General features: G+C 38.3%; 1 protein-coding gene across 3 annotated transcripts; it reads right to left on the reverse strand.

Annotated features, from left to right (window-relative positions):
- Positions 1-6,410: 6,410 nt before the first annotated feature.
- On the reverse strand, positions 6,411-88,254 carry CWF19L2 (CWF19 like cell cycle control factor 2). Of its 3 annotated transcripts, XM_083361790.1 has the most exons (19): positions 88,122-88,233; positions 87,111-87,252; positions 74,480-74,590; positions 69,008-69,115; positions 67,364-67,483; positions 63,932-64,051; positions 59,970-60,054; positions 58,711-58,826; positions 56,399-57,069; positions 54,765-54,861; positions 54,017-54,106; positions 37,994-38,119; positions 36,604-36,741; positions 21,711-21,923; positions 20,673-20,789; positions 12,640-12,795; positions 11,007-11,087; positions 8,038-8,139; positions 6,411-7,462 (listed from the first exon to the last, which is right to left on the reverse strand). In XM_083361790.1, the coding sequence occupies exons 2-19, from the start codon at positions 87,129-87,131 to the stop codon at positions 7,322-7,324; spliced, it is 2,613 nt and encodes an 870-aa protein (XP_083217916.1). In that variant the 5' UTR covers positions 87,132-87,252; positions 88,122-88,233; the 3' UTR covers positions 6,411-7,321. The 3 variants fall into 3 exon arrangements, with proteins under 3 accessions (XP_083217916.1, XP_083217915.1, XP_083217917.1); XM_083361789.1 differs by lacking the exon at positions 87,111-87,252 and having other exon boundaries at positions 88,122-88,254; XM_083361791.1 differs by lacking the exons at positions 69,008-69,115; positions 74,480-74,590; positions 87,111-87,252; positions 88,122-88,233 and adding an exon at positions 64,881-64,936 and having other exon boundaries at positions 67,364-67,448.
- Positions 88,255-116,588: the final 28,334 nt, after the last annotated feature.

The raw sequence follows: 116,588 nt of genomic DNA on the forward strand, positions 1-116,588 counted from the left end.
GCTGCCTCACCTGACAATCGGGGAGGGGAGGGGAGGGGGGGAGGAAGGAGGAAGAAACCAGCGCACCCTTCGCCCTTTTATTGTCGCAATCGAAGAGGCAGGAGAATGCGGGGTGGGGAGGGGAGAGAGAGAGAGAGAGAGAGTAGAAATCCCTATTTTTGGAGCCGAGAAGAGAAGCGCGGCTACAGCAGTCGCTAGAGTTCCCCCCAAGGGGGCGGAGAAAGAAGAACTCTCGGAGCGTTTCTTTCGTAAATACGCGCGCAGGCACACACTCGCCCAGCCGCGCGCTTCGCCCAGCTTCTCGCGGGGAGTTTGCAAGCCCTTCGTTTCTCTTCAGGGCCGTCAGAAGGGCGAGCAAGTCTCTGCCCTGCCCTGCCCTGCCGTGGGGGTGGAGAGCCAAGCACGCTTGACGTTCCTGGAAACGAGAAGGGCCTGCGGAGACTGACAGCAACCCGAGTGCCCAAGCGGGTCTTCTCAGCATCAGGCAAAGTAGCTCACATGCAAAACAAGCCCGGCAGAGGAGCCGGAGCAGCTCCGCTGCTGGGGGCGTTTCTCGGCCGGGCCTTGCAGGATCTGGGCCGGGTGCCTCTGCTCGCCGCTCCGGCTCCTCTGCCGGGCTTGTTTCGCGTGCGAGCTACTTTGCCGGCCGCTGCTGAGGGAAGATCTCTGGAGAGGAGCATAAGGTGAGCTGCTGCATTTCCCAGCCTCGGTTTATACTCGAGTCACCAACTTTTTCCATTTTTTGGGGGTAAAATTAGGGGTCTCGGCTTATATTCGAGTCGGCTTATACTCAAGTATATACGGTACTTACTCACAACTATAATTCTCAGAGTGGCATTTGTAACTGAAAGAAGAGCAAGACGGAAAGAATACCTTTAAGCATCTGAGGTAAAAGAAATATAAGGTGAATTTAACTCCCACATCACTTTCAATGAATCTGTAGGAGACTGAATCCCTTCCTTTATCAAGGGCATCTGATGACATTTGCCTTGCACTCGCTATAAATATCTTTTGGGAAAGTAGGCTTCCTTTCCCACACATTCAAGCTTATCCTTGGACATTTATTTCAGTTAAGTTTTTCCCATAGCAATTGCACTCATGCAGCACAACATTGGTTTATGTTAATTTTGTGGTTTAAAGTGTTATGCAAACCCAGTACAGCGTGTTCTATAAACCCCAGAAAGCAATTAATTCAGTAATGAATTTAAGACATTTTCTGAACGTAGCCAATGCTTTTCCTCTCCGGAACTAATTGAAGTATTGGTTTTATTGTCACATCTGCTCATATGGGGTGGGTCCTGTCATGGGAGAGAAGGCAAAGCAGATTCAAATTCCTGAAGTCTGTCCAGTATCCTATTCCAAACTGGTCAATTACATGCATCTGGGACACCTTGTGATACCCCACTGCTTACTTCTGTCCATGTGGATGTAGTGGCATTGAGGACTACTCATTGAGTATGATCTGTCAGCCAGATCCAGATCCATCTGGTGGTGCTGTGTCTATTCCACCTTTTTCTAGCTTACCAAGGAGTAGGTTGTGGTCCACTTTGTCAAATGCCTTACTGAAGTCTCTGTATACTGTGTCCACTATGTTTCACTGGTCTACTAGTTTAGTCACTTTATCAAAGAATGAGATAAGATTGGTTTGGCATGATCTGTTTTTAACAAATCCGTGCTGCTGCTAGTTATGACTTTGTTTGCTTCTAAATTTTCTCAGATCTGCTTTTTTATTCTTTTCTACTTTTCATCCATCATATCAGACATCAATTGTGAATGCTTTCCAAGAGCATCTTGTAAATCCTTAAGCGTCAATACCGGAGGAGATGCAGGAGGAAGCAAAGCTTGCAATGAGGTCTGTTGCACCAGGGAAGACCCCGCATTCCGAAGAGCTTTATAAGTTTTAGCTGCCATCTTCCCCCACTTTCACTTATTGCGCACTTTCACTTTAAAGCTATAAAATCCATTGAGCTAGAGAGTAAAAATAAGAGTCCACATCACCTTGACCTCCTGTACCGCTCTGCCTGCATCTTGATAATCAAAAGTATTTCCTTTTGGCAGGGGTGGTTGCTAACGCCTGGCTCTGCTCCAAAAATCCCGGAGCAGAGGCGCTGCGCAGCTCGGAGCAACCCAGGCTTTGGGGGGGCTCATCCTTCAGCCGCCCAAACTCTCAGCTCAGGCGGCCCCGGAGAGCTCAACCCCTACCTGGGGCCTCACCCCCTCCTCTTCTCCCGAGGAGGGGGCTTCAAATCCATCTAAACAGCTGATCGGCGCTGTTTACGATGGAAATACACAGCAGCGGAGTGGGCAGCCCGAAAACGGCTGTCTTCGGCGTCGCGTCGCCACCGGAAGTCTTTTTTATTCTTTTCTAGACTCTTCCCAGGTATTGATGTTAAACTGATTGGTCTGTAGTTTCCTGGATCTTTTTTTTCCCCTTTCTTGAAGATGGGAACCACATCAGCCCTTTTCCAATCCTCAGGTACTTCCCCGGTGCTCCAGGATTTATGGAAAATGTGGTGCAATGGTTCTGAGATAACATCTACCAGCTCTTTCAGAACTCTGGGATGTAATCTGTTGGGTCCTGGTGATTTATATCCTCCAGGATTGCCCTGGAGGCAGGGCAATCCAAAAATTTCAAGATGAAGAAATGCTCTGTTTTTACAGTTTCCATGGATTACAGTCTTCAGAAATTATTGTAATAATTGAGAGTTAATTCCAAATAAGTATATGCAGAGGAATCCAAGTGCCTGTGTATGTAAGGATGAATTAGATATAAAGGTTTCCAGGAAGATCTAATGATTTTGTGATAAGCTGCCTTCAGAAGTTGAAACCCAAAATATTCAGTTTCTCACGAGCTTTCTATCTAATATTGAATTACATTTTTATTTTCTTTCCACACATCCCAAACAGGGCTGCTCTTATTTATAATTTCACCATTCTGACTATGCCACCAGCATTAGCCACAGAACAGTATTCCTGGTATTCACTCCATTACATTCCTTCAATCTTTTTATTCTTCTTCCTGGTCTCCATCAAGGCCATTCCATGGTCACAGAGCATTTTCAGTCTAAATTAAGTCTAATTAAATTTGCACCTCACTTGGTGCTTGTCAGGACTTTCTCTACAAATGAGGCAAAGTATCCACTCTACAGTGTAACCACGGGATCCCATGTCAAATTGTAGATCACATTGTGACAGCTGTAAGCTGAGAGCATTTACCGATCCAGTATCTGATATAAATGATGCTGTGTGCCATTGGATAGATGGCCTAGACATTGGTAATTGAATATAGATCTTTTTAACATTTATATTGTATTGTTTTTAATCTAGATAAAATGTTAATATATATTGCAAATCCAGGTCTAATAAGCCATATGCTAAATAAAATTAATTCTGTACAAGGAATTGGCCTGCTATTCTCTGAGTCCATCATCAGAAATGTTATCTTATACCACACATAATTAAGGCCAATTATCTCTGAAGCATCTAAAATCTTTCACGGCATGTAAAATCTTTTACACCATTTGCCTGAAATGGTATAGGGTTTCCAGCCTGAGCAGGGAGTTGGACTAGATGACCTCCAAGGTCCCTTCCAACTTATTATTATTATTATTATTATTATTATTATTATTATTATTATTATTATTATTATTATTAAATGTGATGGATAAATTTGTTTTTTGCACACTTTAGAACCCAAATATTAGAGCTCAATATTACACATTGAGATCAAATCAGATTATGGATCCCACTGAAAAGCTTTGCAGTATGTCTGGGTGCATATATATACAAAACAGTGAAATGTGGAAGCTTACCAATCAAAAACTGGATGGTATAACAGACACAATGCAGACTTTCTATGTAAAGGTCACTGGATCTCAAGCCCAAAGACTATTGATGATGATGATAATAATAATAATAGTTAATAATTAATAATAATATATTCAGGAGGAACCTAAGAAAGATCTACCTGTTATGTTCCTGGAGAAATGAAGTTGGTACATATTGAACGACTAATGTGACTCACTTTTGTGCAATGAAACTCAAAATGTAAATGTATCATCATTAAAGGCAACCAGGATGTAACTTTAAAGCCAAATAGGAATGAAAAGGAACTAAAGCTTTTGGAGCAGATCCTATTAATGTCTACTATAGTAACAATCTAGATCAGGGGTGTCAAACTCAATTTCATTGAGGGCCGCATCAGCATTGCGGTTGCCCTCAGGGGGCCGGGTGGGTATGGCCAGGATGGGCGTGGCCTACTGGGTGGGTGTGGCCAAAGTGCGTATGGCCTACTGGGTGGACGTGGCCAGCTCTACATCGTTCGCATCAAGGGTGCCTATGGGGGCCTGGGCAGGAGTGGGACAGATCTGAGGGTCTCTAGCAGAAGGAGGGTCTCTGGGCCAGGGCCAAGGCAGTGGGGGCCGTTCCCTCACTGTTTCCAGGATGGCTTCATGGGCCGCATGAAACCACTTCACGGGCCGGATCCGGCCCCCGGGCCTTGTGTTTGACATGTCTGATCTAGATTTTATGAACCAGTTGCGTGCAGGAGAAACAAGTATCTGTTAAAGTCAAATGGCCATTAAATCTGAATGTATGTAAAATTTACTAGCTTTATCCAGATTTATTAGTAAACAATGAGGATTATCCATTGTTTGGAGAAACATTCCACATTAAGATTTTATCTGTTTCATCCAAAGTCCACTGACTGTGTTTGCTTGGGCAAAATTGAAGTTCTAGTATATATTTCTTTAGAGTTAGGTTAACTGCTTATTCATCGGGTAGACTTTGATTAGTGACTGCCTAATTCCATTTTTCAATTGCAGTCCAGAATGTCCTAGTACCGACATGAATTTCATAAAAAAGGAGAAAACCTGCAAGTCATTAGACTGTAGCCAGTGTGTAGGCCAAATTTAATGTAAATGAAGACGCAATGTATTTTGAGCTCAGATGATCATTTAATGTAGACTGATTATACAAAAGAACAGGGGTGTTCAAACTTGGCAACTTTAAGACTTGTGGACTTCAACTCCCAGAATTCTGGGAGTTGAAGTCCACAAGTTTTAAAGTTGCCAAGTTTGAACATCCCTGCAATAGAACATAGAATCATAGGGCTGGAAGGGACGTTGGAAGTATTCTAGTCTAATCCCCTGCTCAAGGCAGGAGACTATACCATTCAGGTCAAATGGTTGTCTAATTGATTTTTGAAAACCTAGAGAGATCCACAAGGAGGCAAGCTACAGGTGGTCCTCAACTTACAAGTTCATTTAGTGACTGTTCAAAGTTAAAACAGCAATGAAAAAAGTGACGTATGACCATTTTCACATTTACGACCATTGCAACATCCCCATGGTCAATGCAATCAAAATTCAGACGTTTAGCAACTGCCTCTTGTTTATGACGCTTGCAGAGTCCTGGGATCATGTGATCACTTTCTGCGACCTTCTAAGAAGCAAAATCAATGAAGAACCCAGATTCAGTTAACAACTCCCAATGATTTCTTAATAATTGTGGCAAGAAAAGGCATAAAAAAATGGGGCAAAACTCACTTAACAAATGTTTCACCTAGCAACATAAATTTTGGGCTCAATTGTGATAGCAATTTGAGACTACTTGTATTCTATTGATTAGCTGTTCTCATTGTTAGAAAATTGCTTACTTCAAGGTTGTATCTCTCTTCAACAAGCTTTCTTGTCTTGTCCTCTGGTGCTTTGGAGAATGAGTCAACCCCCTCCTCTCTGTGACAGCCCCTCAAGTAGTGGAGGACAGTTATCATGTCCCCCCTAATCCTTTTCTTCAATAGAGTAGCCCAGGGCCAGGCAACCTCGGCTCTTTTATGACTCATGGACTTCAACTCCCAGAATTCTGGGAGTTGAAGTCCACGAATCATAAAAGAGCCGAGGTTGCCTAGCCCTGCTTTATACCAAAGAAAAAGCCAACTCTTTGGATTTATCATCTCCCTCTAAGCTGTTGTAAGGATTAAGAAGGCTTAATGGTTTTTACAGGGTTCAACATTTTTAACCTTTTTCAAGTATTGAGCTAAATGTAAAATTAATCCATTCCTAAATTGTAAAAAAAATGGACTAGTGGAAAAAATTACTTTTCAGACCACTCTCTTTCATAAAAATGAAATGGTACTTTTAAAGTCAGATAGTTGGCTCAGGAATTCTGGGAGTTGAAGTCCACGAGTCATAAAAGAGCCAAGGTTGCCTACCCCTGGGCTAGACATTGCCTAGCTCCCTCAACCATTCATTAAGCTTTTATAGTATCATACAATAATCCCAAAGAGTGGATACTCTGACCCAAAGCCACTTTCAAAAATACTCTCACCATTCACATTCAAAAGGGATCTCAATCTATTTTTCTTTATACTGTATCTTTAGTTCTCGGGGTAAAGCAAAGGTGAGCAGAAAAAATATACCAGCCTTTTATTATCAGTAAATACCACATAGTTCAAAAAGAATTCTGTATATGGAATTTTTTTGTGTCCTGTCTTACATTCCCTGCATTTTTCTTTGCAACATTTTGGAAATAGTCGCTGTTGAATTTAGAAGATATCCCTACCTGATTTACTATCTTTCTAAAAGTCTGTGATTATGGGTCCATTTTAGGAGGGAAAAGGCTACCTTTAACAATTACTCCCTTGTTTTTTTTTAAAAAAATAGGAAACAAGATTCCTTACAAATGTAAACACAAATCTTTGGTAATCCTAACATTTTAAAGAAACAATACTTTAGAAATATTTTCTTCCTTTGTGTTTAAGGGTTGGGACATATTTATTCAAAAGTTACAACATTATTTTCAAAAGAATTTACATTACATCAATTTTCTTTTAAACTGCAATTGTGTGCCTCAGACTAAACCTTCTCAAATGGTCAACACTTAAACAGAATATTGTTAAAACTATAAGCGTACTGTATTAAAAATGTCAACATTTTCAATATTTAAAAAACCTCTATCATTTATCATGGTATCATTTATCAAGACAAGTTAGGCTTATATATAATGTAAAACAGAGAAATATTAAAGAACACACGGCAGGAATATTGCTAAGAAGATACACTCCTTATCCATTAAAATAAGGGCTTCACATTTTCTTCAAGCACATATCTACATACTGTACATCGGACATCATTTATACATCTCAAATATCTTAGCTTCTATCCATTTTTTGTCTTCCTTAAGATATTATTATCTCCAGTATTCACTTTATAAAACATGTCTACTATTTTCAGCAGGAGTTTTTTTCATAAAAGGAATTTCGTAGATTGTGATGGTTCGTTAACTTTTCAGGATTGAATATATCAGCATCTGCAGTATATTTTCATTCTTTATTTTTAGTGAAGTCATACAATTTCCACTTCTGAGCAAAATGCAACACTTTCTTCCTCTGGTCGTCAAAATTTTCTCGTAGTCCTTTCCTCCAAAGCCGTGGTTCCAAATCTAGCATGCCACCAATTATTTCCTTTCAAAAAAAGGAAAGAATATTATTTTTCTTAAAATAACCAGAAAAACCCACACCTGTTCAAACAAAGGGTGCCAAGCAGAAGAAAATCATTCTAGCTTTGCATAATAAGAAGAGATGAGTCATCTAACTGGCTACCACATTAAAATGTTTTATGCATGCTAGATCTCCCAAAGGCCATGGGAAGCTGAGGGTGGAATACAGATTTGAACTAAAATAATTCCCTATTCGTCACCTGCAGAACTAGGTAACATACCTGGAGTTATTCTATGAATCTATTCCTGATGCTTGTAGCAATAGAATATATTAGCTTTTTTTTTTAAAAAAAAACCCATATTAAAAAAATTTCTTTAAGGAAATACTTATCAACAGTTTTCACTTTGCTCAATTGGTTTGCTCAATTGCTTTGACAACCAATTAAACCCCAGATATAGAAACAATGTTTATATCCTCAGGTAATTCTGAAGAATAAAACTGTGGGGTGTAATCCTCTTGGCTTGTATATACAACAAATATCTTAAGTAAATACATAGGAAACACTAATCTTATGAAACAGAAACTAAACATTTTAATACCTTTCCAAAGTAATGAGGGAACTTGTATTGATTTTCAATGACATGAGCGAAACCATCTTGGAGGCCAAAATCTACAGAGAAGTAAGGCAAACCTTTTGGCACCTAAATACAAAAAAACAAAAAAAATCAGACAGCGCATTAGTTATTTCATTCAAACATATTCAGTTCCAAATCCTTAAAATGTTTAAATTGGCTGGCTTATATAAACTACCTTCAGGTAGTTTCCAAAGTTCTAAAGTTTCCAAATTTACTCAAGCTAAATCCCAAATGGGCAGGGTTTTTTAAGGGTTTGCATGGGATGCCAGAGAAGCTTTGATTTTTGTCCATAAACACATAATTGGTCATATAAACATTTAAAATACTGTATGTTTTGGACTCTTTATTGCACATAGCTTTCGATACAGCTGAGTTTGGCCTGTATTCCAACTATTCTTTGATGGGAGTCAGGTAAGCAAAAATGTTTGACTCTCTGATAAACCTTGTGAGTGGAAGGAGGTCAGTGTAGGATAGAGATTCCAGCCTAGCTTGCTAAAGCTAAAATTTTGCACTGTGGGCTTGGTCTCCTTAACAATCCATGACAAATAGGAGACGTGGTGGAAGAAACCCCCAAAGGGCAAATTGCTCTCACACGGTCTCTCCTCAGAGTTTTCATCACACAAATTTAAAAAAAAAAAGCTGTCTAGAATTATAATACAAAAAAATTCCAGAATATTTCAGAAAATGATGGGATCCAACAGCAAATAAAGGTTGACTAATTCTTGACGAGTACTTCTAAACCTCTACCTATTTCAAAAATACAGGATGTCTTATCTATGGCCATCCTGAATTCTCAAGCAGTGCAAACATACAATATTTATTTTTAAAGCAGGCTTAATGATATCAGTAATCTGGGGAGGGTGTTCTAAGAATTCATCAACACTTTTAAGCACACACTCCCATTGATGTACAAATAAAAGACATGTGCTTCTATTTTAAAGCTATGTTAGCTAGACATGTTACCACGCCTTTATTTTTTTTCCCAAACCTTGAGATTAAATGTGCTTTGCAAAATTCACCTTCCCATAGTCAATTTAATGTTGAAGAATAACCAGAGAAAGTAAATGGGAATATCAAACAAAGAAAAAAAAGAAACAAATGATTTTATGGTAGAAGCATTAACCCCTGAAATTTAGTTCTGCAACTATAAAATGAAATGAAGGTTGATACTTTACTTTTTATTCTGAAAATAAATGATCCTACCATTACTACATGCTTTTATGATTTAAGAGAACAGTGTTAAATAACCCATTACATAGCTCACCCATTTTTTTCTATATAAAGTCAAATAACCCAGGAGAACATGCTAATAAAAATATTTTTAAAAATTGGCAGTAGATAGGACTCTGTATACTAAATTGGGAAAAAGTAACGTTTTTGCCTATCTTAATCTTGTATCTTTAATTTCTGTGATATTATTAATTGCTCCTTTCCCAGCCTAAGGTTGCTTAGTATGAAAGATAACAATAGAAATAAAGACACACTGCAAAGGAAAATATCTCCAGCATTATTTTTAATGATGTTTAATGATGTTTTTGTGACCAACATAAAGTATTACAAAAATAAAATCAGCACAGGAAAAAAAAGATAAAGGTATGCTGGAATGAGAGGAGAGCATTCTATGGCTTGTAACACAATGATGGGTGGCAACCTCATTAATTTGCCTGCTAATAAACAGGTGGCTTTTTGGCAGACCTGTCAGCTATGAGGGCTTGTTGTAAATAGGCAAGTTCTGCGCATGTAAAAGTATCCGTGAGGTGCTTTCAAAATTACAAAATGTGGTCTAATCCTGAACTAGAAAGTCTGCTCTTTGTATGATTTAGAATCTTCTTCTATTTTCTGAAAATCTCAAGGCCATTGTATAGGGAGGGAGGGAGGGGGGGGGAGAAAGAGGGAAGGAATATGACATTGATTTTGGAGACATCTGAATATTTAGTTGCCCTGAAGAAGAACTATGAATTAGGAGCTACAGAAAGATAAATAGCTGCTAGGTCTGTACAAACACTGGCTGAGACATTTCAATTGACAGATTGCCATGGATCTAGTTAATTAGATTTCCCTACATAGTGAACTCCCAACAATGAATTCCCAACATAGTGGTTTAGGTGTTTGGACTAGATTTATTTATCCAATTTCTACATTGCTCATCTCACCTAAGTGACTTTGGACAGTTTACAAATAAAAAACATATAGCAATGTAAAAAACAGAATTAAAAACAGAGTTAAAACTGAATTAAAACCAAGTTAAAGATTCAAGGCCAGCCTCCACCATGGAAGCTAAGTAGGTGACTTTGGGCTAATCATTATTTCTTGATCCCAAATACCTCACAGAGTAGCTATTTAGAAAATAAAAATGAAAGATGTTCTCTATATAAGCAGCACTGAACCCCCGGAAGAAAGGCAGGATAATAAAGCTAAATAAAATAGCCTCTCTTCCCAATTCTGCATCATAGCTCTTCTGAAGGAAACAAACCATATAGCTGGAAATTTCAGCTAGAAAATTTAAAATTATTTCAACTTATAGCATATAACCCAATTCAAGTTCCCATAAGGCACTGCATATAAATAAATGCAAGCCACACATCTTTCTCTAAACTCTTAGTGAACTTAATGGGACTCAATAGAGTAATTACATATGTAAGACACATGGAATTGAAACAGTGAAAATCTGCCAATAAAGCCGATACCTTCAAGAACTTACAAGATAATTAAAAAGTATTTCCACTGATATCTCTCAAGTTTCCTTGAAATACACAAGTTACTACGGTTAGATTTAGCCTTGGAATTCAGATATGTTTTTTTCATCAATTTAATTTAATGTATTTTTCTATGTAGTCTTTTTTATATATAAAAACACTGTCTTTTAAAGGATTGCTCACATTCACATGTAGAAATCAGCTTTGCATTACAAGAGATGAGCTTGGAATACATACCGATTTACGAACATCCTTTGAACCTAGATTAATTAGCTTTTTATTCATGGCCCACTCTTCATCTGATTCCATTATAGCTTTCTGGAGGAAAAAAATATATTGCAAGAAAGTATAAAACTTCCACAAAATGGCAAAGTAAAGTTCTCTTTTTTCCCCCTCCCCTTTTCAGTTGTATCAGATTCTCAGAAACTACAGGTTTTTTTAGCAAGGTTTTTCAGAAGTGGTTTGCCATTGCCTCCTCCATGGCAGTGCGAGAAAATAACTGGGCCAAGGTCACCCAGCTGGCTTTGTGCCTGACAGTGTCCTGATTTCTAGCTTGATACCTTAACCATTACACCAAACTGGCTCTCCAAAATTTCATTAGTACATATTAAATATATAATTCAATTTATGTATTAGATTAAAGCACAATGAAGACTGATGTAGTAATAACTTTATACCCGTGGTGGCGAACCTATGGCACGCATGCCACAGGTGGCACGCAGAGCCCTCTCTGTGGGCACGCACACTGTCGCCCCAGTCGTAGGCCTTCAGCTGGGTTTTATAAAACCTTTTCGTTTTAGGCTTCCGCCGCCATGTGCAAAAAAAAAAAGGTTCAATCAATCAATGTCAACTTCTCATGGGGAAAAAAAAAGATCTCGCAAAGTTGAAATTGATTGATTGATTAGTCCCACCCACTCTGCCGTTACCACTGCAGCCATGCCTACCCAGTGGGCCATGCCCACCCAATTGGCCACATACACCCAAAAGGCCACGCCCCCCCCCAACAATACATAAGTGGGGTGTGGCTTGCAGTTTGGGCACTCGGTCTCTAAAAGGTTTGCCATCACTGCTCTATACCTTTCTCTTTTTATTTTACAGTTTCAGAACTGCATTTTAACTTTAATCTGACATAAATTGTTTCAAAATAAGAATGTTCATTTTATAGAATTATAAATGCTATTGGTCCTTAATAATTGTGACAATTATGTGAAATGTGTATACACACTCACACTCAACACCACTACTATCATCTAAAAAAAAAGTAAATTCAGGCCAAAGAATCATAATGTCAGTAAAAGCTCTCATATTTACTAATATCTTTACATGAAATTTAAACTGATTCAAAATACACAGTATATAAAGGCATTGTGGGTTCAAAATGTCTGTTTGGACAAACATAACCAAAGCAACCAACCATCTTTAGAAAAATTTGGTTTCCTTTTTAAAACATCCTATATTCACTTCTGCTGGTGGGTCTCATTCATGGAAAAAAAAGTTTGCTTTTCATCTCTGCCCTGGGAAGTGGATCAAAGCAGATAATACCAACTCCACAGCTAGTTTAATATGACTATTTCCAGGTAGTGGCATACTTTAAAAAATACTATATTGCCAAAAAAAATGCTGATTATCATCAGCGAGACATAATCTTTTTGCTGGTGGAAGAGCTTGTAAAAAATAAATAGATATAGTTTCTGTAAAGTACAATAAAGGGAAGTATAATAAAATGAGATATGCCTTTACTAGTTTCTTATAACAACAAATCATTTAGGAACCTGAATACAATATTATCATGAGTAATTTCACACAACTCATTTTAGGGTTACTTTTGCTTTAGGGTTGAAAGAAAACCAGAGATGATAAAAAAGGTTACCTTAAAATAGATGGGAGCCATATCCCCCACTTCCTTTGGGAGAGGAATACATTCATATACCATGTGATATTGTTTGCTTCTACTTAAATTTGTCTCCAAAAAGACACAATCCAATTCTTCATCTTCAAACATCTTTACCAAGGTTTTTCTGAATACCTGGTACAAGAAAAGGTGGGATGGAGGGGAGGAAGCGTTGAGAGAGAAGAAAACAACAGTTTCCAACCTTAACAATTTTAGGCAATGTGACTCTGCAAATGTCTGCAGTGAACTGAGGAGTCTTACACTTTTCATAGGCTCATCTTGTTGCATGCAAAACAAGATACAATGAACTGATAATTGAACATACTGGATAATTTTAAATATTTATACAATACGCAAAATGTCAGAGGATCCTCTTGTGGATTCCCTTGATGCAGAGAGTCTTCTTATATGTCAAAGGAAAGCCATACTTCAGTTCATTTATTGGATAACATAAATGAAGGTAGAAACAACAGGGGGTCCTTAGGCACATTTATACAGAGGTTAATCTCTTGTCTTATACTGACTCCAAATGCCACCATTCTTCCACTCTGCCTTCCATTTACATAATTTGTCAAAATGTGACATTTTCAGCAGACTTTATTGACCTTTAAGTGCAATAATAATGTTCCCTTAAAGAAAAGCAATCATCTTTCATCTCTGTTCCGCAGAAGTTTATCCAACCTGTTAACTGTAACAGACTTGACCTCTGTTCACGTTCACTCATTCTCCTACATAGGATGGAATGTCACAAATAATTATGGAGAGAATCAGTTTGTATCTGCCCTGGTGTTTGGAAACTGGGACTTTTTAGAAATAAACGGAAAAGGCAGAAATCACAGCCCAGATTTCCAGTAAATGAAAGATGAGTCTATAACCCAAACTTGAAATGTTGTAATAATATTCAATAAAGAAGATGAAAGTACTAAGAACTTGAGGTCTTCAAAATAATAACCGTAAGTCTGTATCTGCTTGAATCACTGGCCGATTCTACAGCATCATATATTATAAAACTCACATTTCATAATATAAATAAACCAAATAAGATGAGGAAACATACTATACTAACTCATGAAATACAGTTTCAAACTTTATTATTTAATTATGAAAGCAACTATTTATTGTGTAATACCAGATATGCAATGAGAAGCAAATGAAACTTTTTGTATTTGCTGCTTAGGCCAAAACATCCATACAGAATAAAAGTAAAAATGAAAAGAAGTACATTCTTATATACAAAAATCAAATACTAATACATCTGGTAATGGCAGCCTAACCATTGTTGCATTGTTTATTTTCTTACTAACAATTATGTAAATGTCTGAACTGCCTTATAATAAATCAGACCACTTGTCCTTCCAGAAAAACATTACATAGTTTGAAGGGCAGAAACACTCCAGAGGCTTATGCAGAGTTCCCCCTGACATCCATTCTTTGTTACTTGAACTATTATTATCTAGAGATGCTAGTTTGAATCTAGGACTTGCATATGTTCTACCATATGTTATGGTCACAAGAATCCCAGGTTGAAAGGTGACAGATCTTTTGTTTTCATGAAGCACCAGAAACAATGTCAAACCAAATAATTTAATAGCCTGATGCTGGCTGCCAAGATGCTTGGTGCTCCAATAAAGTAATACAGAGTTAATGGCAGTATTGAAAGAAAACAAAATACGACAAAAACCTAAGTAAGGCATGCTTTAAAGAGGAGAGTGAGGCAAAGTTCAGACTATACGTCAAGGCTAATCTCTGCAAAAAAATTTGAAGAAAATCTGAAGACAGCCAACAAACTTCCATTTCAGATTTTCATTTCACTGTGCTTTGTCCTGAGAATTCAAATCAGCCTCAAGGTTGTTGCAGAGATGGGCAAAGGCTGTCAACCAAAAATCCTGGCTTCCGAACGTCTAACTTTCAATGATAATTAAGTGAAAAATAAAGAGAAACAATCCCCTAGCCAGCATCTTCAAGAACCATTTAAAATTCCACTTTGTCACAGCAGTTACTAGAATGAGGCTAAGTTATCATCCAGCACTATAGTAACAAGTACCAGGTTTAATTCTATAGAAGATTTAGGAGACAATTTTGATATTTATAAATATTGCTTGAAGTTAGCAAAACTGAAGTTGCCTAGATTCCCACAGACCATTAAAATTGTTACTTATGTATTTTGTTTACGTATTTTGTATGGCTGCCACCTCATCAAATGACTCTGAGCAACAAACAAAACTTAAAGAATAAAGACAATTAAAATAATACAAATATTAAAATACATAGCAGCCGAGAATAAAGCATCCATCATAATGACTATATTAATGGCCTAAAATTGCTTGAGAAAGGAATCAATGTTCACCTGAAAAGCCCAGTAATATTAGCCATAGGATAATATTTTAAATCAGATCGTCCTGTCAATATTTTTGAACTTAAGAACAAAACTGGAAACAAGAAATCCTTTATCCCAAAATGTCATTTCCAAAGAGAAGTACACTCAGTGCAGCTTAGACCAACCAGTGTAATTTTTAGTTTTTACCAATTTCCTTTCCCTGTAGCCTTATCTGCCATTACTCAGACCAACACGTCTGGGAACACAGAGACAGCAAGAGTAAGAACAACAAACATTACATCTCCCAATTTACCAACATCAATGTCACACAAGCCAAGTTTCTCGCTTGGGAAACTGACAAAATCCACACCATAACAACGTGACTGATGGAATGAGAGACTTAAGACTAAAATAGATAAAAGAGTAAAGCTTGACTTTCCAAAAGACATGGCTCGGCTCAGCTCTGAGGCAAAGGCCTTTGCTAGGAGTATTAGCTCTGAGCTTAAAAAAATCTGGATGACCTTTTGAAGGCGAGACAAAAAGCTATTTTATATTTCTTTCCTGCTACAGAGTGATCATCGGGATTTCTGCAACCTTCTCTGAGATTTTGTATTTCATACCTATGATCAGAGTGCAATTGTTTATGGCTCAACTGCAAACTTCATATATTTCAGACTGAAATCAATAATGGCGGCATTCCAAAGGATATGTCTGACACCCATTTTTAATATTGCTTTTCCTATTTGTTTGACTACAGCTAAAGAAAAAAACCCCCACTGTCTTCCTTATTGTCTGCAATGCATTAGAATCTGTTGGGCAAGCTGAGTACAAGAGGAGATTTGAAAAGATCTTTATTTTGTAAATAAGATGGTTCTTGAATATTGCAGCTGACAAAACCAGGCTTTATTAACAGCAAGCTAATAAAGATTAAATAGTTACGTGCCCAGTTTCTGTGCCAAGTAAATGTGTCTGTTTCAAGCAACAGAGGCAAAGGATGAACAGGGATTTGAGAGAAATGCTCAGAACTCCCAGTTTTATGAAATTATTCAGTGCTTCCTCTACACTGGGGATGGATAATTTAATATAGGATTGCATTTGGATTGATCTAGAAATTGAAATGTTATGTCATAAACCAGCCATGGCACTGCCAACAATCATTTTGTAAGTGCTGTCCAAGATATTTTGGCATGGCACCAGGAGCACCCCTGGTTATATTATTGGCACCCCTAGTGCCATACCAAAATATGTTGGATAACACTTACAAAAACTGTGCATTGACAAAATTTCCATCTGTCAATTAAAAAGGCCACGCTGCTTGGATCTGCACATATACTACGCGCCAATAAGTTAGAACATGCTAAGTTCTTCTACAGGAAGGCCAATATCAGCTAAAGAACTGGCAACTGTAATTTCATATTTTTGTGTATGTGTGTGTAAAGCCGAAGAAATAGTGGACCACTCATTTAGCTGCTGCAAGAAGATGAAACAGACTGATTAGAAACATGACAAAAAAGCAACAATTGTGCATTGGAATATCACCTGCCTAAAGGCAGGGACTGGTGGGACCACAAAACAGACAAAGTAATAGAAAATGAACACCCCAGAGTTAACAATTGTTGATAAGAAAGACAAAAAAAAAACGGTTGGATAGGAGACACTGCAATAGCTGGAAACAGCAGAAGAGGAGAGAAACAACTGGAGAAAATCACAAAATATAAAGACTTGAAAATAGAAGTAGAATGACTACGCCAAAATAAAGCAAAAATAGTACAATATAGGTGATCCTCTACTTACAACCATTCATTTAGCCACTATTCATAGTTACAATAGCACTGAAAAAAATGACTTACAACCATCCTCACAGTTACAACCATCGCAGCATACATACAGTCACATCATGCCGGCGGGTTATTCCCAGGGGAAGAGCGTTCTCTGTGGGCACGCCGGCCCTATGGAACCAGCTCCCCATGGAACTTAGGACTGCCCCCGACCTTCGCTCATTCCGCAGGGACCTGAAAACTTGGCTCTTTGAGCTGTCTGGCCCAGGCTGAGGGGTTTTAATTTTTATTGGGTTTTAGTTTTAAATTTCGGGGACTTTATTTAATTAATTGTTTTAATCTGATTTTAATTTTTGTATGTTTGTTTTAATTTTCCCTGTACACCGCCCTGATTACTCCGGGAATAGGGCGGTATATAAATTTAATAAAATAAATAAATAAATGTCATCAAAATTTGGGCTCTTAGCAACTGGCATGTGTTTACGATGGTTGCAGCATCCCAGGGTCATTTGCAACCTTCCTAGACAGCTTCCGACAAGCAAGCTCAATGGGGGAAGTCTGATTCAATTAACAACTGCATGATTCACTTAATAATTGCAGTGATTCACTTAACATCCATGGCCAAAAAGGTCGTAAAATCGGGTGCGACTCACTTCACAACTGCCTTGCTTAGCAACAAAAATTCTGGTCCCAATCATTGTCATAGGTCAAGGACCACCTATAGCAATAGGTGTTTTGACTATAATTCCAAAACATCTGGAGCATCACTTGAACATTTATTGGCGTTCACAAAATCACCATCAGTGAATAACAAAAACAGACTTACATCCTATGACGATATATCTTTAATATTATTAAACATCTACCTATCCACTTCCTTGGGATGGACTCAATAGGTGGACAAAATTGCTAAATCTAGTCTAAACATCTGGCTGACTGGGCAATCAACCATCATCATTATCATCATCCTCATAAGGAGGACGAGGAGTTTAACAGAGACATTGAAATGCAATTTAGCATTGACAAATGTGCAATAATTGCTGTTAAGACAGGAAAAATGGTTGAAGATGATGGATTCAAACTTGATAATGAAGAGTTGATAAAAGCAGTAACACCAGAAGAAGGGTCAAGTACTTAGGAGTTTTGGATGCCTCTGACCTGTTGCACAACCAAGTCAAGGAAGCTACTTCAACAAAATACATAAAGTGAGTCTGGAAAATCTTGAGATCAAATCTAGGTGGAGGTAATATCATAAAGGCAATTAAAGCTAGGCTGTGCCCGCAGTACAATACTCAGATGGAATAATTGATTGGATTCAACTAGGATTGAAAGATAACTTGATAACTTGGATCGAAAAGACTAGAAAACTATATGACAATGCACCATGCTCTGCACCCAAAATATGATACTGAACAATTGTACTTGCCTAGATCTCAGGGTGGCAGAGGACTGTAAACAGGTAAAACAAAGTGTAGAAGAAGAAAAACATGGCTTAAATGACTACATAAAAAAGCAAAAGAGCCTCTGCTGAATGAGGTGAACAAGGGAAATCTCTTGATAATAATAATAATGAGATTGAAAGCAGAATATCGAAAGGAAACAATTGAGCATTGAGTTTCTAGTTGGAAAAAGAAGCCTATGCACAGTCAATACCTGAAGGACACTGAAGAAAAGGTAGATACAAAACTAACATTTAAATAAATAAAATAAAATAACATGGAGATGGTCGAGATTGGGATACTGAAGAAAGAAACTGAAGACTTCATTTTGGCTGCCCAAGAAGAAGCTTTGCAGACCAATTCCATGAAAGCAAAAATTCAACATGTCAGTAACAAGAGCAACTGTCGCTTATACAACAAGAAAAATAAAGCAGGGGATCACCTTATCAGTGGCTGCAGCAAAATCTCACAAACTGATTATCTACAACAGGGGGTGTCAAAGTCACCATGTGACATGACGTGTCGTGACTTAGCACAACTTTTTCCCCATTACCGGAGCTGGGATGGGCGCGGTTTCAGCATGACGCATCCAGCCCGTGGGCTGGCAGTTTGACATCCCTGATCTACATCAAGATCAAGTTGCCAAAATCACATTGGAAAAATTACTGGGAACATCAAATTGACAAAGTTCTTGAAAATGAACAGGTCAAGATCTTGTGGAACTTTTGAATTCAAATAGAGACACATTTGGCCCACAACATGCATGACATGACTCTTGTGGAAAAGAAAAAAGTCTGCTTCACTGATGTAGCAATACCAGGTGATACACAAATTGAAGAGAAACAACTAGAAAAAAACAACGAAATACCGCAATCTGTAAATTGAAGTTGAGCAATTCTGAAGGAAGAAATAAATGGTTGTACCAATAGTAATAGGAGCCCTTGGAACAATACCCAAAGGGTTGCCTAGATATGTGTACATTTTTAACTTATTAGACCTGAGTATTCTGACTTTGTAAAACACTACCTTACTCAGAACTGCCTATATACTCAGACGTTACCTTAACAGCTCTTAGGTCATTGGTTAGGACTTTAACTATTAAGACTGTGAATTAAATTGAAGATCAAATCAAAGGGAGGGAGGGAGGGAAGGAGGGGGAGGGGAGGAGGAGGAGAAGGAGGAGGAAGAGGAGAAACCAATAATCACAGAATATTTTAATCAAAAGATACATTTTGGTCATCTAGTCCACCATCACACATGTGACAATCCAGCCCATTGGAACATCTCAGATAAAGGGAAGACATGATATATCACACACTATCAAATATTTCCCAAATTAATTTGAGATGACAATAGAATATTGCACTGCAAAATTTTTAGTGTGCAAGTTGGATAGCTTGTTTTTCACAGCTAAACACTTCTTTAGTCCAATAAAAACACTACAAAGTGACACTACTTTGATAAAATTTCCTTGGTGGAATGGATAGAACTTTGTATATATGTATATATTCAAGGGTTGCTACCATATTTGAGAATTTATATTTAACTTTTCACTGAATTTCAGTTTCCTCTATCTGAGGAATGTGAGGAATCTTTGAAGGCTCTTAAGGGCTTAAATGATCTCTAGTAAACACCATTAATCATCCCAAATAAATATTATCTCCAAAGATAAACTGTCTATTTTTAAGTTCAATAAAAATAAATATCTGACTTGGCAACTAGAACTATTACAAATCATTAGCAAGGTTATCATTGTGGCTTATTTTGCCAAGGCCTTAAACTGAAAGATTTAAGTTTTGAAACATTTTTATTTCAGTAACAGTGAGATTGTCAACAAATGCATTGTGATTTCTTTTGAGAAAACTGGTCTTCACAGAAGTCTGGAAAACTCCAATAAAATACTTTTTATCAAAAGCATTTGGGAAGAAAACAGACACACTACATATTTTACAGACCATATTCATGTTTTATTTACTATGTTTTCACTCTTCTTCTAGAAGAGATAAGGACACTTTATACACAGCTCTCAAGAAATGTCTAAACTTGCAGTCCTCATCTAGTGGACTACAAACTCTTAATCCTAAGAATATAAGATTATTTTTCTTGCCAAACTTTCATAATTCAAAGAACTAATTCCACAATTCAGCAGAATATGAACTACAATACTAGTCATCCATAGAAATTCAGAAGAAAGGGTACATCAGCTGTGTAAAGCAGCGGTCCCCAACCTTTCTGGCTTGGCGGACCAGCGGAGGTGGCAGGGCGGAGCAGACGGTTTAGCACTTGCATGCGCCGCTTTCACAAATGCAGTTTCTCACGTGTTTGCCTGCCACTTCTGCAACCCAGTTTCAAACAGCCTAGGGCCCAGGACTGGTGTAAAGACCCCTGGTGTAAAGTACATACCAAAACCAAGCTTGTTGCCATGATATACCTACAGCACATCATAAAAAGCTGGATCAAACTAGAAGCTGAGCTCACCTGAATTTCCTCCCAAATGTCTTCATCTAGAAGTGTGGCAGCAGTGTAATGCTGCATAGGAGTGATCAGGCAATGACCTTCGGTAAGGGACTGGTACCTTGGCAAGGATAAGTACACCTTGAAAAGAAAATGCAACGTTTGAGCATTGTTGCATATTGACCTTATGATTTCCATGAATCATTCTTGCCAAACTAGACATGATATAAGACTTGCTTAGAGGGACTCTCATTTTAAAGGAACTAAAAGTTCCAGCAGTGGGGAATCTGCTAAACAGTTTCCATACTCCACGTTTTTATATATCCATATAGGACAAGATCCATATGGGTCAGGTTCCTGATGAGAAAAAGTGGCAAAACAGGAAACATTATTATTTCTCAGCTGCAAGGTTGTTTTGCTTGTATACAGTCTGAAAAGATACGAAAGATTGCCATATCATCTAATTTGGACTGGAATCCCTTCACTGAATATATTCAAGCACAGGCTGAACGACATTCGTCAAGGATGCTGGATTTCTGCAAGGACCAGAAGATTGAATGTGATGGCTTAAAATGGTTTCTTTCAACTCTTTGAAATTAATTCCAAATACATTTTATAAGGAGGAGAGACTATAACCATTGTTTTTTTTAATATCCAAATGACTTTGTTTGTCTTTGTGCTTTTGTTTTTTTCTACCAATTATAATTTCACCTTTCCTCTATGACTCTTCTTCTCTTATAACTTAACTCTGCTGTGGCCTCCTAATTATTTACTCTCCTTGTGCAACCTAAATATTCAGATCTTGTGTATCATTGCAAGAAGGTCATCAACAAATCTGAAGTACTGAAGATTAACTATTATCATTCAAGACAGAGTCATATTCGTATTTGCTGCATCCTTAAAGAGTTTTTTCCTCTTAATGGAAGAGCAGGGTTATTCAAAAGCAATCAGTCATGTCATAAGGAGCGATGTTAATTTTAATTTCATAACATCATGCACAAAAAGCAGCCTCCTTTTGGTTCTTCCATTTATATGTCAAAATAACTGATGCTGCTCCCTTACCTTGTTACCAATTGCAATGATTAGGTGTTTAGGAAGTTCAGAGCTACCAAAACAATGAGGGCATTTTTCCATGCATGCAGCAAGACGTTGATGCTCACGGATCGCTTGGTTTCTCTCCCTTTCGTTCACTTTTCCACTTTCCTCTCTCTTCGCTGCTTTGGAAACAAACATGTCATCCAGGGTGTAATAATCTCTATCAGTTTTGTCTGAAAACTAAGCAAAAGATAGTTCAAGTGAGCTGGAAAACTAAACTTGGATTATAAAATTTATTTGCTGACTTCTAGACACTCAATACCGCTAAACATAACAACTAGCACTGTGGTGTTTTGCCAAGGGCAAAGGGACAAAGTGGAGTGGTGCTAGGTGCACAACCTCCAAGTGCTCAGACGATGCTGGGATTGCCATGAGGTGGCTGTATGTGCACTCACATACAAAGACAACATGTGAAAACTCCAAAAGCAGTCATACTGAATCTTCAGGAAGATGCAATTGCTTCCAAGCTCAAAGGAGTGTGTTTCAACCAGTGAACTCTGTGAAGCACCATTGGCTATATTTGCACAGCCCTAATAAAAACCGAATCTCATTTCATTTTTATTAAGGCACCCTGCTTTTCATCAGTGGGAGTTGCTGCCTCACATAAAGCCCATAGCTTGTCTTTATTCTTGTAATCTTCATTAGATAAAGGATCGGGGATAATGCAAACTTCAAGTAATGACAACAGCAGCAACTGGTTAAGAAACAGTCATGATAGGTAAATTTTGGCATTCAAAAGCTGCTCCAGGTATGGGAAAATGAGTTTTTAGATGAGTGGAATCTAGTGGCTCAGTGGGTTAGGACGCTGAGCTTGCCAATCAGAAGATCAGCAGTTTGGCGGGTCGAATCCCGAGTGCCGCGTAACAGTGAGCGCCTGTTACTCGTCCCAGCTTCTGCCAACCTAGCAGTTCGAAAGCACGTAAAAATGCAAGTAGGAAAATAGGGACCACTCCGGTGGGAAGGTAACAGCGTTCCGTGCGCCTTTGGCATCTAGTCATGCCGGCCACATGACCACGGAGATGTCCTCGGAGAAGCGCTGGCTCTTTGGCTTTGAAACGGAGCACCGGCCCCTAGAGTCGGAAACGACTAGCACGCATGTGCGGGGGAACCTTTACCTTTACCATACAAGGCCAAACCCATCCCATAGATTTGAAATAGGAAATCTTTTCCTTTTGGTGTCTGGCATTCACGACCCCCTCTCCTCTTGAGGAGGCCACCCAGCTGGCTTCATGCCCAAGATGGGACAAGAACTCACAATCTTCCAGTTTCTATCTTTATGCCTTAATCACTACAGTAAACTGGTCCTTTTATAAAACAAGAAATATTTTTGTTACTGTGTGGTAATCTGAAGTATTTATGAAGCTAAGCTTATAATTTCATGAACTGATTTTTTTAAGTAGCGCTTTTTTAAAAGTTTAATTCTGGCATCATTTAGAATTCCACAAGTCACTCTCTTTTAATATATACTGACAGCATAAGACTCAGTGACACTGAAAGTTAATGTAAAACAATTTTAAAGTCTTGACAATGTATCACACGCAGAAAGGTTTCTGTATTTTTGTTTCTTGTACTAATTAATCTGAACAACACACTGAATTTTAAATTAAGTCATCTTATAAATTATTTTAAAGGAACATACAAAGGAAGAGAGCAGTTTTTAAACCTGGGTTGTCTTGTATGTGCATTCTGTTTTCATTTTGTTTTCTGTTTATTTTTTGTGCCTTTCAGATGTCAGAAGTAGGTTTTTTGTTGTTGTTTTTGTTTGCCTGTTTGTTCTGTGGCTTTGAATCAGTACTGACTCCTAAGCAACAGCACAGACAATTCTTTGCAGTATTCTTGGCAAGATTCTGGAAATGGTTTGCCATTACCTCCTTCCTCGTAGTGCTGAGACATTGATTGGCCCAAAGTCACCCAATTGGCTTTGTGCCTAATGGGGGGGACTAGAATTCACGGTCTCCTGGTTTTGAATCCAGTGCCTTAACTGCTGCACTAAAGTAGCTCTCTTTGTATACTAAAGCAACTTAAGAAATCAGCATCATTACTATTCCAGCAATGAAATCACTAGGAATCAAGTATTCCTTGCACCCATCTGGTGAAAAAGCAATCACATGAAAGGTACTTTGCTTATTAATATACAAGACCCCTGCTGGATTAAAATATAGGCCTGGAGTAGCACCTTCTTTTCATGGTGACTAAACAGATACTTATAGAGGTCCAATGAGGATATGGAATAAATCAGTAATGTCACCATAATAGAAATGAAGAGGCATATAGCCATAACAGTTAATAGCCTCCAACTATTTTATCCCTCATGAATTTCTTTAATCCCCTTTAAAGTCTATCCAAATTACTATCATCATTTTAAAATCATTCAATTATGGAAGAAGAAAATGTCTCTCTTTTTTTAAATACTATGTATCATTCCCCCTCTCCAACCTATATTCTTTTCACCTATCTCTTTTTTTAAAATGTAAACTATCTTTATTAAAAGTTACTGTTTTATCTACCTGTGTTTCTATAGAAACCACACTCAACACTCCCAAAGTTACCGTACTGCAGTCTGGACAAGAACAGGACAAAGCTTCCACATTAATGGAGCCCAATTATAGGAAAAGTGCTGAATTCAAAGGCTCAGATCCAATTCTCAGAGACTCATTATCCACTAGGTAGGAGAATGTATCTTACATGTCTTGAGGAATATATATTCCGTGGAAAAATTCCCAATGAACACTCACTGAACATGTATACAGACTCCAGATGCCCCCTTTTTTCACAAGATCGCTTGATGTTTGTCATCAAATCAGTGTCAACTCTTAGCAACATACAGGTCCTTTCTAGGGTGAAATGTTGTATATAAATCCAACATTATTTTATAGGTGATGTCTTGCTGTGCCCAAATATGCTAATTATGACTGTATCATATAGTGTGCTTGGCTTCTTCTGCCTCATTGATCCAAACTTAGGGCAGTGTTTCTCTCTATGTTCAATACAACCGGAATAAATTATGCAAACTAAGCATAACCTATACCAGGGGTCGGCAACCTCGGCTCTTTTATGACTCGTGGACTTCAACTCCCAGAATTCCTGAGCCAGCTATGCTGGCTCAGGAATTCTGGGAGCTGAAGTCCACGAGTCATAAAAGAGCCGAGGTTGCCGACCCCTGACCTATACTATCTATTGGCTTGTAAGGCGATTTGGATATGAGTTACAGAATTCAAACTTTCTTAACATAGAATGTTAAGTCTTATATTTAAAGCACAAATTATGAGGAAACCATGTTGCAGGATAGGTCAATTAGACTCAACCCTTCATCTATCACTAACATTAGTTGTTGTTTTTTTTCCTTACCAATACCATCTGTAACTGGAAAAAGAACCCAAAAACATTTTAATAGGTCGGTAGTGATGTGTGAGTTTAAAGAATTATAATTTTTGAGACAAAATATATTATCAATTTATTGTTTATTTTTCACTAGTGCTTGCTTTTGATACTATTACTATTAATCGATAGCATTATTTTTCAGGTCTTTAAGATGATGTCACCCCTTAAAATTTTCCTTAAAGTATCCAGTATGCACTTACAGTGATTGATTTCTTTAAAAAAAATGTCTATGTTTTCAAACCATTCATTCACAGTCATTCATTTACAGGAAATACAAAAAGATGGCTAACATAAAGAATTGTGTCTTTCCTAGAAATTTACCAGCCCATTAACATTGCTGTGGTTCTTATCTCTGAGGAAGATTTCTGCAACTCAATGCTATGTTTATGTTTGAAAGAAGAAAAATCTCAACCAAGTCACCCATAAAATTATTTACACCAATATTGATAGGAAGCAGTCCTGGAGAAAGCTCAATAGAAGATTCCCAAAATACACCGTCTTTTCACCAGGTTTTAATATTGTGTGAGAGGGTGTTGCTTATCTTCCTTTATTCCATTTGTTTCCAGCATTTTACAGATTGCAGGATGGCTTTGGAAACACTATGTTAGAGAATGACATGAGTGTGGTCAGTGTCTACAAAATGAACATGAACCAGCACTAGTGAGATAGCTGCCAGAAGGACTAACGTGTTCTGGGATGCATTAGAACAGGGCTTTTCAACCTTTTCACCCATTGTACCACTTTTAGGATATGGCAACATCCGAGGACCACCAGTCGCCTAGCAAGGTGTCAAAAACTTCATGACCAAAAAAAAAAAAAGGAAAAAAGTCATGAAGTACAGGTAGTCCTCAACTTACAACAGTTCACTTAGTGACTGTTCGAAGTTACAATGGCACTGAAAAAAGTGCCCCCCAAGCCACAGCCGAACAAGACACCTGCCTGCCCGCCCAGCGGCGCTGTTCCTCCTGTCCGAGGTTTTCACTGCTGTGAGCATTCCTGTTGAGGATTGGCAGCAGGGGGGGGGCGGGTTGCAGCAGGTTTTGGTCACTTCACATGACCCTGGGACACTGTGACCGTCATAAACATGAATCATTTGCCAAGTATCTGAATGTAAATCACAAGATCCTGGAGATGCTGCAACGTTCCAGCTGATTGGCGCTTCTTCTGGGCTCAGCAGAAGCACTGGGATCAGCCCTGAGCTCCAGCTGGAGCCTGGCACTGATCCTGGTGCTTCTACTAAGTCCTGACAGCCCTGCAGCTCCAGCCATCTCTCGCTCAGGCTTGTGCGGTGCTGCCAGCGGTTCAGCTCATTCTCCTCCCCCACTACCACTTTTCTAGGATGGTTGTGTACCACCTTCCAGGTGCCAATGTACCACGGGTGGTACCCGTACCACTGGTTGAAAAGCCCTGCATTAGAAGAAGCATGGTAACAGACATGTGAAGTCTGCACTGCGCTGATAGGATCACACCTGGACTTTATACAATTCTATGTACTTCATTTCCAGAATATTGACAGGCTACAATCGTTTCAGAAGAGGATGATTAAGATGAAATAGACACTTTTAAAAATGCTCTGTGAAAGCTTAAAGAAAATACACACACATACAAACACAAATACTGTGTGTGTGTGTGTGTGAGTGTCTCTGTGTGTGTGCATGTACAAGATATAAATTGAATAAAAAACAGAATCAATAATACCATTTAGATTTCCCTTCAGTTGCAAATTTTATGTTTTTCCTCTCTGTGCAAAAATAAGATTCTAATTTATGTCATGCTGACATATTTTCTTCTACATTTGGGTTTTGAAAATAATTATGTAGGAAGAAGAGTTTTGAATTCCAGTGAGGAAATAGTTCAAAGTGGAGAGAATTGAAAATACATTTCATTTTCTTGATTTTTCAGTCATCCATTACAGTTTATTATTTTGAAGCATCAGATAACACCTTAAAGCAAATTCTAGACCTGTTGAGACCTGACTATAAGCAATGTCTGTTTTCAGAACAGACACAAGCAGCTCAAAAACCAAGTGAGGAGTTTCCATCAATCATAAACTATATGTGAATTTCCAAATGACACATGTGCACACCGAAAAACACACAGTCTCAGACTATGACTGATTTTCTACTGCAGCAATTACATCTGCCAGAAACAAAGCTTTGAAAATTCTGGATTACCTTTATGCAGCCAATAATGCAATTATACGTGGTATTCTTAAATACATCACAGTACACAATGCTGAAAAATATCTTCAAGAGATCCCCAAAACAAAACAAAAGAGATCACCCTAAAACTGAGAATAAATCTAATGGGAATGTGGAAGAACGTTGTTATTTCAAGAAATTTAGTGATGTATTTTGATTTCTCCTTTGTATAAAGAAAAGCCTAAAAGTTTAGAGCTTATTGTGAGGTAGTCTGATTGTGTTTCACTCTTGCTTGCTGAAGAAAGAAGCGGGTGGGAGGGAATCTTATGTACCTTCAAAGCTTTTCCCACTGTGAAAGTCTCAGACCTTTGATTCTCATCCCGGAGTCATGTGCCAGTCAGTCAAGGTCAGCATCTTGCAGCCTCATGACCCTAGAGGGGACCATGAAGTCAAGTTGCCACATTTTGATTTTAAAAAAAGTGTCATTGTTTGTGGGGAGCTTCTGCATAGAACCTACCACTAGGTATTGTGGAAACTGGCTGCCCTTGAGGTATCTCAGCTGTCATTATTAAGGAGCTCCCTGGCGGTCTGTAAGAGATTTGACTATTATCTTGCTTTGTATTTATGTTTTTTATGTTACACTTTTAATTTTTTTGCTTGAGCTAATAATGAAGCTTTGTTGTTGTTGTTAGCTGCGAAGTCGTGTCTGACCCATCGCGACCCCATGGACAACGTTCCTCCAGGCCTTCCTGTCCTCTACCATCTTCTGGAGTCCATTTAAGCGCACGCCTACTGCTTCAGTGACTCCATCCAGCCACCTCATTCTCTGTCGTCCCCTTCTTCTATTGCCCTCAATCTTTCCCAGCATTAGGCTCTTCTCCAGTGAGTCCTTCCTTCTCATTAGGTGGCCAAAGTATTTGAGTTTTAGCTTCAGAATCTGGCCTTCTAAAGAGCAGTCAGGGTTGATTTCCTCTAGGACTGACCGGTTTGATCACCTTGCAGTCCAAGGCTTTTGTAGGAGTCTTCTCCAACACCATAGTTCAAAGGCCTCAATTCTTTGGCGCTTATTAATGATGCTTAGAATCCTTTTATTTACTGGAGGGTTCATTGTCTCTGGATCCAAAAGAACCAATTGCTTGGGCACCTGAACACTGCCCTGGCACTTAGCAAAACAATAAGCTGATCAGTTTTAGTCTCCTCCTCCTTTCCCACTATAAAGACAATAAGCCTATCACAGAACTATCTCTGACACGTGTTATGTCAACTAGATGTTCTATTAAAAAAAAGGGCTGGACCCTTTTTCACGCTGGCTTCATGAAAAAGGAACAAGGAGAGGGTTTGGGTTTTTTAAAAAAATATATCAACCATTTAAAACTACATTGATGTATAATAGCATGAAGAAATGACTAGCAAAATGACAATCCTATTAGTTTATTGCAATGAGAAGGACAAACAGTTCTATATATTATGGAATAGGCCTAGGATGACAATGAGCTTGCCAAAAAGTACGTAGGTGTGTCTGCCCAACTCCCTACTCTATTTAATTATATTTGTTTAGATTCTTTTAATTAAAAATAAAAAATGAGAAGCTAACATGCTGAAAGAAAGAAATAACATCAAGCACATCATGCATTTCTATCACAGTCTTTGAGGCCTACTTCCGTACCTGAGGAAATTGTTAGAAAAAAAAAGGAAAGATGACTTTAGCTTAGTGCTTTTGTTAGGCTTCAAGGTCACACTCTCCAAGCATCCATTTCAAGACAATGCCCTCAACTCTCAAAATGTCAAAATGTGAGATCTGCTCACTGGTCCAAAAGTGTTGAGGACACCCGGCCTAAACTTTTATAAATCACTTTCCATTTTGTGAGAGTATCTGAAGCTGAAGATTTCCTCTCTGAATCTCTAGTAAATCATTATTTGAACTTTTGGTGAATTGTTTAAGGAACTGCTATCTTTAGGAGTTAATGGGGAAGAAAGCCTTGAGTGACAAGCAATTGCCTTGCAAAGGCCAGGTTCAATTATGTTAAGAGCAATCTGACCTGGTCTGATGGGTTAGGATGGGGTTTTAATATGTTTTTAATTATTGTTTTAAATTTTAAATTTGGGCATTATATTTAATCGTTTTTTAACTTTTGTATTCTGTTTTTTATATTTATTGCCCTGTACACCGCCCTGAGTCCTTCGGGAGAAGGGCGGTATAAAAATATAATTAATTAATTAATAAGAGGGTAGGAGAAAGAGAGAGAGCACTACTAAAATGTCTACTTTGGCAAAGTGTCTCAACATAGAAAAGGGAAGAGTCAACAGAATTGTACAATCAAAGTCTTGTCACAACGTAAACTTGAGTAGTTAGTCTTTGCTTAACAACCATACATTCAGCGACCATTGGAAGTTACGATGGTGCCGAACAAATGGTAATTATGCCCATCCCCTAAGGCAGGGCTTTTCAACCTTTTCACCCATTGTACCACTTTTAGGATATGGCAACATCCGAGTACCACCAATCGCCTAGCAAGGTGTCAAAAACTTGATAACCAAAAAAATAAAGGAAAAAAGTCATGAAGTACAGGTAGTCCTCGACTTACAACAGTTCACTTAGTGACTGTTCGAAGTTACAATGGCACTGAAAAAAGTGCCCCCAAGCCACAGCTGAGCAAGACACCTGCCTGCCTGCCAGGTGGCGGCGCTCTTCCTCCTGTCCGAGGTTTTCATTGTTGTGAGCATTTCTGTTGAAGATTGGCAGCGGGGGTGGGGTGGGGGGGTTGCAGCAGGTTTTGGTCACTTCACATGACCCTGGGACACTGTGACCGTCATAAACATGAATCAGTTGCCAAGCATCTGAATGTAAATCACAAGGTCCTGGAGATGCAGCAACATTCCAGCTGATCGGCGCTTCTTTTGGGCTCAGAAGTGCCAGGATCAGCACCGAACTCCAGCTGGAGCCTGGCACTGATCCTGCTGCTTCTGCTGAGCCCTGACAGCCCTGCAGCTCCAGCCATTTCTTGCTCAGGCTTGTGCGGTGCTGCCACCGGTTCAGCTCATTCTCCTCCCCCACTACTTTTGTAGGATGGTTGCGTACCACCTTCCAGGTGCCAATGTACCACAGGTGGTACCCGTACCACTGGTTGAAAAGCCCTGCAATGTAGACACTCCCAGTCACTTGGCAGCCTGTCTAAATGGGAGCCCTTTCAACTTTCCCCATTGGCCTATCTCCCCCCATCTCTGTCCTTTTGGACTCCTGCCCTCCATGCCTCCAACTGACATTGCTGTCTTTTGTCTCCTGTTGCTGATGAGGCATGCCCAGCTTGGCAGCTCCTGGTTATGCAGGGCTTTCTTCCCAAGTCATACTCAGCAGTTTTCTCATGAGACCTGAGGAAGAAGGCTTTGCGTGTCCAGTGGCAGAGCAGAAGGCAGCAAAAGACAGCAAAGGTCTTTTTGATGATGAGTCATGGAACGCAGGAGCGACTGTAGCTGTGTGCTGTTGGACAGGACTGGCATGAATGCAGTTTCAGATGGTGCTGCTGTGGCAGCTATGGTTTTTTGCTGCATGCAGCTCAAGGCCTTCTTGTAGCCCCAGAAGTGTGGGACACCAAGAAGCCCCTGAGCTACAATATGGCAAGCAGCCCAAAACCCACATGGTTCCGGGGCTGCTTGGTGTCCCACAAGACAGGGAGCAGGACAGTCAAAAGGCCAGCGATTGCAGGGACATTGAAAGGGTCAGGGCTGGGAGGGACCAAGCTGGGAATGGCTTGGATCAGGTGCTTAGCTAACATCCAATGGATTCTGTTAATGATGGTAACAGGGATTGCCATTGCTAAGCGATGAAGTTACGTGATGTCGATCTACATAACCACACAGTTTAGCAATGAATGTTCTCATCCGAATTGATGTCATAATTTGAGGACTATTTATATTTGACTCTAAATTTATTAGCAGTTTTTTTAACAAATTTTCTACTCATCATCTTCTGTGGGCTGTTTCCGTTCTTTCTTGTATTCATCTGGTGAACTAACATTTGTTCTGGTAATAACACTAATGCAATAGCCAATTCAAGATGCTCCTTCCACATGAATGCAAGAGTTGCAGCTGCCGTGAAAAACTGCCAGAACAAAAAAGGTGTACAGATTGTGTAAACTGTATCAATATGATTTTAAATTGCCATGGCAACACTGACATCATCCAATCTCAATGGTAGAATATGTATTCCAAGAATGTTAGATTCCAAATGTATTACAGAAAATAGGACATATGTGAAACAAAAGATTTTAGACAAATGGCCTGTAAAGCAAAAAAAAAGGAGTTTAAATGTACTTAATGTTATTTCATTCACATTAATAGAACAGAATATTTATCTTAATTAAATATTGCTTAGTTTCATTACTCAAATCTCTTTATTAGTTTAAATCCTATCATACCTGTATGCACCTGAATTTGAATGAATAATGTCCATGAACAATTTGAAACAAAGTCAGAGAATTAATTTAATTTAATTAGAGCTGTGGTGGCGCAGTGGTTAGAATGCAGTATTGCATGCTAGTTCTGCGGACTGCCAGCAGTTCAATTCTCACCAGCTCAAGGTTGACTCAGCCTTCCATCCCTCCAAGGTGGGTAAAATGAGGGCCCAGATTGTTGGGGGCATTAGGCTGATTCTGTAAACCGCTTAGAAAGGGCTGTAAAGCACTGTGAAATGGTATATAAGTCTAAGTGCAACTGCTATTTTTAGATTATTATTAGATTATTTTGCATGATAATCATCCATTAACTGCTGGATCCAAATTACCAACAATAGAAAGAAAACAGATATTCCCAAACTATTTATAAAGGGCTCAGTTGATACTACGTTGTATAGAATAAAATCTACAGTTCTTTTATACAAGAAAAACTATTTCAATTTAATTTCACTTCTCTCACACAATAGAAGCAGAATAAATTTTTCTGCATGGGACATCAGTATTTTAAAATGAACCTCAATATTATTAAATGAATTTATCACACAAATATAATAAAATCAGTATCTTTGCAGAACTGAAATGAAACCAATAATCAAAAAATTAGATTATGTGGTTAAAGTTTATTGATTTCTTTCAGAAGTCTTTGTTCCTGCATAGATGCTGGCATACTGCTAAGAAATTGATTGAAAAAAATCAATTATTTTGGAGGGTTTGCTATAGATGTCTTAGCAAAGAGTATTTTTAAAAGGCTAGTAGTTCAGTTGTCAGTATTGAAATATACCATTCCCATACAAAATATAGTTAAGAGTGCTACTGGAAAATATTCCCAAAAGAAAACCTATAGCCCAGGGATCTCCAACCCCTGGGCCGTGGCCCACTACCAGGCTGTGGCCCACTAGGAACCGGGCTGTGTGGTGGGCACAGGCACTCACAGTCCCACTCATGTGAGCAGCAAGCATGCGTGCCTACTGCTCACACAAATGAAACTGGTCGTATGTGCGTACCTTCCCCTCGAACAAAAACATTCCCACTGCACCCCCGCCAGGCCGCCACCCTGGAAACGTTGGGGAACACTTCTATAGCCAATGGTGATTTACTTTTTAAAAAGGAAGATTAACTGAAATCACATAATGTGCAATAGCCAGTATAAAGGTAAAGGTAAAGGTTCCCCTGCACATGTGTGCTAGTCGTTTCCAACTCTAGGGGCCGGTGCTCATCTCCGTTTCAAAGCCGAAGTGCCAGCGCTTGTCTGAGGACGTCTCCGTGGTCATGTGGCCGGCATGACTAGACGCCAAAGGCGTACGGAACGCTGTTACCTGCTTTCAAACTGCTAGGTTGGCAGAAGCTGGGAGGAGTAACAGGCGCTCACTCTGTTACGTGGCCAGTATGCACCTTCACAAAAAACTAAAAAAACAAGACATGGAACCCAGAAATGAATAAAAATCTCCCAGCAAACTGGATAAAGAAGCTGTTAAATAAATTACAGGTAAACCTTCCTGAAGGACAAGTTGTCCATCATTCCAATGTTCACATTCATTATGCAAAGAAAATCTATTCACTTGGACAGGCTAACAGTTCCTAATAAATATGGCCAGTGGCTCCTACAAACTAAGGTTTTCAATAGTTCTATGACAGAGTTTCTGGAAAGACAAGTAAAATTTCCTGAAGGCAGAAAAACTAAAATAATTAGCAACTGATAACTTTGGAAAGATTTGGCATTTTAAAGATTTGTCATGATTCCCAACACAAAAATGGCCTTGGCTAGTGACATAATCCTAGTAGGGGATGGCGAGGAGAAAAAAATTAAACAAACAAGCTTGCTTGCTATTCCCACTTCATTTTTTCATTTATCATTTAGAACCAATTATTTTAAGATTATTTTCCTTGTGTGCCTTTGCCATTTTTATTCTAACATCCTTTTCTGTGTTTGAAGAGTCACTTTTCTCAGTATCTAAGCAAAATATTATTTTCTGGCTTTTAACAATTTTAAGATATCTTTTTTATCAACAAATGTATTTTTTATTTCTCCCTCAAATGAAGATATCAAACAAGAAATCATCCCAATCTGTCAATTCTGTACACATCATTAATAAAAATGAGAAAAAAAGTTTTGAAGCAAAAATCCTTAAAATTAAAATCTGAATACAGATTTCATCTATTGTTATATATCATATAAATATAACTCTATATAACTATCTCTGTTTGTGTGTGTATACACAGGTACACACACATACATATGCTGAAAGTCAATCTATTATACAGCGTAGAATATTGGGGCTACTCTAAGAAATTCAATTCTTTATACCAAAGAAAAAGCCAACTCTTTGGATTAATCATCTTTCTCTAAGCTGTTGTTAGAATTAAGAAGGTTTAATGGTTTTTACAGGTGTTCAAAATTTTTAACCTTTTTCAAGCATTGAGCTAAATGTAAAATTAATCCATTCCTAAATTGTAAAAAAAAATGGACTAGTGGAAAAATTACTTTTCAAACCACTCTCTTTCATGAAAATGAAATGGTACTTTTAAAGTCAGATGGAAAACCATGGCCAAATTACCTTCAATGGTCCCCATCACCCTTGGAATTCAGACCACTGATTTACCACTGCAAACTTTGAAGAAAAAGGAATTCAATTTTCATTTGCTTTGCTTTTGGCAGAACTTCAAATGATACAGCACAAGACTCTAAGGCAGGGGTAGGCAACCTTGGCTCTTTTATGACTCGTGGACTTCAACTCCCAGAATTTCTAAGCCACACTGTGACAGGTAACAGGAGGCCATACCCCTGTGTGAATCTGTCAGCAACACAAAGGCAGCCCAGGTATCTAAACACACACTATATTCTAGCAAGTGGCTAACAGAATTAGTGAATAGCAGTTTGGTTTAGTTTCCCATAAGAAGATCGTCTTATGGGAAGGAGGAAGGTGTTAGAAAAGGATGGTGGAATCTTTAAAACTAGGAGGAATATTGGGAAGAGAAAGTATATCTTAGAGCAGGGGTGTCAAACTGCCAGCCCTAGGGCCGGTTTCATCATACTGAAGCTGCGCCCACCCTATTACCGGCAATGCAAAAAGAGTCATGATACGTCACGACACGTCATATGATGGGTTTGACACCCATGTCTTAGAGGGAAGAGATAGAATGGCTGTTCAACAGACAACATTGGCCATTGAAAAAATTGATACTTTATTAAAGAGTAAAATGGGCTCTGCAGTTCTGATCTACATTGTTGTTCTTAGTTGCAAAGTCGTGTCCGACCCATCGCGACCCCATGGACAACATTCCTCCAGGCATTCCTGTCCTCTACCATCTTCTGGAGTCCATTTAAGCTCACGCCTACTGCTTCACTGACTCCATCCAGCCACCTCATTCTCTGTCATCCCCTTCTTCTCTTGCCCTCAACCCTTCCCAGCATTAGGCTCTTCTCCAGTGAGTCCTTCCTTCTCATTAGGTGGCCAAAGTATTTGAGTTTCAACTTCAGGATCTGGCTTTCTAAAGAGCAGTCAGGGTTGATCTCCTCTAGGACTGACCGGTTTGATCCCCTTACAACCCAAGGGACTCGCAGGAGTCTTCTCCAGCACCATAGTTCAAAGGCCTCAATTCTTTACATTAGGTGTAATTCTTTACAATACATTAAGTATGCTAATTCAAGGGCAGCCAGAAGACTGCTGAAGTGGAGCGGTGAACAATTCAGACAGATGTGCTAAAGAAAGGTGCAGACTAGTGTGGGAGAACATTTACTCAGTGGATGGTGTCAAAGGAGGGAGAAACGTCATGTTCCACCAACCAAAATGTACTGCTGCTAGACCAAGAGAGACCAATGGTCAGTATCACAGTATCATTGTTCAGTATCTTTAATCTTTTCTGAAGTTTACTTTGAGTCTTTAGAAATAGAACAGTATACATATAAATTAAACCAACATTATAGTGCGCACACATAAGCTATTAGAGAACATTTGAGCTATGTATTTAACACACACAAAAGTTTCCCCTGTGGTGCTTTTCAAACCTTGAGACGTGGCTTCAATGCTTTCCTGTTGGTTATCATTATAAACAGGCAAGAGAAGCCATGACAGCCCCAGTTGACATATCTAGTTGTAAATTACACTTGAGAAACTAGGTTGGAATAACCAAAAAGAAACACTTAATTGGAACATTTATATTGATTTTTCATCAAATCATTAGAACTCATAAAAGAACCATTACAAGTGTTCCAACAATAACAAAGTTCAAAGCAGGAAATAAAAAAGAAGAAAGAAGAAAGTATAAGTCCACAAAGGCAAAGATAGATAAAGACAAAACAAATGCTGGGACACATCTCCTTTGTATTTATGTTGGGATGTTGCACACAAATACGTAAGAGATGGATCTTGTATTCTGACATCACAATGCATATTTCATCATTTCGACAAACCAAACACCAGATGAGATTTATGCATATAACTGTCATTTATCTGTCTGTAATCTGTAAATCAGTATTAACAATCCTAATTTTATAGCAACAGGGTTGTGATTTAAAAATGCTGTTGGGTCTGGCACCATAACAAACTGAAAACTTTTTTGTTTCTGCCTCAGCCTACCTTAGCACTGAAATTTTAGGATACTATTATAAATCTATTGAAAATTAAAATTATGGGCATAAGGAATATAAACACCACAGAAGAACAGAAGCAATTGATATGCTTGTTCTTAAAAATGAAATTTCTTTGCACAATCTATTAAATGAAAGCCCTGTATCTAAAATATCACACTACTAAGCTAATTTCCTCAAAATTAAATTCTAACATAAGTCTAAAGACATCTTAGAATATATGAAATAATACTTTAAGAAATAAAATATTGAAAATCTCCTTTTAATTTTTAGTAAGAATTCAGACTGTCAAGTCTTACCTTTGATGCCATTCTCATGAAAAGCTTATTTTGATCCTCTGATGTACTCATCTTTTCATTCCTGATCAAATCCTTCAGGTCCAAATTATCATCATCTTGAAAATATCGGACTCTTTCCTTATCCACATGAGTAGGGATCTAATAATCAGTACCAAAAAAATCAAGATTGTTGATATGATTTCCAACTTATTTTAAAACAAACCCATGAAAAATGTTATGAATCATGCTACCATAACCAACATCTGAAATTACAGGTAGTCTTTGAGTTATGATCATTCAGGTCAGAACTTTTGATGGTTAGAACTTTTGATGGTACTGAAAAAATTGACTTATAACCCATCCTCAAAGTTCTGTTCATTGCAACACCCTCACAATCACATGATCATGATTTATCCACTTGGTAACTGGACCGCTTTAACGACGGTTGCAGCATCCTGTGATAATACAATTGCAATTTGCAACCTTTCCAGCCATTTTCCAACAAGCAAAGTCAATGGGGAAGCCAGCAGGAAATGTCTCACTTAATAATTCACTTAACAACCATGGGGGAAAAGTCATAAAATTGGGTGTAGTTCCATGATGTCTCACTGTTTAATGATGAATTTTCTGGTCCCACCAAGATCATAAGTTAAGGACTTCCTGTATAGAAAATCAGTTTCAACAAAATGTAAATTGATAGAATGCATGGAATAATATAATTTTCTTTTTGGTATGTTCAACAACATAGGCATCTTGAAAAACTGTTTAAAATTATAGAAAAGCATCTTAAAGATGGCTTTTTTTCTTAGAACATTTTTACAAATCATCATTCCTTCAAAGGGAAAACGAAAACAGGGACATTTAAAGCATTCTATTCTGTTCAAAATGGACTATTCCAACCATTTCAAAAACCTTGTTCCTTCCCAAAACAGCTCAAGAAAATGTTTCAAGTTTGAAACAGGCATTTTCAAATTGGAATGTTTTGAAAATTACTAGAAAAAAGCAGATAAAATCTTAATTCCCCTTATTGATGAGCTGATGCGAACTCTACTATTCCACACAGGTCATAATAAAAGAGACGAATGAAATAGCTAAGAATTTGCTTTTTATGATACATGGACTTCAAGGTCACTATTGCTCTAATGCCACCTCACACAAGATAGGTTTAGGAAGTATGAACTAATAAGACGTAGTCTACATATTACATATTTTATTAATATATGTATGTACTAATAAGCAGTGCTTTTTTGTAAAAGAAAAAGGTGCCGGAACTCACACGTCATACAACCCACCTTGCCTACCCTACAAGGTTCCATCCAAAAAAGGTGCCGGAACTCCGTTCTGAGCGTTCTATGAGAAAAAAAGTCCTGCTAATAAGAAGTAATACACACACACATATAAAAACACCCACCATTTGATTCTTCCTCCTTCTGGCTACATGATCCAATGTTTCTTCTGGAATATTAACAGGCCACGCTCTACCAGATTTATCAGTTCTGACCAAGATTGCTTCATGGTCTTCTTGAAAACCAGTTGTCTATTAAGATAAAAAATAAATAAAACAGAGAGAGTTAACAAAATAGAAAACATTAAAGCAGGTGTTGCACCTTAATTTAAAAACCAAACAACTGTTATATACTAAATATGACATTTAAACAGAACTGACGAAATCCAGAAAATTCAAAACAATTTTTTCTACTAAAAATGCTGTTGGGTCTGGCACCATAACCAACTGAAAACTTTTTTGTTTCTGCCTCAGCCTACCTTAGCACTGAAATTTTAGGATGCTATTATAAATCTATTGAAAATTAAAATTATGGGCATAAGGAATATAAATACCACAGAAGAACAGAAGCAATTGATATGCTTGTTCTTAAAAATGAAATTTCTTTACACAATCTATTAAATGAAAGCCCTGTATCTAAAATATTCAAATATTCAAAACATTTTTTTCTACTAAAATAAACATAGAATTAAGATTCTTCCAAGAGCAAAATCTATACTCTACACATATAAATGACCTATTTCGTATAATTTCTCTCACTAAGTACTGATATTATAAGTAGGCTTGAAAATATTTTAACTTAATGGACATGCATACATTATTCCCCAAACCTTTAAAAGATCAAACAGAATTTCATCATACTTCAAAGTTACAGACCAGTTAATATAGGTCAGGTTTTTTTGTGACTGACATTAAATGTTACCTTGAACTGAGGGGAAAATGTCAGGGAAAACCAAAATTACACGCCCATCAGAGCCCATCCAATCTTGGTAATACATGCCAGATTTTGGTGTTCATCCACTACCATATGATCTTTACTGTGGAGGAAAAAACTGATTCACCACTCTCTACTCAGTGTGGGATTGAGATTAGGTTAAATGGACATAATTTGCATTAGGATTAATTTGGTCAAAAGCTTCTAAGAGAATCTGGAAATGGAACTGAGTCTCTTTTCTAAAGAAAGGATTTGTACTTTCCCAGCTAGCTAGTTTCTTTTCTAAAGCAAGAATTTGTACTTTCCCAACTAGCTAGTGTTCTTTTTATTTGTACAAATAACTAAACAGCCATATCCAATAATGTCTGGAGAGTTTTACCAACTGACAGCAGTGGCACAGTGGTTAGAATGCAGTATTGCATGCTAAATCTGCCCACAGCCTAAAGTTCAATCCTGACACGACTCAAGATCGACTCAGCCTTCTATCCTTCCAAGATCTGTAAAAGGAGGAGCCAGATTATTAGGGGCAGTATGTAAACTGCCTAGAGGGTAAACTGCCCGTAAAGCACTATGGGGTAATATATAAGTTAAAGTACTACTACTATTATTTTTTTCTCCTTACCACTAACTCTCAAATTTTATCTCTGTACCATCTATACTCCTACAATCAGTAATATATCAGGGTATATTAAGTACATGTTTAGTTTCTTTTCTTGACATAATGAATGGCAATAGTGGCTGTGTTTGTTTTGGCTCAACATGATAACTAAATTGTAACGATTAACTATGGGTTAACATAGTGTCTATGTGTTTGTGCCTTTGAGTCAGTGCTGATTCCTGGTGACTGTAGACGTCTTGGCAAGCTTTTGAAAGTGGTTTGCCCTTCCATTCTTCTTAGAACTAGGAAAGAGTCCAGGGACATCCAGCTGGCTTCACACTTAAGCTGAAATTCACACTGTCCAGGGGTCTCTAGCCCTGTACTTTAAATACCAAATTGGCTTTTAACTTAATCTGCAAGGCTAGTCAAAGAATAATGAGTGCTAAAAAGAAGAAAAGAAAATTAGCAGGAATCAGATTCTTTCCTTATTTTTCAACAACATTGCTGCAAGTATAGCAAAATGTTGTAACCTTCATCTCTTTTTCCACTGCATCTATTCTTTAGATATGTTTATCCCGGTCTTCCATGAAAGCTTCATAGGGAAGCCAATCGCCACATAAAACAGAGCCTGAAATAATATTTTCAACTTTCCTGCCGGCCTTTCTTGCCTCCATAAGATGCAAGTGTGTATTTCTATTTATAAGCTTTGGAAACAGAAATTAAGAGCAGAATATAAACTTCTCAGTCATTAGAGAAGCAGCGGCTCACTGTCTGTTAATTGATTAAATTAACTCTAATAAGGGGGATGTCATCAAAATTGGGCACATTAAAACTGACTTTGTCAACTTTGATGTAGGCTGAAATAAATCTCTATCCAAGTCATTTTCAGGCAAATAAACAATGTGTCGAACTCACATCTGTTCTACAAATAAATGACAGCTCACACCCTGAAAATTCTAAGACTCAAAAAAAAAAGTTCTGTAGTTATGGAACTATCAAAGCTCTAAGGGCTTAATTATATTCTTTAGAAAAACCAACACAGCAATAATAAAGGAGTGGGGGAGAAACCCTGCAGATCTGTATATTTTGCCCTTGCTATATTTTGATCTGCAAACAATCTCCCTCTTCCTGCACAAAAGATTCATCATACTTTTTGCATAAGCAAATCTTTTAGAAAAGTTAATAGTTCTTGTCAACTACTAAGTGATATTTTCTATTATTTCCAGATATGGGACATGCGTTAATTACTAAATATCGTACGTCAAATAAGAAGAGTCCTTGATGATGAATACAGTAGTTTATATCAATCAAACATAAAAAGAAGGAAAATTTGGATATTGCCATCAACAGTATTCACATATTTGTTTGTAAAATTATGAGAATTTCTCATTACCGTGCAACTGAATTCCATGGAGACTTTGAAAGATGTAATATTACACACCCCTCATGCCCTGTAGATGCTTCATAATACTTTTATTAAAGCATTTTACTGATTGTTCATTGCTATTGGACAATTTTTCATACATGGTCCAAAAGGACTGTGATGTTGTCTTTATATAACTACTGTACTTTATATAAGTACTATTTTAAAGGATTGCTTTATATAACTGTCCTATGAGAATTTCACACTAACAATACATAAAACTGAATTCCATGCAGCATCTAATGCCACAAACCCCTCATAACGTGCAGATGTTGCGAAGTATTGTTATTAGTTCCCTCCCCCCCAAAAAACAACCCTCTACGTTGCTATTGGACAACAATCTTCCATATAATGTTTAAGACACTGGTACTTTTAAATTGCCTATTTATTCTGAAATAAGTCAATGAAATATGCAGTAAGGTATACAAATAAAAGTTAAAAATACTTGTTAATAAAAAAGCCTCATTCAAATTTCATAGAAGCTCTTTCATGAACTACTTTCAGAAAAGCTTATCCGCATCAGGAGCTTATTTTATTATTTATTATTTGCTCAAGATTAATGGCAGATTACATAACCCACAGAAGAAGAAGAAGAAGAAGAAGAAGAAGAAGAAGAAGAAGAAGAAGAAGAAGAAGAAGAAGAAGAAGAAGAAGAAGAAGAAGTAGTCATGTGTACTTTAATGAAGTCACTGCCACAAAAAAATGGACTTAAAATTTTTCATGAAAATGTTGCCCTGCTAGGCTTGACTACCTACAAAACCTTCATTCACCAAAAGGTAGTTGGTGAGATTAACTCTGCCATCCCATTTAGCTGACTAGATAGCCAGAATTAGTTTTAAGAAGGCAGAACGGCATGTTGTTATTCTTTTAGAACCAGATTTCGAGTAGGATGTAGTGTAATTTCATTATAATTTTAAAAGTATTCAGCTTTTGTGAAGAAAGTCACTCATTAACTCATTTGGAAATACACAGAGCATCAATAATACAACTGAATTTCAGCCACAACAGAAATGTCATTTGAATCAAGAAAATCACAGGAATTATGCAAACATTATTTCCAATCTTTAAAAAGGGAGTGATTTCATGATTTGGGAGACTCCAATACTTACAGATAAATAAATGAACATATTAGAACAGAATGCTTCTTAACAGAGAGAACATGTTCACACTATGGGTTTGTGTAACGTGAAAAACTGTAAGCTATGATTTACTAAATGTAGTAAATTTTCAGATGAATGGGACCCATTAATAAAATAGATACCTAAGGAATGCAGCCTTGAAGCAGCTACCTTACAGCAAATCTTATCAGAATATTCCCATGGCAACCCCTTGACATGTTTCTTTTCATTAAGACAATTATTCTCTTTTTGAAGATATTAACTGTAGAAGGTGGGGAAGTAACCCAAGATCTATTACTAATGAACATGCATGCTGACATCATCTATTATTTATGCATATATCTGCCTGCATCATTTTCCCTTCCTTTTTGGAATGTGTGAATATCAACGCATCTCTTTGTTTGCAGGGGTGTCTCTCACTATCTGTTTGGTGGCTACCCTCCAACATGTGCTATCTGATAAAGTCTGTAGTCAGCCTTGTTTGTTTTGTGTCCTGTGTTTTGATTCCAAACATAAAAAAAACTGTTTTGATTCCAAACATAAATAACTGATTTACATAACACATTAAACAAAACCAAACACACATTATGGCTTCGTGCAATGCATCAGCATAGCCAGTTGCTCTAGATCAGATTTTAATTTTCTAATTTTGGACAGGAACTACATTTTGATGACATGTCCTACTAATTTCATTTGGGCTCTGATAATCAGGGACTCAATGCCGATATAGTTTACCGGTTTCTGGCAACCCCTGTGCTATGAAGCTGCCATTGGTTTTGGAGGCAAGAGCTGCCAAAGCCTGATATAAAACTGTGAACAGCATCGCAAAATAACACCCACAGTTACCACAACAATGGAGTTTCACTGCCTCCACTGTGTTAGACTCTTCCAGAGTGGGACTGCAGAGCCACCTCTGTGTCCACAGATGAACTGCACATCAGCATTTAAACCTTAAAGACTAACATACGTAAAAAGCCTTCTTTTGGCCATCAGAACAAGTACCTTAAAATTATAAAGCACAAGAATTTGCATGCTGCACATACTCTGTGACATATATCATATGTACTTGATTAATCAAGCATTATGTATAATTATATCAATTGTATATAGAGATTACATAGTAAAAACTTTGCCACCAATCCCTGCATTTTGATTCAACAAGCCTCCTAGCCCTAAAAGCCCCCTGGGTGGAAGGCATGCTAACTAAAATAATGCTCTTAGGTAGACTGTTCCATAATTTCACATCAAAAACTGAAAATGCTCCACGATGCAGCATAATTGGCACACAACGCACAGCTAAGCAAAGCAGACTGATTACATGAGGTCACTATCTATTAAAATGGCCCTGATTTTCAATGTTTATTGGGTAATTAATAAAATTTTAAGAATAGCTCTGTCACAGAGAGGGACAGAGAAAGGGAAAAATAATAATTGCTAAAGACAAACATAAAACAAGCTGGGCTAATGAAAAACATGTGCACAGGTCCAATAGGGTGCAAAATAAATGTAGTTCTGTACTAAAACTAAACAAAATCAATCCAGATAGAGTATCACAAAAGAACAGCAATATTTAGATAAAGATGTCATATAGCATTAAAAAGCAAAGTGGAATGGAAATATTTAGACCAGGGGTTCTCAACCCTGCTCCGTGGACCGGCACCAGTCTGCGGCATGCCAGCAATGGGGAAGCGCAAACAAGCAAAGCCCTATCTGCAGGATGCAGGCAGTAAACAAAACCACACCCCCTCCAGTCTGCGGGAAACCTCTCTCCACAGAACTGGTCCCTGGTGCCCAAAACATTGGCCGCTCCAAGTTTACACCAAGGTTTCTCAACCTGGCAATTATTAAGATATCTTACTGGCTAGCGAATTCTGGGAATTGAAGGCTACAGATCTTAAGGTTGCTAATACTGACAAATACTGGTTTAGTCACACTGGACAAACTGGATATTTCAGTGAATCCCCTAAGTTAGGGGTGTTAAACTGCCGGCCCGCAGGCCAGTTGCATCATAAGGAGACCATGCCCATCCCAGCTCTGGCAATGCAAAAATAGTCACAATACATCACGTGACGTGGCAAGTTTAACACCTGTGCCCTAATTGACCAAAAACTAACTTAATCTCTGAACTACTGCAAATCTGAATGCATACTTATTATTTATGCAACCAAGTAAGTAACTCCAATGCATAGGGGATAAAATGGGACAACCAAAACTAAGATTGGAGACTATAAGGAGAGGTTCTGAGTAAAGTTCATCAACTTGTGTATTAGAAGAAAATAAAAATAAATCAAGCCTGAAAAAAAGCCACACAAAATAATGTGTTCAACCAACTTCATGGACTCCTGAATTAATTATTGTGCTCTGTAAAAAGGTTGGAGAACTAAGAGCAATCCACAGTAGAAATGAAGACTCAAGAGTTTTCCCGGTGTGAAGGAAGTGAACGTCATTTAGAAATTCGAAAATCAAATGTTGATCAAGGCAAGCCATTCTTTGGTTATGTGGTTATAATTTGCAACTTTCCCAGCCAGCTTCTAACAAGCTACGTCAACAGGGAAGCCAACAGGGATAGTCACAAACTGCAATCTTATGATGTCTCACTTAATAACCATGGCATTTTTTTCTACTTTTCTTTTTTTCCTGTCAATCTTTCTCTTTTATTTCTTTCTTTTCTCCTGTGTCACTCTATTTTAGTCTGCATTAAATTTCTAGTCATTTTTAAAACTTTTCAACAAAATTATATTTTAAAAAAGATAACCCTAACCCCACCCCACCCCCTCTGCCAATCCTCAAGAGAAATGCTCACAACAATGAAAACCTCGGACAGGAGGAAGAGCGACAGTCACTAAGCAAACTGTTGTAAGTCAAGGACTATCTGTACTTCATCACTTTTTTCTTTTTCTTTCTTTTTTTTTTTTTTTTGGTCAGGTTTTTGACCCCAAGTACTGGTGGTACTCGGATGTTGTCATATCCTAAAAGTGGTACAATGGGTGAAAAGGTTGAAAAGCCCTGATCTAAACAATGTCATCTATACTATCTGACAAACCACCATGTGGAATGGCACAGTCAGTAAAAACTTCAGCATGGTCTAGAGCATGGTCATGCGGCTCTTTCAGCCGTCTCCTGCAGCTTCCAGTCCTCTGCCATGTGCAGTCCCCCCCCAAAAGAAGTGGGACTAAAAAAGTTCAACCAATCAATTCAAATATGCAGGGTAGGTGCATATCTCGCCTTGTCTCCACTCTTCAGTCAAACCCTGTTCTGCACATGTGCGCATGTACGCGCATGCGCACACATTTTTGGGGGCTCCCAGTTTTTCCTTTTGTGAGGGAACCGGTTCCGAGTGGCTCTTTCACTGTTTCAGGTTGCTGACCCCTGGTCTAGAGGGATGAAACCGAATGGTCCAGGGATCTGCAGAATATTCTCTTTCCAAGTTGATGAGTTTTGAACATCCTTATGTTGTAAGATCAGTGTTAGGATTTAGTATGCATGTTTCCTTTTGCAAAGATCAGCCTGAAAAGCTGGAGGAAGAGTTAGGAAACATTACCAAATCTGAAGCAGGTGCTCAAAAAGGCTCCAAATTTCAAAGAGAAGAAAGCTATTATGATAGCCAGAACAAGAGAGATTATGGAAGTCTTAGATGACAAAAAGAACATCTGACAACTGAATTCATGGCTTCAATATCAAACAAGGGCAAGAGAGCTCAATCTAAAATGTCAACCAAAGAATACAACAGAACAGGAAAATTAGATCTTTTTAAGACCAAAGAAATCATAAGGCAATTTATAGCTTGAGGCAGGAATACTCAGGAGTAATGGAAAAATATATGTGAACATTATTAGATAGATAGATAGATAGATAGATAGATAGATAGATAGATAGATAGATAGATAGAATTATGTAGACAGATATAATACATACTTATACATACACACACAAATGCATGTATGTATGTATGTTATGTACTCCAATAAGTGGGTACAGATAATCCTCAACTTACAACAATTGAGCCCAAAATTTATGTTGCTAAGTGAGAACTTTGTTAAATGAGTTTTGCCCCATTTGTTAAGTGAAGCACTGTAGTTGTTGAATTAGTAACATGGTTGTTAATTGTTGCGAACCCACAACAAGGCTCGTGTGAGTGTGGCCACGAGCACCCACAATGAAGCTTACGCGAGTGGGGCCAAAAGTGCCCACAACGAGGCGTGAGCACTGGCCGGCCACTCATGTGGCCTAGTGGCAATTAGGCCACAGCCCGGTAATGGGAACCCCTGTTCTAGTCCAACCTCCAACTAGTTGGTTCCACCTACCCCTGTACTTCCCACTTCCCCTCCGCTTATCTTTTTAATTTCATATTATGGTACTTCCACTGTTCATTTTTATTGTTTTATTCCTTTGCTATTATTATTTCTACATATTTTTATCATTTGTTTCTGTTTTATTGTTTAAACCACTCAGAATAGCCCCTCGGTGAAATGGGTGGCTCAATAAATAAATAAAGAAAATAAGTAAATAAGAAGTATCAATAAGATTTAAAAAGATAGAAAAGCTGGATTTTTTTTACAAATGATAATATATTTGGTGAGAGAGTGAATAATCAGGAACTAATTCCACAGGAAAATATACCAATTATCATTCCTCATACTGTTAGTTTTGCTTAAGATCTCACAAAACAGCAAAATACTAAATTAACACAAAGATTTCAGAAAAGCACATGAAATATAATTAGCTAAAATAACTTGGAGAATCCAAGTGGTTCAAAATACGCAAGGAAGTGAAGCAATATTTTTCCCTATATTAGTTTAACTTACATTGTTAACTTACAGAATTATAGTAAAAGAATGACAAGATTGGAAGATACAAAAAAATGGAGTTTGAGATGTGCAGATACTACTGTTACCTAAAAGTAAAAACAACTTAGAACATTTTTTATAAAGCTAAAAATGGAAAGTGAAAAAAATGAGTTAATGCTGATACTGAGAAAAATAGTTAATAACAACCTGAATGACTAATGAATAGATGACGGTGAATAAGCGAAGACAATAGGGTTTTTTTAGACTCAAAAATGAAGCTGACAGTGTGCTGGAGAAGAATAAATTCTAGAAAGAAAAGCAATACAGATAGATCATTGTTTAGTGACTGCCTCATTTGGCAGTTGCCATTATGAAGGTGATGAAAATGCAATTTTGCAAACAATCCCCACATTTGTGACCTTCACAGGTGTGTAAAGCAAAAGGAAGTTTCACTTAATGATCAAACTGACAGTCCCGATTGTGGTTGCTAAGTAAGCACTACCTACAATTAACTTAAGGTCATGAGCACACAGACATTTCTTATAACAATAAAGACTGAAATAGTTAAAGCAATGGTCTTTCCAGTGGTAACATACGGTTGTGAAGCTGCACTATAAGAAATGCCAAGAGAAAAATGGAAAACACTTTCAGATTATGCAATTGGAACACGTTACTAAGAGTAGCCTAAATGGGAGGAATCACCAATCAAAAAATATGACTTACTCTCTTAAAGTAATAGTAAGTAGAAAACCACATACTTTGAACATTTGAGGCACTTGAATGATGGACCAGGAAAAACAATTATTACGCTTGACAAAGTTAAGGAAAATAGAGGAGGAAAACAATGGGCAGAGTCAAGATTATTGGAAAGAAAACAATAGAAACAGGTCAAGTTAGTGAGTACTGATCCATATCATCACCAGACATCAAACCCTAGTTAATGACATTTTTTTATTTTTTTTATTTTAATCCCATTTATATCCCGCCCTTCTCCGAAGACTCAGGGCGCCTTACAATTTAAGCACAAACCAATGTGCTTAGCAATAGCGTTCATTCTATGTATATGCCTGCTTATTAGGGCTTTCGCCCCCCCCCCAAGCGACATTATTACAAAGTCATCTTATTGCCCCCAACAATCTGGGTCCTCATTTTACCTACCTCGGAAGGATGGAAGGCTGAGTCAACCTTGAGCCTGGTGGGATGCGAACCTGCACTAATTGCAGGCAGCTGGTGTTACTTAAGGAGGCATTAGCCCACTGCTCCACCAAGGCTCTTGTAATTTGACTACTTGGTGGTAACAGAAAAGTGTCTATATTGAGATAATCAGAATGGGATTTGACATTATCTTCCTCCGGTCTGAAAGTCTTACAAGGATTTCACATTTTCCAATACTAACTGGAGTATTCTTGAGAATATGATGTAACCTTGGAAAGTAAAAATAGTTTCATAGTGTAATTTTGATAAGAGTAATTTCAAGATAAACTTTGCATATATTCAGCTGGGTTGTAGAAACATGATCTCAGCTAATCCAAACAGGATTTCCTCTACTAACCTTTTATTTAGTTGGTATTGCAACTCTGCTACCATAAACTATTTTGTTATCTTGTGTATGGTTTCCATTCTTTGGTCATTAAGAGTCTTCAGGTATCTGAAACCCCTTCCTCTCAATCAAGAATGAATTAAGCAATCCACCCATCTGAAGGGAATGAGGTCATGAAAGTATGGAATAAGTTAAGGATTTGTCTTATCTTAGACATAAGATAAAAATTGTGGTCAATGAACACCAGCAAAAGGCTTAACTTCCAGAACATATATATATTCTAAAATACATTTCAAATTTTCCAGTCATTGGCACCATATAAATTTAATATATTATTATATCTTGAAAAATATTCAATTGAATTGTAGCAAATCTAGTGATACTAAAGAATCTGAATATCATACTATGATATCTGTCACTTTCCTCCTTTACTGACCTCAGTCACCTAATTAAAAAAAAGGTTCCTCTGTCCTATCATATTACTTCTCACAAAGGTTTTTAAAAAGTATACAAATAACACAATAATCTAATCAACGCACTTATGTACATATATGTTCCAAACTTCCAATTAACTGAAAGACCATCCATATTTCCCAGATGCAATGGCTGAAAGCCAAACATCTATCTTTAAGGAATATAGCTTAATTACTCATCATAAACTGTGTAATTACTTATATGATATCTTTTCTATACATTTTGGAGACCTCTGACTAATGACCTTTAGAACACCAATTACACATATGGTTATATATTGATGAGTTTATTATATAACTGCTTCTCAAAATTTAAAAACCATTAATTGGATGACACTGAATCACGGAAGAAGCAATTTTGGTTTAATTAATGCATATTTTAGATTTTGAAACTAAGCCAAATATGTGAATTTTATAACCCTCTCCAGCATAGGTTATGCTGCTTGAGATGACAATGAATATAAAAACTAATGTCTTTTAGGTAATAAACTAACTTTGGCTTATGAGCACAGAAAAACCCAAAGTTAATGGAGCTTTTTTAATCAAATCAGCACATTACATTTCTGATGACGGATTTCTACAGAAAGGCCAAAAGGGAAAAAAAATAAATCACCAAATTAATTTGAAAGGGGTTGCAACAATTTTCAAGTTCAGCCCAGCATTTTCCTTCGCCATCTAATTTCTTCCTTTGCACATCCTTCCTTGTTCCATCTGACTCATCAACACTGCTCCTATGAGCCCCAAAGTAATGCTCACAAAGACTGGCCTTGCCTCCTTTCCATTACATAATTTGGCAGTTTCTGTTCATTAGCTGTGATCTGAATGAAACAATTACTTCCATGCAAAGAGAAATCTGTTCACAGAGTAGCAACCAGATCAGATTTAAAGGGATTAAATTAAAAACAAACTTGGTCAATGAAAGTGCTGAAAAAATGACTTGCACAGATTAACCGTACTTTATTTCTACCTTCAATATTAAAATAATAATATTTGTATTAAGGATTTTGGCTCCATTTATTTAATGCAATCATACGTTATCATTTGTAGTAAAACCATCCTCTGCTATAACTTCACATTACTATATCCTTATAATACATCCTTATAATATCCTTTTTGCTGGCTGTTTGAAAAAGGCCTTTATGATTTACTCTTCTGAAATAACTTCTCCTCTTTTCCACTGGTATCCATGGTACCCAGAATTAATTCCCAAACTGTCATTTTTTAGGTGGTTTTGGATCATTGTACTTCCATTTTCCCTGACTTTTACTGTTTCATGTATCTTTCTAATATATCTTTCAAGTGAAGAACTGTTGAAACTGTTCTTTGAAGTGCCATAAACCATAGGATTATAGTTTACTTATATTCGTGGCACATATATGATCCTAAAAACATTCTGGAATTCATAAAAATTCAAATTCTTATGTCTTAGCTCAAAGAGAAATTATTTGGCAACACATTAAATTTGATGGCTTTCTAATTTGCTGTTCTTTCTTGCCTGGTGTTTCTACTTACACTTATGATTACACTTTTCAATTTGGGAGGTAGATTTAATATGCGCTGCCTAAATCAACCTTGACATATGCTTAACTTTGAAACAGTTCCTATCACTAGTTTCCAATATGAAAAGAACATTCAATGACAGCAATTGTTGCCTTAAATGGAAAAAAATAATAATACTATATCTACTGCATTTGAAGCTTCTAAAAGTAGAATGGCTGAAGTAGTAACTAATTGGTGTGGAATATCGTATGCATATAACTGCTAAATGCACCAGGGTAATATTTTAGCAAGTTTAAAAGCCAGGAAATTGGCACAGAAGCACACAGCCCTTTGCTTTTTAAGTATACAGTTTTTATTGCAGCACTGATGTTAACTACAGCTTCTCTCCTTAATCAGAGCATAAACGTGCTTGACTGCTTAATATGTACTGTTTGTCATTTGCTGCCCAGAGTTATGTATTTAAGATAATCAGTTATATATTTTTTTAACTAAATAAACTTTCACTTCAAACACTCACTACTATCATGAAGGTTTGAATAAAATCAGATTCAAAGTAATTAGTAATCAATAATTCATATTGGTAAACTATTTTTTTTAAATTTGGGCTAAAGGTGGTCAACCCAGGATCTTTTTTCCATAAATACCGAGCTTCCCAAATCACATTACCATATTACCAAAATTCAAATAATTACATTTAATGGCACCATTTTCTATCTTGGCTTAATACACCGATGCTTTTACTGAAAAAAAGGAACCATTAACTTCACTTGAAAAGCAGAAGAGAAAAATGAGCAGAAATTATTATGAAACTGTCATCTAACCTCATTCCCTGCAATTACTGGCTTTTGCAATTCTTTATGAGTAGCATTCTGAACATAATTAAAGCAGTAAAACATTTACAGTCTAAATAAATATCAAATGCTTCTGTATATATTACAATACAAAAGGCAAAAGAATATACTTTTCTTCAAAATTTCTCATACAAGCCACAATCTTACAAAAATCTTTTAAAAAATATTGTCACTTTGCACAATGCATTCACTAATTTTCTTAAGATCCAAAGTGAAGATGCTCTTATGAGTCTAAATGCATTTATTTCCAAATATGTCCCTTTCTGCTTTTAACAACTAAGAATGCATATATATAATGCATTCAAATGTGAAAATACAAACGTTTTCTTATATTTAATTTCCATTTTTCAGAAACCCTTCCTTTTCAGACTTTCATTCAGTTAATTGCCACTTTTACAACTCATACATAATTATTGAGGTAATGTCTGGCATGATTATACTGGAGCCAAGAGCTTTGCTTTTGTTACTTGCATGCTAATATAAAAATGAAAAACAGCACTGTTGAACAATGCAGTTCATTTAATTAAACTAGCTGGTTCTATAAAGTGTGTTAACTTACTCCTCATCAAGGAAGTTTTCATATTAGAATTCTGAAAGGTATTGGAAGAAAAAAAAGTGTCATTATTTGATCTATTTAAGTTTTCTTCATTTATTTAAGCATTCGGAATTTTTGCATAATTAATATTAAATGTGAACACCAACAGCATGATACTGAACTTTGAATAAGGATAAGCCATTCATGGAACTCCAGTTCTGCCACTAATGAAGGAAGCTGGGAGTTGAAGGTTAACAATTGAAATGGTATGTGAGACAAAGATCTTGAGAAATATCTACGCTGTAAAGGAGACAGTGGGAAAGTGGGAAATTTGTATACAAAATTTGCAAGATTCTGTTAATATAACCTTACAACAAAGTAGAATTAGTTCATCAGGTTGTGTTTCCTCTCTTGTCTACTTGCACTGACATCAATCTTGCAAGTCTCAAAAGTACAAATCTCCTACCATCCTCCTTTAAGCCTGAGACATTTTGGAAGGTCCTTTCTCGTTCGCCACACATTACGCACCTATGTCCTCTCTTATCTGACCATTCCCCTAGGGATCATCCTTTCATCCATTCCTGAAGGAGTTTCTCACATATCATTACAACAATATCTTAAATTCCAGAAGCTGTTCATCTATGTAAGACTGGGTTGGATTCCATTTGTCAAGGAAATATATTATTTTAGCTTACCCAGATAAATGATTTCTTGTGGTCTTATTCAAGTATTCTAACATTATAAGAGGAATGGATTCTTGTGGTTTACAAACCTATGGTGCCTCTGTCCACAACTGAAACCTCTGTATCTAGGCTTATACCAAATTATACAATTAGTTTTTTTTAGAGAGAGTGAACTCCAACAGAATATTCTAGGTTAGAGATATATCTATTTTGACTGACCAAGAACTCCTCTATTTTGTTTCCATCTCCTATAATTTACTACTTACAGCCAACTCTGTTTTAAAGAGCTTCACTGGCTTTAATTTAAAAAGATCAATAAGTCAAGATGTTATCAGCAGAGTGATAGTACTGAAATCCAAAGCCTTTTGATAATACCTGTTCTGACAGAAAGAATACGTGAATAGTATCAATGTAAATTGTAAATTTGGACTAGAAGACCTCCAAGGTCCCTTCCAGCTTTATTCTATTCTAAATTTCATAACATAATTATCCTTTTAAAATGGGCACAGTCCTACTTAGACATAGATATGAAATCAGCCAGATATTCAGCTGCATCATCAAATCATCCAGAAAACTCTGGTGTCAGTACAAGTCCTAACATCTTGCGTAGAGAAGAAATATGGCCGGAATAAATCTTTAGAAATTCAAAATGCTATGTTTTTAACAAGTTTCTCATCACCACCTCTTTGAAATCACACCTTGTTACAAATATGTTTTCATCATAAACCTTACTCACTGTTAAAAAAAAATTATTTTATTTTGGGGGGGGGGAAGCTGACACATCTCAAAGCAAAGTGCTATTTCCAGAAAAATCTTTCTTAAGGAGTCACCACCAATAAACACCATCAATATATATGGAATATTAAGATTTTTTTTGCCCTAAAATGTATCACTGGATGCCTTCTTGCATTGAATCACATTGCTATTTTCATCAAAGTTGGATTATTATTTTTGCTCCTTTTGAAATTCTTCACTTTTCCTTTTTTATTTTCATTGTTTCCTTTTGTTTTCTTCTGTAATGATTTGATTTTTATCAATACTTTTGCTAGCCATCCTAATTCCAGTTCTTTTCTGAACAAGTACATAAAACATCACCCACCCCCTTTATAGCTCCTTGAAGCCACTTTCCTTTCATATTCCCATTGCATATAATCAACAATTACATCAAGAGAACTGCAAATCTGTCCTTGCTCTTTATCTTCTCAAGAGAAGTAAGTAATTATTTAAAACTACTGAGAAACTAACCAAGATCATTGATAGAAACATGGTCCCAGAATCTTGAAGTAAGGCTTAAGGCAAACAAAAAGTCCATGCACCTTTAAAAGGAAATTAATTCCCAAGACTACAATATACCAAAATCAGAGAAAATTCTTGTATGTAGACTCTATACTTGTTTATGGCAAACTAACAATGTATACTCTGAAATATAAGAGATAAGCAACTCTATAGGAATATTATTTAAAATTACCAAATAAGCCATCATTCTAAGGACCTGAGATTCTGAACAATGTCTTTTCACAGCTTTCCTTCACAGGCTAATACTTTACCACACACTATAATTTCTAATTGTTTAGTAGGTATTCTCTGCCAATGCTAGGAATTATATTTAACATTGTCACAGCCTTAGGTGCTGCACACCTGTCGTTAAATCTTTTATTTCCAATGGCAGTAAGCCAAAATGAATGCAGGATAATGCATATCCCTTACCTCATCAGATTTTCTAGCTTCAGCTTGTACTCCACTGTCTTTTAGCTTGCGTGCCTTATCAAGCTGAGACTGAAGTTTTGCGGCTAAATCCTTCAAACAGAACAAATATTGTACAATGTAACTTTTTAAAAACATACAATGCATTTTATGCCAAAATATTCTATGAATAATTTTTCAAGCTTTACCTGTAAAATAAATGCTGATGCTATGTAAACTGAAGTTTCATTAAAACTACCCAAAACTCTTGATTCCAGCTAATGTTTGTCAACAGGAAATCAAACATAATGAAATCAAGTGTAGCTTCTAAGGATACTAATAGAATATTTTCATAAATCTATTTTTATTACTTTGAAACTATGATAATATTTGAACAGTATTGAACAATTAGATTTAAAGTGTGGAGCACAGTGGCTCTAGGACGCTAGGTTGACAATTTACAAGCCCATGTTCGAGACCCAAGCACTGCTGTGTAACGGGGTGAGCTCCCCTCATTCGCTCCAGCTCCTGCCCACCTAGCAGTTTGAAAGTGTGTAAATGCAAGTAAACGAATAGGTACCACATCAGTGGGCTCATTAATGCAGACATGAAAGGAGCCCTCAACTGGGTGTCCCAAGGGAACAGTGATGTCATTGGCTAATCCTTTCCATCCAGAAGCACCTTGATGCTTCCAACACGAATATGACAACGTATCTTAAAAGTGCTGTATTGTATTTGTCTTTTAAGAAATCTAAATAAATCAATCACACACCTTGTTTCCCATCAATTCTGCTTTTACAATCCTGGCCCCCAGCTTGTTCATTTCTTCGTCACTGAGAATAAGAGGAGTCTCATCCTCTGAAACAGATCTGGTCAAATACAAAGACAGGGCATTATGCATGGAGAAAAAGAGAATATGCCATTCACTGTCTCAGTTGGATAACTTAGCTGGGGAAAAGTGGCTTATGATAATCCTATAGGAGGGTCCATTCAAAAAATTCAGCCTAGGCCCTGAGTATTTTACATCAGACTACGTTCACTTTTAAATGTTTGTTAAAAAAAAACCTTTAGAATTTGTTAAGAACATTTGCTACATTACTTGAAATCTCAAATTAGTTAGTTTTCCTAGTTTTGATGCTAACTTTAAAAATGTACATGATCTCTGCCATAGCCTCAAGAAATATGCAAACATGCTACATATTGTTGCAGTGCTCCATCTTCTTTATTCTACAAACTATATTCCATTGCAAAGATAGGCAAGCTTTATTTTCTAGATATCACTGAATGCAAATGCTATCATTACCAGCTTGTGTGAACTAATCACAGATGAGGAAGTTGTAGCTTGACATCTGAATGACAGGAATTATTCTTTACTTACATAATGTGGTCGTTCATTAGTTACTATATTGTATATTTTAATAAGAAACAGAGCAGCATTCAAGATTAGCATGAATTCATAATAAAATCTAAAACTTAAAGCCTACTAAACAAAATATTTTACATATTACTAAGAAGATCAAGAAAACCAAGCCATCTTGTCTTAAAAAGACAACTCTCATACTACATGATATAGTAACTAGAGTTTATATTTCCTTAACTGTGTAAACTATTTCCTTGCCTTTATTCATCCATAAATTATTATGGAATAATAATGTTCTTTATTCTTGTAGCATTATAAATCATATATAGGGGATATACATGTAGGATTAAGTATCTATACAAACTTCCAGTTCAGAACCTATTACGGGTAGTCCTCATTTAACAACCACAATTAGGAGTGGCAACTCCATCACTAAGTGATGCAGTCATTACGTGAGACATCACTGATTAACAATGGACTTACAATCTCATTTCCACTGCAGTTGTTAAACACCCATGATCATTAAAACAAGGCATTAGTCATTAATAAGGATGTAAGGAAACAAGCCAATTTTCTTAGAACTTAAAATTATGCTGGGCAGTAATTTCTTTTCCCTGACTTTAAGTAAAAAACAAAAACGGTAATCATTTTTTTGAACATTCAAGTTGTCCATGGTTGCCATTTTATGAGAATGCCCATAGCACAATTGCAAACTTCCAAGCATATCTTAAGGTAGGTAGGTAGGTAGGTAGGTAGGTAGGTAGATAGATAGATAGATAGATAGATAGATAGATAGATAGATAGATAGATAGATAGATAGATAGATAGGCAGGCAGGCAGGCAGGCAGGCAGGCAGGCAGGCAGGCAGGCAGGCAGGCAGGCAGAAAAGTAGGATGGATGGATGATAGATGGATGGAGAGAGAGAGAGAGAGAGAAGAGAGAGGTAGGTAGGTAGGTAGGCAGGCAGGCAGTCAAGACAGACAGACAAAGCAGTTGTGCAACTATAAAACCACCGTCTACTTCCAAACAAGAAGATATCTAAATACCCAGAACATGATGGTTTACTCTCCACCATCTCCTTTTCTTCCACTGCAGTTTCTGAGATCTGTTCCCCTTTCTCTTTTGGCTCTTCCTCCTTCCTGGTAACAGCCTTATTCATTTCAGATGATTTTTCATTTAGAATTGCTTTTCCAATTTCATCCTTGGGTTGTGCTTTGCGCCATCTTGGGGTCACATCAGCATCATCAAAAGGTTTCCGGAAACCAGAGTTCATAAAACTAGAAGTCAATAATTGGGATGAAGTTCTCACCCGTCTGCCTCCTTCATCACCCTCAATGCTTGGTTTCAGAAATGCAGCTTTCACAGAGCTTGAGAAAGGTTTCTCATAATGATTTAATTGATGAGGATCTTTTCTGGTTGTATAAGTCCAGTCTACTACTGTAGACTCTTTATTACTCGGCCTTGATTTTTTGGTTTCCATCCGTTCACTTCCTCTGTAATTTTTCGGCTCCTCAGAACATACTTTATTATACTCCTCTTTAAGTTGTCCTTTATGTGAAAACCTCTCTAGATTGTTTTCCTCCTGCTTCTCTCTGCCATTTCTCGAAGTACTTTTGCTTTCCACATATCTGTATTTTCGCCAGTCCCTTGTATCACTTTCTTTTTGGACTGCAGCTGTCTCAGCTTCTCTTAACCTGGACTGAAATAGCTCCACTGACTACAAGACAGATGAAAAAGCACATATTATTGTATAAAGAAAATACTATTAAGGTAAACACATGAAAGAAAAACCTGTAATGTTAACTTTGAAATGAACATCATTTGAAATCGCTGAGTTTCAGAAACCTGCTAATAGCTTATAAATCCCTTCAAGAAACTCAGGATTTCAATCACTCCTTTTATCTGTCAAATTACTAGTCCTTCGCAGATATGCCCTGTGAGCCTCATAGCTGAGCAGAGGGATTGGTTTACTTATCAATCAATTTAAGAGCTGCTCAATCACTAAAGCAATTCTAGGTAACAAAAAATAATTAATAACCATTGTTTAAAAATTGAAGAGAAAAACCCTAACCACAACATTAAACACCTTGTCATGGAAAGTACCGGCAACTATCCAATTAAATAGCCAATCTTAGCTGCAGGAACATGTCAATTGTGCCAAATCTTAAAAAAACAGGCAGAAATATTTGGAGAGAAGCACATCTGACATTACACTGCCTCAGTGATTGGGAGAAAAGCCAGATCTTCAAGGTATTTCAGAAAGGTACGGCCCCGTGGGATCTCAGGGGAAAAAATACAGGTGGTCCTTGAGTTACAGCCACAACTGACCCCAATATTTGTGTTGCTAAGTGAAACATTTGTTAAGTGAGTTTTGCCCTATTTTACGACTTTTCTTGCCACAGTTGTTAAGTGAATCACTGCAGTTGTTAAATCAGTAAGACGGTTGGTTGTTAAGTGAATTTGGCTCCTCCACTAACTTTGCTTGTCAGGTCGCAAAAGCCGATCACATGACCGCAGGACACTGCAACCGTCATAAATCTGAACCAACTGCTAAGCATCTGAATTTTGATCATGTGACCATGGGGATGCTGCAATGGTCATAAGTATGAAAAATGATCATGTCAATAAGTGAACGGTCACTAAATGACCTGTTGTAAGTCAAGGACTAGCTGTATTAGGCATGAAGTACATTTTTTTAAGGTCTTGTTCTTTGTGATTTGGGTATTTGTGGCGCAGCACTGTGACCATCCCCCCAAAAATGAAGATCATTTTTATTAGTGTATATTTTATTTAAGACGTTGATTTATGGAAGTTTCACTGAGGAGCTTCATTTTTTATCCTGCACAAATATTTTATTTATTTATTTATTTATTTATTTATTTATTTATTTATTTATTTATTTATTTATTTAATTGAATTTCTATACCGCCCTTCTCCCGAAGGACTCAGGGCGGTGAACAGGGCATATAAATAGAAGTACAAAAGTTAAAAAGGATTAAATTATTGCCCAAATTAAAACATCAAAGTATAAAAAACATTTAAAACCCTAACATTCCCCCATCAGGCCAGGCCAGCTTGTTCGAATAAATGGGTCTTTAACCCGCGCCGGAAGGAGCGAAGATCTGGTGCCATCCAGAGCTCAACCGGCAGTTGATTCCATAAAGCCGGGGCGCCCACAGAGAAGGCCTTCCCCCTGGGGGCCACCAGCCGGCATTCTTTGACCGGAGGCACCCTGAGGAGGCCCTCTCTGTGGGAACGCACAGGGCGGAGGGGAGTCGACGCCGGCAGCAGGTGGTCCCCGAGGTATTCCGGACCCATGCCATGTAAGGATTTTCACTATCATCCTCTCTCTACCTACCCCATATCTTTCAGCTACAATTTCTTCCAAGTCTCGTTTTTCTCTCTCAGACTGCTCCTTCATTCTCAGGTAGGATTTCTTTAGCCAGCTTAAACCACCATCTTCTACTGCTATTGCTATAGAATAATGATAGTAAATATATTATTTGCGAACTGCAATTTAATACAATTACCCTAACAACCTTAGTACTAACTGCATATGCAACGTATGTTAGTCCAGTCAGGAATATTCTTAACAATGGTACATTTCTCCCATTTGTGTTCATGTTCTATCATGCATTTGAAAACCACAGTCCACCTAATAGTCTTTAAACATTAGTCTTCTCCTGAAGTTGACAGAGAGACAGTGGAAGTAATGGATTCTATAGTTTCTCATTAATCACTCTTATAGCATATTCAATGGGTAACCACAGGGGGAAAAATATTCTGTTTTTTACTTGAATAACTAGGAACATATAATGGAAATATATGGGGGGGGAATCAGCAAGAAAGGTAGTTGTAATAAAATAAATCTTAGGGTCATTTCATATTAAAATGAATTTTTATTTAGAAGCATATCGAAACAGATAAAATTCAACTCTTTGACACGTGCAATTTCAGTATTTCTTTCTTTCGGCATTTTGACACTTAAGTAACTTAAGTTGCAAACATTGTGAAGTTAGCCTTTTTTTAATAAGTGCTGTTCCATCCTGCAACACTATTTGCCATTCAGCAAACATCTCTACCATTTAGCACACCAGAGAATTTGCATAATTTTATAAAGTTTGGGACACAAACAAGCACGCGCGTGCACGCACACACGCACACACACACACACACACATCCCTTGCGTTTGATCTTTCTACAAGGAGACCAAATAGCTAAATATTCTGGGCCAATAGCATCCTTGATGTACTTCATTTAAAATGGGATTCACAAAGTTCAGCCCCTGAATATTTTAAAGCTGCAATTTGTATAATGGGACGAAACAGGCCAAATGAGATGACAACAGTTCATCATGTCTTAGTACAATCTGGCTTCTTTCTTTAATTAGTTCATGATGGACTCTGCTACAGAAACTGAAGGACAAGCTCTTAAGATTACAAGAAAAAGAAAGAAATTAAAATATTCTGCAAAGTTATGAGCTACAATTTTAATGACGGTGTCATTACCAGCTAATATTAATTTTATTTTATTTTAACATGAACATATTAATGAAGAATTGCCAGACAGAGAATGTTATAGAAAAAGAGACAGTCAAAATTCATATAAAGATATTACCTTTCACTGATGTCGATACTTCTGTTGGTAAGCCTGTACCACCATCTTTCCAATATGGGTTCAGCTCTCTTTCTGAAAGCAGCAACTATTTAGCAATTCAAAAAACCAAAATGTTACATGGTCAAGTGTTTGTGCCTCATCAAATTTACTTTACCTCTATGGTCATTCGAAACAAATCCCAGAGCTACCTGTTTTATCTTTTCTGTATTTACTTAATTTGGTAACATGGCGACCACTAATTTTAACTGATAGTCCCCATGGTACAAAAAACTGAAGTTGAGGCCCTAAAAATGAGTGCAGAGAAGAGCAACAAAGATGATAAGGGGTCTGGAGGCGAAACCATATGAAGCATGACTGAGCTAATAAGCTATGTCTAGTTTAACAAAGAGAATGACTGGGGTGATAGGATAATAGTTTTCCAGAACCTGAGAGGCTGTCACAGAAAAGAAGGAGTCGATCTAGTATAGGTGGTACCTTGCTTAATTGTAGTAACTGTGAGAGGGATCTTGGAGTCCTAGTGGACAATCACTTAAATATGAGCCAGCGGTGTGCTGCAGCTGCCAAACAAGCCAACACAATGCTAGGCTGCAGTAACAGAGGGATAGAATCAAGATCAGGTGAAGTGTTAATACCACTTTACAATGCCTTCGTAAGGCCACACTTGGAATATTGCATCCAGTTTTGGTCACCACAATGTAAAAAAGATGTTGAGACTCTAGAAAGAGTACAGAGAAGAGCAGCAAAGATGATTAGGGGGCTGGAGGCTAAAACATATAAGGAATGGCTGCTGGAATTGGGTATGTCTAGTTTAATGAAAAGAAGGGCGAGGTGTGACATGATAGCAGTGTTCCAATATCTCAGGGGTTGCCACAAAGAAGAGGGAGTCAACCTATTCTCCAAAGCACCTGAAGGCAGGACAAGAAGCAACGGATGGAAACTAGTCAAGGAGAGAAGCAACCTAGAACTAAGGAGAAACTTCCTGACAGTTAGAACAATTAATCAGTGGAACAACCTGCCTCCAGAAGTTGTGAATGCTCCAACACTGGAAGTTTTTAAAAAGAGACTGGACAGCCATTTGTCTGAAATGATATAGGGCAGGGGTGTCAAACTCAATTTCATTGAGGGCCGCATCAGCATTGCGGTTGCCCTCAAGGGGCCCGGTGGGTATGGCCAGGGTGGGCGTGGCGTACTGGGTGGGTGTGGCTAGAGTCCGTATGGCCTACTGGTTGGGCATGGCCAGCTATACATCGTTCGCATCAAGGGTGCCTATGGGGGCCTGGGCAGGAGTGGGACAGATCTGAGGGTCTCTGGCAGGAGGAGGGTCTCTGGGCCAGGGCCAAGGCAGTGGGGGCCGTTCCCTCACTGTTTCCAGGATGGCTTCGCGGGCCACATGGAACCACTTCGCGGGCCGCATCCGGCCCCCGGGCCTTGTGTTTGACATGTCTGATATAGGGCTTCCTGCCTGAGCAGGGGGTTAGACTAGATGATCTCCAAGGTCCCTTCCAACAACATCATCATCGTTGTTGTTGTTGTTGTTGTTGTTGTTATCCTGAGAGCAAAACAAGTAATGGATGAAAGATTATCAAAGAGAGATCCAAACTAGAAGTAAGGAGACATTTCCTGATAGTGAGAACAATTAATTAGTGGAACAGTTTACCTACAGACATTGTGGGTGCTCTATCACTGGAGGTTTTCAAGAAAACACTGGACAGCCATTTGTCTGGAATGGTACAAGGTCTCCTGCTTGAGCAGGGATTGTACTAGAAAATCTCCAAGATTCCTTCCAATCCTGTTATTCTATGTTATATGTTCTAACGTGGTACAGTGGTTAAGTCACTATGGCACACAAACTCTGCCCACAGCCTAGAGTTTTATCCTGATGGGACTCAAGGTTAACTCAGCCATCCACCTTGACAAAGTCAGTAAATTGAGGAGCCAAATTGTTGGAGGCAATATGCAAATAATATTGATATTGTAAACCACCCACAGAGTGCTATAAAGCACAATTGGGCGGTACATAAGTCTAAATTGCTACTGCTATTGCTAATTTTGTACGCTAATGTTTTAAAAACTAAGATTGAAAAAGCACCCAAAGACTTTAACTTATTTCAGATAATAAATAATATATGACAAAAAAATTAGTTTGTCTACAATAGCAATAAGTCGATTATTAACAGAAAAGTATTATTTGTTATATATCTGTAGCCAGAAGGCATTCCACCGATTAATATAATGAATAATTAAAATACAGTTAAAAGTAAGAAATCAAAATTCAACACTAGCCTCAAAGCCAGCAATAAAATAATTCAGGCTTTTTAGTTTAAAACAAACAGGAAACCAATTGTTATTTGCCAAAGTAATCTAATTAAAATTCTGCAAAGGTCCATGCATTTTGTTTGCAAATAAATTTATTTAATGTTACTTATATTAAAATCATTCTGTTTTTCTAATTCATATACATCATGAAAAGTATGGCTTCATTTGCTCCTAGGATTTTATTTTCATTTTTTGGCAAGAATCAACCAGACAATCAGAATGCTTATTACTGCTGGATGGAATGCCCTATGGCTACATATAAATAAAGATTGGGAATCCAAACTGGCTCTCAAGAGAATGTTCAAACTATCACACCATTGCACTCATTTCACATGTTAGTAAAATTATGCTTAAAATCCTACAAGCTAGATTCCAGCAGTATGTGGAACGAGAACTACCAGAAGTACAGGCAGGATTTCAAAGAGGCAGAGTAACTAGAGATCAAATGGCCAACATACGCTGGATCATGGAGAAAGTTAGGGAGTTCCAGAAAAACATCTACTTCTGCTTCATTGACTATGCTAAAGCATTTGATTGTGTGGATCACAACAAACTGTGGCAAGTTCTTAAAGAAATGGGAGTACCAGACCATCTTATTTGTCTCTTTAGAAACCTATTTGCGGGTCAAGAAGCAACAGTGAGAACTGGACACGGAACCACCGATTGGTTCAAAATTGGGAAAGGAGTCCGGCAAGGCTGTATACTGTCGCCCTGCCTGTTTAACGTATATGCAGAGCACATCATGAGAAAGGCAGGGCTAGATGAATCAAACGTTGGAATTAAGACTGCCAGAAGAAATATCAACAACCTAAGATAGTCAGATGACACCATTCTAATGGCAGAAAGTGAAGAAGAACTAAAGAGCCTCTTGTTGCGGGTGAAGAAGGAGAGTGCAAAAGTTGGGTCGAAACTTAACATTAAGAAAACCAAGATCATGGCATCAGGCCCTCTCAATTCCTGGCAAATAGATGGGGAAGAAATGTAGGTAGTGACAGATTTTATTTTCCTGGGCTCCAAGATCACTGCAGACGTGAAATGCAGCCAAGAAATTAAAGACGCTTACTCCTGGGGAGGAAAGCTATGGCAAATCTAGACTGCACACTAAAAAGCAGACACATCATCCTGCCAAGAAAAGTGCATATCAAGGCTAGGGTCTTCCCAGTTGCAGTGCATGGCTGTGACCATAAGAAAGGTTGAGCCTCAAAGAATTGAGGCCTTTGAACTATGGTGCTGGAGAAGACTCCTCCGAGTCCCTTGGATTGCAAGGCGATCAAACCGGTCAATCCTAGAGGAGATCGACCCTGACTGCTCTTTAGAAGGCCAGATCCTGAAGCTGAAACTCAAATACTTTGGCCACCTAATGAGAAGGAAGGACTCACTGGAGAAGAGCCTAATGCTGGGAAAGGTTGAAGGCAAGAGAAAAAGGGGACGACAGAGAATGAGGTGGCTGGATGGAGTCACTGAAGCAGTAGGCGTGAGCTTAAATGGACTCCATAACATGGTAGAGGACAGGAAGGCCTGGAGGAACGTTGTCCATGGGGTCGCGATGGGTCGGACACGACTTCACAACAAACAACAACAACTGAAAAAATACACATTTTGGCTAGTTCCTTGCAATCTTTTAATCAATTAGTAACCAAACTTACCTGTTCATTTTCCTGGGCCTTCTGTTGCTTCAATAGTTTTTCTTTCCCCTTTTCAGCCTTCAGTGATGCTGCAGACAGTGTTTTTACAGACATAAAATCTAAAGTCATCCATTCATCCCTCTGTAAAAAAAGAAACACCTCTTTTTCTTATTAAAAGAGATCCAAATTCAGGAACAGATTATTTTGAGATAAGTAACAGAAAAAATGAATTACAGGCTGTGGAATAAGGAAAGTTGATAGGTATTTTGAAGAAATTTTAAGAAATTCATAAGCCTAGCCCATCCATCATTTTTTAAAATCCCATACATATGTTTAGAAGAATGCACTTTAACTAATGACAATAGATCGCGTTAGAATAGCAATATATGCAAATGTATATGAAAATTGGGAAATTATTTTTCTGTTAGGAGTCTCATATTTTGACAATTTTACAAGATGCTGGTGGTACACAATGTGTACCATTTCATTTATCTGTTTTATTCAATCAGGCATCATAGGTCAGGTGCATTATATACTTCTTACAACAGTTAAGTCCTCAAGCTGTCGAAATGTCACACAAACCATTAAGCTTAATTCAATAAATGTACACATGTGTTTGTGGCCCAGTTTGGATACTCTGAATAGGATTTGCATGTCATGGGCAATGTTGAAAGCCTTTCAAGAAAAACAATTTTTCTAGAACCACAGGATATAAAAATAATATGAACTGGGGATCTGCCATACAAAATAAACAGAGAACATATTCATGACCCAGTGGAAGAGAATAATTAACAGATCTGCTCCCTTTATTATAATTAATAATTCCCATTCCCCAAAGTATTAAAATAATTGGCATCTGCAACCCACAATAAACATTAAAGCATTATAATATCAGCAATTCATACAATGCTTTGAAATGAACTCAACCTATTTACATTTTTGGCCAAGCAATACATGTACACTTACTTGCCTTCGGTAATCCTGCAAGGGCAGTCAAGCACACAGGACTCAGCACTGACCCAGCAACTGTGAAAAATATTTCTTTTACAGGAAAAGAGTCACCCTTAAATTTTCCCAAAAGCCCTGTAGAAATGTTTTGTGAATGGTACTTTTTAAAGGGATAAGCTAATAAAGAAATGGTTGATAAGCATATTAATGTAGGCTTACATTAAATGATTTTACTGAAATGTTAAAATGTGTTACTAACCCCAAATAATTGTTGAAAAGGAGCCAGAAATAATATGTAGTTTTTAAAAATCTGCCTCTACACTGAATTGTTGAAGGTTTTCCCAAATGCTTCTGCCATTGCGGAAGAAACTCAAATGGTACAATCCTCATCCTCACAGCACTTGCCCTGTTGTTTAATGTAAAAGGTTTGCTGTTTGCCCTTTTCAAGACTGAAAAGAATTTTTGCATAATGCTATCCTCATACCCCCAGAGATTAATGCGGTTTTATTGCACATTTCAGATTTAACTGTTTTACTTTCTTTAGGAAAACATTTACTAACAGATGATCTCTCTCTCTCTCTCTCTCTCTCTCTCTCTCTCTCTCTCTCTCTCTCTCTCTCTCTCTCTCTGTGTGTGTGTGTGTGTGTGTGTAGAGAGAGAGAGAGAGAATGCATGTTGAAAAGTTTTAAAAAGTTCATTAGGTTCATCTTGATTTCTGTTAGCATTAACAGTGGGATAGGGAAAATCATATCTACGCTCTAAAAAAAAGGAATCACTGTGATAAAATCAGAGAATATTATCTGCTTCCTATTTCCTATATTTAAAAAACAACTAACTCATTCCAAACTTTGGTGAAACACTTGCTTTTCTTCATATAATAGTTTTCTTGTCATTTCTATCCAGACACTATCACATATACTTTCCACAATTTTTATCGTCATCAGCAGTCAAGAAACAAAACAAAACATTTTATTAATTACAAGAAATACAGATAACCATCAGGTTCCAGTAACAATTGGGATGATGATTCAATTATACAGAGCTATGTCATGTGACTGCATTGCTTAGTGATGGCTATCCTAGCAGTCCTGATTGCCATTGTAATCCCAGGACTACACAAAGAGGCAAAAGTCCAAATAAGGACTACATGATGCCCCAACGAGGTGTGTAGATGGATTCAGTTACAATGGCAATTCATGTAGCATTGGAAGACAGGATCAAGTTAGGAGCATATCATCATGGAGAAAATGTATCTATATGGTCACTCTGATGGCACACAATTAATCTTTACCATCTAGGATCTGGGACTGCATGTAGTCAGAACTAGAAAAATCAAGGATGGAATTTTGTTTTATTGTGTTTTTAATTGGACTATTTATGGGATAATTTGATTTAATACCTTTTAATGTTTGTATTTTGTGTTTTTATCGTTGTTAGCCGCCCTGAGTCCTTTGGGAGATAGGGCGGCATACAAATCCAATAAATAAATAAATAAATAAATAAATAAATAAATAAATAAATAAATAAATAAATAAATAAATAAATAATTTAATAAATTAATAAATTAATAAATAAAAAATAAATAAATAAATTAATAAATAAATAAATAAATAAATAAATAAATAAATAAATAAATAAATAAATAAATAAATAAATAAATTTCCTGGTGTTTCCTGCAGCACTTTTTTTTCCTCCAGAATACTGTGAACCACTTTCTACTTAGAAATTAGAACCTAGTAGTTGATGGAAATCTATCAACTATCCTTAGAACACTAGGATCTGCATTGTAGGTTTAAAAAAAAATCACCACCCCAGGGGAAGTCTGAAACTTTCTGTCCCTGGACTGGTAATTTTTGTTTGCAATCATGCTGAACCTTCAACCACAATTGTGGAGGAAAAAAACCCAGAAATAATTGCCTGTGTCTTATTGATTTGTTTATTTTAATCAATTTATATGATCATCACTTGATCACAATGGCAACAAGCTAACATAAAGTTAAAAGCACAACTACAATCAATGGTAATACATATACATAGTGGCAACCAAGTGCAGAGGAATATATCAGTATCACAGATGAAATTAACCTATCAACATCTGTACTCAGGAAAAGAGCCACGTTTTTAAAGCTTTCCAAAATCTCCGAAGGGATGGAGCCCACTGAATCTCGAGGCATGATCACACAAAAGTTGAATGATAAATCTTAAAATAGGATTAACGTTACTTAAAAAAAATCTTCCCAATCCAAGGAAAAACAAGAAATCTTGACCCTGCAACGTATGGCATTTCCCTATTGATTCTAGACCTCTTTCCTCAAATGTTAAGCACAGTTCCCATCTACAAAAAGGTTGTTCCTAGATTAGGGGTGTCAAACTGCCGGCCCGCAGGCCGGACACGTCATCTGGAAGCCGCGCCCACCCCACTGCCGGCAATGGCAAAACCGTCCCGATACGTTGCGCAACGTCACATGACGTTGTGAGTTTGACATGTCTGTCCTAGATGCTTACCTGAATTGTAGGATTTTCTTCTGTTTCTTCTTTAGGTTGTTCTTCCTTCTTTAGCTTCCAAGATTGGTCAGTGCTAGAAGACTGTGCAACAGGCGCTTCTACCCAGTCTTCTGAAGAACCCTAAGAACATATTTTCTAAGAATCAAAGGTGTTTTAGAGGGTTGTAGAGGCCTTTAAAGCTCAATGAAACAATGTAAAAGTCATTTTAAAAACTATTTTCTTTTCTATACGAATAAGAGAGTTATCTTAGCTATCTAGAATGAGAGAATAAAGGGCCTATTATAACATTCTAATAGTCTTATTGGCGACTGAAATTCTTTAAATGTATTTATAAGACTTGGCAATCAGATAAAAAATAAGTACAGCTGATATTTATTACAGTCACTTTTCACCACTGAAAATAGGCTACCAATTTGTTCACCTGGGTCCTATTATTAACAACACAGCGCTACATAAAAGGACAGGTTGTAAACTCTCCAAAGACTTTTCAAAGAAATTACTTTTGCAGTCTTCCTGTTATAAATGACCACTTAAAATGCTAAAATAAAGCCAACACATTTTCACAGCTGGAACTCATGATTGACAGAACTTGTGGGAATGATGAGAAGAAGCAACAATATAGCCTATGCATAATAACACAATTACAAGAAAAACCCAAACAAAATGCAGACAACTGTATTGTTAACATTTGCTTCAAGTGAAATAATCGACCTTGATCATAGGCAGATCTATAGTTTAAGAAAAAGTATGCAGCCACCAGATATAAAACACTGCTTTGTATCAGACCGACTAATCCAGACATGTCAAACACAAGGCCCGGGGGCCGGATCCGGCCCGCAAAGTGGTTTCATGTGGCCCGCGAAGCCATCCTGGAAACAGTGAGGGAATGGCCCCCACTGCCTTGGCCCTGGCCCAGAGACCCTCCTTCTGCCAGAGACCCTCAGATCTGTCCCACTCCTGCCCAGGCCCCAATAGGCACTCTTGATGTGAACGATGTAGAGCTGGCCACGCCCACCCAGTAGGCCATACGCACTCTAGCCACGCCCATGCAGTAGGCCACACCCACCCTGGCCACACCCACCCGGCCCCCTGAGGGCAACCGCAATGCTGATGCGGCCCTCAATGAAATTGAGTTTGACACCCCTGGACTGAGCATCAGGGATTTGAAATCCAATACTATCCGGAGGTTACTATATTATAGAAGGCTGAGAGACTTTCTACCATTGGAGAATCTTAAGCTAAATCTACCATTGGAGAATCTTAAGCTAAAATTGTGCATAGCATATCTAGTAATAATATAGAATAGAGTCCAAATAACATTGCTGTCAAGTATTACAATGAACAGCATCAGTAGAAGCTATAACGAGACAAACAAGTACATATTTAACTTTTCAAGCTTGCCAATATTGTGTATGCTGTGTCTAATGATGCATTATTAGCCATGCTGCATGTATATAGCACTATGAGAAAAGACCCAATAACTGAAATCTGGCTCTTTCTACAATGTGTGCTTTCTATTTCTTCCATATTACATCAGATGTATGCTTCAAAATGAATGTTCATTTCACTATCTGTTCAGGCTACTTTCTTAACAGAGGTGGAATTCCTAATGATCTATTTTGCATTTTGGATTTTAAAACTTACAGAGCTAGTATCAGATAAATCATCTTTTTTTTCTCTTTTAGTTGTTTTCTTCTTTTCTCTTTTGTGTTTTTTTGAATGCTTCTTCTTCTTCTTTGTAACAGAATGTTCCTACAAAAAGCAACATTTGTATCAATCCGACAAGCCACATACCTAGAATGAGGAAATTACACGGTATTTTATCATTTTTAAATCACCGCCCTGCTAAAAACATCCCAGGATGCTTTGCTTAATGATTTATTTTATTACATATCACACTCAAAGCTTCTTTATAGAAAGATACTTAGCACGCGTTAGACACATACATATAAAAGATGTATTCTACAATAACAAATTTGATTTTACAAAACTATAATTATTATTGTTGCCAACCAAGTGAATTTTTATTTGACAAAGTAACATGTCTCTTCTTCGTTTGACATCAACCATCGTTGATTCAGTGTACTGACCAATGGCCAAAGAGATACCACGAGCTCTATTACTGTAGATACCTTTTCTGTACATGAAACTAAGTGATAATCTGATTTGGCTGAGTATTGATTTACCCCATATTTTATACTGCATCACTGTGTTATATGCTCCCAACACCAGGAGACATAAAGTACCCAGGCTGATGCATCTGGACCAACTGTACTTTCCAAATACTCTTTATGGGTAGCCCCAAGTAGGCCTCATTGCAGTAGTCCAACTGGATGGTGAGAAGAACATGAATTACAGTAACAAGGTTCTCTTCTCCCAGGTAGACCAAATGAAGCTGGGAATAGGGCCCGCTAGCCATGATTTCTACCTGCTGATCCAGGATGTTCCCCAAGTTCCCCTAGTCTCTGAAAGATAATTCTTGCCTATTAAGGAGTAACTTTGGTGGCATCTGCTCCTATACCTGTTTCAGCCTATAAGCATCAGGAAAGGATGCCCAAACCATCTCCTTCATGACTCAACATAACATATCCAACTGGGTATCTTCAGCATATTAATGATATTAAACGCTGAACTATCAAGCAACCTCTCCAGACAGTTTACCAGTTTAGGCTCCCATTAGGAACCAGATTATGTAGTGCAGTGGCTCGCAACCTTTTTCTATACCCCGCACTCCTAGAACGTTTCTGATATATTCTCGCACCCCTTACAAAAGTTTGAAATAACGGCAACAAATTATGCATATACACTATAATTGGAATATCATCTCGCACCCCCAGGGAACCTGATGCAATGGTTAAAGCATCAAGCTAGAAACTGGAAGAGCGTGAGCTCTAGTTCCACCCTAAGCACAAAGCCATTTGGCTCATCTTGGGCCAGTCCCTCCCTCTCAGCCCTAGGAAGCAAGCAATGGCAAGCCATTTCTGAAATCTTGCTAAGAAAACTGCAGGGACTTGTCCAGGCAGTCACCAAGACAGCACCAGAAAAAAAACCTCTACATTCAGATGAACAGTTAGAATTTTATACTATGCAGCCAGTGACAAACTTCACTATATTTAGACATGACATCTGCTGCAGTATTGAATTTTGCGTATTTTTTCTGTTCTGCTCATTCTGCCCCATTTTAACTACTACACCAGATTTGTGCCATTGTAAAATATGTATTGTTATCACCCATACCATTATGATGGGATGAAAAGCTCCCGTCACACCCTTTGTAACTATAACCGATTATGCCCTATGTTATTTGAACTTCAGCTCTATTACTGTATATTAATGTTTGTTTAAGTAAAGTGTCATCTTCAGAACCAGTTATTTGGGAGATGAGGGGATTATACAGTATGTTCTCCTGAAGAGCAAATCAAGTACATCAAGAAATGCAGTGGGAAGGAGGTAATAATTGCTTGATAATGACCTTAGATAAAAGGAGAGGTCAAATAATTTCGCTTTGGCAAAATGTATCTCATCCTATTTCTTCCACTTCTGCAGGGTCTGTCACTGCCAAATACAGAGTTGAACTGTATGTTCTTATTATCAAGATTACTTTGGTCAAGTTGCTCCTGGCTGCAAATGTGCACTAGAACTAGGAATCACAACCATGAGTTATCTGGAGCCCTAGGGCAGGGCTTTTCAACTTTTTCACCCATTGTACCACTTTTAGGATATGGCAACATCTGAGTACCACCAGTCGCCTAGCAAGGTGTCAAAAACTAGATGACCAAAAAAAAAAAAAGGAAAAAAGTGATGAAGTACAGGTAATCCTCGACTTATAACACTTCGCTTAATGACTGTTTGAAGTTACAATGGCACTGAAAAAAATGCCCCCCAAGCCACAGCCATGCAAGATGCCTGCCTGCCCACCCGGCGGCGCTCTTCCTCCTGTCCAAGGTTTTCATTGTTGTGAGCATTTCTGTTGAAGATTGGCAGCAGGGGTGGGGGTGGGGGGGTGTTTGGTTTTTATTCCCCCCATCTGCTGGGTGGTTGCAGCAGGTTTGGGTCACTTCACATGACCCTGGGACACTGTGACCGTCATAAATATGAATCAGTTGCCAAGCATCTGAATGTAAATCACAAGACCCTCAAGATGCTGCAACATTCCAGCTGATCGGCACTTCTTCTGGGCTCAGCAGAAGTGCCAGGATCAGCACCGAGCTCCAGATGGAGCCTGGTGCTGATCCTGGCGCTTCCGCTGAGCCCTGACAGCCCTGCAGCTCCAGCTGTCTCTCGCTCAGGCTTGTGTGGTGCTACCACCGGTTCAGCTCATTCCCCTCCCCCGCTACCACTTTTCTAGGATGGTCGCGTACCACCTGCCAGGTGCCAATGTACCACAGGTGGTACCCGTACCAGTGGTTGAAAAGCCCTGCCCTTTCACTACCTGCAACAGGTTTTCTTTCGGGAAACCCTTCATTCCCTGCTCAGGACCCTTCAGCTGCATTTCTCCATTTTTCATTCCTTATTAGCACCAGCAGCCAGTGAATTGGGAAATGTTATGTAGCAATTTGAGACAATTATATAACATTTAGCTTAACACAGAAGGATTTGTGATAAAGACAAGGCATAAAGATAGTTTTCTACTCTTCTTTTTCAGATGAGTACTTATGAGAATTTTTCTTTATTACAGTGGCACTGTTCATTCTTTCCTCCACTACCCCTCTAGCTTCTCCCACTTTCTGCCTCTGAATGTATCTCTAGTTTTAGAGAATGACATTGAATAATTTATAGAGAGCTCTCTTTATACTATTTCCCCGTTCTCATTCTTTACCTTCCATTCTTTTTGTTGTCTGATATGGAAGGATTGATGAACTTGTTTTTTTTAAAAAAAAACCTCTGGATTCTTTTAAGTATGCTTGCAAAAAAGCAAGCACGGATTTTCCTCATTACTAGCTGTGGTGGCAATGCAGAAGACCACTATTTTGAGGAGTTTACTGACGTATTGATTTTTTTCCTTCATATTAAGGAAAGTCTAGCAGTTTAGAGCTCATTCTGAGATAGCCTGCTTGTTTTTCACTCTTGCTTGCTGAATAAAAGGGAAGGGGGAATCTTCATATAGTTTCAAAGCTGCAAAAGTCTCAGACATTCAAGTCCCCTTCCAGAAGTCATGTGCCAGTCAGTCAAGGTCAAGTCTTGCAGTTTCCTGACCACAGCAGGGTGATGAAACAGGTTTTGAAGACTTATTTTGGCGGCAGGGGGGGAGGGTTGCATTGTGTGGAGCTTCTATAATGACAGCATAAATGCCCCAAGGGAGGCCATTTTCGTACTACCTAATGCTAGGTACTATAGAAAATGGCCTCCCTTGGGGCAGCATTTGTGCTATCATTAATAAGGTGCTCCTGGCAGCTTATAAGTGGCAATTGGTTCTTTTAGATCCAAAGACAACGCCTCTCCTGCTTCTCCTGCCTCAGCGAAAGGCAGTCACTCAAAAAACCTGACCCACCCCATATATGGCTTTATAGGCCATTACCAGCACCTTGAATTGAAACTAGAAGCAAAGTAGCAATCCATGCTGCTCACAGAGCAGAGTTATAACATGTGCTGATCGAAGAACCCACATAATTGCCCACACCACTGCATTTTGAACCAGCTATAGATTCCAGATGCTCTTCAAGCCCAACCCCTCATAGTATTTTAACATTACAGTATAGCATTGCAGTAATCCATTCTGGAAGCGATCAGGCCACAAGTGACTGAAAGTGAATTCTCCCGATGCAGGAATGGAAACAACTGGAAATACAATCTGAAACTGACTAAGGTTAACCTGCCCACAACTGCCACTCCTAGCCACTACTTGATTCTACTACTTGATTCTACACTACTTGATAGGAACCTGGGCTCCCTAGCAGAGGAGATGCTATTGGTGTATGTCTTGGTTGTTCCATGTCTACATTATTTTAATAGTTTCTAATTTTCTCTCCTTCCTCTGAACTTATTCCAGAACAGTTTACCTTGGCTATTCCAATCTTTTCAATCTTATTCTCATATGTCAGTATAGCGCAGGGCTCTTCACTGGATCTTAACTGGTATGTGTATTTAAGAGAGATTGATCACAAATTTCCCAATATCCACCTATACTTTTGTTCATTTTTTTTACATTCCTCTAATTCTCACTCTTCTTTCTCACTCCTAGGTGACTATGAGTGCCAGGCCTTTGCCAGTCATTCTTCTTCCTTTCATCTCTACAGAAAATTGGTAAGTTTTAAAAAGGGTTTTAAAATATTTTTAATTTAATTAATGATTTAGAGGAGGGGGGTCTAATAGATGACTGTTGCAGATTAATACCTTTGTTCAATCATTAGGTACATATCCCCTGCAAAATCCCCAGCTCATTGTTTCAATTGGATTGTGTTGATCTTTTAGTGCTAATATTTGCTTACTAATCTTATTTGGATTATTTGTAATTATTGGTGGCAAGAGGTATTTTGTACACCTTCATAACATGTAATAATTATATTGTCATTATCTATGCTGAACATCAGTTCAACATTTCACAATTTATTTATTCCGTTTGCTTTTATGTTCCAGAATTTGTTTTTAAATTCATTCAAATTTCTTTTCAAAAACTATTTATTTTTTGCTAACCCAGCAGAAAATTGGTATCCTGGGACTTTGACTGAATTTGGCTTGTACTGCCTATTAACACATTTTGAAGCACTTGCCCCATTTTGCTTTTTCTATAAATTCATTAAGTTAAAACCTGAAATTTTACAGAGCATGTATTTAAACTACTTAACAGCCGGTTCTCTTGGATTTTTAAGTCTTACCTCAGAGGATTTTTTTTCCCTGATGGCAGAAAGATGATAAATGAAAAGCATTTTGATGATGGTACTAGCAATGCAGTCATTTCGTCATCATGTAATTTTGCATCTCTTGTTAATTGAATTAAGCAATATTTTGATATTATTTTAAAATGGCTGTTACCTGTTCAGCATAACTAGAATGGAAACAAGTGGGCAAAACTTTTGCTTATTCACAAATAAAAAATGATTGCAACAGCAGTATCAGCAGTCTTTTAAAGCATGGCTTTCCCACAGTCATTAATATATTGCCCATTGCAGGTCTTACCTTTTTCATTTCTTCTAAACGCTCGTTCACATCAGTCAGCATCCAAGTATCTTCCCCACGCAATCGCTTCAGTTCCTTGCGTCTTTCATCTTTTTCATAATTAGCTTTTGCCTAAAGTGGAAAAAGGGACACGGATAATGCAGCAAATTGCAAATATGTGTATAAAGTAATACTTAGCTCTTCAGTGAAATGCTCAATTTGGAATAAATCAGTGATGCTCCATTATATCTCAGAGATACTTGATTACACCAAATCAATGAAGCATAAGACTAGCTGGAGAGTTTTAAAAGAAAAAGAATTATTGTGAGCTTAATTTTGCTACTAAAAGCTGTTATAAGATCTAGAAAGTATAATACGCCTATGAATGCTTAAGGGGGAAAAATTGAATTCCAAAACCTAAAGTAAATCATCCCATTTATCAAAGAATATTTTACTGAAATCTAAATCTTCACAAAGACTTACTCAAATATTGTATTATACTCAAACACACATACACACAAATATAACTGTGGAATTGCACTGCTTGGAATCCTAGACTGGCACATTTTTTTCCTTTTTCCTGTCTATTTATCTAATTATATGCATCCCTCCTAAATGATTTGCTATTGTTATTGTTTCCCATACCCATTGGGAACAATGTAATGACAATATCTTTACTACACTGTTCCAATTGCTTTAGCCTCACTAAAATATTTACGTTACCTAGATATGGCTTATCTAGTTTAAAATATGCTATTAGAATTTTTATTTTAGATTTTTTCCAAATGGGTCTGTTTTATTCTCACTTTAAAATAATTTAATTATTTTTGCATAATGCAAAACACATGAAATGGATACTTCTCAAAGCCTTATCCATGTGCAGATATGTGCGTTGAAAAAAACCCAGTTTTATACATATCACGATATCAAGGTTTAGGACTAGAATAAATGCTACCCAAATATAGTTGTTCAAACAAACAGCTCTGGGCTACTGTCTTCTCTCCCCTCCCATAAAGCTAATTAGTAATAAAAAAAAAGTATGGAGCCAGTTTAGTGTAGTATAGATTATTTGAAGTATCTTTATATCACAGGCAATGCCTTTACGTTCTACTGTTCCAGGCACATGAGGAATGTGTCAGGACCCACCTCAATCCACATCTTAGGAAATAAGAACTCTTGGATGCAAGTTTAGTCCAAAAGGAAAATGTTTACTAGGAAGGAATCGATTGTGGGAATACAAGACGGAATCTGAGAAAAGTTACATTTCAATCCTATATAAACCATTCCCATTCCAGCCCCTCCCCTCATCCATTTGGTCAGGCTGTCGTCAGTTGCTATGGTATCAGGTCCTTCCATGGGAAAGGGAACTCTCCTTGGTTTTATGGTTATTGCTTCCCCTTTTCAGTTGTAAATGAAGACACAAACCAGATCTGTCTGTCCCCCTCCCTTCCCCCGTTAAAACATCCCCTGTTGTTTGAAAATCGCTTTAGTAACCATCCTCTCCCCCCCCCTCGGAGAGATGGCAGAATCCCCAGTAATAGCACGTTGTTCTACCTATACAATTATGAAATGTGATATAAATGGATTCTGACATTCGGCTCTCCTTTCAGAAAAAAGATGAGTCCATCTGTGGGGAAAGAAACCATATAAATGTTAGCCTGGTTTGTTTGGATATTCTGTATGAAACCTCTTAAGCAGCTTAGGTGCTTTAACATGGAGTTTGTTAACCCACTCATTTTCTGAGGAGGGGAGGTGTTTCCATGCCACTAAATATTGTATCGTTCCATGGTGTTTTCTGGAATCTAAGATTTCTTTCACTTCAAAATGTTGTTCTCCTTCCACCATGATGGGGGGTGGTGGTGGTGGGATTTTTGCTCGTGGTGATTGTTGTTCTCTCTTTAATAGACTGCAGTGGAAGGTTGGGTGTATTCGTCTAAGATTTTTGGGTAGTTCTAATTCAACTGTTACTGGGTTTATGATTCTTTTAATTGGAAAGGGTCCAATATATTTTGGTCCTAGTTTTTTACAGGGTTGGAGTGATTTCAGGTATTTTGTGGATAAATATACCATCTCTCCTACCCTAAATGGTGTGGGATCGGTTCTTTTTTTGTCTGCCTGTGTCTTGTATGCTTTTCTGGCATCTTCCAACGCTTTCCTAATGATTGGCCATGTATTTTGTAATTGAGCAATCCATTCCTTCAGATCAGGGATAACCGGTTCTTTTGGGGTTAGTTCTGGTATTGGGTTGAAACTCTGGCCTGTAGCTACTTGAAAAGGAGTGTAACCTGTGCTTGAGTGGACTGCATTATTATATGCTACTTCTGCAAAAGGCAGTAGGTCCGTCCAGTCGGACTGCTGAAAATTAATATAGCATCTCAGATATTGTTCAAGTATATTATTAAGTCTTTCAGAAGCTCCGTCTGTCTGAGGATGGTGACTAGATGACAGTCCTTGGGTGGTTCCTAAGAGGGATAAAAATTCTTTCCAAAATGCCGATGTAAATTGCACCCCTCTGTCAGATATGATGCGTTGTGGTACCCCGTGCAATCTGTAAATATGCTGTACAAAAAGTTTTGCTAATGCTTTTGCAGTCGGGATTTTTTGGCAAGGTATGAAGTGTACTTGCTTAGAGAACAGATCTGTGACAGTCCAGACTACGGTGTTTCCATTACTTTCTGGCAGTTCTACGATAAAATCCATGGCTATTTCTTTCCATGGGGCTGAGGGGTTTGCCACCGGTTGTAACAGGCCTGGCGGTTTCCCTTGCAGTCTTTTGGCCATCGCGCAAATTTGACAGCTACCCACATAGCTTTCTATGTCCTTTTTCATAGATGGCCACCAAAATTGCCTTTTAGTTAAGTGTAAGGTTTTTACAAAGCCAAAGTGTCCTGCTGATTTTGTATCATGGCACAGTTGCATGAAATTGATTCTCTGTGTGGCAGGTATATATAGCTTCTCCCCCACCCACGGCAGTCCATCTTTAATTGTGCACACATGGAATGGGAATGGTTTATATAGGATTGAAATGTAACTTTTCTCAGATTCCGTCTACTGTCAGGACCCACCTCAATCCACATCTTAGGAAATAAGAACTCTTGGATGCAAGTTTAGTCCAAAAGGAAAATGTTTACTAGGAAGGAATCGATTGTGGGAATACAAGACGGAATCTGAGAAAAGTTACATTTCAATCCTATATAAACCATTCCCATTCCAGCCCCTCCCCTCATCCATTTGGTCAGGCTGTCGTCAGTTGCTATGGTGTCAGGTCCTTCCATGGGAAAGGGAACTCTCCTTGGTTTTATGGTTATTGCTTCCCCTTTTCAGTTGTAAATGAAGACACAAACCAGATCTGTCTGTCCCCCTCCCTTCCCCCGTTAAAACATCCCCTGTTGTTTGAAAATCGCTTTAGTAACCATCCTCTCCCCCCCCCCTCGGAGAGATGGCAGAATCCCCAGTAATAGCACGTTGTTCTACCTATACAATTATGAAATGTGATATAAATGGATTCTGACAGAATGTTTAATAAGATGCTCAAATATAAATATATTCACATATCAATAAGAACATTCAGAAGGAAGATATCCTGCTTCTTAAAATCTCATGCCCACACGCCAAGGGGCCAATTTTCACTGAGTCAACAAATATAAACTCTTGAATTATCATTTTCAAAACTGCAACTTCAGCATTCATTAACAGAAGGCTGTCCAGCACCAAGCCCACCTCTTACTAAAAAGCCACAATGGATTAGCCCTTTTATTATAAATTAGCCATAGTTCACATTTACTAGTTAGGAATCTATATATTAGTAGATGTCAGATCATACATTTGACAGCTTGACAGAATTATGTATTTGGATTTAGCAGCAGATCTCTGGATGATCTGCTAAAGAGATGGGAATTTGATGGGAATTTCCATGGTGGAGACTTTTATAGGACATAAGGTTCACAACCTTTCTGATCACTTTCAGAAACTGCTCATTAATTACTTCTAAGCTAATTAATGATAATGATGATAACTTTATTGTCACTTTGAATGTACACCAATCGGCATACATCAAAATGAAATTTCGTTGCGTACAGCTCTCAAAGGGTCACCACCTCCGATATATACTGCTTGTTCGCGGCCTGCTCAAATTTCACATTGTCCATTTTAGTCTCTAGGGAGTGAACGATGGCAAACAGGACAGATGGAAATAGGGCTCCATGTGGATTAGCCCTCAAGTTAGCTTGTATTCTTTCCTTTTTCTGATCCTGACTCTTCCACCTTTTCCTTAAAGAGGCCTTGCTTCTTTTCACCCCTGGAGCATGCTGCCGCCGCCACCAACTCCTCCAAAAGCCTCTCTCTCTTCCTCTGGGCCTGCCGACAGCCTCATCCAGTTCCTTCGCTCCATAAGCTCCAGGTCCTCTCCTCCTCTGCCTCCTCTGGAAACAGCCCTGATTTGCAATACAATCCATCACTGGGCCAGCAGTCAGATCTTGCTGCTGGTAGAACAAATTCAAACAGCGCCAACGACTTTTAACGGTCTCACCAGCAGTTCCAAAACAACTAGAAACTCGCCAGGCCAGCAAAGATTGTCGGTCGTATGTTACCTTAGTTCCACCATGTTGCTCAAACACATTAAAATCTTCCTGATCATGTGGCCTATAGCCCTTACTATCCCTCCCAAAACTATTCGCCTTCAAGAGCCAATGCAGCCGCAGCCATTACAGGCGCCACCATCTTAGAACACAAGTTGTATTACGTGGGCAAACATAATTACAGATCTTTGGAATACAAGTTTGAAAATGCTGAGTAAATCTGCTTTCAATCTTGAACCAAAGAAAATTTATTCATAAACTTAAGAATTTAAAGAATCTGAAATAAACAGCAAAAAAACTAAAAAAGATTTTGATCTTAGAAAGTTATAAACAAACTAGGAATCCAGCTAGAATTGGAATATTGAATTTTTGTACATTTTGGAATGATAAAGTACAAACAACTTCTTATGAAAAATATATGGCTTTGGTTTTACAAGACAAAAGGAAGACAAACAATTTCATGATTTCAAAATCTGGACACTAGAGGGAATTAAGTTTTTTCATCACAAGCCTTTAAAAAGTTGCAAAACATTGCAACAATAAAAAAAACTGAAAGAGAATTTTGAAGAAGGGGAATCAGAAAATAGCCACGGTATCAACAATGTCAGTAATGCTGTCTTATGTCCAAAAGATGTTATTGAACAAATAGCAGAGGTACAACACATTTTATCTAACAAGATAAAATGGTATGGAAAGTGGCTTTACAACTGACAAGACAGTGACTTACAAAAAGATGTTTCACTTAATCTATAAAATAAACTGGATAAGGTTTTAAATTTTAAAAGGAAAATATAAATGATAAACCAAGAGAGTGATCTGAATATTTTTTTGCTATGGAATTTTTCTATCGGATTGTTAAAGCTTTGGAGAATTCTGACAAAGGGATAAAGAAAAAATGAAGAGAAATCAAGGCCTGTGACAATATTGGAATGAACTACATATTAAGTCTATTAGCAGTAAAATAAATATAAAGTTGGTTTATTTGATCAAAGTAAAAACAAGGTATGTTAATTCTGGCAACCCTTTTGGACCTTTTAACCCCCCAACTGAAAATATGTTTTATGGATTTGTTTATGGGTAAGAGATGGCATATGGGATGAAGAAATAAACATTTGTAACCTTAGAAGAGGTGAAGAGTTATTAAATCTGTTTATACATGATAAAAGTTGGAAGTCACTTTATGTATTTCTTTTTTTCTTTATTATATTCTTACTTTTTCTTTTCTTTTTGTTACACTTTATATTCCTTTCTATTCTCTTTTCTTGTCTTAAACCACAAAGTTTAGTTTGTATTAGATTTTACTATTATAATCAAACTCCTTAATAAAAATTACATACACACATACATATATATAAAATCAATAAATCAATGACATAACTTTCTAGAAAATAAATATAAAATATAAAAAAATCTAAATGAAATAATTATTAAGTTATGCCATAGAAGGGATGACAGCTTCACAGATGCGCCTCTAACATCCCCTCAAGCACCACTACGTTTTTCAAAAAATATCCCAGAATTTGCAGTTCTCCTAAACTAGTTTCTATTTTGATGACTGTCACAAATCGGTGAGCAGAACATAAGTAAGTCTTGTCACTCTCCTTTTCACATATTTCAATACTACTCTTCATAAGGACAGAGACCCTGTTCTAAATAAATTTTCCATAATTCCCTCTGGCAGTCAGCACTGAGGGAATTTGTAAGTATAGTAACAAGACATCTTGTGCTGATTTAGCAATGTCCTTCAGTGTTTGGCCCCATACACTCTTCCATTTATTGGATATGGTGGTTTCAACTTAAAAATTTAAACAGTTGTTGTTTTCTATCCTACCATAATAACCAAGCATAGGCATATATTTTATGTGATTGTAGGACTTTTTGCTGAAGACAGGCATCCTTTACTGAAATTGTGACATTCTGATGATACATGTCTCTATACATTATTCATAGTTTTCATTCCTGCCTAGCAACAGAGAATAATGAAATTCCAGACAATAAGACCTTGAAAAAGCTAACATCTGACATGCATAAATGCCTGTCTGCCATTTTGCACAAAGTAAATTCCCCCCCCCCCCGAAAAAGCCACACACACACCCCAGGTTCACAAACATTTGATTTCAGATACCATGATCTGCTCTCTTTTTAGCCATAATAGATACGTAAAATTAAGGGTAACAGAATTATGGATAAACAGTACTTAATTTCATTAGCTCCTACTTGCAGAATGGCAAAAATGGGACAACACAAACTGATGACATACAATTCTTATTCTATTTCCATGCTTCAATGCTACCCAAATCATCCGATAAGTCTCTAAACCAAAACAGATTTAGGAATGAGCCATTTAACCCAGTTAAAACTACACAGTGAAATACCTAAGGCTGGAAGAATTATTGAATTTACAACAGTGAATAAACTTTCCTTATCTTTTTCAATAGACGCCAGGCTTAAAATTAACGAACAGGGCAAATGAATATATCCTATTACAATAACTACAACTATAAACATATTACATATAATAGGATTATGTTTTCTTAATAACCTTGTTTTCATTTAATGCTATCTTGGGCAAATGAAATTCAATGCCTAATTTTAGATGTTGTTCACTTTTTCAGGAGCATAAATACTCAGCGTTCAAAGTTTGTACTCATTAATTTTTGAATACATATTTGAATTGCATAAGAAGATACACAAACACACAGGGCACAGAACCACCCTGAGTAGGAAGTGAATTATTTTAGAGTTTTGCTGTGAATCTATGTAACTTATTAATTGTAAAAAAGCTAGTAAACCATGAAGAACATACTTTTATTACTATTTACACATACATAATATTAACATCTACTTAATATTAGCTAAAATTGGTATGGACCTTTTCATACAAGACTTGCTTGATGATAAATGGTAATAGTTCATGAAACAATCGCATCTATACAGTTCTGAACTACTCAGAGTTTATCCACCCAACATTACTCTTTCCCCAGGATTTGGTTCATGTTTTCAGAGAAAAGAAACTCCAATATTTCATTGGCTATATGGAAACAACCAGACTAGAGTAAAACATTTTCATTTTCCTTTCCTAAGTAAGCTTCAAGAACAAATTTATCAGGCAATGCCAGCAATTATTTCGAGGTTACATCTGGACTGATTTAGGGTTAATTTGAGATGATCCCATCATTTCTGGTTCATGTTGGATAATTGCTTCTTGATTCCAAAGCATAGTAAATATATGACTATTGATTGAAACACAAGTAATAAAGATTAACTCAACAAGATACAAATCCACCATAAGACAAAGATCAGCATTCTCCAAATGTGTGCTCTCTTCCCTCCAGCCAATATTTTAGAGTCACAACTGACATTATTCCCTATCAAGACATATTAATATTAATATTAAGACATCTGGAAATTCGAAGAATAGGGTAGCAGGTTGATAATTGGTATCTGAAGGATACCAGGCTGGAGAAAACTGGCATTTTAGAAGTGCATTTTATTTATTTGTTTGTTTGTTTGAAATTTTTCTTTATTGACTCTCATTTAAGCAACTGTTAGAAAGCACCAATCACATTTTTAGCCACAGCACATCATTATATGGTTCTTTCTAATGAACCATCCATATCAAGCAGCCTTGGTATCTTTTTTTAAGTCAATTAATTTACTGCCACTGCTGAGAGCCTCTAACATCTCCAAGTCTAGTTCTGGTGATAGAACCTCAGTCTTCTAAGATATAGTAATAGTGTTGCCAATCCTATTAAGAATTATTTATTCATCCATTCATTCCTGAGTACTGGAACAATATGTTTACATATATCTAGCATTATTGTACAAACATAAACAAAATTATTTAGAAACACAAGAATACTTGCTTACAATTATATGTTAGAATGGGCTTACAAGAAATGTAGAGGAGTTCACTGTAGATTAGCACCTATGATATGGGTTAAGCCTCCATCAAATGAAGCTAGATTCTTGGGACTTTGCAGACAAAATGTAACTTGTTTGACAAGAATACAGAAATGATTTCCCATTATTCTCTCTGTGAGTGTTTTTTGATCTTCCTATTCAATCTTACAGCCCTGGATCTTCTGCAGGGTTTCCTACTCAAGTTATGACCAGGTCATTTTATCAAAACTGGGGTGCTTAACAGCCCATCTACACTTACAATATTTCCCCACACCAACACTGGCCATGCAAGATACTCTAAATAAATGTGGAGATGCCCCACACTTACTAGCACAGATGATGTTACTTAGTTGGATAATGAAACATTTGCAAGCAAACAATAAATGACAGAGAGCACCAAGAACCTCACAGTTCAATTCTGGGCTACATATATTCTACCTGCTCTTTATTCATTCTTTCACTTAACTGATCTCCAACGTATTTTGAAATTACTGTACTTCACTTTGATTGCTGCTAGTTTTAATTTCTCCTGCCTTACAGTGGTTTCTATTCTTTTTCAACAAACTGCATCCTTCAATCATTATACTCCTATATAATGTGACAGACCAAAATGGCAATTGGCTAAATCTAACTTACACGTGTTCTCTGGCTTTGTCTTTAATTGCTGTTCATATGATAAGATAAAAGGTTCAAACAACTGGTGCCCAAAAGGTTGGGGACCTCTGATCTAGTATAGCCACAGATGACAAGACAACTTGAAATCAGGAGGACTGGGAGAAGATGTTTTCTCAAGGTAGCTCAACTGAATGTATGAATAACTAGTGCTTTTTCACAGCCCAGACAGTTCCAATATGGAGCCTATCTTACATAAGTGTCCATTATTCCTATGAAAACATATTTCCATTTCTATAAAGATTCAAAATCATTTTACCTACTTACTGTATTCTGAATATGAGAGAAAAATGTAGGCTACAGACTTTACTAGCTATCATTTTTCCTGATTTTCATTATTAGCTTAGAAGGCCGCATTACTGTAATATTCTTGCTTTCTTTCACAACACATCCGTGTTTATCTGAGGTATTCGAAGTTTTTGCTTTATATAAATCTCTAATATTTCAGCCTTACAGTATTCTCGTCACACAAATGAAAATAGTTACTGGGGGGGCCTTATCTAATCAAGCAGAATTCCAAGGTTCTCCCTGCAAAGTAACCATATTCCTGTATAATAAATTAAGTTTCAGGTTTTGTCATCACTGTTCAGTAAAGCTAAATTTTAAATAATGTTGATATGTAATGAGAAAGGTAGACTGTTTGGAAAACACACTGATACTTGAGAAAATAAAAGACAATAGAAAAAAATGGTATCGGAAGACAAAACAGCTTAATAGTATTTCTGATATGAACCACTGTTCAGTCACTTCTGATTCTTTGTGATCAGATAACTGTTTACAAGGATTTTCTGTCCATAATTGTTTCAAGTTCTTATAATCTCAAGCTCATATCAGAAACACTATTAAGCTGTTTTGTCTTCCGATACCCTTTTTTTCTATTGTCTTTGATTCCCTCAAGTATCAGTGTGTTTTTCAAACCGTCTTCATTACATATCAACATTATTTAAAATTTAGCTTTATTAATACATCCAGTGAACTGTCTAGTCTTCCCTCATATATTAAATTATTGATCCTTCAAGATATAATCAACAATTTTATTTAGTACCACAGTTCATTGACGTTATCACCTGCAAAGGGTAGGGTAGGGTAGGGTAGGGTAGGATAGGATAGGATAGGATAGGATAGGATAGGATAGGATAGGATAGGATAGGATAGGATAGGATAGGATAGGATAGGATACTTTATTGTCACTTTAAATGTACACTAATCAGCTCTCAAAAAATACCATTATGCATATACACACATACATACATATGACAGAGAGAAATATCACAGTCTAGTTCAAATGTAGACATATACATGGCAAAAAAAAAATCCTGTTGAATCTACAAGACGGATGCCATAAGGAACAAAACTATTACAGAATCTAGTGGTTCTGCTATAAATACTTTGAAACCTCCTTCCAGAGGGGAGCAACAGAAACAGACTGTGAAGTGGATGTGTGGGGTCTCTAACAATGCTCTGAGCTCTAAGCACATAGCGCTTATAAGTAATATCCTGAATAATGGGAAGCGAACTTCGTATAATCTTCTCAGCTAAACTTATCATTCTCTGTATGGACCTTCTCTCTGAGGCACTGCTACCACCAAACTGAAGAGTGATACAGTTTGTTAAAACATTCTCAATCCTACCTCTGTAAAAGGTGGCCAGGACAGGAGAAAGATGTGCTTTCCTCATCCGACACAAGAAATACAAACGTAGGACTGCTAATTCTTTATCAACAATCTTAGTATAGTGGAAGTTCTGTGCAATTCATTCACACAGAGATAATTATATGCATTAAAGAATGATACAGCAGCCTTCTCAGCTGTTAGCCTCTATGCTATGAAACATACTTTTCCCAGAGACATACTTGGCTCCATCCTTGCTTTCCACAAGATTCTAAAAAATAGATTTTTCCATCATATTTTTGGCCTGAGTTCATTGTCTATAATCTTACTCTGGTTTAGAATCTTTATTTTTATACTATTTCATTGTCCTTATTTCTGCCTTTTGTGAACTGCCAGAATCCTTTGGGATTGGAGTGGTCTACATTAAATAAAACTACTACAATATTTTCACATCTCCCAAAGTAAGGACAGGAGCCATAAAATGCCCCCAAAATGTTTCTAATTTGTAGAACTTTTCCCACACTATTGGTGGGAAACCAACACAAAAAAGGAATTTCTTTGCCCAAAATAGTAATATTTTGCCCAAAATGAGACAATTATACCCTTTGGCTGCCTGAATTAATTATTCCCAATTCCATGAATGCATTCTTCTTTTTAGTTTTTTACAGACCCTCAAACTAATTCTTGAGCTAAACAATATTTGTGGAATAATCCTAAAGTACATTTTCTTATAATATCCCATTTTTATTTTTATTTTTAACTTGACATAGTTCTTGCAAACCAAGGTTATGAAGTTTAAAACAGGTTCTGACTCCCCTAATTTTCAATCTTACCAAGAATCTTATAGCTTGTGAATAAATATGTTGCAGAAGTTTAATAAAGTTATAAATTCTGAATGCAATCATTTCTTTGGATCCTTTTCCACCTGAAGACTTGCAAATAACACATATCTACATGTACATCAAAAGACACTTCTTTCCCCTGACTCTAAGACCACCAAGGACCAAAAAACAAAATCATTTAGTGATTGATATTTCTTACCCAACCTTTTGTTCAAAAACTCAGGGCCTTATAATGCCCTCCTTCCACTTTCCTTCACAGCAATAACTCTGTAAGGTAGGTTGGGATAAGGCATATAATAACCATCTATGGCAGATGGTGGACTTATATCTGAGTCCCTTTGTTCCCTGTGCAAATTTCTCAGCCCATACTACTCTTTTGTCTTACATACAACTTAAAATGAATTATGAAATAAAAAGACTAGGAGAACAAAAAAGGTAAACATGATACTATGATAATCAATAAAGGAAAATATTTGTAGCTCAGGGTTGAAATGACAGGTCCTCAGTTCTCTCCGAGCTTGTTTTCTTGCAGATGTTTCATTACCCAAACTAGGTAACATCATCAGTACACTGAATAACAGAGTTGGAAAGGATCTTGGAGGTCTTCTAATCCAACCTTCTGCTCAAGCAGGAGACCCTTCTACAGCATTCCAGACAAGGGCTGTCCTTAAAAGCCTCTGAAGGCAAGCCATCCCACTGGTTAATTGTTTTCACTGTTAAGTAATTTCTCCATAGTTCTAGGTTGCTTCTCTCCTGGATTTGTTTCCATCCATTGCTTCCTATCCTGCCTTCAGGTGCTTTGGAGAATAGGTTGACTCTTCTTTGTGGCAGCCCCTCAAATCTTGGAGCCTAGTCCTTCTTTTCACTACACTAGACAAACCCAATTCCTGCAACCGTATGTTTTAGCCTCCAGCCCCCTAATAATCTTTGTTGCTCTTTTCTACACTCTTTCAAGAGTCTCTACATCTTTTTTATAATATGGTGACCAAAACTGAATGCAGTATTCTAAGTGTGATCTTACCAAGGCTTTATAAAGCAATACTAGTACCTCACATGATCTTGATTCCATCCCTCTGTTAATGCAACTGAGGATTCTGTTGGCTTTTTTGGTGGCTGCCACACACTATTGGCTCATATTTAAGTGATTGTCCACTAAGACTCCAAGATACTTAGTTTGGGTAATGAAACATCTGCAGAAAAATATGAAAACAACCAAACTCAGAGGGCACCAAGGAACTCTCACTATGATACCCACTCAGAATGATTCAATGATGCATAAATACTTTGCCTACAATTTAAAAGTGACTTTTGTACAAGACCAATTCTCTCATTTCCAATGAAATCCCAACAATCCAGTGGACGAATTTAGTTGTAAATAAGACTAAGCAGGTATTCGCAGATCCAAAAATACTTCCTTATGGAAGATCCCTGAGAATCAAGTAACGGTGGAATTACTTTGATCACTTTACTCTGGGTACCACTCAGAGCAATTGGGTAGAGGGGGGGATCTATATTAATAAATGAAATGCTATTGCCCAGGGGGTTTCCCTGCCCCTCCCCGACTCCAAAACTGCCAGTGACTGCAATTCATGGGAGCATCTTTCTAGGAGCAATACGAGTGATGGTTTCATTGGTAAAACTACATTTCCCATAATTTCCGGAAAACGTTCGGAGGGGGGGGATATAAAGATGCCCACTTATTACATCGGGCGCCTAATCTGGAATAAGGGTTTGTTTTTATGGCGACGTCTCCAAGCCGAGAGCCGAGAGGTCTAGCCGGGAGGGCTCGGTCATGTCCTAAAGCAGGGGTCTTCAAACCTGGCCCTTTTATGACTTGTGGACTTCAACTCCCAGAATTCCTCAGCCAGCAAAGCTGGCTGAGGAATTCTGGGAGTTGAAGTCCACAAGTCATAAAAGGGCCAAGTTTGAAGACCCCTGTCCTAAAGAGACAGCAGGGAAGGCGAGTCCCAAATCTGGAGTTTGCTTTAAAGATCAGAAACCCACGACTCCCCCAAGGAAGCCAGCGAAAGCGGGGCGAAAAGCAGAGCCGGTGGGTCACCTGCTGCAGCAGCGCCTCGCGCTGGCGACGCTTCTCTTCCTTACGCGCCGCTAAGACCCGCTCGCTTTCAAATCCGGTCGCCATGATTGTTTCGGGGGGAAGGAGCTGCTGCCGTAAAGGAAACAAGCTAGTACGCCTGCGCAACCCGGAGTCGTCAAGCTCTAGGCTAGAACTCATCATTGAATGCCTCCATTTCCGCGCATGCGTGCTCGGAGTCTCCAAGACGTTAAGTAGTTGCTGATGCTTTTTCGCCTCCTTGGCAGCTGCGGAGAATGGGATTGTTGCTACGCTATTCTGAAGTCTCTCCCTCGGTTCATTTTTATTTCTGGTGGCTTGATGTATTGTGGGCGTCCATAATGTATTGTAGGAAGTGTGGAAGTGGTTATCACTACCGTTCAGACAATATATGATATATGACTTAGTGGCAGCCTTTAAAGCTTTTGCTTTGTCCATAGAGCTACACCTACAGTGTAAAGTAGGTGTAAAGTCCTGTAGACTTTCCGTTTCTAGAAAAAGTATTTGAGACTAATAGTTCTGATTAGTAGACCAATGTTTCTCAACTTCAGCAACCTTAAGATGTGTGGCCTCCAACTCCCAGCCAACATGCTGGAAGCACTATGAAGCAGTATATAAGTAAGTTACTGGAACCTACACAAAATTGCTGAAGTTAAACTAACAACATTTGCAAGCTTGCACACTTTTCCTCTTTGGGGAAAAAATGGAATTAACACAACTGTTGTATAAACTTTTTAAAATTCAGTTGGAGTCCAGTTGGGAGATGTTTTTATAGATGTGAAGCAAAAACGGCTTGGTGCACAAATCAAGCAGTGTGGCAGAATTTATCTTCATCAAAAAGAAGGAAATAGGATTAAATTTTGATAAACAGTTTGGTTAGACAGAACAAATGAGGGAAGGCTATGAATATTATTTATTTATTTATTTATTTATTTATTTATTTATTTATTTATTTATTTATTTATTTATTTATTTTATTTCCATTTATATCCCGCCCTTCTCCGAAGACTCAGGGCGGCTTACAAGCTTAGCAGTAGCCTTCATTCTATGTATATGCCTGCTTGTTAGGGCTTTCACACACACCCCAAGCGGCATTATTACAAAGTCAGCTTAATTGCCCCCAACAATCTGGGTCCTCATTTTACCTACCTCGGAAGGATGGAAGGCTGAGTCAACCTTGAGCCTGGTGGGACTCGAACCTGCACTAATTGCAGGCAGCTGGTGTTACTTAAGGAGGCATCAGCCCACTGCTCCACCAAGGCTACATAATTATGATTATGACAGGCTAACTAAAGCTTGGCACATCAACTGGCACAATCGTAATTCTGTGTGCTGTAATCTCAGTTTACCTGTTGGCATCACTCAGGAAGGGATAGAGTAGAAACCTGGGTTCTACACTAGAGCTGTAACATTCATGAAAATAGCTCTTCCATACTATTCATACAAAGTATTCTCATAATGGCTGGATTTGTGTATTACATTACTCCATAACTGACTGGTTTGTTTGATTTGGGTTTGGGGCCAATTCAGCTATTGTGTTTTTCAGCCACTGATTATATGAACTATTCATTGTGATTTTTTCAATAATTTGTTGTGTGCATCACCCCATTGTGATTTACTGAATGTTGATTAAAAAATCCAGTCATAATAAGCTATACAATTATTGCAATCTATTCACTGTATTCTTAAAGTCATATATTAGTAAAAAAATGTTTAGGATCATCTAATGCAGATTTTGTTGTGTTGTTGTTAGCTGTGAAGTCGTGTCCGACCCATTGCGACCACATGGACAACATTTCTCCAGGCCTTCATGTCCTCTACCATATGCTGGAGTCCATTTATGCTCACGCCTACTGCTTCAGTGACTCCATCCAGCCACCTCATTCTCTGTCGTCCCCTTCTTTTCTTGCCCTCAACCTTTCCCAGCATTAGGCTCTTCTCCAGTGAGTCCTTCCTTCTCATTAGGTGGCCAAAGTATTTGAGTTTCAACTTCAGGATCTGGCCTTCTAAAGAGCAGTCAGGGTTGATCTCCTCTAGGACTGACCAGTTTGATCGCCTTGCAGTCCAAGGGACTCGCAGAAGTCTTCTCCAGCACCATAATTCAAAGGCTTCAATTCTTTGGCGCTCAGCCTTTTTTATGGTCCAACTTTCACTGCCATACATTGCAACTGGGAAGACCATAGCCTTGACTATACACACTTTTGTTGACAGGGTGATGTCTCTGCTTTTTAGTGTGCTGTCTAGATTTGCCATTGCTTTCCTCCCCAGGAGGAAGCGTCTTTTAATTTCTTGGCTACAGTCCCCATCTGCAGCCCAGGAAAATAAAATCTGTCACTACCTCCATTTCTTCCCCATCTATTTTGACCTACATATAGGTTTCTTAAGAGACAAACAAATAAGATGGTCTGGTACTCCCATCTCTTTAAGAACTTGCCACATTTTAAGCATAACTTTACTAGCATGAGAAATGAGTGCAATGGTGTGATAGTTTGAACATTCTTTGGCACTGCCTTTCTTTGGAATTGGAATGTAAACTGATCTTTTCCAATACTGTGGCCACTGTTGAGTTTTCCAAATTTGCTGGCAAATTGAGTGTAGCACTTTTACTGCATTGTCTTTTAAGATTTTTAATAGCTCAGCTGGAATACTGTCACCTCCACTAGCTTTGTCGTTGCTCAGCTTTTCTAAGGCCCACTTCACTTCACATTCTAGGATGTCTGGCTCGAGGTCAGTGACCACCTCATTCTGGTTATCAGGGACATTAAGCTCGTTCTTGTATAGTTCTTCTGTGTAATTTTGCCACCTCTTCTTAATCTCTTCTGCCTCTGTTAGGTCCCTGCCGTTTTGGTCCTTTATCATGCCCATTTTTGCATTAAACGTTCCCTTCATCTCTCCAATTTTCTGGAAAAGATCTCTGGTCCTCCCTATTCTATTGTTTTCTTCTGTTTCTCTGCACTGTTCATTTTAAGAAGGCATTCTTATCTCTTCTAGCTATTCTCTGGAATTCTCCATTCAATTGAGCGTATCTTTCTTTTTCTCCCTTGCCTTTCACTTCCTTCCTTTCCTCAGCTATTTGCAAAGCTTCCTCAGACAGCCATTTTGTTTTCTTGCATTTCTTTTTCTTTGGGATGGTTTTAGTTGCTGCCTCTTGTACAATGTTGCAAACCTCTGTCCATAGTTCTTCAGGCACTCTGTCTATCAGATCTAATTCCTTAAATCTATTTGTCACCTCTACTGTATATTCAACCGGGATATGATTTAATTCATACCTGAGTGGCCTAGCACTTTTCCCTACTTTCTTCAGTTTAAGCCTAAACTTTGCAATGAGAAGCTCATGGTCTGAGCCACAGTCAGCTCCTGGTCTTGTTTTTACTGACTGTATAGAGGTTCTCCATCTTTGGTTGCAGAGCACATAGTCAGTCTGATTTCTGTGTTGACCATCTGGTGATGTCCATGTGTAGAGCCGTCTCTTGGGTTGTTGGAAAAGAGTGTTTCCTATGACCATCATATTCTCTTGACAAAATTCTATCAACCTGTGCCCTGCTTCATTTTGTACTCCAAGGCCAACCTTGCCTGTTATTCCGGTTATCCTTTGGCTTCCTACTTTAGCTTTCCAATCCCCCATGATGATAAGGACATCATTTTTGGGTGTTAGTTCTATAAGGTGCTGTAGTGCTTCATAGAACCGGTCAATTTCATCCTCTTCAGCACTGGTGGTTGGGGCATAGACCTGGACTACTGTGATATTGAATGGTTTGCCTTGGATTCGAACTGAGATCATTCTGTCATTTTGAGGATTGTATCCCAGTATTGCTTTTCCTACGCTTTTATTGACTATGAAGTAGTATACCTGATGGTCATCTGAATTAAATTCACCCATTCCTGTCCATTTTAGTTTGCTGATACCTAAGATGTCGATGTTCAGTCTTGTCATCTCTTGTTTGACCACGTCCAGGTTCCTATGGAGAAAAAATCTTTACAGCATCGGACTTTCCTTTCACCACCAGACACATCCACAGCTGAGCGTCCTTTCAGCTTTGGCCCAGTCGCTTCATTCTTTCTGGCGCTACTAGTACTAGCCCTCTGCTCTTCCCCAGTAGGACACCTTCCGACCTGAGGGGCTCATCTTCCAGCGTCATATCGTTTTGCCTTTGGTACTGTCCATAGGGTTTTCATGGCAAAGATACTAGAGTGGGTTGCCATTTCCTTCTCCAGTGGATCACGTTTTGTCAGAACTCTCTGCTATGACCTTTCCGTCTTGGGTGGCCCTGCACGGCATAGCTCATAGCTTCATTGAATTACGCAAGCCCCTTCGCCACGACAAGGCAGTAATCCATGAAGGAGGAATGCAGATTAGAGATCTACATTAAGGGAATGTACGGAGAGGGAAATGCCAGATATTCAAACTGTGACAACAATAAAGAGAATTCCCAGGCATTCCTGGCCCACCTGTAAGAACTACCAACAGAGTCTTAGAAAGGTCCAAGGAATACAAAAAAGGTTTTAATATATGCTTAATTGATTACAAAAAGCCCTTTAATTGTGTCAAACATATCAAATTATGGAATCCCTTTAGGAAGATGGGAATCCCAGAATATTTTCCTGCTGTTATGTGAAACCTCTACACAGAACAGAAGTCATAGTGAAACAGAATGCCTCTGGATCACTGAAGGAGTGAAACAAGGCTGTATAATCTCTCCTCAATTATTTATTCAGTCTATATGCTGAATATCTATTAAAGGAAACTGAATTGGAAGAAGACGAGCATGGTTTTAAAAATAAAGGAAGAGACATCAATAGCCTGCAATATGCTGATGACACTACTCTGATAGCTGAAAATGCAAATTATCTGCAAGCTTTAGTAATACAAATCAGAGAGCACAGTGGAAGAAAAACCGAGACTAAAATATTAAGAAAAGCAAACTAATGACAACAGGTACAGCAACCAGCCTTAGAATTGACAGTGAATATATCAAAGTGGTAGATAGCTTCTGCTTTTTACGATCAACCATCAAATATAAAAAAAAACAAGCAGTCAAGAAATGTGTTGCATATTAATACTTGGTAGGGCAGCCATGGAAGCCTTGGGAAAGAGATTCAGATGCCTATCACAAAATTCTGAATAGCGTAAGCCATGGTTTTCCTGTGACACTCTAAAAAAATGAAAGTTGGATTTTGAAGACACAGGATAGGAAGAGCGTTGATGCTTTTAATTTTGGTATAGGAGAAGACTCCTGAGGCAGCTGAGAAAGTAAACTAATGGATCATCAAACAAATCAGCTGTCATTAGAGGAACAAAAGATCAAGCTCAAATTACTCTACTTTAGACATATTATGAGGACCCTAGCTCTAGGTACTGAGAAAGGGGACAGGGGAGAAGTGGATGACCAGCAGGAAGGGATAACGGGCAGTAGGAATCACTATAAGGAACAGGAGGAAGAGACACAACTAAGACAATGATTAGATAAAAGAAATCCAATTGTACACTATTGGAAGTGCTGAAAGATCAGGTTAGGGGCAGACCCTTATGGAGAAATGGTTGCTAAGAGTTAACAATGACACAATGGCACATATTTATATATAATCAATATATAAATAAATAATGAATAAACCTCAAATAACTGCATTATTTGATTAATTAATCTTAAAATGAGATGCACAATTTTAAACATTGAATACGAATCTTGTATTTATATAGGCAGGTATCTATTTAGAATTACTATATTGGTAGCATTAAAAAGTGGGACAAATAGTGAATAAAATAATTATTAATTCTTCAAGATTCTCAGTTATTAATTTTTCATTTAATGTTGTATCTCACATTTTAAAATGCCATTGATCCACAAAAGAATCAAAGGACGTTTTCCAGCAAATAGCAAAAACTAAATTAATTTCTTGTGTTTTATAGCTGTTGAAGATCTTGAAAGACTAACAATAAAATTATAGTAGCATTAATTATTAAAGGCTGCTCTGTAATTTTCCAATTTCCCCAAAATACCTATAACCAAAATGAATATCTAAATGAGATTGCCACCAGAGATAATCATATATACCAATTTAATTACAATAGTACAATCTAGAGAGACTTTGATCAATATAATGCAGTTTTATAGTTATGTATAATTATGAATTATGTTTATAATTAATCCTTAATAAATTCAAACTTATTTCCTTTTATTACTTCTAAATTCAAAAAACAGATTTTTGCTATTAAGACATTAATATGTTAATATTACAGAGTTGTTGTTCTTAGTTGTGAAGTCGTGTCCGACCCATTGCGACCACATGGACAACGTTCCTCCAGGCCTTCCTGTCTCTACCATCTTCTGGAGTCCATTTAAGCTCACGCCCACTGCTTCAGAGACTCCATCCAGCCACCTCATTCTCTGTCGTCCCCTTCTTCTATTGCCCTCAATCTTCCCCAGTATTAGGCTCTTCTCCAGTGAGTCCTTCCTTCTTATTAGGTGACCAAAGTATTTGAGTTTCAACTTCAGGATCTGGCCTTCTAAAGAGCAGTCAAGGTTGATCTTCCTCTAGAACTGACCCGTTTGAACGCCTTGCAGTCCAAAGGACTCCCAGGAGACTTCTTCAGCACCACAGTTCAAAGGCCTCAATTCTTTGGGGCTCAACCTTTCTTATGGTCCAACTTTCACTGCCATACATTGGAACTGGGAAAACCATAGCCTTGACTATACACACTTTTGTTGGTAGTGTGATGCTTTTTATTTATATATTTATTTATTTATTTATTTATTTTAATTCCATTTATATCCCGCCCTTCTCCGAAGACTCAGGGCGGCTTACAAGCTTAGCAGTAGCCTTCATTCTATGTATATGCCTGCTTATTAGGGCTTTCATACACCCCCCAAGTGGCATTATTACAAAGTCAGCTTAATTGCCCCAACAATCTGGGTCCTCATTTTACCTACCTCGGAAGGATGGAAGGCTGAGTCAACCTTTTTAGTATGCTGTCTGCTTTTTAGTATGCTGTCTAGATTTGCCATAGCTTTCCTTCCATGAGCAAGCATCTTTTAATTTCTTGGCTGCGGTCCCCATCTGCAATGATCTTGGAGCCCAGAAAAATAAAATCTGTCACTACCTCCATTTCTTCCCCATCTATTTGCCAGGAATTATATGCTCTGCATATAAGCTAAATAGGCAGGTTGACAGGACTCCTTTCCCAATTTTGAACCAATCAGTGGTTCCGTGTCCAGTTCTCACTGTTGCTTCTTGACCCGCATATTTTCAGGAGACAAATAACATGGTCTGGTACTCCCATCTCTTTAAGAACTTGCCACAATTTGTTGTGATCCACACAATCAAAGCCTTTAGCATAGTCAATGAAGCAGATGTTTTTCTGGAACTCCCTAGCTTTCTCCATGATCCAGCATATGTTGGCAATTTGATCTCTAGTTCCTCTCTCTTTGAAATCCTGCCTGTACTTCTGATAGTTCTCGATCCACATACTGCTGGAGTCTAGCTTGTAGGATTTTAAGCATAACTTTACTAGCATGTGAATTTTTTTTAATCCCATTTATATCCCGCCCTTCTCCGAAGACTCAGGGCGGCTTACAATCTAAAGCACAATGTGCTTAGCAATAGCCTTCATTCTATGTATATACCTGCTTATTAAGGCTTTCGGGGGGGCCCAAGCGGCATTTTTACAAAGTTAACTTATTGCCCCCAACAATCTGGGTCCTCATTTTACCTACCTCGGAAGGATGGAAGGCCGAGTCAACCTTGAGCCTGGTGGGATGCGAACCTGCACTAATTGCAGGCAGCTGGTGTTACTTAAGGAGGCATCAGCCCACTGCTCCACCAAGTGCAATGGTGCGATAGTTTGAACATTCTTTGGCATTGCATCATCTTTTAAGATTTTGAATAGCTCAGCTGGAATATTGTCACCTCCACTAGCTTTGTTGTTGCTCAGATTTCTTATGGCCCATTTCACTTCACATTCTAGGATGTCTGGCTCAAGGTCAGTGACCACCCAATCGTGGTTATATTACAGAGTACAGTAATACTATTGTCCTGAAAAATGAATGAAAAATTAAATCCCAATCCCAAACATTAGCTATATTTCCAATAAAGTATCTAATAAAGCAACTTTACCAATTTGCTGCCTTCTTTCATTTAATTCCACAGTTCCTCAATGAAGTTTAATCATTTCAAAGCAAAGATTCCCAAACCCATTATAGTAGCCATTTTTGACAGATAAATAGGTAAATATAATTTATTACAACAAAAGGCAAAATCTGATTAATGCCAAAGACATTGCCTCAAAATACTAATCAAAGAGAGAACCAATGTAGAAACGATAAATTTCCTGACCAAACAATTAATCAATGGAATGGTTTGCCTTCAGATGTTGTGGATGCTCCATCTCTGGAAGTTTTTAAGAGGAGATTGGACAACCATTTGTTTGAAATGGTATGAACGTCTCCTGCTTTCAGGGAATTAGACTAAAAGACCTTCACGGTCCCTTCCAACTCTGTTATTCTGTTATCCCCGTCCACCAAAATTTAAACAGCTTTGCTATAAAGGGAATCAGGATTCTATCCAATCAGCCATGTTCTCCCAGAATATTCCATTCTATTCCATTCCAACCCAACTTATTCCATCCCATTAATAAGATTATTTTTTAATTTTTTTCCTGTTGGAAGCAATGGAGAGTAATAGAGAGATATCAGATGGCTGAGTTATTTTTACTAAACAATTGCCCTGCCTCCTAAGAAAGGTGCAGTGAGGACACTGGCTCGTTTCCAGTGTCAAAAGAACATAAAAATACTTGAGATTTTGTATAAATAATGGGGAGGCATTACTTTGTCCTTTCCCTCAGTTATCAGTTCAAATTTCTGGGATCCTCTTGCACTTAGCAGAGTTTATGGGTTACTCAGTTTTTAAGTATCCATTTAAACCAAAAGGTTCAATTTACCATGATAATTTTGAAGGTGTTTTGGGAGAAGACAAGTGTCACAAGGAAATGTCAAGGAGGATACCAAGCTGAAATGTTATGAAACAAGTATGTATCTTTCAAGGAGATACACTTATAAACACTTATCTTTTCACAAGCAAGCAATAAAATCAAGAAAAGGCAAATTTCCAAACCTCATCTCTCAACTGTATAAGCTGAGATGCTAAGGAAGATATATTTTATCCATGTACATTCTGCAGAAGAAAATAAATGTGATATGACAGGGTCAATAATTCAAAACCAATTACAGCATGATGTGTACCCAAATACGGAATTTATTTCTACATAGAGAGTATTTTTACAATATTTGCCCATATCAGCCTTCCATTTTGGAAATCATTTATAGTTCCTTGGGATTAATGGCTTCTTGGGCTGTCACAGATTTAGAATAGAGTCTCCTGTATTTGCGATGACAAATGAACCAGGCAAAGTGTCACTATTAATGAAAAAATCCATTTTCAAAAATGATATATTCTGTGGGTTCAGAATTTTTGTCTTGAATTTTACACTAGAGAATTGAGGTGGACGCTCCTTCTGAGTACAGAATTTAAAACAGCACAGGACACATATCTCAATATGAGGTTTTATGTAAACACATTTTAAACACATTCCACAGTTTAATATAACCAACACAACCAAGGGCCTTTCTATTATCAGTAAAGCACATATTGATATTTTTGGTATTCTTTTGCTTATTCAGCACGCAATCGTCTTTCATGTTCCTCAGCTTTTTCTTAAGCCAGTTTGAACATCTGGCATCTATTTTTCCATGTAAGGCCCTAATCTGTGTTGTATTTCATTAAACTCCTTCCCTCTTTATTTGATATTCTTTGGATCAGTTTGCTACCAGTTCATAGGCATACTTTAGCATTCCAGTTTGAGAAGGGAACTTCTGAGTTTAGAGATCTTTTGAAAGACTTTTTCTATTTTTCCCATGGCTTGTTTCCATTTCAAAGTCTGTACAGATGTTGTCATATTACTAATTGTCTCTTCTAATAGTTCTCTGAAACTCTTTGTTAAGTTTTTTCCTAAGATTACTATTTACTTTAGCTTCTCTTCTTGGCAATTTTCACAATTTGTTTTGACCTCAATTTTTGTGATATTTGGCAGTCTCTTTCCATTTTCATTCTTTCATCCATTTCTTTCATTTCATTCCACAGTTCTTCAGGTTCTGTATCAACGAATTTAAAGGACTTCACAGCAATTCCTGATATTCTCCTTGAAAGTGATGGATACAGGTTGTCCTCACTCACCAACCACTTGTTCAGCAACTGGTCAAATTTACAATGGAGCTGAAAAAAGAAGATTTACAACTTGTCCGCAAAATTGTTGCTGTCGCAGTGTCTCTGGGGTCATGCAATTGCAATTCAGGTGCTTGGCAACTGGCACACATTTATGATGGTCATAGTGTCCTGCAATTACACCATCATTATTTCTGATCTTCATGGCCGCCTTCTGACAAGCAAATTCAATGAGGAAGCTGGTAGGAAGTTGCAAGTTGCAGTCATGTGGCCTTGCACTTAACAACCTGCAGTGATTTGCTGAAGAACCACAGTCAGAACCGATGAACTGATGTCATGAGGCGTGGTCATGTGACTTTTCACTTCATAGCCGTGTTGTTTACTGACAGAGTTGTCCAGTCCCAATTGCAGTCAGTGAAGGCTACCCGTATATCATGGAAACTGACTGGCCTCTGCTGCTGCTATTTTAGCTTAACTTGGAAGTTGCGAATGAGCAATTTCTGTCCACAGTCAGAGTCAAACTTATGTCCTGGCCATAAGTTAGATACTATAACTGAGCCCTTCTTTTAGCAATAATACAATTAATTTTATTAATTTTATTTCTATGTATTCTATCTGGTGATGCCCATACATACAAGCATAATTTGGTTTGTTAAAAGACCACATTACCTGTGAAGATATTTTTGCATGGGCAGAAATTAATAAATCATTTATTTATTTTATTAGACTTATATACCGCCCTTCTCCCGTAGGACTCAGGGCGGTTCACAAGGTATTTTAAAAACAATACAAGAAGTTACAAAAATTAAAAACAAAATGATTACACTAACCTTGAACTAAAAACCCCAATTATAATTAAAATACAATTAAAACCCCAGTTAATACTCTCAGTCCAGGCCAGAAAGCTCGAAGAGCCAGGTCTTCAGGTCCCAGTGGAATGAGCGAAGGTCAGGGGCAGTCCTAAGCTCTACAGGCAGCTGGTTCCAAAGGGCCGGCGCACCCACAGAGAAGCCCCCCCCCGGGTATTGTCCGCCGGTATTTGCTTGGTTCATATGGGTTTCCTAATCCATATAATCCAATTAAATTCATTAACCTCCTCTTTTTCTACATGGGTAGTTGAGACATAAGGTGAGACAGTTTTGGTGTAGGCTAGAAACAGGAGACCATGAGTTCTAGTCCTGACTTAAGACAAAATCACCTGGGTAACCTTGGGGCAGGAATGGGACAACTTGCCACGGGACAACTCACTGGGGCCAACTTGCCACAGGACAACTCGTCACAGCCAACTTGCCATGAGACAATTCACTGTGGAACAGTTTAACAGTTCTATTTAATTATTTAAATAAAAAAAATATTTTAATTTTTGTCGACCACATTTCATTCTGTCCATCCTTTTGCATCCTTTCTTTAATGATTCTTTTCCACAATTTCTTTGTTATTCTTTTGTCCAGCAACAAGTTGTCCTGTGGCAAGTTGGCCATGGCGAGTTGACCACAGCGAATTACCATAGACCCCCCCCCTTAGGGTAGTACCTCTCTCTCAGTCTTAGGAAGGAGACAATGGGAAACTGCAGGGGCTAGTCCAGGCAGTTCCCAGTAATCAACAGTGACTTGAAGACAAGAAAACAACCTTGGATGATAATTGTATTAAAGAATATCCCAAAGTTTAACTGATATTATTCAATCACTGATTAAACTATAGTCAAGTGCTGTGGTTGCTATATCTTTCCGAACTATAAAAGCCATTCCTTAATAAACACTCTAATAGTCTGGCTGAAAGTGTGAAATCCCAATCCAATTCATCCACTGAGATTTAAATAAAACAAAATTAGGAAAGGAACTGTGGTTTAAGAAAAACCTGATCATGAATAACAATGGGATAATCACCCAAGGCATTTCTCAAACAAATGCTTCAGGAGGTGAGAAAGTCCTTATTTTTGTATTAGAAGAAATATACCCACTTAAACATTTTAAAAACGAAGGCTAGAAAAGAAAAGAGAACTCTTCCACTTCTCTACTTTGAAAATCCTACCTAGGTTTAGCTTCATATTTACAAGCAGACAATGTTTTCTCTTTGTTCTATAATCTTCCCTGGTAGCTGGGGGAAATGATCATGTTAATAAAAGGCAATGGTCTCAGATGACATGAACTCCAGCAGGAAGGCATTAACCTTTGCTAAGTGAATCACCATTTCCCATTTAGCGGAGAGTTTTAATGTTCTCCCTGATAGAAACAGCATGAGCCACTGGCAATTTCCACAGTGAGCAACTACACACATTTTTTTTAACATAAAAGACCATTGTAAAAGAAGATGGGATATTTAATGTCTGGGAGGGGAGGAGGGAAAAAAAAGCAAGATTTCACCAGTGTGGCCAAAGTGAAAAAACTTTTTTTAAAAAAAAATTTGGGGGGAGCATTAAGAGAATGACAGGAAAAGTTGGGATTTAATGAGTGAATTCTGGATGTCTCTGTCTGGATGTCTCTGTCTGGATGTCTCTGCATGAAGTCTCAGCCTGAATCTTAATACTGTATTTCAGAATGTATTCAGAGTTGTATCTCATAAGGCAGGAGAGCAATATGGAGAGACAGGGGCAATCCCTGTGTTGAAAACCAGCTTCCTCTCATGCAGTTATTTATATCCCCTTGTTTTAGCAAATCATTTCACAGTTGAGTACTCTTGATCTTTTTCAAGGATCACAGAGATAGAAGTGGGAATATTATACACTGTGATTAAAGTAACAGTCTTGGGCCTGTGAGACATTGTGCAATAATAGCATAAAGGTGAAAAATTGAAAATGTATATCTATTCACTAATGCTTATAAAGAGTTCCCTGAATTATGATTTTAGCTGCCACAGCTGCTTTCAGTCATCTAGGTGAGATGCATTCATTTGATAGGCAGATAGCACTTCCAAAGGGGGGTCTTGTAAATAATGATTATTAAAAAAAACTTAGGACAGGAACATGACAGTACGTAACCATTCATTCATTCATTCATTCATTCATTCATTCATTCAAACTTTTTGGTCACACAACTCCAATGGACTCTATGTGGCCAAATAGCCTATTCCTTCAGTTCAGCAAGATAGGGATCAGTCTAATCTCAGATGCTCAGTTGTTACAGAAGATGGGTGCTGCCACTGAAAGGCATTCATTCATTCACTCGGTTTTATTCTGCCTGACTCTCATTGATTCTGGGCAACATACAATAAAATAGAAAACCAATAGCAACAACTTGAAGCATACTCCTTCTTGCAGGTCGAGTAGGATGGATAGAGAGAATCAGAGAGAGATGGACTTTGAAGTATCTTGGCCCCATGCCCTGAAGGGCTTTGTAACGAACAGCTAACACCTTGAATATTAACCATAATAATTTGCTCATACCCAATATTCTCACCCCAGAATCTGCCAGCTTGTTCTTCCAGTGATTTTTGTGCAACAGTATCTCCTGAAGAACGCCTTCATATTAGAGTCCTACAGGTCCAAAAAGCCCAGGCTGACCCATGAATGGTAAGTAAAATTGGGCCCCACTGCTCCTACCCCCACCTCAGATTGGAAATCCCACTAACTGGTGTGTAGGAATACCTGATTAAAAAATTTAAAAAAAATCTAAATCAAAAAAAGACTGAAAAATAGAGGAATCCACAGTTATGTTTGTAAGAAGGTGGCAGTCTGGCATAGACGGAGTTTTGTATGATATATAAATAATGTCATTTTAGGGGCTCCACCCACTTTCTCTTAATATGATTGGGTATAGTATAGTTATGTTTATTTCTGTTTGTCACTCAAAATTTCTTAGATGCAGAACGTCAGCAGCAACATAAATTTGTTAAATAAGAGAAAGAAAACTGAGCCAAGTTGTTTGAGAATTGGATGGTGCCTTGGTTAGGATCTGGACTTAACAGAAATAACCGAATGCAGAGTTGGAAGGGTCCTTTGAGGTTTTCTAGTCCAACCCCCTGCTTAGGCAGAAAACCCTACACCATTTCAGACAAAAGGTTGTCCAATCTTTTCTTAAAAATCTCCAGTATTGGAGTACTCACAACTTCTGGAGGCAAATTGTTCCACTGACTAATTGTTCGATCTGTCAGGAAAATTGTAGGATGGAGATAGTGAAAAATAATGCTAGCTCCAGGTGTAGAAAAGTTAACAAAATCCTGTATCTGCATACTACCACAATAAGACCTATTGGTATGCACACATTAGTATCCCTCCCCCCTTTTCATATTGCTATTTTTAAGAATCATTTTGCTATAGATATTCTCTAGATATTTTTCAAGCCTGCCATTACATATTAATGTGACAAGTGCTAGAAAATTACAGTGAGTAATTTCCAGTTTAGTTTTAACCCCAGCACATACCCAGTCAATTCCAGATCAGAGCAAGCAGAAACAACACTCAATTACGCCAGCAAAAAAGAGGCATATAGCTTAAAGTTTCTTTAATAAACATCAGCAAACATCAAAATATTTAATTGGTAGAAGAACAAAGAAAGCAAAAAGCGGGCAGACACTAAGAAATAGAGAAATGAATAGCCAGAGGACTTAATATCAACAATCCAAATACTATATCTATAACAACAAACATCATAGTACTTCCCAGGGTTACTGGAAATATACTGTGTGTATTTGCCATGGATAGTCCTGAAGTTTGGTTATTCCAACTTTTGTGTACATACTGTAGCAGCAAAAGAGAGATGAAAGTAAGGGCTCCTCTATAAAAGAAACAATTTGATGGACATGGATGATATAAGGTAAAGGTAAAGGTTCCCTCGCGCATGTGTGCTAGTCATTTCTAACTCTAGAGGCCGGTGCTCATCTCCGTTTCAAAGCTGAAGAGCCAACGCTTGTCCAAGGACGTCTCTGTGGTCATGTGGCTGGCATGTCTAGATGCCAAAGGCACATGGAACGCTGTTACCTTCCCACTGTAGTGGTCCCTATTTTTCTACTTGCATTTTTATGTGCTTTCGAAGTGCTAGGTTGGCAGAAGCTGGGACGAGTAACAGGCACTCACTCTGCTACGCGGCACTCGGGATTCGACCCACCAAACTGCCGACCTTCTGATCGACAAGCTCAGCATCCTAACCCACTGAGCCACCGCGTCCCTCTATGGATGATATACCGAACATAAAAAAAAAACCCAGTATAGTCATTGTATTTACTGCAGAATCTAAAATCTAAGACTTATCTTAGACATCCCTTCTCAAAATCACAACTCCGATTATCTTTCCCTATTGGTTTAGTGTCTGAGGAAGTTGAAGTTCTCAACAGCGCAAGATTCTCATATTTCTCACTATTGTATGTATTAATAAGGTTATTGTCAAGCGTGTTTACTATAGTATTAAGAACTGTACCAAAGGTAAATTATTGTCAGCTGAAGTTTGTTCCATCTTTGTAGTTGTGTGAGATGTAAAAACAACAACAAAAACAAAAACTCAACCCAGCAGCACGGTTGCCTTTGTGTACAATCTTTGAATTCGGCTTACATTATGTCAAGAGCTGACAAATGGCAAGATGGACCCTCAGATCCCTATTTCTAAGGCTGGCTATTTTTTTTTCACCATCAGGAAAATGCGTAAATCCTAAAAACAGTAGATGTAAGTGGACACCATATTTAAAATCTCCTGGAGAAGTTAGTGGAGAACATCCTTCCTTTTATGAGTCACAACATTTGGGGAAAATATCTGTGCTTTTCAGATACATTGATATACATAAGAAAGTGAGGCCAACATTTTCACAATTCAAAGACTTCATATGTACAACACTTTCACTAGAACATTTAAACAGATGGATTAAAACTTCACACTCCAGATGGCTTTAGGCATAGCCAATCATTACTAGGGAACAATGTTAACAGCTCTGATTAAGGTCAGAACCTTAATTTAAAAAAAAAGATAGCCTTTATTACAGAAAAATATTTTATAGGAAAAATTAAAGTTAAATATCTCCCCATAATCTACCTGGAATACTTCTCTACCATAGTTTTATAAGTGTTTTTTTTCTCTCTCTCTTAGATTTTCTGTTTTAATTACAATCTCTTAAGGGTTTCATCCAGTGCACACTTACCTGAGATTCATTGATAAAGCAGAATATTCCAAAATGAATCTCTGGTTAGAAAGAATCAGGGAAGTGATGAGGAAGATCTGTGCTATGATCTGCCTTCAGATTACTAAGCTAGAAAGACAACACAAGGCAGTTTCCATCAGCACCTTATACCTGCGTACCTAAGGAAAATATGTACTTGTCTTGGAAGATGCTATCTCTTGGAAGACTGGAGTCAGCTAGTAGTGATAGTTTACATCTTCATTAGTATCTGTCAGACATCCTAATCTGGGCTCAGCCATAAATTGCTGTTTCCACAACTTAGCTAGATTCCTTGGCTAGACTTGTCTGAAAAGTCTCATATGGGGTTCTGATAATTTAAGATCTTTATTGTAGAGAAGAACAAAATCTTATAAACCGATTGTTTGCATATTGCTAATGCAAAAACATCAATAATTTAAATTCCAGCGTGTTTAAATTCAAGGTTCTTTCTCCTACCCATATTGGTAGGGCACTTGGCAGCCTTGAAGCTGAGTGGGATTCGTTTTGTAATGGACATCCTTGATTTAGAGACTGCTGAATCCACCTCTACCATATAGGTGGTTAGGAACAACTATATTGTATGGCATGCTTTTGAGTGGGAAAATATTTCTACATTTGTTCTGAGCAGATTTTTTTTTAAAAAATGTTTTATTCATTCTTATTTAAGCAAGGTTTCATACCATGCTCCAGGAAAAGCCAAATCATCCATCAGTGTGATAATTCAATGCGTAGACTGATTCATTTATCTGGAATTATCCCATTAACAAGACCATTATTTCATTAACAAGAGCAATCATTTATTTTTGTTGCACAGATGATCAAATCATACTGTTAATTAATATACGGCTCCTGGCCGTAGATGGCACATGCAGCTTCTCATTTATTTCAAGAAAGAATGTGATATTATACATAAATGCAATCCCACATTTTTTATGTCTAGCTTTCATTAGAAAAGGTTATTTCTTGGATCTGAACAACTCCAAATGTTTGTGAGTAAATCCCTCTAAAAATATGGCTCTGAATCCTGATTTTTCTCAGCAGTAGTTGCTCTCTGGGACAGGGGTCTCCAACCCCCCATCCATTGACTGGCACTGGTCCACAGTGTACCAGAAACCGGGCTGCGCAAACAAGCGAAGCCCCGTCCACGGGATGCAGACAGCACACAAAACCGCCACCCCTGCAATCTGCAGAAAAACCTTTCCATGGAACCAGTCCCTGGTACCCAAAAGGTTGGTGGGGGCGCTGCTGTAAGATATACTCCCCAAAGTAGTGAATAGAACCATTTTTGCCACAATTGTTAAGCAAATAACTGCAGTTGTTAAGTGAATCATGCAGTCATTAAGCAATTCTGTTTCCCTCTCTTGAGTTTGCTTGTTAGAATCCAGCTAGGAAGCTTACAAATGGTGATCACATGACCCCAGGACAGTGCAACTGTCATAAATACATGCCAGTTGCCAAGTGCCCAAATTTTTATCACGTGTCCATGGGAGTACTGCAATGATGATAGGTGTGAAAACCAGTCATAAGTCACTATTTTCAGTGCTATTGTAAATTCAAACTAAACTAGTGGTTGTAAGTCAAGGACTGTCTGTCAATACCTTTAAGAAGTCCATGAATGCAATAGCAATTTCCATTTCCTTCATTCTATATTTTTCTACCAGGCCATCCATGAGCTGCAGGAAACATTCCATTGGAACAGACAATTGGGTCCCAGAGTTTGAGCACTCTGGAATATATTGCTTTACCACTAAATTACATTTCTTTTCTTGACTTCATGATTATAAAATATTTATAATTTATTTCATTTATTAAATTAAGAGTTCCTTAGATTTTATGTAACAGAACACAGCAAAGAGGGAAAAGAAGAAATATTAAAAAATAAAAAGAGAAAATGCAATTAATAGCTAAATTGTATGCATAAAGACTTCTTGTGCAAATCTAGATGCATATGCTAGATAGATGATGATAGATAAATAGATAGATAGATAGATAGATAGATAGATAGATAGATAGATAGACATAGAGAGACAGAGATTAGAGATAGATAGATAGATAGATAGATAGATGATAGATAGATAGATAGATAGATAGATAGATAGATAGATAGATAGATAGATGATAGATAGATAGATAATGTACATGTAGTTTGCACAAAATTGTACTGAATATTACAGTTGACATTATTATCATTTGGCCGTTGTTAAGTTTAAAATGTCATTATATCATGTGTCATCATAAACACATTACAAAAAAATCCTTCAATAAATTTGAATTTTGATATTCAACACTTAACAACCCCATATGGATATTTTCTCCATGACGATTTATCCCTCATTTGGTCTTTCAGGACTTCCAGTAGTGTACCATCACCACTATAACTGAGTCCGTCTACCTTGCTGCTGATCCTGTCCTTCTTCTTTTTCCTTCCATGTTTCCCAGCATTAGAGTCTTCTCTGGAGAATTGGGTCTTTGTATAATGTGTCTGAAGTAGAATAATTTGAGTCTGGTCATTTGTGCCCCAAGTGGGACTTCTGGGTTGATTTGTTTGATGATTCATTGCTTTCTTTCTTGGTTGTCTACAAAGCTGGCTCAAGAATCTTCTTCAACAACCAAGTTTATTTGAATTTAGTTTATTCAGATGCTGTCTTTGCTGCTGCATAGTTTAAATTTCAATCAAAATGCTATTTTATCTAAATAAGAGATTTTGCATGCCAATTAACACATGTTGCCTTTCAAAGTAAGATGGGTAGCATATAAATTTAATTAATTAAAGAAGTATGGAAGAGCCACTTTTGTTTTCTTGCTTTTGATAGTAGTCTTGCCAATTTTTCAACAAAGCTCTATAGATATGGCAATAATAGGAACAGCTGTCAGACAATAAAAAAGCCTAAATATTGTAATTCAATTAAAAACTACTTGTTGCTTTAGCTCCTTTTACCTTGTTTTGCTCCAGGAAGCTGTCCATTGTAACAAAACAGCATTTGGGAAGTATCAGTTTAAGACCGATAAGCAAAAATATGAGAAATTCTGAAAAAAAATAATGATAATATATAAAGATGCATGCATTAAAGGACAATAAATGAAACACTGCAATATAATTGACTGTGGTAATTAAATCAGAATAAATGGTGAAAAGTAATCAAAGCATGATTAATGGCAAAAAATCAGAGTAATTCAAATGAAGAAACAGTAAACTTCAACTCTACTTAGCATACTGAATATATGGAAAATATCATATTTAAGCAGAAAAAATATGAGGAAACTCAACATCCTTAAATGGTTTTCAGGTTCAGATGAAAAAGCCCAGAATGCTGAGAAATGTTTGAGAATGTGAAGAAGATATTGAAAAGAAAAGGTTTTCTGCGTACTAAGTTGGAAAATAAAGTAAAAATAACTAAAGCAAACTTATTGTCAGTTTGTATATATTGATTATTTCTGATGCATGAGATAACAGTAGTTCATGCAACTTTCAAAGTTATTGAAACTAGATCAAATCGCAGCTGAATCACTGCATTCTGTTAAAATAAACAGGTTTCTCTGTATCAAAGCAGCACATTCCTACATAGCTATATAAGAAAAATAATTATACCTGAACAAGTCCAAGAATTAAATGCATTTAAGCAGCAGCAAAAGGCGATTTAGTATAGTGTAACCAATATTTGACTGGAGACAATGAGTTCTAGTTCTGCCTTAGGCATGGATGACTTTATCTCAGGCCAGTCACTTTATCTCAGCTCTAGGAAGGAGGCGTATAGTCAAGGCTATGGTCTTCCCAGTTGCAATGTATGGCAGTGAAAGTTGGACCATAAGAAAGGCTGAGCGCCAAAGAATTGAGGCCTTTGAACTATGGTGTTGGAGAAGACTCCTGCGAGTCCCTTGGACTGCAAGGCGATCAAACCGGTCAGTCCTAGAGGAGATCAATCCTGACTGCTCTTTAGAAGGCCAGATCCTGAAGATGAAACTCAAATACTTTGGCCACCTAATGAGAAGGAAGGACTCACTGGAGAAGAGCCTCATGCTGGGAAAGATCGAGGGCAAGAGAAGAAGGGGACGACAGAGAATGAGGTGGCTGGATGGAGTCACTGAAGCAGTAGGCGTGAGCTTAAATGGACTCCAGAAGATGGTAGAAGGCAGGAAGGCCTGGAGGAATGTTGTCCATAGGGTCGCGATGAGTCGGACACGACTTCGCAGCTAACAACAACAACAGGAAGGAGGCAATGGCAACCAGTTGTGAAACCTTGCCAACAAAACTGCAGGGATTTCTCAATGCTGTCCCCAATAATTGTACAAAATTGAAAAGAAGGGGGGGGGTAAGCAGCAATACTGTAAATTCTTCTTAATTTTATTTCTATATGTGAATATCATAACTTCCAATAAGCTCTAACAAGTTCTGTATTCAAACAGGGATGCCATAAAAGCAAAAGTAATTTCATGGTTTTATTTGCCCTTTTTTATGAGGAAGTGCAAATGCATTATCCTCACTCTTGCAATTTTCATGCATCTTCTAGCACTAAATTTTGTGATTTATTGTCCACCTTTCATAAATGAAATTCATGTCCTGTCTGGGCAAAAAGCACAAATAAATATCTAAGACATGCATTTAAAATAAGAAAGTCTACTAAAAGGAAAATTAAAATGAACCATTAACCAATTTTAAAAATCAGAGTTAAAACCAGCCTGGTGCAACAAGAAGTGAAGTCTCCGATGCTCTACAGAGGGGTTTTGTTTGTTTTTTTAGCCTTTTGAAATATCAGAAATTCGTAGCCTGGTTTGGGGGGACTAACATGAGAAATAGGCTCCTCCCTGACTATCCAATTGTCTCTGCCCATCCCAACTTGGTGGGCCAGCTCTGGGTCCCTTAAATTAAACAATGCAATCTCCTGGAATCTGGAAACATACCTTCTTTGTCTCCTTTTCTGTAAGCAGTCCTGTCCTCCCCAGCCTCCTTCCCCTCCCCCTTCGATATTTGACCATCATAGGTTAACAACAGCAGCTTGAACTGAACTCAGAAAAATCTTGATAACTAACATAGTATCCGTCAATAACCTTCACCAGCTAACAATGTACCAAGTAAAGTTTTGGAGTGGTCTTCAGAGCAGCCCCAAGTAGAATGCTTTACAGTAGTGATCTAATCTATAACATGGACACGAGTATCTATTGTCTCCAGCAGCACACGAATCAAAGCTGAGCAAAGCTTCCCCTAGCCACTGATTGTACTGGTTGTTTCAGAAGAAGCTATGAATAATAATAATAATAATCAATAATAATAATAATAAATAATAATAATAATAATAATAATAATAATAATAATGGCCTTTTTTCATAGAATGCTCAGAACGGAGTTTCTGGCACCTTTTTTGGATGGAACCTTGTAGGATAGGCAAGGCGGTTTGTATGACGTGTGAGTTCCGGCACCTTTTTCTTTTACAAAAAAACCAATAATAATAATAATAATAATAATAATAATAATAATAATAATAATAATAATAATAATAATAATAATAGTTATGGATGTGCTGCTTCAACAGGATGTTGTAACAGTATGTGGGAAAGGCCTTGGGAAACAGGAGGAAGAACTACTGTCGAGACAAAGATCTGTTAAATGAAATTTGAGTCCAGAGAAGGAAGAGTGGCAAAAGCATTTCAGAATCTCTCTAGCTTTAGGGAAAATAAAATGAGGGATGGGATTGGTACTTTCAGACTTCCATGATTCTGTAACTTTACAACAATGGTAATGGTCCTGGGTGTGCTTATCTGGACTACATGGCAATGCAACTCCACATGGAATTACTTCTGCTTACATTGCCCTTTTTGCCACTATGTAGGTTCATAGTGTAAGGGACGCGGTGGCTCAGTGGGTTAGGATGCTGAGCTTGTCGATCAGAAGGTCAGCAGTTTGGCAGGTCGAATCCCAAGTGCCGCGTAACAGAGTGAGGGCCTGTTACTCGTCCCAGCTTCTGCCAACCTAGCAGTTCGAAAGCACGTAAAAATGCAAGTAGAAAAATAGGGACCACTACGGTGGGAAGGTAACAGCGTTCCATGCGCCTTTGGTGTTTAGTCATGCCGGCCACATGACCACGAAGACGTCCTCGGACAAACACTGGCTCTTCGGCTTTGAAACGGAGATGAGCACTGGCCCCTAGAGTCAGAAACGACTAGCACGCATATGCGGGGGAACCTTTACTTTTTACCTTTTTAGGTTCATAGTAGTGATTGACCACATTCATCATTTATCCTCTACTACCAGGGCTCTAGATTATGACTTCTCCTATTTCATCTGCTGGGCCTGTTTAGATCTTTGGTTAGAGATATATCACTTGGGTTCTGTCACTTGCAATGCCCTTATTTCCTCTGCATTTCAGAGGCAAAAATGAATGAGGTTGGTAGCTGACGTCCTTGTGAAATTACTAAGAAAATCCCCAAGAACTTGTTGGAACCCAGGCAGATCCATAAGAGACCCTCAAGTTTTTCGCTCTAGAAAAGATTAGTTGTAGTGACCAGAAATTATCTGACGTTGAGACAGGACTAACAGCCCTATCCTCCACCTTCTAATCATGCTCCATCTGCTCTAGGGGCAGGGGCTATCCATGTAATTCTAGGAAGCCTCTGATTATTTTTTTATCCAAATTTTTTATAAGGTTAGGGAGCGGGGTGGGAGATAGCGGTGGTTTGGCTATGGGGGGTGGCCGATCTACCATGGTTCAGACCAGCCTTGGGTCTGATGGCACGGGGGGAGAACGGGGTGGCGTTGTCGCCGGGGCTCATGAGCGGGTCGTGGGATTATCAATTCCCACGACGGGGAAAGGCAGCAGGCGGATAGACAGGGGGCCGTATCGTTACCGGGAGGGCCGTCCCCGCTATTTGCAAGCGGTGAGGCGCTCCGACCCTCTGCTTCTTCCCCGAGGTTCCGGGAGCGAGGATGTGCAGCCTCCTGAGCTCCGGCTGGTGTACCTGAATGCCAGGTCCGTGGTTAATAAAGCTCCCCTCGTTAGGGATTTAGTTGAGGGTGAGCAGGCGGACCTGGCTTGCATCACGGAGACTTGGTTGGGCCCAGAGGGTGGGGTCCCTTTGGTTGACCTCTGCCCACCAGGCTTCCGGGTGCTGCACCGGCCAAGAGCTCAAGGTAGGGGTGGGGGAGTGGCGGTTATTATTAGGGAGACCTTATGTCCGCGGGAGACCACCGTTTCTCAGATAGTCGGGTGTGAGTCTCTCTTTGTGAGATTTGGTTCGGGGGCGCAGTTGGGTTTGCTGCTGACGTACATTTCGCCTAGTCGTGCAGCGGCAGCCCTGCCCGAGCTGCTTGATATCCTCTCAGGGTTGGTGGTTGAGTTTCCCAAACTTATAGTTTTGGGAGACTTCAATCTACCATCCCTGGGAGGCTCATCTGAGCTAGCTCGGGAGTTCATGGCTTCCATGACGGCCATGGACCTGACGCAAGTAATTTCTGAACCAACTCATGAGGGAGGCCACACTCTTGACCTGATTTTTTTATCTAGACGGTGGTTGGATGATCTTGGTGGGGGCTCTCCATTTATTATGCCCCTGTCATGGACCGATCATCATCTCCTGCGGATGGTCTTCCGTTTTGCCACCCCCCGCCGTGGGGATACGGAACCAATTAGATGGTACCGCCCCAGACGCTTAATGGATCCTGATAGATTCCAAGCGGCGCTGGGGTCCCCACCTGCCTCCATTGCTCACAGCTCGGCGGATGCCTTAGTGGAAACCTGGGAAAGGGCAGCCACTGAGGCACTTGACCGGGTTGTACCCTTGCGGCCCCTGACCCGGCGCAGATCCCAGCGAGCTCCATGGTTCTCCGCGGAGCTCCGGGAGATGAAGCGTCGGAAACGGGGCCTAGAGAGCTGTTGGAGGTCGAGCCGATCCGAACCCGACCGGTTGCGGTTAAGAACCTATATTAGGTCTTATCTCGCAGCGATGAGGGTGGCGAGGTGTAATTACTTCTCTACCCTCATTGCGTCCGCAGATAATCGCCCGGCCGCCCTGTTTAGGGTGACTCGCTTGCTCCTTAATCAGGAGGTGAGGGAGGATCCCTTGCAGGGTCGTGCTGAGGAATTTAGTCAACATCTGTCGGATAAAATCGCTCGGATTCGGACCGGTTTGGACTCCAGCTGGGCAGAGTCAGGCGATCAGGACACGGACGGTCTTGTCAATGTTATCTGGGAAGAGTTTGATTCTGTGACCCCTGATGAAGTGGACAGGATTATGGGGAGGCTGAGCTCCTCCACATGTTTGTTGGATCCGTGCCCTTCCTGGCTGGTTTATGCAGCTAGGGAGAGGACACGAGGCTGGCTCCAGGCGGTTATATCTGCTTCTTTGAGTGAGGGTTATTTCCCCACCGTCTTGAAGGAGGCGGTGGTGAGACCTCTCCTCAAGAAGCCTGCCTTGGACCCAGCTGTATTGAACAACTTTCGTCCAGTCTCCAACCTTCGCTTTTTTGCGAAGGTTGTTGAGAGTGTGGTGGCGCATCAGCTCCCTCTGGTCCTGGATGAAGCGGATTATCTGGACCCCTACCAATCGGGTTTCAGGCCCGGGTACAGCACGGAGACGGCATTGGTCGCTCTGGTGAATGATCTCTGGAGGGCTCGGGACAGGGGATATTCCTCTGTCCTAGTCCTATTAGACCTCTCGGCGGCTTTCGATACCATCGACCATGGTATCTTGCTGCGGCGTCTCAGGGGATTGGGAGTGGGAGGCACGGTTCTTCGGTGGTTCTCCTCCTATCTCCTGGGACGTTCGCAGTCGGTGTTGGCAGGGGGGCAGAGATCGGCCCCTAGGTCTCTCGTTTGTGGAGTTCCTCAGGGGTCGGTTCTCTCGCCTCTCCTGTTCAACATCTACATGAAACCGCTGGGTGAGATCATTCGTGGTTTTGGAGTTGGGTATCATCAATATGCCGATGATACCCAACTTTTCTTTTCGACCCCAAACCACCCCAGTGATGCCCTCGCTGTGATGTCCCGTTGCCTGGAGGCGGTTCGGGTCTGGATGGGGAGGAACAGACTTCAGCTCAACCCTGACAAGACTGAGTGGCTGTGCATTCCGGCATCCCGGGACATTCAAAATGTTCCATCTCTTTCTATGGGGGGTGAGCTCTTACCCCCCGTGGATAGGGCTCGCAACTTGGGAGTCCTCCTAGATTCACGGCTTACCCTAGAAGATCATGTAGTGGCCGTGACTAGGGGGGCTTTTGCCCAGGTTCGCCTGGTGCGCCAGTTGCGGCCCTATCTGGACCGGGATGCCCTGTGCACGGTCACTCATGCGCTCGTGACCTCTCGCCTTGACTACTGTAATGCTCTCTACATGGGGCTTCCCTTGAAGACCACTCGGAGGCTCCAACTGGTACAGAATGCGGCCGCGAGAGTTGTCTTGGGAGTTTCCCGGTACTCCCATGTTACACCTTTGCTCCGCGAGCTGCATTGGTTACCAGTTGTCTTCCGGGTGAGGTTCAAGGTCTTGGTTATGATTTTTAAGTCCCTACATGGCATGGGTCCGGGGTACCTCGGGGACCACCTGCTGCCGGCTTCAACTCCCCTCCGCCCTGTGCGTTCCCACAGAGAGGGCCTCCTCAGGGTGCCTCCGGTCAGGGAATGCCGACTGGCGGCCCCCAGGGGGAGAGCCTTCTCTGTGGGTGCCCCGGCTTTGTGGAACCAACTGCCGGTGGAGCTCCGGACGGCATCGGACCTCCGAACTTTCCGTCGTGGTCTGAAGACCCATTTGTTTGAATTGGCCGGTCTGGCCTGATGGGGGAGCTGGGTTTTAAATTGTTATTTTAGATTGTATTATTGTTTTTTAATTGGGCATTGATTTAATCTTTGTTTTAACTTTTGTATAGTATTGTATTTTTATTTATATGCCCTGTGAACCGCCCTGAGTCCCCAGGGAGAAGGGCGGTATATAAATTAAATAAAACGTAAACGTAAACGTAAACGTAAAGTAGTGACCAGTATGGGCTGGGCTAGATATCAACAGAGACAAACAGATAGTTGCTATGAATCCATGAACTTCTGAGTCACTTTATCTCCCTCTATTAGGGCATGGAGATAGAAATCCCCCCCCCCCAGCACTGACATTCTGGAGTGTACAATAGTATTAAATCTTGTCAATATTTAAGTAAGATTTGGCATGCCTAACACTGAAAAATAAAAGGCCTAAGTAAAGAACTTCAGCTGTTGATTTTGATAGATCAAAAGGCTGTGTTAAAAGCACAACAGATCTGGACTCCTTTTGTCCATTCTTCTTGGATATTCACTTCATTTAAATGTAGCTCATACATAGCTTTTAATTGTTATCATGAATTAATGGGATATTTTATGTCACTGACAAACAGGATGTATTAAAACCCCATTTTTCAGATTTGTGCAAACATATATCTATATTTTCTAAATCAGTGCTCAATGCACCTTTTCAGTCCCCAGCTACAACTTTTACAGACATTTTCAACTGTCGACTTGAGCGATCTCTTATTTGCCCATGCCAGGCAGAGTGATGGCTGTGCTTCTGTGCTATATTTAATATCTACCTATGGTCATTTATTTTAATTGCACTCATCGTACTTCCCATTCCACTGGGCTGACTGCAATTAATTGGCTACCATTTGTCTCAGCTTCCCACTGTCGTGCTCATTTATCTGATGCCATTGAACCCCTGCTGCAGTTGCATTAACCCAATTCTTTCACTTTATATCTTGTCCTGGCCCTCCAACTTTTCAACTAGTTAGTATGTTGTCTCATTACCTGCAGCTCTCTTTTCGACCTTCACCAGACATTGTCCTCAGCCAGTCTGCTCTGCACACATGGTTACACTTCTCAAACAGGTTTCCCTTTCATTTCCAACTTCTTCTGAATCTCAATACAATGCAAGACTGGCATAATTAAAGGAAACAGACTTAGGTCCCAGCTAATTAAGTCAATCCTCTCCCCTGCAAGAAAGGAACAAAGACTGGGGGAGTTGGATTGGGAGCTAGTACTTATTTATATTAAGGGACGTGGTGGCTCAGTGGGTTAGGACGCTGAGCTTGTCGATCAGAAGGTCGGCAGTTTGGCGGGTCGAATCCCGAGTGCCGCATAACAGAGTGAGCGCCTGTTACTCGTCCCAACCTTCTGCCAACCTAGCAGTTCGAAAGCACATTAAAATGCAAGTAGAAAAATAGGGACCACTCCAGTGGGAAGGTAACAGCGTTCCGTGCACCTTTAGCGTCTAGTCATGCCGGCCACATGACCACGGAGACGTCCTCAGACAAGCGCTGGCTCTTCGGCTTTGAAACAGAGATGACCACCGGCCCCTAGAGTCAGAAACGACTAGCACACATGTGCGGGGGAACCTTTACCTTTTACCTTTATTTATTCATATTAGTATATTCATATCAAGAGTTCAGAACAGCAACTAAACCCCATCCCCACTCCTATTAAAACTAATGGTGCCTCTTTGCTAAATTGCATTTACCTCATATTACTCCTGTGTCAGAACCCCTTAAAGTTACAGAATTCTTGGCTTCTACATCTAAAAACTCAGCAAATTTTAAATGTAGAATAATGGGATTTCCAAGTAAATGTGTTCAGAAGCTGGATGTAATTTCTATTTTAAATGCTGTGAAAGAAGGAGGTACTGTAATGTTTACAGATATGCAGTTTCTCATGTTGAATTATTTGGGTTAATTTCAAGTAGTTCCAAAAAAAAAAACACCCTTCCGAAGGCCTGGAACATGTGTTATTTTTGTAACTTATTTATTCCATTTTTGTAGTTACCCTGCATTTTCCTTGTTTTTATTTTTGTCTCACCTTTATTATATAAATAATTCAAGATGGCAAAGATATCTAACTTACCTTCTTCCTCCTATTTTCCTCACTACAAGAACCCTGTGAGATAGGTTGGGCAGAGAGAAAAAAAAGAAAAAGTGACTGACTCAAAGCCACCCATGCTTTTATGTCTGAAGCAAGTCTTGAACTCAGGGTTTCCTGCTTTCTAGCCTGGAGCCTTAACCACTACCAAATTGGCTCTCTTCTTTCTGCTCCTTCTTGGAAATTTTGCTGAACCCCATTCTAAGTTGGGTTGATTATTATTATATTTGTTATATTAATGCTAAACATAGTTTTGTTGAACACAGAACTTGAAAAAAAATTTTTAACTTTGATCTTATAC

The sequence above is a fragment of the Vipera ursinii genome, assembly GCF_947247035.1.
Source record: "Vipera ursinii genome assembly, chromosome: 4".
Classification (NCBI taxonomy): Eukaryota; Metazoa; Chordata; class Lepidosauria; order Squamata; family Viperidae; genus Vipera; species Vipera ursinii.

What these genes read in the sequence shown, in the direction of transcription:
- CWF19L2 (XM_083361789.1), bottom strand. Translation starts at nt 88,205, where the DNA reads ATGGCGACCGGATTTGAAAGCGAGCGGGTCTTAGCGGCGCGTAAGGAA. An exon ending in AGTATCGACATCAGTGAAAG is followed by an intron (nt 58,827 to 59,969) that starts GTAATATCTTTA and finishes ATTATTCTATAG; the next exon opens with CAATAGCAGTAGAAGATGGT. An exon ending in CAAAGGATGTTCGTAAATCG is followed by an intron (nt 8,140 to 11,006) that starts GTATGTATTCCA and finishes TTTTGTATTTAG; the next exon opens with GTGCCAAAAGGTTTGCCTTA.